Below are 144,179 nucleotides of genomic sequence, written 5' to 3' on the forward strand. Positions count from 1 at the left end.
CTAACGTGACCATGTTTCTAATTAAAGCACATCAGCTAAGTGTCTAACTTGTCAAGGCCTCGAGTTAGGTAGGAACAGAACTTACAATCCTTGCACTTTATATCCTTTTAGCAATTTATTATGTGAATGTGTTGTGAGAAAGTCAGCAGCTTTTTCGAAGTTCTGATTCACAGAAGTGATGTCACAGCTGCTGTTGACAGGACTGTAAAATCAAGATCTTCAATAAACAGAAATAAAGGACAGATGCTTCGGATCCTCCATTTCCAGATAGTTTTCATATAGTCAGAACACCATCAGGATAAACAAAAACAAGTTCAGTAGGCAGAATAGAGCATAGATAATACCACATAAAATCAACATTTTTGCACTATACAGCCAACAACATAGGTCCTGCTATATTATGTGGCCAATTATTTTTAATTTGCAAAGCACAGGAAGAAGGAGCCATAAGGATTTTATTTAGCATACTATTGTTATATCTGTTTCTATTGGAATTCTTTTCTCTTTTAGTAATCGACTTAATTATGTACACAATAAAATGTTGTCATGATAACTTCATTTCACATTTTCCTAGGAAAGAAAAAGCAGATGCATAAATGAGGTTTCCTGTAAGCAATCTAATGGAATGTGTTTCTTAAAACTATGCATGTAACAATTATAGCCTGTAATACACATAAAAGCATGCAGTTACCGTAGCTTTCCTTTTGGAAGCATGCAAGAATTACAATATTGCTTCTACCACAAGCAGCAGAAGTCTAGAAACCATTATTATGAATTTTACTTTTCTTCTGAAGAATTTCATTAGATCAGAGTGGGTTTGAGTTCTCTGTTTTGGCAACATCCATACAAGGATTATGAGAATTAAATGCTGTTTCTCAAGATTTTACCAATCCAAATTTGATTTTATGAAGGGATGAATCACATATACCTTGTGCAGTGTTTTTATGAGTGGTTTATCCAAAAGTGGTTTTTCTCAGTGATGCTTTCATGTTTGTCTGGAATGTTTTAGTATTCTCATTTTGCAGATGAGATGATTCCCACATTTACACACTGAAGTTCATCTCCGTTTTTGCATTGATATTGGCCATTTCTCTTCAGATTGTCACAAAGCACCAACTGGCACAGGTCTTCATAAAATACTAGTGGTCACGTGATAACAATTATCTGGGAAGACCATGTTAGAGTCCACACCAGCCACTCCAAAATAAACTTTTTAAATGTGTAGTAGTGACTTTTCATCCTAGTAGCAACCTGTCATGAAATGGGGCACAGCCTCTGCTTAACAGTGGACCCCATCACATCAATAGATCTCAACCTTGTCTGTTCATTGCAGAAGATATATTTTTATATCAGTGCAGTAGTATTAAGAGATAGTTGAACTAGATATCTGCCTCTGTGCTACAGGCAGTGTAGTTTCCTTAGCCTGGTACTTCTTTTGGGCACTTCATTTGTTCATCTGCAGACAGCTGAGGCACGTCTACATGGTGTTGTGTGTTACAACTCCAACCTGTCAACAGAAAAATCCTCTCCCAGAAAGCCATGTAAAACAGGAACAATCCTGACCACCCTAGAGCTGTTTGTGGACCTTCCTTCCCAGCAGTCAGTTCTTAGTCATGTACTGAGTATAAAGCTGGGACAGAGTGAACAGTCTTTTTATCCATTAAATCACAAAGGGAGCTTAGAGAGCAAGAAATGTTTGGCTGACTGTGAATATGGCCAGGATGATGATATCCTGAACAATGATTGGAAGTGACTGGAACCATAGTGTTCTGTCTCATCCTGAAGACAGCAGTTTTGTCATTTTGCAGCTTTTCCACTGTTTCTCTGCAATCTAGTATTCTCCAGAAGTCTTCTATTCCAGCACCTACTCAGCTTTACCTAGCTTCAGTTGGAAGGCTGGGCCACAGCCTAGGAATAAGGTAAGCTCCTCTTAGCATGCCTTGGGATTGCCCATGACCACTCAAATCCCACATGTTCTTATATAGCCCCCAGAAATGACAAATGATAAATCACAAAAACAAAATTGCAAAAGACATCAGCTTGTTATTTAGTGTATCACTTTGTCCAAGGAAGAATCAGCTATATCTATCTCATTCAAAACAAATGGTAGTACAACCTGTTGGGAAACACTTCCAGTGATGGTTGCAAACATACAGATTTCTACATTCCAGAAACTTTCCTTGAAATCTCTTACCATTGTGAATGCAGATTGAAAGATTATTGCAGTCTGCTGAATCAAGCACCAACAAGCTGCTGGGTCTTTCGATACTTCTCTTGAAACACTTTTTCTATTATGGCAGATGAATGTGCATTCAGGTCATTGAGATGAAACCAGCAATTTTATTGTTAAGTAACTTCTATATTTCAGAATGATCAAAATCAGGGATTTTAATGGATGCTGAACGGGATGTTGAAAAGTCTTTCAGACCCTGACTATTCTGAAGCTCCTATCTTACCCACTACTTTCTTCTCTAGAAATCTAAGTGCTCTATTACAACCCTATAGAGAAATTTCCTGTGGGAAAATAACCAGTCTTTGCTAAAGTAATGGAAAGTGAAGAGCTTTTCTGATCATTTGCATGAAATGGTACCACCCTTTTAATACGCAATGAGTACAAAAATTTCCACAGAGCATTAAAAAAAAAAAAGAAAGAAACTTGATCTGTGGTGTTAAATATTAACCAAATGGACCATTCTCTTGCATCTTCCTGGAGAAAGCCTTTTGCTGTACTGAAATGTGTCTCTTGCAGCAGATATTGTTTTACCAAAGAGATACAGGTGTTGTGCAAGTAAGTTGTTGCATATGCATGAGATGCTACATAACAGAACAGCATCTGCTTTCTTTAAAAAGCTTTTCAACATGCTTTCTCTATGTAACTATGTGATGTGGCTCAGCCTATTATCATTAACTAATGATAATAAATAAAGACAATAAAATTAGTTTGCTTAAGAAAGAGCTAAACATGTTCAAATTCGGGGTTTTTTTTAATAAACAATCTGTGCTGCCAACAACAATTTAGACTAGACATTAGGAAGAATTTCTTCACTATGAGAGTGGTGAGACACTGGAATAGGTTGCCAAGGTGTGAAGAGTGTAGATGTACTTTGTGCCAGGAAATGCAGTGTAATGCCTGTTGGTGCACGACCTGCAAATTAGCGTTACAGACGATAGGGAAAAAGGCCTGCTGGGATGATTCAGAGCCTGAGTTAAGGTCAGGACCTCCTAGGGAGGCATGGAACAATAGCAGGAGACTTTGTGGATTAACTTGATAACGACCTGAAAGATAGGTTGTGCTCAAAGTACAGAAGTGAAGATAAGGAAGAAGAAAAGGAAATCGCCTTAAAAGGAACTAACAAACCAAAAACCAGCTTAAACCTACTCTTGAGAAATCACCACATGGACAATATCGACCTGCAGAATAATATAAAAGGAGCTAAGAGCTTGGACTTAGGCTTGCGTTGTTGGTGGAGCGGAGGCTCCCCAGCGCACCCAGCGCTGTTTGCTTCTATGCTTTCCCATATAAACATAATAAAGCAATCTTTTGCAGAAATTACGATTGATTGAGTATTTATAACAAAGGGAGGTTGTGGATGCCCCATCCCTGGAGGTGTTGAAGGCCGGGTTGGATGGGGCCTTGGGCCACGTGATTTAGTGGGATGTCCCTGCCCATGGCGGAGGGGGGGGTGTGTGGGGGTGTGGGGGGTGTGTGGGGGTGTGGGGGGGGGGGGTGGGGGTGGGGGTTGGAACTATATGATCTTTAAGCTCCCTTCAAATCCTTCAATTCTATGATTCTGAGATTCTATGATTCTATGATTTAGGATCTGTGGGCAGGGGGAAGATGAAAGGAGTGTCTTTCAGTTCAGAACCCAAAGACCATTATCTTACCAGATGATTTGCTCTTTAACTGAAATGAAAGCTAACAATTTCGCTAGATCTGCTTGCCTTCATTTATTCTTTATGATCTTATTTTTCATTTTCTCATAAATAGATGTATTTCTTTTAGCACACAAATATTCTTAAAGGCAATTATATCCATTCCATTTGCACACCAATTAGAAGAAAAATAGCTTTCCTTCCTCTCATATTTCTGTGTAATTTCTGTAATTTTCTTTCCAGGAAGGATTTTCTGCTAGTTAGGCACCAGAAAGGGTCTCAGGAGATGTTCATTCACTTTCTGATCTCTTCCACAGATTTCTTGCAAAATTTGATTGAAATAATTAATTCTGCTTTTGTCTCAGCACTGAATTTCAAAAAAACAGATTTTGTTTTTTTCTTCTGCTCCAGTTTTTTTAAGTATTCATACAATAAATTATTCTAAAATTCTGATTAGCTTTGTTTACCCAGAGTCTAACTCAATGGGAGGCCAATATCAGTGGGAATGTTCAGCTGTAGAAATTATGGAAATGCTAGTGATTATTCATGAATCAATTGCACAATTCAAGGTTAGAGTTACACTCAGTTTGGCTGATAGTTTAAAAGTGGGGGGAAAAGGTGGAAGTATAAATAGGCTGCAATTCATTGTTTTTAAACATGATTTTTCATTTTTTGCCTTCAAAATTATTTTAAAGTTGCCAACATCTAATTTAGAAAAGAAAAAAACAGGATTAAACTATGAAAGATAACACTTATGTTCTGGTCAGCCAATATACAGTAATCCCAAATTACTTATTTTACAATCTGTGTTACTGAAAAGAAATATGTTGAGTTTAGCCCAGTAAAAATGTAAGGTAGCATACACTCAGCTTCTCTGGCTTAAAATAGGCAATTATAGTGAAGTTGGCATATATTGTTGGTTGGACTATCTAGTTGGCTGGATGTCCTTGGGTATTTTTTTATAAGTCAAATTACTAAGAAACTGCCTCTACAGATTTCCAGAGCTTTATTGCCATGAATAGAAGAGCAAATATCATGAACAGAGTCAACTTTCTCAAATTGTCCATGTTTACAATCAATGTTTTTTTCCAACATTTTTTTTAAATCAAGGATTAATTGGATTCTCATTTACTATAGTATCGTGTTCTTTATAAAAGACAGCCTGGTCATAACATGATATTGCAGTTTATTCTCATATTCCTGTATTATTATTTATTTTTCTGAGTCACTAAGTATAATTTAACAATGCCTAAAGTATTAAGAAATACTGCCATTCAATCAGAATTGAAAGACTCAGTTCACTTTGACCAAATAACAACCTTGTCCTATTGCCAAAACATAGCCCCATACATTTTAGTGGGGTCATATTGATCTAAGGGCACAAGACATTACTGAATGCTAGTCAGCAGAAACTACAGAAGTAGGAGAAGACAGCGTGGACAGGGAAACGATTCTCCCAATGCATTGGAGAACAGGCAAGTACAGATGCTGTGTTGGCTATGTCCTAAAGTGATGTCCTCCTCTGTGTTCTGACAATGATAAACCAAAGGTACTCTCTCAGCATAAATCATCCAGTTTCTGTCAGTGGCTGAAGTACTGTGCATGTACATCTTACATAAATAAAAGTGAATGAAGTCAATCACATTATGTTGCTTCTGTAAGTGAAAGTTCAATTCATTCCAATTGAAGAATCACCAACACAGTCTAACTTCTTCTTTCTTCTCTCTAAGTGGTCTTAAATGGAAGAATGAAAACAGAAATTTGTTTTAAATACTGCATGCTCATCTTATGGATTCAACAAAAGTGCATATTTTGCCTAACTTTTCATTGACTTCCACAGATGTTTGTTTGCCTTCCAATGCACAGAGCATTTGTTCTTCCTGACTGTAGAAAGCTAACATTTTGGCAAAGCAATTTTTTTTCTTACAAAGGTAGCAACTGGACACTGTAGCAGCTTTTTGTCATACATAGTGATTTAAAAACTTGAATTTATCATGAACAATGTGTACATTCTTCAGAGAATAAAGGCCCAACACCGGTCATGGCAGCTTCTTAAATTCACATTTCAGTTTTTATTGTGCTGCCAATTTAAGCAAAAAGAATGAGACCAAGCAATGATGATATGTGCCTCATGGTGTAATTTGCCTCACTTTGTACGTAGTGTGTTCCTCCAAGAGATAAACCATCAGACTCACTGAACTATGAGTATGACTTATCAAAAATAATGATTTTATGTAGCCTGTATGTCTCCCCACTGATTCTATATTAGTAATTGTATCTTTTCAAACTCAAACAGTATTTCAATTGGTGCTGCTCAGTAACAGCTTTCTAAGCGTATCTAGTATAAAAATGAGAGAAATTAACCTTAAAAATATATTTAATAATAAATGATGGGAGCTTCTTTGTGTCTAGTATTGTTCAAAATGTAGGCATGAGACTTACCTTGAGGGGAAAATAGAAGATTTTAGAAGACCTAGAGAGGGGTAAATCCCATTAATGACACAATTTAATACAGCAAACTCAAAATTAAAACATCTATTTTCATCTAGACTGCAAGTAACACTGAAAATACAGATTTCAGTTTATAAATGCAGTAAGTCAGTAGGAGAATGGGGTATCCTACTGCTAAAATAACACTTGTCAGGAAATAGAAAACATCTGGAATTTTGTTTGGCTTCATGACCCATGCACTGTCATGCCATATTCCCTGAATAAAGCCAGAATTAATTATAAGTTGCAACGTGGCTCATGCTACCTGCACTTACTCTATGACGGTAGCATATTCTACTCATTTTCATCTGTAGCTCTTATTTTGTGCATCACTGTGGACTATTTCAAACAACATTTAATATAACTTATTATTTAAGTTTTTGTTTTATGCTGTGGTGCAATGCTATTTAACACACAGAGCAGCCTATCAAGCTATGTAAAATGTCATGCACTTTGAAAGACAGTACAAATGAGCTGAGTTGACAGCAACGTATTTCCTGCAGAATATAAGCCTGGTGCTTATGCTCTCTGTAGCCAGTGTGGGATAGTTGTAAATGGCTAGAAACCCCCTTTCCATCACTGCAAATGATCCATACAAAGCATTGGTGACTTGGTATCTTAGGACCAGTTTCCCTTACCTTCTTCTGTTTCAACTATGAGAAAAGCTGGACCCCAGAATTTCTGAAAATCAGACTCTTCAAGCTTTATATCCTGCATCTGTTCAAACCAGTATTCTCATGAAAGGAGCATGATCCTTTGGATTTGAAACTAGAAAGTCCTTTCTTGAGGCAATGGCTGAGAGTAGTTGATCTATTTTGTGCTTTATCAGTTGGACACATGGATCTAGGCACAAAAAGACAAAAAACATCTGGATTCTTGACCTCTTCCCTCTTAGGTGATTGTTTATAGCTCTTTAAGCACAAAGTACCTAAATTGACAACATTCTACCAGCTTATTTAAGAAAAAAAGTAAGGCAGAACCTCTTTGTCAAAGGAATAGAGAAAAAATAAAGAGATGGAGAGAAATTAAGGAGCTGCCTTCTAATCTTATTAATATTGGTCTTGAGTAACTTCAGTGAAACGAGAGACACGCTCTGTAGCAAAGAATGAAGGAGGGTCACAAAGTAGAGAAGGCTAGCCAGCTAGCTGAGGATCTTCACACACCTTTAAACACGAGATCAGTGCTATACATCTGTAAGAAATTGGCCTGTAACTTACAAGGCTTACAGTGTTTTTTGTTGCCTGGTCATATCACAGGCAAAGCCACCATAATCACCAATCTTATGAAAGTGAGAAAGTTCCTAAGTTGATGACAACTTTATGCACACAAAGATAAGCCAGACCCTGCTGACGAACGCAGAACGTTAGCCTACTGCTGTATTACATTAACAACTGTTTCTGCTATGGAAGTCTAATAGGTACATATAGGCTTGCAAAAGAAATAATATCCCCTGAGCCACAAATTTGAGTTGTTTTGAAATGCTGGTCGCAATGCTGAGCAGAAAGCTCAGACTGTCTTATTTCCATAGCATGGTGTTTCATTATGATCAGAGGACCTACACAGCTACACAGACTTCTGCAACTTCAGCTCAAGGGAGTGAGAAATCCAATGTGGCCTTTGTTCTATTTCAGAAAAGGTTAACAGTGTCCCCACTAATGGGAAAATGCTTTACTTCCTCCCTGGAAGAAACATGGGAGAAGCTCTTATCCCAGGAGGGACTTACCCATTTCGCCTTTTTCAACGGCCTGTGTTGAGTTTGTTCTGCTGCATGTTAGGGAACCTATTGGTTGGTGTTTTTTTAAAAAAAATTCCTTTTGTATTGTTTCCATGAGCAGTTCCATAGCATACTGGAGAAAATGCATTGCATTCTGGGGTACAGGGGTTTGGATGGCACAGTCACGGTGTTTGTAGATATTTGTGACGTGTTTTATATTTTTGGTTCAGATACTCTTTCTTGTTCCTTCTGGAGTATAATTGAGCACAGAAAGCAAGCTACTCATCTGAGTTAGGTAAGCTGAGAGAGTAGGAAGCTGCTGGAAAAATAGGATAAGATGCAATTTCATTGTAGGATCTTGTTTTGAATTCATTTGATCATTTAAAGTGCCTGGGTGTCGGACAGGGTGGTACTGAGTGTCTAGCAAAGGAGAGTTTGCTCTATGTGTTGAAGTTCACATGCAATATTCACGTTTCTTTCATAAAATGTGACTGAACAATTTTCCAAGGAAGTGCATTAAATGCACTGCTCCTCTCTTCTTCCTCACTTAGAGACACAGAGCTAGTTAAAAGATGCTTGCTAGAAGACAGACAGAATAAACCATTACAGTAAAAACATATAAAACATTAGGAAAATATAAAATAATATATACATAAAATTCCAGAGAAAGTGACTATCTTTAATAAATACTTCTTACAATATTTACAATTTAGATATTATATTGGTGTTTGAGTGAGACCTAAAATGAAAATGACTAGAAAGTAACTATTTTTATTGCAAACAGAAGGAAATGTACAAGGTAATTAAATAACATACACAAAGAAAAGCAAATTAGATTTTTGAAACTCTGCTGTTTTTTAGTGACTCCCATGTGGCTTTTGCAACACAAGCAAGCAAACTTGTTTATTTTATAAATACTAGGCCAAATCCTTACATCCTCCCCACTCCCCACATGCCACTATAACACCACAGGTGATGATAAGTTGATTTAACAGCTGCTTTCTCAGCCACCTGGTAAAGTGTTGTCATCTCCCTTCAGCTGCATCCAGTGTAAACAGTAAGCTAGAGGGAGGAGGAGGGCTGATCATGGAAAGAATATAATGTACTGGTTTGAGCTGGGCAAGGGGCAAAATCAGACAAAGCCAGCTACATATAAAAGAGCATTATCTTCAGACCACTCTGAAATGACAAGAGGGAGCTGAAATATGGTGTAGGTGAAGAGAACAGCAGTCCACCTGGCATATTGAGAAATAATAATTTCCCCTTACAAAATACTAGATAATCTCACATTTTAATCATAATTCCTGATTACATGTGATATAGGTGAATATATAATGATAATAATATAGGTGAATATAAAATATATAATGTGATATATTGCCAGAAAGCAAGACTTTATATTTCAGTAGTGAGATATATATACATATGCGAACTGATCAACCCAGACTGCCAGATTGCTACCATTGCTCACTATTCTTCAGCATTTCTGTTTTCTAAGTATTTTTTACATTGTAACATCAAGGAACTCGGCAGTGACTTGTGTAATCTGATTCCCCTCTCCCTCCCATCATTTCCCTGGGTGATCCTGAACAAGTTACTTCATTAATTTTAATTGGATGCTGTCATGAGAAGAGGCTTGTAGGGCTGGGCTGCAAGTCTGCAGTCATTCATTCCTTATTTGGTGAAATTCCTATTAGTTCTAGTGGGAATTTTCTCTGTGTCAAGGCTGCAAGATTTGCAGCAACTGCATGGGCTTAAAATGCAGCTACAGTCAGAAATTCTTTCTGGTCATGTGAAGATTTATATAGATGAATAGCAGATTAGACTCTGTTATTAATATTTATCTTTGTGTTTGCCACTCGAATAAATTTTAAAAGGCCCTTTCTCAGTCTTTACTGGCTATTTCCAATCACAGCAGGCATTGACAAGTGAGTTTGTATTTCTGTTAGCAGCTCTGCCTAGTCCATTCAAACTCTGGGCGAGTCTTGGCAATGAAGGAAAAAGCACAAAATAATATGTGTGTGGGGGTTCCTGCCATTGCAGCAGAAATGAACAGGTAAATACAGTTTCCCAGAAAATCTTTTGTTCTTGTACCCACCTCTAAATGGGCTGTGAACAGCTCAAGAGAAGACCAGCCTGACTTCAATTGCAGATGAAATCAAGCCAAATGTGATTCCTCAGCAGAAGACACCAGAGACAGTTTAAATAATTCTTACAATATCCTTAAGAATATTGTAAATAAATGGAATGTGGAAATACTAGATTAGAATGTGAATGTGCCTGATTTACATAGCTTTGTCGGGCAAATATTGCTGTTATAATGAAAGCAATGGAAGATACTGGTTGAACAATATCCTTTTACATGCATACAGGAATACTATAAAAACAGTCAGAAAAAATAATGGAACTGTGAAAAAATAAGGACAAAATTTAAAACAAATACTATTACATTTCACCTGTGTTTTCTGCAGCTCTTCTCGCATTCATTTCTGGTCCTCAGGAAACTGCAACAAGCTCTTGAGATGTGGGACAGATGAGGATTTTGTGAATGTGATTTTGTGAATATTTGTGCATGTTTACCTTCAAAACTGAGGAATAGCTCTCAAAATATTTGTGACTTCTTTTTATTTACTCATTTGCATGCTTTTCTTTGCAAGTGTTTTTGCCTCAAGAGCATGTCCAGAATTCCAATGGGCATGACCAGCCATGCTGGTAATAAGGGGCTTTAATATGAGAGTCAACACAACAGGATTCAGAAACCCTAACATGTAAATGCCACCATGCATTTGGATAAGAAGCAACCATGGTCACTGTCACCATGGTTGGCATTGAAGACCTCCAGTCCTCTAATTCTGCACACACTTTTTACAGAAGCCATTAGATCATTATAGTGAACTGATTTCTGTTTCACGCCTAACACCTTCCTGTATGTTCCTTGTTGAGTTGCTTCTCTTCCTCCTTCTTTGATTCTGCCTGTATTTCTATGTTTCTTCCCTTTTCTTCTGCAACCCCTCCTTACCCACTTTTCTTTTAACACCCTGAAAGAGCTTATGTTTCAAACCTCTGTGCTCTACTAACCCCAAAGACTGACTTTTCTCTTTCCCTGAACCTCTCCCCTACCATCTACTGCCCCAAAGTCCAGATTGCTCTCCCTGTTGATGCAGCGAGTGGCTCAGCCCAATGGATATTACTTGGTGAGTTAGGCAACCTGAGTATGACTCAATACTGGCTGATATACTTTCTGGTAAGATATAGTGGTTGAGTCACCTTCCCTGGAGGTGTTTAAGGGATGGGTGGATGAGGTGCTGAGGGGCATGGTTTAGGGAGTGTCAGGAACGGTTGGACTCGATGACCCAGTGGGTCCCTTCCAACCTAGTGATTCTATGATTCTATGATAGTTTATTCTTTGAGAAGGAAAAAGAAATACTTTAGCCAAGATAAATAGAAATCTCCCCAAAGAGCAACATGCAAAGCATTCATCTATTTTTATGAAAATTATGGAAATACAAGCTTAATATTATGACATCAACTAGCTAGTAATTACTACTTAGAGACACTTATATTGTTTAATGTATTTTGTCCTGAAAAGAAATTCCATCAGTCATTGCTTACAGAACCCCACAGATACACAGCCATCATTTAGCAAAGAACAGCAAAACCACATCTTATTTGGTTTGTGTTAAACAGAAAAGGACCTTCATTTTAGATGTTGTACTCTTCCTGTAGAAAGACACGCACAGCATAATTTATCTAGCTCAGACAGAAGTGAAGGTGTTTCAACTTATGCTTCCAGAAAGAGCAGGAATTTCTAATGTACTCCGGTCACCTCTGCTTGCTTTTTTCCTGGGTTTGACTGCCAGCCCACCGGTCAAAATAGTTTCTTCTATTTTCTGTCAGTGACATGTGGTGTCTTAATGTAGGTGTGTCACCCCTCAAAAAATATTTTGTCCCTCAAAATAAATAGTGGCCCAAGAAGGTATGGTTATGGGACTGAAATACAAAGTATCCTATTTCTGCTTCTTTCACTAACAAAAAGGTATCTGGTATAAATAATTTAAAAAAGAAGAATCAGCATGAAGCAAGCAAATTTGTATTGAAGCTACACTTCAAAGTGAAGATAACACTTCATAATACATCTGTGACCCAGATCATCAAGGATATGTAGCTGGTTTACTCTGATGCTTAAATAATTTTAAGGTTATGGGCACAGATGTCTTAGAGGTCACCTAGATAATTTTCATCCAAACTGACTGTGGTTGATGGATCCATTCTTGCAAAGGTCTGCAAAGGAGAAAACACTGAAGAGAGTGCATAGCAGAGAAATCAAAACACTGTATGAGCTCCTGAGAAGTTCTAGAAAATACCTGGACCATGCTGAAAGCACTGGTGCACTTTAGTATACTCGCTCTTCACACATTTCTGTGATTGGTTGCAGTGAGTTAAGTGCGGAAGGGAGGATAAAGCAGCACTGTGAGGGAAGCATGTCATCACAGGGAAGGTGACCACCCTAGTTTCCATTTCAGATAGGAGAAGAATTTTACAGTGGAGTTGAAATTTTGTTTTTTCCTGTCCATCAGTAAGAAATCCTAAACAGGAGGATGGAATATTGTTCTGGATGCAATCACTTATCTGTATTTTGATTATAATCCATGACCATTATGAGTAAAGGCATATTTATAGCATGCAAATCCTAACCCAAGGATGGCAATCTAAAACCTGTGAACATGGAATATTGTGGAAGAGTAACTTATTTATATGATGGTCTTACAGTTTAGTTTTTCTGTGTGCTTGCTATGCACGAACAGATTCCATGGAAATTGAATGTATAGGAAAACATAAGCAACTCCAGTCTCTGGGTTCAGCTCACATTGAAAACCCTTTCACCCGTCTTTTGCAGTTCATTTCCATACGGTAGAAAAATCTCTTTGCTGGTTTGGCTCAATGTTGCAACTGATGCTTCTCATTCAAATACTAACTTCAGGGAGTATTTTGAGTAAAATGCTAAGACATAAATGATGTAAATCTTTACTATAGTATAAAGAGAAGGGAGATCTTGGCCTCTTCTCTTGAGCAGTATGTTTGGGCACTTTCAGTTTTTTATGTTTTCCCTGTAATAACAAGGATTAATGTAATGTACCTACAAAGAGATTACGTGAATGAATTACACAGGAGATTAATGAAAAATCTCATTTTGTGCACTCATCAAAATAAACCCTCTTCTGACTCAAAGAAAAGCAGCTATCCTTTTCTCCCTGATTGGACCAGATCATTAAGTGACCTACAACTAACTATAGAAGGAGTGAAAGGGACTGGTGAACTCAAAGCTAACCTATATTCCCAGCAAAATTCTAAACAATCTGTCCTGCAAAGGTCACTTAAGCCATCTAAGAAATATGAACATGAGTCAATCCCATGTGTCTCTCACGTCTACCATCCTCCAAAACCCAGAAGGAGCATGCAGTGAGGGAGTTAGTTGAAGAAGAGCTCCTGCTGGTTTATAGTAAGAAAAACACAACAATACAAGTTCCATCTCATTTGGAAAACCTTAAAATACTTTAAAAACAATATGTCACCCAGCACATCTGGGAGACCAGATATTTTTGTGTTTATAATATGGATAGCTAAACTAAAGCATTGTCCACTTGTCAAAAGTACCCAGAGAATCAAAAGTGTAGGAAAAAACCCAATCAACCAAAACAATTCCCAAGGATCTTGTGATGTAACCACAAGAAATCTCACTGTATTTGCTACCTTCCCTGATTTTTGGAGTATTCCCCTGTAAAATATAGTCATCACACTTCTGTGTAGCTCTTGCCATGTAAAGACATGACTCCTTTAAACACTGTGAAAGATAAAATTCAGTGATAATTATTCCAGCCCTTAAATGAAGCCTTATTTGGAATGAAATGTAGCCACTGTTCAACAATGCAACTCTATGTAGTAGCCTCTAACAGAAAGTGAACAGTGACACAACTAAACTTGTGGACAAACTATTAGATGACATGCATTGTACAATAATTTAAATTTATGGAGAATATAAAACTTGTCCCTGCACTTGGTATCTTTTTCTCTTCATACTTCCCATCTTTTTTTGCATAACTCCACTTACATTGCAGTTGTTCATCCATCACTTTTTTTCTTGTTAAAGGTTCCACATCCAAGTCCAACTACTTTATCTATCTGCACCTCTTTTTTCACAGCTGTAGGGTTTGGCCGGACACTGTGGCCACAAAGACTACTTCTTTCCACTCCCTCCTCTCTCCATAAACACAAAGTTATACAGTCCTATCCAACTCTGACTCTTCTGGAACTGGTAACTTCTCTGACACGTGCAGAATTACTCAGAAGTGTAGGTTGTTTTTGAACAAAATGGTGCCCTTATAGAAAACCATAAAAACTCCTTTAATTTTCATGTCAGGCAAGAATGCTGCTGCAGCTCTCTACCCTCTGATATACAAGTTGATTGTAATACAATCTAAAAGCACAGATCTATTAACCTTTTGGGAACAATAAAGATCATACATTTTCTCCTACTAAATCAGTAGAAAGCAAAATAGTAAAAAGTATCTAAAAGATAGAAGAGATAGAGAGAGGCTAGGGATGGCCTCACTGAGCTATCGAGTGATAATCCACCCATTGCATAATATTTCTATGACAAGTGTTAATAGCTTTTAAACGTCAGGTGTAGCATAACCCACTGTCTACACAAAAGAAGTAACCAATATTTCTTATGTGCTTACACAAAACTAGTTACCCTCTTGTCTTTCTCTTCTAAACAGCAGCTGGCTGGCTTGCATGTGAGTGGGAGAAAGGTGCTGTAGGATGACTTGCTTAGCAATCAAATGGAGGGGAGAGCACCCCGAATTCACAGTAGATTGCTCTGTGGGAGGAGGAGTGAATGTCCTTCCCTTTTTGATAACAGGATTAATGCCAATCCCACATATTTGTGTGTGTTTTGAGTTGGATTTATCAGTAAAATCCCTTACCACAAGCTAGCATGGCAGAGACATCTGTACTGTGTAATGTGACCCATTCTACTTCCCCAGATGTCAGCTTGAAAGTGAACATGTATATTTGTGTACATGTGCTTACGTGTGTATCTTCTCATCCACTTTTTAAATACCAGTTTCTTCTTGCATACGTATATACACACATATACAGACTGGATAGCAACAGGAAGGCACATCCCTTAAACATTTCCTCAAAATTTAGTTCTGAAAACCATTTTTCACAATCTTTCAGGACCATGTGGTAGCCAGGGCCATGTCCAAACCACCTGAGTTTGGACTTCCCTATTTGCAGTCAGCACTTTGATTGTTAATTCACTACAGATGTCAACACTTCTCATCTGGAAGAATCTAAGGCCTTGGGTGTACCTTGTTAGGATGCAAGTCCCTCACAAAAAGAATATCTAGGCAAGTTCCCTTTAGATAATATTTAAAGGTGAGTTATGAAAAAAAGCTGAAACAATACTTGGAAACATTCTCTTTTCTGAGTACTATGTGGAAACGTTTTTTCATATCATAACATTCCAATGAAAAACCATGTAGAATACTAAGCAAATTGAATTAGCCATTCTGAAAATTAACTTGATACTGATGCATGCCATACTTCTGTGCTTATAATGCATTATTAGGAAAAAAACTGTGTGTTAACAATTAGACAGAGGGTGAAAATCCATGGAATTGCAATACATCTTTGTTGGCTTTGGCAAAGTACAACTCATTAGTGATGGAAACCTGTGAAATTTGAGGTCAGACCCAAAAAGGCTTACACATATGCTTATCTTTATGCATAACTCATGCGCGCAAATTGTTACAGCATTTGGCCTCTGATATGGTTGCTTCAGCACTGACCTCTGTTCTGCAAAGCCTAGGGTGTAATCTTGTCCTTACTGCAGTCAGTGGGACTTTCCGTGTGAGCAAGACTATTTGTATGAGCCAGCAGAGCTGGCCTGTAAGTAGCTGAAACAGTAAATTAGCTACTTAGATGTAGTGAAGTTTAAAACAGTTCTTTTCTCTAGCTTTGGAGGGAAAAAAGGAATCTGAATAGTGACTCTATGCTATTTTTCATTATTATATTATTTACTGTAGTATCATCCCAAGGCCCAAATGAGGTTCCCATTCAAGGTTTCTTTATACTACAATCACACAAGCAATCACTGCCTGGATTCTAACCATTTTTGTGGTTTTATATGGAACTCTGAATTTGAAATCTTGAAGTAGTAGAGGCTTAATCAGGAGTAGTGTCATACTCCGCAAACTTGGTCCTAATAACACTCCCAGCACTGGTTTAAGTAGGAATGATAGATAAATCACTCACTTCTCTTGTCTTCTGTTCAGCGTCTTTCTCCATACCAAGATACATACTTGAAGTTTACACAGTGATAGAAGTCATGATTTTAAACAGTTTCTTATATGGGACAGGAATACTAAAGCAGGAAGGCTTGTAGCTACTTAAAAAACTAGGAAGAGTTGACCCAACTACCTAAAATATAAGACTGGATTTACGTTATACTTGCTAAAAAAAAGCCATAAAACATCGAGCAGATGATGATGCTGTTGGGACACAAACATTTGGTTGTTGCATCTAGCATTAGCATGGGATGGCAGAATCACTGATCAGATTTCATTTTCACTTCTTGCCCTAATTTGCATTTCCTGTTACCCTTTGTTGCCTTGTAGGTTTGAGATCCGACCAGACGCCAACTGAATTCTCAAACCAGTAAAAGTCCAGCTTTTGTTTCTCTCCAAAAGGAGGCAAACAAAAATAAACACTCTCCCTCCTGCTATTTCCCCTCACACAGACACCCATTCAAAAATGTCTGCTCCTCAGGAAACAAGCATGAGTAATACAGAATCGTAGCCATAGCCCTTCCTATGGTCACTCAAAACAATTAAATGGATGACGGTGAGAGTGTGTCATTCTAATAGGAAGAGAGGCCCAGAAAGAAAAAAAAAAGAGTGGCTGAACACTGAGTACCTCACAAGAACAGCTTTGAATCTTTCTACCTTTGTGCAAAGAGCTTCCTTGATACCATCTGCTTAAACAGAAAGGAAAAAAAAAAGTAAAAATAGGGAATAGAAGAGCTTATTACCCTTGTCCTTTCAGGGTTTAGTGAAGTTGAGGAATCAGCAATGCTACAGAACTATAAGAAAAAAAAACCCAAACAGATGAACTAGTGGTCCATAATTCCTGCGCTGCGTAATCATTTTATGAAAAAATAACCGCAGCCTAACTAGTCATAAGGAGTTTTACCTGGTGTCTGTAACAGAACTAGTTCCAATGGGACAGTGTAGCATAATTTTACATGGCTGTGTAATGAGACATCCTACTATGAGAAATTGACACAAGGTGACAGGGGACCTCGATTTCTGTTTGAAATCATTAAACTTACAGGTTTTAAACAACTGACTAAATTTGCTAATGTGAAGAAAGTCATAGTTTATATTCTTGCCCAATTTGAGAAGCACATCTGCAATCGCACCTTTCCATGTGCAACAACTGTGCAGGAAGTGCACTCCACCTATTTTAATACTCAAAACGTGGTTTCACGCAAGACTATGAATTAAAACATGTCAGGGAGAGAGATTAGGGTTAAGAAATGATGCTTTACTTCCTCCAGATCATAATTATAGGTAAGCAGTTTAGAATATCCAGATATGTTATCAAGCAGCCTAGTTTAAACATAGCTCCATCCACAAACAGTAAATAATGTACATGTGGTGGGCATGAGTCATCACTCTTGCAACAGTGTCTGTGAAGCTCCCTGCTTTTACATGATCTATGCATTGAAAAGTAAATGAAAAAATAGTTTTTGTTATAATTTGAGATCATTTATAGACCTTGATTTAGAGCAGTCACCTTTTGAGGCCACAACCATCGGTTGGACTACAGAGCTGTGGCACAAGAGGAGGGAGGCAGAGGAGAGGAAGCCTTAGCCATTGTTAGAAAAGTGAGCTCATATATCTTCCTCCCTCAGAATTGCTTTAGTATTTCTCTTAGAGGGGCAGGTTCTGCTGTTGCAGCAGCAAGGGCATACTGGCTGTGCAGATGGGCATTGGAATTGCCCCTCAGTGTGGAGTCAAGAGGACTCATATTGCTCTGTCTGAGCATGTGTGCATCTGCTGGAGTTGTGCTGTAAAGAAACCAAGCTTTGACTGCTGTAAGATATGCACTTACTCCAGTGCCTGCTTGATGGACAGACCCTGTCTAGCCTCAGTTATTTTAATTCATAGTAAGAGGTAGGACTCAAACCCTTACGCTGTTACTAAGCAGAGGCTGGGGCTTGCCAGCAGTGGTACCAGGCTGGTGCTTGTGTCATGCTGCTCTTAGGAGATGCTGTGCCACTGCCTTCACACATCCTCATAACACACTCTCTTTGCATTTGCTATGGTGCATACCAGCACCCGTGGCTGCTCACTGGTACCTCTGTCAGCACAGCAGGCCTTCACCACAGACACTGTGTCCTTGTTCCAGCCACATGGACACACAGGTGTGTTGGCCAGGGCTGCTACCTCAGACACACAGCAGCCAACTCTCTTATGATGCATTCTGCTCTCAGCAAACTCTCTTTGAATGCATTTTCTAAAGGAACCCAAAGCAGATAAGACATTTGCTGGGCCTCTCTGTGTCCACAAGCCAGAGGCACTGGAGGACAAGGCGCCTGAGCTTTGATCCTTCTGATTAAAATGTCCTCAGAGAGGATAGCTTCTTAATAGGCTGCTGAATGCTCCCAGAGTAATTTAAAATTACCAGACCACTATTTATTAATGTAATGCTCTTAAAACTTAAAATACGCAATCCCCAGAGCAGTCGTAACAGGGTATAAAGTGGGGTGGCATGGGGGAAGTGGGTAGCTCTGGCTGCACGAGCTGAACCCTCGCTGCCGGAGCCCCAGCCCCTGTGAGAGGTGACAGAGACCAGTTTCACTGGGGGAAGCCATTTCAGGGTCACCGGAGAACGACATCACACGACACTCCTCCTGCCGCACCTGACCTGCTGGGTCCCCCCTTCCCACCCCGCTCTCGCTGCCGCAGGCGATCCGTCTCCTCGGCGGGGCAGCGGGTGCCCGTGCCGGCGGGGAATTGTGTGTGCGGGACACCGAAGCCGCAGCCAGCCCGGGGAGCCGCGGCATCAGCGATCCTGCGCTTCGTCTGTTGTAGCGGAGACGCGCGTGGGAGTAGGGTGGCACCTGGCAAGCCGGCTCCGGGCTGAGGGAGAGCAGCTGGTTGGAGCGGAGGCGGGGGGAGGAAAGGAGAAGGTGGGGAAGCAGGCGGAGACAGAAAGGAACCGGCGAGCATCAGAACTGGGAGGTAGAGAGGTCCTGAGCACCGGCGTCTCGTCCTCCGGCTTGTGGACTGAAGCTCCGCGCTCTGCTACCTGGAGGTGTCGGTGTCAGTGTCGCCGCCCCGGGCACTGCTCCTGCCCCAGCCCCGCGGCGGAGGCGAGCTTTCCTTCGGGGCTTCGCCACGCAACTGTTGGGAAAAGTGGCTGCGTCCCGAGAGCGACTTAGCGCCAGGTTAGGGGCTGGTTCGTCGGGGAAGGTGGGAAGCGGTCGCGCATCGCTTTTCTCCGGGCGCCTCCCAGCAGCAACACCGGCGGCGCCGTGCCGCGGTGCCCGGCAGCGCTGCGGCGGCCCAGCTGGCCGAGAGCAGAGGCGCGGCGTTGGGCTGGGCGGCCGCCGCCGCCTTCTCTCGGTGCACAACGCCGGCAGCTGGCGTTTGGGAAAGTTTGCGTGCCCGCTGGAGCGAAGGGAAGCCGGGGCGGTGTGTAAACAGCGCGGCTGAGGGACCCGGCGGGGAGCGCAAGCTAAGGGATGGCCACCGCGTTTGTTTGCCCATTACCTAGGCTGCTGGCAAGGAGGTTTATTATGGGTGGGGGGTGTGCGCGCCTGCTGAATCAATATTTATTTACAGGACTCGAGTATTAATCACTCCCCTCTTGCAAAGCTCATTAGTGGTGACTTGTTTCCATGACAACAGCACCCCTCTGAGTCTTCGGGGTTATCTATTTGCCCGATTTCTTTCCCCCCCCCCCCCCCTTCGTGAAGCGTATTCGTGCTAGTAGTGTGTTTTGTCACCGAGCAGAAAAACAAGCAAATGAACCTAGGTGATTCTGTGTCCCTTTTCAGTGTTCCTCTAACGCTCAGTTTTTGTCCCTGTCTTAATTAATGATACATGGATGGGACTAAGCAAGTGTGCGAGTTATACAAGATTACATAGTACTTGTTTTACTGCCCTATCTTGTTTATCTATGAAGTTCAGACTAAAATATGGCTCGTTCAAAGTACTCCTTGAATGTGTTAGTGCTGAAAAGCACGATGTTTGTTATGTTTTTGTTTGTGTATCATTTAGTAGCACAGAACCTTTTGAGAGGCATTGTATTGCAGTCTGCTAGGCAGAGCTGGGAATCAGGCGTGACTTACTGTGTAACTTTGTCACCTTCTTGTGTGACCTTGACAGATCTCTTAACTTATTTATATCCTACCCTGTCTCAACAAAAGGAAATGTTGCCCACTTGTACCTGTGAAATGTTCTGAGCATTTGTTCTGTTCAAACAAAACACTTTTCCTAAGATGGAGTACAGTTAAAATTGAGTATATTGTTTTCTAAGGAGTAAATGTATCTTAACATAGCTTTTGTCAAATGATATAAGTCAAAATCCCTCTTTTTAACTTGTCTTTATTGAACACAGCACAGTCATATTAGCTTGAAATGAAATGCACTGTTATAATCCATCTGAAATCAGTGATTCTAGTCCCATTTATGCTAACTACCAGTCACTGCTTGCTTGGGTTGACTTCATTAATCAGGTGAAAATGTCACTCTTTATCAGTCTTAAATATCTACTGTGATGAAGAGTATATATCCAAAAATAAGATAAAATAGTAAAGAAAGGAGGCTGTAAAATTGAATGACAGTCTTGATTCCTTGCCTTAAGAATTGCAGCCTGAGGAGGACTTAATGCTTTCTTTGAGAAAGATGTATAGAGAGAAAGAGTGAGCAAGCACACACTTTTAGCTTAACTAGATCTCAAGTTAAACATCCAAAACTGTTCTAGCAATTTTCATTGTTTTCCAAGAAACATTTTAACATGTAGTATTCTGTTAAGAAACATTGGGAGTGTGTAAGAAATGTTTTAGAACATTTAGAACAACCAAAATACTGCCAGAGTGATGTTCAGTTATGACCATTTTGGATGACGGGAATACTAAGTTATAATAGTAGAGGAACCTTAGTAAGAATCATACATTTAGAAATACTCTTTTTAAGTGTATAAATGATATCTTTCATACTGTGAGGAAGAGTCTATCCCCAGCTCGGTTCAGCAAAGTCCTAATATGTATGCCTCATTCCAAATGCTTTAGTGTTCTCCAGTATCTGCAGGGAAATTGCATTCCGAACATCCTTAGTTTCCAGTGAAGTTACTTTATGACAGTCCCACGAGAAGAAAGAAAGAAAGAAAGAAAGAAAGAAAGAAAGAAAGAAAGAAAGAAAGAAAGAGAGAAATGACACCTTAGTCAGCATCTTCTCTTCTTTGGATGTCATTGACTTAAATTTCCATACTGAACTATTAAATTTTTCTATTTACTGCTGCATGGTCAATGCATGTAGAGAGAAAGTGATCTAGGTTTTATTCTGTGCTTTATGTCCTTTGCAAAGCTCGGTATCTTATCACTGGTGATGGCAAAACCAAGATATTGCAGTTCAATTCTGAGACACTAGTTGCTGTGAGAAAGAAAAATCCCAATATCTTCATTTCTTCATTTTATTTTTTTTAAAATTGAAAACAAAGCAGCAAGGAAGATTATTCACAAGAAGCTGGCATTACTTTTGTAGTTATTTTCAGAACAATAATCACTTAGGATCGTAAGAAGACAACTGAGCATATGAGCTGTCACTGATAAAGATGTTCCGTTTGAGGGAGTGGGGAAAAAAGTACATAAGTTTGAAGGCTAAATCCATAGGTACGGATGATGGATGGTTTATGTTGTATTTTACGAATATCAAAATAACTCGGATGTACACTGGCTTTCATAAACAGAAATGCTTCTAACTGTTCATATTCACTACTGAAGCAGTGTATTGCCTAAATTTTGCTGGCATGTGGAAATAAACTTAGTGTCATTTGTTTCTATAGTATTGTAAGTCCCTCAGCTGGTATGGTGAATAAGGTACTGTGTGTTTTGTATTTTCTCTAGTCGTCCTTCCCCTATTTATCATTCTTGCTTATTTTGGGAGTGCAGGATCTTCAGTGTAGAGTTTTGTTATGGGCATATATTGTGTCCAACCAGTTCTCTGTTGGGGCAGCAAAATGTTGCTGCAGTACAATAACAAGAAACAAGTCAACGTTTTTCCTGTATTGGTCACCATGGCTTTGCCTGATCACTAGTTACTGTCCGAGAGGGAGTGAGATTGTTGCAGATTAGTGTGAAGATGTAATGGAGGAATTGCTTCTAGTGCTAGTCCCTTAAAATTCCTTTTGCTAAATGTATTTACAGAAAACACCTTACAGGGAACAAGTTCACAGATCTGTCCTCCAAGGACTAGAGAGTAAGTAATGGCTTATTTCTGCTTTTCCTGAACACCTATGTTTGCTGGCAGGTTGAACGTACTGGTTTTCTGGATTGAAAAATAAGGCAATCATGAGTTTAAAATATGCACGTTAGCAGCAAGGGGCTCATAAGAGGCAGAAACCAACAGTAAAGATCCAAAGTGGAATAATGATTTTTCTTTTTTTTTTTTTTCCCCAGTGTTTTTAGGAGGGATAAAAGCAGATGGGTTTGAGTATACTTTCTGAGCTTATAAAACACGCAGCTTCATTTGACAAATGTGAGTAATGACACTATAAAGGTATGACAGCAGTTTCTGTGTTATTCCAGTTGGAAGCTTATGTGCTTCATAAACTACTATCAAATGTTTACACCTCAAAATACGATGTATTTGGTTCAGCTATGGATTTTTATTTGGTCTTACTTTCCAAAATCACCACACTAATCGATACTGATGCTTTCTGATAAACAAGGCTTTTAGATTGAGGCAGGATTATTTCCTGTGAAAAGTTTTCAGATGAAAAACTTACTTTTAAAGTCATCTCTTCACTGTTGTATATGGTAGATTTACTTGTGTCTTTCATCAGAATTTAGCTGTCAAAATTAAGTGAGATACAAGAAAGAATGTATTTTCGTATACCAATGGAAGGTACAATAAAGCTCTTCTGTTTTGGTAATTTTAATCTTCTTGAGGACAGGATCTCAAATATGAAAAAGTAGTAAAGCTCCTTTCTGACTGTTCATTTGCTTGCTATAATTTTAATGAACACTGTACAGTGATTTCAAAATGACTTAGACTTTTAGGGCCCGAATATGAAGCAAGTAATATTGCACAATTGCAAGCTGACATGCAAACTATGTAGTCACTTTGGAAATTTTAGACCTAGGTGGTTTGCTACTTACAAAATATATGAGAAGATACATCAACTCAAATTACTTCCAAATTTGAGTTCCTTCCAAATCTTTTCATTGCTCAGACTAGTACTGGACTTCAGTAGTTGTAGAGTTAAGCCAACGATCAATTTGTACATCACTGTATGGTAAACTATAGGAAGTCTGAGGACCAAAGTAAATTTTCCTGCTTATGGAGTCCTACTGAACATAATATAGCTTCCTGCATGTAGGAAGAGAAAGCATGAATTTTTTTATAAGGACTTAAAAATTAAGGAAGAGATACAGTGCTTGGTAAAGACATGTATTAGGAAAGAGTTACCCAGATACTGGTGAATTGGATAGTAATAGTGGTGTTAATTGAATGACAGTCTTGTGCTGTCACCAGAAGCCCAGTAAGAGCAGGAGCCAAATCACAGCTGTTAGAATAGATCAAATCTGAGAGTGAGCAGACCAGGCTTATGTGTTGCTTCAGAAACACCAAACAAAAGGATTGGTTTCAAAGGCTCTGACAACAGAGGTATTTTCTAGCCTGTTTCAAAGGCCCTGACAACAGAGGTATTTTCTAGCCTCTATAGATTCTGCAGCAGGAAGTCTTCATTATCTCTGTGTCTTTGCCTCTGCTGTAAAAAGTTTGTCTACCAATGATGGGAAATATCAGTGGTGTAATTCTGATTCAAAGAGGCTGATTAGTGTCTGGAGATAGAGGTAAAAAATGTGGCAAAGCGTTTGTCTTTGCCATATTGTATCTTTGCTCTGGCATCTGGAGACTTCAGAAGCCTCTGCTCTTGGGAGAATCCTTGAAAATCTGAGAACAGCATAGTGCAGCCTTTGGAAGAGTTCACATTTAAAGCACAGAAGGAAAAAAGATTTCTTTCTTTTCTTTCTGATAACTGGAAAAATGTAGGTAAATTTATCTGCTATTTGTAGGACAGAGGATAGATTTCTGCCTTGATTGGTAGCCTAGATGCACATATACTGCTTGCCAAAATGTAAAGAGGGAACACCCCATCCCCAAGAAACCAATACACAGCAGGAAAACAGGTAACATTACCCACTTAAAACTCACTACCCTCTATCAATATATGATGCGTATGGAGAGGAGCTGCTGAGTACTTACGTGAGTTCAGGTGGCCATCCCAACCATTAGATGCTGCTTCTGAACTGCCTTTTCAATTCAGCTGGTGCAATACAGCATTGCTTTTATGGTAGGACTGGTTTGCCTCGGCTTCTGTCATTTGCAGGAGATACGCTCTGGGCACAGCAATTTATAGGTCTGGCTGGCTGTGCAGGATGGAAGCCAAGGTGCAAATTTGTGATGTTCTCTGGAGATAAGACTTGGAGAGACCGCACCTCTGCATGTGCAGCATCCCCAGCAACAGCCTGCATGCTTCTCTTGGTTTGTAGGCTGACCTTTTCACACTAGTGAAGCTTAGCAGGCCCACCCAATTTTGTCGCTTTATGCCAAGATGTCTGATGTTGCAGACAGGGAGTCTGTTCCTGCTCTATTTGGAGACAAGGGCAGAATTCTCACTGATTTCCATAGGAACAAGTTTTGTTCCTAAACATACTTCAGTAGCTGGAAAAACTTCCTAATAAAGAACCAGACTCTAACGTTAAACAAAACATCAAGCATTGTTCTAGGCTTCAAAGCTCTTAACGGTTAACATGCTTGCAGACCAAGCACTGCAAACAACAAATCTCGAGGCATTCCTGGCAGGACTGTGGAGAATTACTAGCTCTCATTCTGTCCTGAGAAACAGTGGAGGCTTGGTCATGTTGCTAATACTGTCCACATATTCTAATGGACAATATTCAGGCCTTTTACATTATATCAGGAGTGGAATTCTGAAATCAATGGAGTATGACATTAATAGCTGTTACACAAAGTATTTACTGTGTCAAGCAGAAAAGGCAGCAAGATTTCAATTTACTGAAGAAGCAAAAGATCCTTTCCTGCAGTAATGTGGAGACTGTTGGAAGTTACCATTGAAAACTTTGGACTGCACTTCTGCTGCTTTGAGTTGTTTTAGTTTAGACAGACTGTTCCTAACTATTTTTTTTCTTCCTCTGTGTATTAATATTTTCTCCTGCCCCCCCTACCCCTTCATTTTACCCTTACCGACATTCCTATGTCTCACTTAACAGGAACTTTTTCAGTCACAGGCTTTTTCTTTAAGAGGAGTCAAAATGGAGTACCTGTTGGATTTAGGGGGCTCCAAAAAGCTCTTTGATATCTGCAATTTCTTGCTTGCTTTTCAACATCCCTGCATTCCTTTTGTTTTGCCACTGTTCTGTCCAACTAAAGCTTGTCCAGGTGCAACTAAGTGATGGGAAGGTAGTCACTTGAGTCACATATATTGTGCTTTTGTAGTTTGTGTTGCATTCCCAAATGTCAGAGCTCCTGAGCTGCTTTTTCAGACAATTTTTGGCTTGTGGTAGTCAGAATACCATTATCTCTGACTACTAGGTGAAGCATGATTACCTTACATCTTGGCCTGGTTTTTTTTTGTGGTGAATATTTGGGAGACTGTGATTTCTTCTCCTGTAGTGTCCTAACAGCATCAATATCTATGAAATTATTCTTCACCTACTCCCCTGCCCAACAATTATTACACTTGTGGAAAAAAAATAAGTCCATAAAGGAAAAAGCTTTGTCTTGTACAACATGTGGCTGACATGTACTTGCCAGGTAATTCATATTTTAACATAGACAAAATTCTACAGAGGTAAAGTTTTTCAAGGAAATAGTGGCTGCTTCAGATGCTTTATCTTGAATGGCAAATATAAATGTTTAGTATGCATTAAAATACAGGGTACCTGACATTGTCTTATGCAGTTAAGTTGGGTTCTTTGTTCATGTCTTGTTTTTTGACTATAATCATGGCATGTCAGTTGATGTCACAAAGATGCCAGAATAATAGACCAAATTTTTTGTTGCGCTAAGGTAAGAGACCAATCTTTCTTTTCTAAAGATAGAAAATGCTTCTATTTCTAATAGTACAGAATATCTCCAAATACAGAACTTGAATACAAGGCTGGCTGATATACTTGCAAGCTGTAAAAGGCACTGTAAGACTACAGGTAGAAATGGTATCAGCCCAAACTTTTGTAGTCATGAAGAACTTAATTCTATCCAAAATGAGTGAAATGTTGTTCAGTCCCCATTCACACATGCTCGACATCTTCACAGGACAGCTTTCATTGCTATTTTGTGGGGCAAAAACCCCTAAGTCTCTTCTTCTTCTAAATATCAAATTGTCATTTTATATCAGCAATTAAATTTCCCTTGTATGCATTGCAGGAACCCTGACCTGAATAAAATACTGGTTGCATATCTGGTTTCTTGGGAGAGTTGTTCACTGGCAGATCGGGCTAAGTTTGGGAGATCATAAAAGAAATCAGTGAGTGGCTGTTCTCAGTATTTAAACCATTTTAAGAAGCAAATTCAGTATAATCACACTTGCTATCTTTTTCGATTGTGTAGAGTTTTAAGAGTAATTCATTGTGATCCTATTGTAAAGCATTATGACGTGACATTTCCTTGATTAAGATATTGCTGAATTTTCACTTCTAGAAATACTATTGGCAGGGATTTAGAAGCCTGGATTCCAGCCAGGTAATAAACAATCACTGAAGCCAACTATGCAAGGAGAGGCTGTACACACAAGTTGGAGACTGTTAATTATTACTGTGTATTGCAGCCTCTCTTGTCTGTGTTTGGGCAAATCTGTGAACTCCCATGTGAAGTAGCTCAGTAGCTAACTCTTCTCAGAGGGATCACTTTAGTGCTGGGTCATTAGCCAGGGCAATGGTTACTGAGCCGTATCCTGTTCCATAGCCCTGAATCAAGGACTGGTGGCACCTGTGGGCTTGGTGCTCTTCTGCTTCTAACCTGTGACTGTTGACAGTCGTCAAGTTGTTCTATGCTAGAAGAGCAGCAGAGTGTATGAATCACTACGCGGCTAGCATCTTTGCTGCAAAGATCAGGCTCAGTCTCTCTTAACTTCTTCCCATTTCTGTTCCCTTCCCTTTCACTCGGAGTAAGCTTCACTATTCATCTCTAGTGTCAGTCAAAAGCAGCTCCCTTGAAACTCTAGAGATGTAAAATTTAAGTAGGAAACCAGCTCACATCATACATTGCTTTTTAAGGAGCTTCATACATAGAACTGTAATTAAAAATTAAGCCAGTCTTGCACAAAGAAACTATTAACCTTTATTTCAGAGTTGAAGAGCACAGGCAAAAAGTTACTGGATAGGATTCAAATATTTCTTTAATATGAAAGAATTGTTTTTAAGCCCCGCATCCTACTTTTATAAGCCTATGGGCAAATTCTTGTTTATTTGAATGGAAGCAGGGTCAAGCCCCATTTGTCTGCAAGATGCTATTGTGAACGCAAACCCCTGCTGAGTCCCCTCTGCAGAAATTAGGATGCACTCCTGGCCAGTAATCTAAATATAACAATATGAAATTTATGAGGAAGGGAATTGGCGGTAGTAATATTTCTTTGCCTTTCTACTCTTTATTGTTATCTTCCCACACTTTTGGGTCATTCTTAGCAGAGAGCTGTTCAGTCCATTAATTGTCTTTTTTAGACAGTTACTATCTTATTTTTCATAGTAACATATTTATAGCAGGGAAAGTTCTACCCATCATTAGTCATTTAAGCCCTAAGGCCATAGTCCAAAGCTTGCTTCCAGATTTTTTCTAGAATCTATTATACCTAAGAGAATTGAATATATATCCACATGCACACATATACGTAGGTATACAAGTGCTCACCTTAAAATTAATTTGGGTTCATTTTATGCTTTTGGAATTGGTCTACTCTCTCAGTGATAATATGGAGGGTGAAACAAGGTTAATGCTTATGGTAAATTTTGTTCCAGAGTTTGTAACCCTTATAACTATTTTTAACTCCACCTCGCTTCTCCCTAAATCTTCTGAGTTTGGACTGCAGTGGAAAATTTGCAGTAGCCAGAACACTATTGACAACTGATAAGAACAAAAATTATTACCTTAACTATTGAACATCTTTCTAAACTTATTGCACGATGGAAATGAAATATGGAATAGATATGTTCACAATGCTTTAGAGTTTTAAGCATTTAAGAGATTTTTCCTTTTCTTTCATTCTTCTATGAAGTATGACATTTAATCCAATAATCTTGAATCAATGGTAATTATAGTCCAACCTTAAAACATCAAGGAAGAGGTCGAAAAACACAGCTGTGCTTTTCAGAAGCACCCTGTACTGCATTTGTCTCACAAATCAAGTCAATACTTTCAGTGCTAGGTGCTTTTTAGAGAAAGCTAAGAGGAGCAATATTCTCAAAGAAGTCAGATACTTGCTTAAGCAGTTTATATTGTTATCTGTTTTGATAATTAGGCTTCAAAAGCAAGCGTTGTTTTTGCAAGCTGCTGTATGATAGTTATATTACAACAAACAATTAGAAACCCTCTATAAAATAATGTAAATAAAAATGTAGTGTTGTCATTCTTCATGCTGAAAGTTGAGAGTTTTCTTCTTTTAGTTTCTGAACTTGCTCTTCTTTTTGTGTCCTGTCTACCTTGTCAGTCACGTATCCCTGCTTAGTTGGGCACATACGGAGGATAATGGAACTCCTGTCATTTATTTTAATTACCAAAGTCAGGACTGACTGTTTTTTGCAGTGTACTTGTGGCGTCTGCTGATAAACTCTAGGTGTCCAGCAGCTGCCTACAAACTTCCAAAACTTGCCAGATTTCAGAAATAATTATTGTGCCTTCTTCCTCTTCATATCTTGCATGGGAAATGTACCAGGAACAGCAGCAGTGGTGGTTTGGGTTTTTGGTTTTTTTTTTTTTTTGGTTTGTTTGATGCAATAGTGATCAGAACCAGAAAATCCTTTTCCTGTTTCATGAGCCTAATCCCTGTGTCCTTTGCTTTTTCCCTTTTTCCTTTGCTTTTCCTTTTTGTCTGGTATGAAGTAAATGTTCTGGTGTTATAGTTTCAGAATCAAAACCAAACAAATGTTATCCTATTTAAACATTAACATATTTTCTAATATTTTCTAATACTTTCCAATTCAGCTGCCAAAACAACAAAAATAAGTCAGTCGCCATAACCTTATTGAAGAATTTCTATCTGGCACAGAGTGGTCCCCCAAAAAAACATGGGTTTTCCTGTGAATTGAGATGCTGAGCACACGATCCTATCCGTCTCTTCCCAGGGTGCTCTTTCCTGGAAGCAAAGTCCTGTCTGCTTGTACAAGAGCATTTTCCATGACTGAAGAGTCAAAGACTCAGACTTTGAAGAGTTTAGGAAACCACTAATAAAACCCTCAGAGCTTGTTTTTAAGGGAATAAATTACCTATGTCCTTTTCTTAAAAAAAAAAACAAACAAAAAACCAGCTAGGACATAGTCCTTAAAGGACTTGATATCTTCAGTTCTTAAACCCATACTGGCTGTGCTTACTATAGACTAACAAACTTTTTATTAAGTTCAAAAAGTGCTGTTAATATGAAATATACATGTTGGGTCATATGGCGGAATTTATCTTGTATGTCATTTCTAGATGTGTGGTGAATGCAATATGTGAGTATGATGGGTTTGTTCATTTTGGAAGAGGGGGGAGGGTGTAATCTAAATCAAAATGTCTACCTATTAGTAGCAAAGGAGACCAAATAAAGCAAGGCCTGTATTGTACAACTAGCTAGGGCTAACAAATGTAATGATGTAACAAAAACAAACATAATGAAATACCGAGCCCGAATTTTGAATTGCCAAGCGATGATGGGTGCAACTGAAATTCTTCAAGGTGACAGATTCTCTGACCTTCCTTCCCTTGTGAAGGGGATCCATACTTTTCAGCAGGAATGTCAGTGCTTTAAAATACATAAATAAGTACTTAAGTAATACTCAAGTTTGTTCTGTTATAAGAGTGAAGGATCTCTGTCAATGTCATGATATGAGTAGTTAGCATCAGAGCTCCCACATTAGAAGGATGAAATAATGTCTGAAGAACATGCTGCTTTAGTGTTTCTGTCTTAACGTGCCACTTAAAATATAAAAAATAAAAAAATAATCTCTTCATGGTCTGTTTTCTTAGTGGTGTGCTGTATTAGCTTTTCATCAGAACTGAAGTTCATCAGGATACAACTCCTGTACCATTTTTGACTATATAATATAAAGCACAATGCAATAAGAAGTAAAGCCCTCAAAACACAGATGATCAGCAGGACACAAGGCATAAATATCTGTAGAATATTAGATTCTGACCTTGGGAAGATTCTCATTATAACAACAAAAGAAAGAAGCTGCTTTCCTGGAAACAGTTTAAGGACTGCAGAAGTCTGTTATTTTTTCTGAAGACCTTAGATGAGGTCAGAGGCCAAAACCTAAGCAACGTGCAAGCTGATCACTTTACAAGAGTCTGATGAAGGTTTTGCCTATTGTACACCCTGAGCAGATTCCAGAGCAATTTTAAGTTGACTATCTATTGTGTTGTCTAAATACAATAAAAACTGCACATCAGTACAGGGGGCTTTGTCCTTTAACACGAATCTGCTTTCAAGATGTGAAAATCTGTTCGAAGAGTTCCCTTGTAGGCTCTGACCCTACATTTGACTTCATTATATTCTGTCATTTTAGAGGATCCAAAGTGGGGTCATCTCTTCCATAATAAACAATGAAGGGTGGCTTATAAGTATCTAATTGTGAAGTTCTTCTGTTTGCCTAGAAACAGTCTTTCAGACAGCATGGAGAATGTCTTCTACTACCAAGAGGTTTCAGAAAACTCTCATCTTTGCAACCATTAAAAGTTGACACTGAAATAATGACCTGGTCTTGTAGAGAAATGCTTTGATTTTGTATAGGCATTCTGCAGGGACTGGGGAGAGGGAAAGAAGAGACTGGATTTTGGCATGGCTCTTTTGGATTGGGCAGATGAGACAGAAAAAGGATGTAAGAGTGGGTGATTTGGGTCAGGTTAAGCATCATCTAGCATGCTGCTGTGTCTCTGATTCTGGCTGAGCTAGATGTTCTGTCATGTAAGTATAGGGCAAACATCTTTACGGAGATATAACCTCTTAGCTTCTGGCCATTTGCATTGCAGGTACTTTCTGCATTAGAGGTCATAATTTTGTGTTTAATAGGTGTTGGTGTATTCATGAAATTTTTTTAACTGTTCTTAAAATGTAAGCTTCTGTCATCAAAAAAATCCAGTTAAACTGCATGACCTATGGAAAAAAACCCAAAAACCATAAAACAACCCACCTGCTTGTTTCAGAACTGGTATCTGATAATACTCTTACTCCTATATTATGAGAAGTGACACATGATTGTTGCCTGTTCAGTTTGTGCATGCCACTTGTAGATTTTTACAGACTTTTATGAGATTCCTTCCCAACCAAATTTTTCTAGTCTATTTAAATGGTTGCATACAGAAGATATTCTACAACTCTTAATATCCTTATTCCCTCCAGTTCTCTTTCCAGCTGTAGAGATGTAGAACAACCATAAACTAGTACCAAGGCAGCAGAAGCTTCGCTTTATTCTCTCCTTTTTTTCTCAGCAGCTTCTGAAATTCTGCTGACTGCTACTGAGTGCTAAATCACCATCTGCATAGAATTGACTTGCATAAAATTTTTCAATATAACTTTCACATTCTCATCTGCAGAAGCCCACCCAGTGCTGGAGACCACCACTGTGCAAAGCTAGTAAGGGAAAGGGGTTTCCTCCCTGCATTAATTTGAATTTGCCATCATAATTTGCCATTTTATCCCATGCTTAGCAGTATCATGAATAATGGATTCTAATTGAATGATTTCTGGGTGAAGGCAAGGAAGTATTCTGCCATGCTGTGGATGCTTTGAAGAGAGAGTAGTATAAGGGAATGTATGTCTTGGGGCTTGTACAGCTTTGTAGAATTGGAACTCCTAAGGTCTCTAAAATAAATTTGTTCAAGAAATTACCCTATTACGCCTGTGCTTTTCTTTGACTTCTGCCACAGAGTCTCTGAAGGACTTAATGGGCATAACCTGACTGCTAAATGAGGTTATGGAGGAGTAGTGACAAAAGTAATGTGTAAAGTCTGCCTTACTGGTTTTCAGGATCAAGGACCGCAAGCAGCAGGAGGAGCAGAACACGTGGTTCCAGAAGGTAAGTTGACAAGAAGGAGAGGGAAAGAGACTTGTTCCCTACCAGAAATCTGTTAATTTAGAAACTCAGCACCTTGATAGTGGCATAACTCTATGATTGGTTAATTGATTTAGGTGACAGCAGAAATGTTCACAGAATGTGTACTGTGGTCATTGTGTTTTTGTAGAGTTTTATTTTTTCTCAACTGGCAACAGTGAAGCAGTTCACCATGAGTTTATGCTGTGTTTTTTGTACAGGTTTAAAGTTTCTGAGACAAAGGCGGTACTTGGTTTTTTTGCTTGTGTGCAATGTTTTGGTCATCAGTAGGAATTGGACTCCTTGGTGTGGAAAAAAGGGATCTTCAAAGTCACCTGAATTCCCTATGCTTATTCAGACTGTTTTTTAAAAGAGAGTATGTGTCCTTGGGGATGCAGGACTTCAGCTTCTTGTGTAAGGCAATCTTAAGATGTGTCTCCTCACAAAATACAAAACAAGAAGAAAGATCTTTAAGGTTGTCAAATCTTCCTTCTATTAGAAATCCTAAGTTTTACCCATGTGAGAAACTGGCAATGTCTTCAGTGAGTCAATAGTTACTTAGGGTTTTCCCTCCTGATGTCTTTACCTTGGCTATGGTATTGGTAATCATTACCCCTTGGTAAAGCAAATTTCAGTTGTTGGTGTTGCAAAAGAATTTGTTTCGTTGTGGAGTCACACAGAGTGTATCTACAAAATGTGCTTAAGGTGACTGCTATCTAGCTAGTCTTCACATGAGTTTATTTCAAGGAGACAGAACGCTGAACATCATCAACAGCAAACAATAGCAGCTTAGATCAAATATTTAAGGAAACAAAGTTATTTTTGCAATAGCCATTTGTTGTGGCATTCTTATGGTCACATGAACAGTTTCAGGTGCCTCCACTTCCAAATATATTTTTGATGTTATTTTTATGGGCTTTACCTTCTTGCTTTGATATATTCTGTGAATTCTAGTTCTTTCCAGAGCTGTTTAGACTCTAGTTGTGTTCTTTTGCTCTTTCTTTTAGATTAAGGCATCAGCATTGTCAGCATTAACCTTTTATATCATTAAAAGTAACTATGATTTTCCTTTAATAACCTGCTTTGCTGGAAATGTAGTCTATAGGATGCATTCCCTTAATGGTATTGTAAAGGTATTATATTTTTCTGACTTCTTTAAGCACAACCTTGGGCTGCCTAAGGTATAGGAAATATTTGGAATAATTTCTCTTTCTAGATTTCTCCCCTCATTCTCTTTCCATGTATTTGATTGGTTCTTCTCAATTGATATCTAAGTTCTGCCTTCTTTCATATTGCAAATGCATTCACTCTTCGCTTTTACATGTAAGTACCCATATGACAAAAGGCTACTCCTGTAATTTGTGTCTTAAGGCACAGACTGCAGTGTTTGCACTGTTTAAGCTCTGTTCTGTCCCTTTCTGTATCACATTAACATTGTTCTTGGATGCTGCATTAGCAGTTTCATATACACAGAAATTGCTTGCCTAGTGAGCAATGTGGTTAAGCTCAGCATTGTACCTTTCTCAGTTAATTTATTTAAGCATTTTATTCTTTATTCTCCCATGAAAACAAAGTACAATTGAACCTCAGTTTAATGCTTTTCCCTAAAGTTTTGGGGGTTTTAAAGCTTTTTATATTGTGATTTGGCTAACCTTGCCATCTTTTGTATGCCAAAACCAAAAGTAATAAGCAGACTGTTTGATTTCAGGCTGATAGTCTTGCTTATCTTCTTGTAAAACTCTGTACATAACTCTTAAATAGAACGCTTTAGACATCGTTACTGATCTTGTTCTCATCCATGTTATGCAAGCTCTGGTTCTTATATGCTCTTGTTTAGCTGACATAGTAGTATTGTTTAGCTGACATATGTAGTCATACTACTTGTAGTCACTGCATCCATTCTTCATATGGAAAGAAGTCATTTTACTATCGGTTTACCATGAACTATCAGGTCTAGGGGCAGATTTCTGTACCAGACTTCTTTTGCTTGTAATAGTTTGGTTTCTTTGCAGTTTGCATAATGGTTGTCCACTGCATACTTAGATTTGCTTTACTTGATCTTCATCTGCAGATCTTCATTTCCTCAGGAGAGTTCAAGTCTGCATCTTCGGGTGGTTTTTGTCTGTTTCTATTGCATATTGTAGTTACAGCCCAGTCTCTAGTTAGTGCAGTGTTCCTCATTTATGTCTGAGAATGTTCCATAGTTGGCCCTTTCTGATGGATTTGAGTAAACGAGAAACAACTGTTGTCAGAAGTAAGGTTTCTTAAAACTGTCTCACACTTAGGTGGTGCTCAGTGCTCATAGACAGGGTGTAGTTAATCAAACTGGACTTATTCATGCATAGTGGCGTTCTCTCTACCTGTCATCATTCAGTGGAGTCAGCAACACATTCCTTATCTTATCTTTCAAATGGAGATATTCATATTGACATGCATGCTTCCTTCTCCACTGAACAGAGTATAAATATAGATCTGTATGCTGGAGAAAGTTTTTAAGTGTAGGTGAGATGTATCCCAGGAATGTCTAGATATCTGCCAGAAGAATCACTTTTTAGGGAAGTGCTTCTACTAGAAGCATTGAAGAGACAACAGATTTCTTGTCCTACTGTCCATTTTCGTGTGGCTTGATTTGGTTTTATTCCTAGTATACTATTCTGTACTTAATTTTAGAAATTAAGTATGGGGCACAGCATTCTTTTCCACAAGAACTGGCCCTTTTACAAGACTGTGTCTAGAGATGGGAAACCAGAGCAGTGATCACAACTAATCAATCCATCATCATGTGCCAGTAGACAGTCTCTAGATAATGTGAGCTTATCCAGAAGAATTTTTCCCAGCATTCCTCTCTTTTTAGTATTTATTTTTGGATATTACTCAGTCCATCTTTTTGATGAAGTTGATCTTGGACAAGTAAAGCAAGCTGATATGACAAGGCTCTAGTGCCCAGAAAACTCGAAAACTTTTGTATTCACTACTGCCTGGCAACAGGAAGACTGACATTCCAAATCAGGCTATTCACAGGTATGTACAGCATTGTTTAGCAAGTTAATATAATAGGCAAATTCATATTTTGTTTATTGATTTTTAAGTATCTTAACTCTGTAGCATGGTCTCATTGGTTGGTCATAGTTTTTAACATTTAAGTTCTTTGGAGATGGGAGATCAAGGAAAGGGGATATGAGTCAGTGTAAATAACATAAAGCTGCCTTTTGCGTGGTACCAGTTAAATAGCTGTGGGCTAAAATGAAGCAGGGTCATTTGGTCATGAGGTGCTGGGTAACAAAACTGACAGTGTTACAAGTGTGCAGGAATTTTTCAGTTGAAGTAATTTACAATAAAGAGATTTAATTTAAAACATTGTTCAGTGCTCAAGTATTATATGATTATTGCTATGGAAATGAAAACAACAAGAAGACTAGTATTTTGTAGTTAAATGCTTCCTTAGCTGCGTTGACTCTTAAAAGAATTGGAGCAAGCTTTGAATTTGCATTGTGCACAACTGTGTTTTGGAAACTTTAAAGTGTATTTAGGGCAAAAAACTCATACGAAGATTCCAGTGTTCAAAAATACTTTCCCCCGTACCTTCAGTCCAGTTATGAGTAGTCAGAAAATGCTGATGTGTTTAAACAAGTACAGTTTCCTAAATGTCTGAAAGAAATGTGCTTTTGTTACTGGAAGATGGATACTTGTTCAGTTGGACTCTGGCTTGTGTTTTGCATAAACTTGATTCATATGTGCAGCATCCTTTTCAGTCTTGAACCTTGTTGCTAAGAGGCTTTCTCCAGTGCTGGTCCATCTCCTCACTCTTCATTTTCATTAATGTGCTATCTCAGTAATAGTTTCTTGTTTCCGTTTATGTAGAGCACTGCTTCAGCATAGTTAATAGGGGACACTATTGCAAGATAGCAAAAAGATTACTGGAATAGGTTTTAAAACATATTTTAGTGCGTTTGAAAACCTTGTTTTTCACATTTAGCAGCTTGAGACAATGTACTATGATTTCTAGCTTAATTCAGGCAGATTCCAAAAGAGCAAGCTATTATGAACTCACCAATGCATAAAGTTTTTGTTCCACTGAATACATAGTGTGCATTGTAACAATGTTGCTGATTGGTCAAGATTCAACACAGCACAAGGTACTGAATCGCTCCTGTTTATTTCTAAAGTTGTTCTATGCCATTCTTTGAATACACAAGAAGTCCAGCTAACAGGAGAGGTTACTCTGATGGAATGTGACTAATTTCATGCAGATCTATCAAAAAAAGCATCTTCTTTATATCACATTTCACTCATATCATATGTATCTGTCTTCCTTCTGCAAGCCAGAGTGAAAGGAAATGAGTGAACTATGCATTTACTATATAATTTTAATGTGGGGTTTTTTTTGTGGGTATCATGCTGGTGCTCTTTTGGCCAATTTCAAGCAGGAGTTACTGCAGGAGAGCAAATAACATCTCCATTTTATGCCAGGAAATGTAGTGGGTGCAGTTCTATAGGAGGTTTGAAATCAGGGCTTTCCAGGGAAATAAGGAAATAATGTGCCCTCAGCTGAAGCAGAGGCTGAAACACTTATCATCGTCTTCCACATGGATGAGTGAAGCTTACAGAATCATTCTTACTGGGCAGGAAACATATCATTTGATATAGATATCGGTGCTGAACTTAACACCACATATAGCATATCACATATTGCATATTGCACGTATTGCATATTATATTGCACATATGCAATATATTGTACATATTCCACATGACATATCGCACATATTCAATATATTGCACATATTCCATGTTATATCACACATATCGTGTGTATGTGATATATTACATATCACACATTGCATATATGCAACATCATACATGTGATATATTATGCATAATGCACATCATGTATCATGCATATCACATGTCGCATATATTGCATATATCACATATATATCACATATATCATGTATCACATAATATCATGTCACACATAATATCACATCACATATATATCACGTCACGCATATATTATGTGTCACATAGTATATATACCATGTCACACATATATCATGTGTCATGTTGCATATATATCACAGATGTGACCTGCTTTGGCAAATTACAGGGAACAGCTGCAGTATGACTTATGAAACTGCCTGCATTATCTCAGAAATGTTGGTGCAAGAGTGGTGCTGCTCCAAAGAGTTCCCAGCATTATGGCTTGCTCAAAGCAATAATTGAAAAAAGAAAAATGAGTAGTTTCAATTTTTGATTGTGTAACAATAAACTTTTAGAGGGAAGTTTTCTGTAATCAAATTAAACCCAAGAACGTTTGATATTCGTTTCTGCTCCCACATGTTCCTTAAATGAAGTATTTTTACTCTCTCAAACACAGAATCCTTCTTCAATCCTACAAAAGGACTAGTGGTGGCTTTGCAAAATCCAAAGGGTTAAAGTCAAGCTGCTACGCACAGATAGGGGCTCTTTTTGTCAAGGCAGTATGAATATGCCAATCAGATTTTAAATACCTTCGTTGTCACTTAAGATGAATGAAAATACTTTCGTCTGTAAAAGGTTGAATGTATTTGGTATTGGGTCCATTCCAACCCAACCCATTCTATAATTCTATGGAAATGCTACAGAAATCTTTCAGATAATGGGGTAAATCACTTTCACATCACTTGTTCTCCAGAATGAACAGAAATGCTGCTTGTAATTAACAACAGAATCATTTTTATCTTCAAAAAGCTTATTCTTAAAAGAGTGAGACATCAAAAGGGCCCAAGTCTGTTAAGAGGAGCAAGATCTTTCATTTTTTCAATCCAGCTCTTGCTCTGCAAACCCTGAACAAAGCAGATTGTTTTGGCACTCATGTACTGACAGAACTATCCTTGCATAAGGGAAAGAAGTTGTGCTTACAGGGCCACGTCGACACTATAGAGGCTATTACTTGATAATCAAACTTGAGACCGAAGTTGTCAGTTGGTTATGGAGTGCTATAGTAACTGGATAGATTTTTAGCCTGTGTGTTGCTGAAAAATATAGAACCACTTGCGGCTGTTATAAGTTGCACGCTTTCAAATTGAATCAGGTTTGTAGCAGTGGAGAATATATTGTTTGCACTGGTAGTTATTTTCTGTTGTAAAAATTACTGGTTTTCCTTATGAGGAACAGCTTTCTTCAATTATCTGATTACCTTTTTTAGAGTAAGAAAATTCTGAAGGGTTGAAGTATTCCATTTTTTCTACTACACAAACAAATAGCCTTATTTTTTCATATGTGTCAGCGATTCTTAGAAATGTGCGTTTTTCAATTTTTACCTTTATTAATTATCAAATGACTGTGCCCTGCAAGGAAGAAAACTGTGATGTTTAAGTTCCGGTTGCTACCTCTTGACTTCACTGTAGAAGATTATCACTTCTTCAGATAATCTTTGATCTCATCTCTGAGCATATTTTGCAATAGTCTTCATTTGAAGATCCACTCTGTGACAAGGTTATGACATTGGAAGACAGTTACAGTGCAGATGCCTGTATAAATCTTTATCTGAAGGATTAAGTGGAATGTAGTGCCCACAGTCCTGCGGTTTCAAGCTGCAAGCCGGATTAACTGAGAAGTGTTTTTTCATAAGTTCTTTGTTAATCAGTGCTGTACTTCAAGGTGAGTTTTCTTTTTGGACCGAGAGAGATTTCTGTAAATTAGAGTGGCCTTCTCAATTATTGTTAATTACCTTAGAATATGAGGAAGATAATGGATTGTGTGACTTGCTTTGGAAACTCATGTTCAAAATTGCCTTTAAAAGCTTCTATGTTTAGAGCTTATGTGCAAGATGAAAGTTTTGTTTAGCATTTTCAGTGTACAGTTGAGGTAAAAAACTTGGGGGGGGGGGGGGGGGGGGGGAGAGAGGGGGGGAAATGACCCAAAAGCATCCTGCAAGAGTAGATAGCTCTTTGCTAGAAGTGTGTCAGATTAAGAACAAGGCCTCCATTAAACTGACCTTTTTGTGCTTCAATGGATGGTGTTTCTAATTGATAGGGTTTCTGAACTACTGTGATGTACCTTTGCAAAGAAAACAAAGTTTTTAAGTTATGTAAATATCAGTCTGATCCAAAACATTTTGAAACTATTTTCTTACTTCAAATTCATTGATGTTTCAATACTTTCTCATTTTCTAAGTGTATCTTTGAAATAAGCATTGTGATTCAAGCCTTATTAAAAGATAGTTCTAGCTTCCTAATCAAGGACTCTGGAGTTTCTCCCATGTTTCTCACATGGCAAATGATTCAAAACTTTCTCCAGAGAGTACTGAAAAGATTGAAACTGTTTATTGGGAAGTGAGATGCAGGCCATTCTTACCCTTTTAACTGATGTTGAAATCTAGGTATTAAAACATGAGGATTCAGGTTAACAAAGATAAGGATTTTTTTTTTAAGAGAGAATAGGACAACGAGGAGAATACTGAGTAATAGATGACCTTTATTCAAATACCACAAATCAAAGCAGTGTGTTTAATAGTTTAGAAGACTATTGATAACCAAGGAAGCTGAGGAATGGCCTGTTGACTTTGATTTTTGGCTACAAAAGATCATGTATCAATAAACTTAGAGGTGATGGGGAGATGGAGGAGGATTTTAGAGGCAACTAGAACACAGAATAAAATTCAGGGAAACAAAGGATTCTTCAGAAGTTATCTGTTCATTTCTATTCCCACTATTTTGGCTGGAGGGACTTAATCATGACTTAAGCAGCTGAAAGTGGGAGAAGATGAGAAGGAAGGAGAAATTCAGATTTGGAACCTGTAGCTGAAGTGAGCTAATCCTAAATATAAAAAGCCCCTCTGCTCTTCACAGACTTCATTAGATTAAGTTCAACTACATTTGAATCCTAAAGATGTCATAGTTCATTATACATTTGATTGTATGAGGTATATGACTTCATCCATATTGATAAATATATTGCATAGTGGGCATCAAAAGCCTTATGGTTAGTGAAAAGAAAATCACTGCAGAATGAGTATCTGAGATGGCTGCTGAAATAATTATATTTTTATTAGACAAGAGGGTAAAAAAAATTGTTACAACAGATACAATGTTTGAGAACTGACCTTGAAAATGCATTGAGATACTAGGATTAAAGTCATATTCCCCTCATAAAATTTGCATGCATATTGTGCCCCAAACCTTAGAAACTCTGTAGCATTAGGGTTTTTTTGTCATATGTCTTATGATCAGTTTTCTTTGTTCACTATTCAAGCAAAATGGCTGAAACTATCTATTATAGGATGAAAAATTGACACTTAAGAAATGTGACTAATTTCATTTTGCTGAAGTACCAAAAAGAATGGCTCATTGAGACTAGCCTGTGAGAAATTATTACTTGTGGCATTAAGGGATTCTTTACATAGTCCTTGATGAGGTAACGCATGTAATGTGGCATTACCACAGAGAGGAAATGCAGTTATTCATCCAGAATTTCCAGAAACAAAGCATCTCGTTTTTAAAATAATTCTTGGTATTTAAAATTCTACATTCTCATTTCACTTCTTTAACATGTCCAAGTTGTGTCCTGTTCCTCGCTGATTCTAAGTGTGGAGGTGAAGTATGACCTTTCTAAGATATCTAAGCCAGTTTTCTGAAAGGGCGGTTTAAAGTAATATTGATATCCTGGTATCTTTTCATCACAATCTTTCAGTAAATTGAGGGGTATATTTAATTATACACACATTAAATAATTCTTCTAAGTTCTGTGGGTCAGAGACCTTGTAGGAATATCTCAGAGATACAATGGCTGGCCTCTAGTTAACATCAGAAAGTTGTATGTTAGGCTTCTGGCTGCCACTTTCCAACTGTATTAATACAGAAGGCATAGTGGACTTGGCCTTAGAATCATAGAATAGTTAGGGTTGGAAGGGACCTTAAAGATCATGTAGTTCCAACCCCCCTGCCATGGGCAGGGACATCCCACTAAATCAGACTGCCCAAGGCCCCATCTAACCTGGCCTTGAACACCTCCAGGGTTGAGGCATCCACAACTTCCCTTAGCAACCTGTTCAAGTGCCTCACCACTCTCATGGTGAAGAAATTCTTCCTAATGTCCAGTCTATATCTGACTTGTTAACTTGTTCAGTTAACAATTGGACTCTGTCATTGTAAGGTTGTCTTTTCCAGCCTACGTGATTCTATGATTCTAATCTATGACTTCAAATTTTACCATTACTTAGTAAGGTACAGCAGAACTACCTATTCATGCTCTCTTTTATGTGTAATCATTATGAAAGTTATTGAAACATCAAATGAGTTTATATTCTTACAGGTTTTATATGTGTTCTTATAGGTTGTATTCTTATAGGCTATATATTCTTATAGATCTGAGTTGTTTTTTTTTTTCTTAACCTGGCGAGTTTTCAGAGATGTGGCATTTTTAATCAGTGCATCCTGTTTGTCTCTACTTATCTTGTATTATCATTGGTTAGACTCTAAAGTACTTGGGAAAAGAAATAGACTGCATGACTGCAATACTCCTCGCTAGTAATATCTTTGTTGTGTGACATACATAATGAATACCATATTTCCTTCCTTCCATCCTTCTGAATTATTTGGAATTGATCTGTTCTGTTGATGATCTGTATACTGGTCTGTAATGTAAAGAGTAAATTAATGTCACTGTCAGAGGAACCATGTCAGAAAGTTCTGTCAAATGGAGCTATTGCATACTGCAACTGGAAGACAAGTAGTGGAGTGTTACTACAGATGTGAGCATCTGATGTAAAAAGCTGATCCTGTTGACTTCAAGGCAAAACTCTCACTGACCTCAGTAAAGCTTGTATTTTACCCTGAAACTTAATTCTAAGTTAGCGGAAGAGCTAATCAAAACTCTGTGGTAAAGTTACTTTTGCACAAGATGCAGAAATAAACGCCCTTCTCTATGTAGAGGAAACTTACATAGCATAAACCAATTGAGCTGAATAAAAATGCATAGCTGAATCATGCTTATTTTATGCATGACTGTGCACTTCCCATCTGCAAGTTATAAGGTGCTTACTGTTAGTAGGTGCTGAGGTAAGTTGGGATTTAGAAGGATGCTGAAACATATTACTGGTGTCAGAAAAATGAGTAGCTGGGGTTTTTTTTGCAATACTTTTGTTTCTCTCTCTAGACCACAATTGTCAGCTCAGGGGCTGACACATTCACAAGGGTAGTAAATAGTTTCTCAGTCAGTTGCTTTGTAGTCATGAGCCTCTCTTCAGGGTCATTTGCTGTTGATTGGGATGTGGGGTAATTGTTCTACAGTCTCCAGTATACAGTGTGAACCCATCAACTTCCTACCAGACTTGCAAATGTACCAAGCAAAGGTGAAATTGTGTTTCAAGTGTCGTTGACAGCAAAACATTATTTCAGTAGTAACATAGCTTTGCAGCCAGCTAAATCCAATGGAACTGTGCCTCATGATCAAAACCAATATATTCATCAGTCTTCATAACAGCATGAAGTGCAGTTATATTCTTGAGGCATTTAATTTTTGCCTTTTAACTTCACTGTTTAAAAATTAAAAACTAATTACTGTCAATATTGGAGTTTTTCAGCAGAGTAAACTATTCTGATAACTATGCAGAGAGAAGCATATATATAGGTTGCATGTAATCAGTGCCAGCTTTGTGCTGGAATGACCCAGAAACACCATGCCAGACCTGTTTCAGGCCTGTTCTGAGCTTTTCTCCCTCCCTGTGTGTACATAAGGCCGCCTTTCCGGCATCTCTCCCACACACCTTGTTCTCTGTGTATTGCTGTAATTATAGACATAAAAATGGCGTTTCAGGTGGAAGCCATTTATTAGGTACATGGCTGTATGAAACCAAGTACAATGTTGATGTCAGTGGCTCATGACTGTTTCACAGGTACTATTTTAGCACTTTGAACACTAAGGAGTATGCGTTGTCTGTATGACATATGCCTGCCCACTGACCATATACAAATACATACTAAACAAAGGAAGCCACTTCTGAATGAGTTGTGGTTTCAGTCTGTAATCAGTGCTTCTGGCCTTCCTGTATTTTTGCTCATTTTTTGCCAAAATGAGATTTAAGGTACACAGTGAAAGGCCAGTTGTATAGAACAAATGACAATCTAAAATTTTCTGACCTTCATCAGCCATAAATCCAGGAAATCAAATATTTATCCTTCCAAGTGCAAATACATAATGAATTGCACCAAGAAATTGATTAGCTAAGGTTTGTTTACACTACAGCTACATTCTAGTAATATCTTTAATGTATTTAGTTTTGCTACAGAGACAGTGAGGAATTTCACTATCAATAAAGATTTTATGCTGTTTTAGTGAAGTTTCTCATCAGTTACATTTTGTGATTAAAAGATCTGAATGTACCACTGATTCTCTAAAATTAGTTCTCTTGTAATAAAGGAATGCTTTAAATGCTGTATCAGATTTTACAGCACAATGTACTGCATAGTCAGGTAGGAACTGCTAAAATCATTTCCAACTTGCATGAGTATAATGTTTGCCTGAGGATATAGGTGTAGGACAGGTCATGATGGCTGACTAAATGCGTTAGTGAAAAGGGAAGGGGGTAGCGGGCAGGAGAGTAATGAGCGTCTTTGGCAGTTGACAGCTGTAGCATGTACGGATTTCTTGGTTTTGTCCTATTAATAACAGACGTAGACTGCTTGAAGTTCACAAGATAGTCTTCAGGCTGGTTTTAATAGCTTTTACTTTTAAGACTTATGCATGTTATCTCTTCATAACTATTTGGAGAATAGCTGTGAAAAAATAATAAACATACAGGGTAAAATAAAACGAAGTAGTTTTCAGTTTTAAAATTTCAATTTTAAAATTTATAAAATAAGGATGAAGAATTTCATGACCAAATTCGTGTAATGTAAATTTGCTCATCTTTAGCAATACTAAAACCGTAACTGCAATGCTTTATCTGCAACTGTGTAGAGACTCACTCTACACTTGACTTCAAGCATCTATGTAGAAAGATGTTTTTAGAGAAGAGACAGTGTTGTTAGTACTGCAGTATAATCCAGAAGATTTTGTACCGACAATCCCTATTCGTAGGTTATTTCAGTCATTTAAAGTGGGACAACTGTCAACTAAAAACTACAATCTATTTTTTGTAAACATTTTCCTGAGGTTTTTGTAGTGTAAAACCACATTTTCTTAATAATCTGGTTTTCTTTCATGCCAGTTACATTGCTGCCTTTTTAACAAGACAGTAATTTCATTGTAATTGCATTTGTGAAGTTATATTAGGTGCATTTTTTAAGCCTATTTTAATGTGTGAAGTTAATGGAGCAGGACTAGAAGTTAGATTTGGATTATAGCTTTCCCTTTTCCATCTAAATTTAAACAGCTTTCTCAAATGCTGTGATTGTCTTAGCCGTGTTATTTATGCCACAGTACAACCAGTGTTGTTTGTTGTTTTCAGGTGGGCAAATAGGTTGACAGGAGGCCATTTCTCTGCTGGTGATCCTCCTTGTCCCAACGGTGTAGAAAGTGCAGCAAAGTTAATATCTCCACTGAGGCTAGTGGAGATGCTTTCCAGGAGAAGTCTGGAGAACAAGAGATTATAGCAATCTGAACTGTTCTAGGTATCATTTAATCATAACTTTGAAAGATGACTGTGCCCCAAGGGAATTGAGGAAGAAGTGGAAGGAAGTTCATTACTGCAGCTGCTCCTGTGGTGTGATTCCCCATGGCCAGGTCACTGGAAGGTCTGCTAGACATTAATGTGAGAAGAGGGAGTCATCTTATTATAATTATCTCACATGTGGTGGTATGCTTTTATGGTTGTGTCTGTATGTAGATGTACCTATCTTGGTATAACGGTGATATTGCTATGTGTCTTTTGATTAACTGTGAGAATTAGCAGAAGCTCTGTAGCTCTCTGTACTTTTTTAACACTATAGTTTTATTTTCCTTGCAAGAGTTGGCAGTTGTTGGGGTATTTATTAGGAACTTCTCAGCACTAAGTAAATATAAACAACTGAAACCTGAAATGACACTAAAGTTATATACACAACCTTGCCATGAAGTGCAGAGCCAGAGTCAAAAGGAGGCATAGGAGGTACAGGAGATATATATTTTAAAGGAAGGATCGTAAGAAGTGGCACTTGTTAGACTAAGAAAAGGCTGAGTGAAGATTTGATAGCACTTTTTACATATATTAATTAAAGACTGATGCAAAGAGAGGTGTAACCAATGAATCTGCAGGTAAATCATTCTCTAGCCCCACTGTGAAGTGGTTCAACATGAATGAAAGCCAAGGAGCTGGAAGTTGGACATAGGAAAACATTTCTAGCCATGAGTTTAGAGAGAGACTGGAAGGGAATTACCTGTGAAGGCTGGAAAACGCCTCTGGTGATGGAGATTCTGTGGACTTCTACTGAGGATGGTTTAGATGTTCTTGATCCTGTGACAGAAGTATGGATTAAATAATCTCTTGAATTGCCTTATTTTCTATTATTCTGTACAGAGAGCTAACTTGTGAGGCAGTGCTGAAGTATTTAATAAATTTTCGTGCTAGTTCCTTTCGTTCTTTCTAGTAACCAAAAAAATGCAAAATGTGCAGTGTTTCTCAAACATCTCTTCTAAACATAGTTTTTCTTTTCATTCGAAGTGAGAGGAGAATAATTTCTACGTAAAAATCTTGCCACATGAAATGGTTATTTCTCTTGGAATCTTTTCTTTCCAATGGGGTGTTTAAGTAAAAAGTAAAATCTGGCATAACAATCTGGTACGTATATTTGGTCCCTGTACCTGAAGTCCATGGTGAGAAGGGAGGCTAAAGGCAAATAAACTCACTTTATGTGTGGTGGTGATATTGTAAGTTACAGTGTAATTGCAGGCTCTTTGTCGGCAGAAACAAAACCCCACCCACTTGTTGTGTCTCATATTAATGTCTGTTCTTGATTGTACCATTACAGCTTCTTCCCTTTGAGCGTTGCTCTCTTTGAATCATTCATTGCTGCATCTTCTGCAGGGGAAAACAATTTTCCTAGCATAATCATTAATCTGTGAAAAGAGATAACAAAGTACTTAAACAACAGTCGTGAGGACCATTCAATCTATTTCATAGCAGACAGGTTAACATACAGAATTAAAAACTGTGATTCCTGAATAATTTCTTTAGTCTACTTTGTAGCTGCAGAGATACTTAGGATTGCTAGCGAAAGGGAAGAGATAATGTGAAGCTAGGAACCCTAAAGTACAACCATACAACCAAAGCTACCTTTCCTCTTTCCTTCAAATGCAATTCTCTATTTTTAAAGTGCCTTGTTGGTCTTGACTAATAATAATCATTTAAAAAAAATATTCACCCAGATCGCTGCTAATTACCATGTTTCTATCATCTTTATTCTGTGTCCTAGCATTAGGAAGTATTTTGTACAATCTAGGCAATTTCTTTTAGCATGCCACCTGTTCTCCTGCCCATTTCTTTCACCTAGCTGTTTAACCTCTAATAGCTCAGAGAGATCCTCATGATACATACTGCACTAAATATGACTGCTTCAGTCGGACAACACATGTATAAATAAACCTTCGGCATGGTCAAATAGTGAATGATTAGTTGTATCTCTGTCCTCCTAAAAATGGTCATATTTAGTTAAATGATCACTGAATCAGTAGTTGTAAAATTAGAGCATTTCCTTGCCATCACAAATATGTATACACGTGCACAGATTCTGTCACTCTCCTGGCCTTAGATGTGTGAGTCTTGTGTTCTAGTCTCTCCCTCTGATCTTCCTAGCTGGCACTTCACAAGCATCACAAGACTTGGATCAAAATGCCAGTTTCATTGTTGCCAGTTCTATTGGACATGATTTAATAGATCTTCCCCTCGCTGAAAAGCTTCTTAATGTCTACATACAGTACTGACTGAAAATTACCGATCAAGTTGTATTAACGCAGTTACTAACAAGACTGTACTTTCCAAAAAACCATGCATCTTATTTCCAGTTTGTGTTATTCTTCTGTAACTGATATGCTATTGGGTTTTTTTCATCATTCTCATTGCCTTGTCAAATTGCATGCTACTAAGTGTGATATTTTACAGGAAACTACCATATTGTTACTACCTTTAGGCTACCTTCATCAACAATAGCACTGAGAGAAATAAAATTTACTTTGCCATAGGGCTATGGTGACATGCATTAATTATAGTACTCTTCTTGATTATTTATTAATTGGATTCTATATTAACCATTCCATTAACTTTCTCTAGGTACACATCGCACCCACAAGCTTCTAGTTACCTGGTTTATCTCATTTACTTCTAAAAATGTCTTTAGGTTTCTTAGGTTTCTTTAGTTCTTGTGAAAGATGCCATAGTTTCTCCAACACACTGGAAAAAAGATATGCAATTCAAAAGATATTGCAAAAGGCAATTCTACAATAACTAGATACAAATTACACAGAACTGCAAATGCTAAATTATGAACCTTGGTATCAACTAATTAATGTCATCCTAAATTGTCCTTGACACGGAAATATTTAATAGTCTCAGCTATAACAAACACCTGTATTCCCAGATACCTAACAGAAATGCTTATTGATCTCTTTTTAATTAACTGTTACTAAGGTCAAGATTTCCCTCTAGTAATGAATTGCTATCAGAATTCCTGAGCTTTGGTTTACTCAGGGAAAAATCTTATTCTTTGTCCCTAACAATGTTGACAGTATCTTGTTGTTTGTATCTGTTCTTCTTGATTAAAATCCTACATTCTTAACCTTTGTGATATAGTAAGTATTACCCTTTTTTATGCAATTCTAATGTTAAGTGTGCTTAGTGTTTTAGTTAATATTATATTCCTTTTGAAAAAAAGGTGGCAGCTTTTTCAAATAGGATTGATGCTTAGAGAAATATTCTTCAATAGCATTCATAGTCTTTTGCACTCTTTTGTTCATGGTGTGACATTTTTAATTTTTTTCCCCTTGGAAGAACAGACTTACTTTAAAGCTACAAATCAATCATTTGGATATTAATCGTGCTTGCAGATAACAGTTTAAATTATCATGAGTTCATGATCAGGAGCTACCACTGATTTTCAGGTTTGTGATATTATTTATTTTTTTTTCCATTTTCCAATGTGAAATTTACAGAATCTGCGTGTGCCAGACATGGCGTTTTCTGTTATTTAGAGACAAAAGATTTCTCAACACTTTATAGATAGCACCATGCCTCCTCTCCTGTTCCCATATATATTACTCAGAATTTAGTTATTCATGATGATGTTGATTTTCACCCCCTCCCCTTTTATTATATGCAGACACAATTTTCTTGGGATTTTAATTTGATTCAGTAGATTCTAGTAGACACGTATTAGTAAACTACCTAGTATTTACATGATACAGCACTGATTTCATAAGTATCTGGCATCATGTTGCTCTTTAGCTGTCAAGGAACAGACTATTTTTTGACATAAATTGCCACCTTGCTATTTTTTTTCCCATATTTCTCCTTACACCTTAGAACAATTTAACCTAACAAGAATTAGGCTCACCTTACCAGCTTTCAGTGGCACTACCTAGGCTCTATATTTTATAGCCCATGCTTCCGGTGTTGTTGTACAAACCAATAAATTGCATCTTTATTATTCTCTAATGTCAATGTGAATTCAGGATTCTGAAGACCTTATACATCAAGCATTAGTCTGCATTAGCAGTGACAACAGGATAGGGTATCAAACATTCCTACTGATGCTGATGACACTACTTGCAATGGGACAATGCCTCTGCTGAAGCTGTAGAATGTGCAGCTGGTAATGTTGAATCAGAGTGGAAATAAGATGCATTTGGATTCACATGGTTGTGAGGCTGTTGTGCAAAAAATTGAGGTAGCCTCTTTATGGTGATTGCCAGCCAAACTGCATCACATCTCACCCTCATGTGTAGGAAAATAAGAAATAATAATTCCATTAAGTGTTCTTAATTAAAAGACATTTTTTGAAATGTTTCCAACCATTACGGTTGCTTGACCCACTTTCTGAACAACTGCATCTTCTAAAGGGGAAAAACAGATACACTTTCAAAGCAGACAGTTTATTTCTTTATCGTTCATATCCTTCTGGTCCTTTTAGGCACAATACGACGGCTCATTCTTGTGGCAGTAAAACAAGCACAGTTTTGCTGAATGTAGATTACAGAGGAGGTGTGAATAACTGATAAGGAATTTATATGACTCATCTCTGCTCTGGCTTAATGAAAAGTGTGTAAATAGCTGTATACAGTCATGGTGAAATGAGAAAGGAATTGTAATGAAATCATAGAAAGAAGAATTTATTTCACATCTAAGCCCAGAAAAAAGTATACTTCCCCCCACCCTTATTGTGTGAAGCCATCTCATTTTACCAAGCCTTTGTGGGGAGGTAAAATTTTGAACAATTAAAATAAGACGAAACAGACACTTAACCGTGATATTGCATCTTGTCAAACAGGTAATTCTCTAATGGACCAATGAAAGCCAACGATGACAAGTTGTGGTCAGCAGTCCTTGAACGTGCTGATGGTTCTGCTTTCATTACTCTTGTCAGCAGGTAACTTTTATACTTTGAATTCATATGTCACTGACGTGTGCATCATGGAAAAACTAGTTGCAATTTAGTACCGGCTTCCTAGAATACAACCAAGATTAAATAGATTTTTGATTGAGTAATATATAAGTAAAGCCTCTTTGCATTTAAGAACTGGAAGCTGGAATTTGAAGTGCAATTAAAAATTCAGTTTTAGAAGGAAAAGTTGGCAGGACACTGATGGTAAAGCTGAAAATTTAAAAGAAATAAAGCTACTGTTTTGATATGCAAGTTTTTTCAGCTCGTCCAAAAGGAAAAAGCAAGGTCTACACCACCATATAATCTAACCATTTTGGTAAATAACCATCTATTGAAAGCAATGGAAGTCAGGTTCTGCTTGTATATTTTTATATATGCACACAAGAGCATGTGAGCATGTGAGGGATTCATCTTGGAACTTCAGCTATTCTTGAGCTGAATACGTTAGATACAATGTAACTGGCCTTATACATAGTTAAAAGGAAAATGCACCACAACATGATGGTTTAAAAATTAACTAGCTAAATAAAAAATTTAATCAGCGTTACACAGATCTCTAACTGTGAACAGAGAAGGAAGTAAAAGTTTGATGTGCACTGGCTGTTTACTTTCTAAGGTAGAACAGATAAATCTTAGGATGAGCTTAAATCAGTCATTTGAAGCATGACAGACTATTATCTCAAAATTAGTAGAAACAGACATAGGAGCGTCTATATCACTACTTGCTCAATAATACTTTTCAAAAATAGTATGAGACTTTGCAGAAGCAACTCCACTTTAGAAACAGCTGCCATCTTTGCAACAGACAGTTTAGGAGCCTTTCAGGTACAATGCCTTTACCTGAAGTATTTCTGTAGAAATGAGGCTCTTCAGTTCTCAAGATTTAAGCAGATTTTTTTTTATAAATACTTATAAAAAAAATTAAACTTAATTTATTGGATCTCTGATTCTCAGAGAAGCAAAACCAGCAAGTAAAATTAAACAAATTACAATAAATTGATAAAGTCTTTCCACTGTGTACTAGGTCTGGCTGGGATGGGCTTAATTTTCTTCACAGCAGCCCATGTGGTCTTGTCTTTTAGATTGGTGACACAAACCAGTGTTGTTAACCAGAATTTTAGCTGTTGCTGAGTAGCCCTTACACAGGGTCAAGGCTGCCTGTGTTTCTCATTGTGCACCCCAGCTTGGGGGCTGGGGTGGGCAAGAGCTTGGCAGGTGACACAGCTGGCCCAGCTGACCCAACGTAGTCAAAGTGATATTCCATACCATGTAACAGCACACTCAGAAATAAAACTAGGTGGGAGTTTATCTAAAAACTGCCCAGGGACTGGCTGAACATCAGTCTGATGGTAGTGAGTGATTGCCTTAGCGTAACTTGTGGGTTTGCTTTTGTTGTTGGGAGTTTATTTCTTGCTTTGCCTTTCTTATTCTCTTGCCCGTCCCACTGGGAGGGGGAGTGAGCAAGCAGCTGTGTGGTGTTTATCTGCCTATGAGGGACAACCCAGCACACACACTGACTACTGTAATTCAGTCATCATGTTATACTCTTATCTGTTCATTTCTTTTAATCACTGACACACATTTTACTATTTAAGGATTTGCTTAGGACTACATTTTATTACAGACATCACTCTTCCTCTGACCTCATGTTATCTTTAGTCTCAATTCTGTAGTCATCCTTCCCCCACTTTCAATCCCCAAATAAGTTTGGAGTTTGTTTTCCTTTTAAAAAAGACCCATCTAGGGGTCAGGGAACACTTTCATTTGAGCTGTTAATTAAGCCACTTTGCAGTGATGAGCAAGCTGAACTTCTCAGGATCCTATAGCCTTCTCACAACGCAGTATCTCCCTCAGAGCACTGAATAATTTCAGAAGCATGGAAGTATTCAATTGCTTATGAAACATAAAGAACTAGTTTTAATTCTTACAACAGATGTATATACAGGTAGATGTATATACAAGTATTTGTGACAGAATTTGAATGTGCAGATTTGTTGCAAGTGTGACAGAGTGTTTTGAAACTATAAGTTTAAGGAGATAAAATTTCTTTACAGGGTATAGCATCCTCAGATTTGAAGCATATGTTTTTCCCAGGCATCGAAGAACAGAGATGTAATTTGTTTTCTCAATATTTATGTTCCTTTGGAAATAGCATTCTTCTAGCCCTTTCAGTTCCTGTCTGAATTAATCTACAAAGCAATTCCCTCTTTTGCTAAAGCAATGATAAGTATGTATGTGTGCATGCCAGTGCATGTATCTCTGTGTGCGTGTGTATACATATATATAGAACTTTAAGACTAGTTTTCCTTCACTCAGAGAGCGGTACAAGTTACCTTGTTTTCTCTTCAGTTTATTGCTCTGTTTTTTGTTCTCAACTTCCTCTACACACACAAATAAAGAAGTAATCTCCACAGCCACAATACTTAAAATGTGCTATACCTACAGAAAGAAAGTGGGAGAGTCTTGAAATGAATACATTTTATAAAATTGAGAAACAAAAGAATAGGCTGTTTTAAGCAACATAGAAGAAATGAGGATTAGATGGATAAGGTGTACAGATGCAGTTGTAGATCAACAGGGACAATGTGCAGAGAGATACAATACAGTTAAGATAAATCCATGCAAGTCATCATCTGTAACCTGTTGTACTGACAAACCAATACAAAAATCAAACACCGAATTACAAAATTTAATTTTGTCAGTCTAAAGTAAATATCCTTTATTAACTGGTGTGACCTTATGTAGTGCATCTACCCACAGCATAACTGTGCCTCCGTTCTCAGATCAAGGTAAAAACATTTCACTGCCAAGGGTATCGAGACTCTTGACATCTACATGTCATTTTCCTCAGAGTGTAAAGCCTTCAGGGGATCTGTACAGTATACGTAATCTTAAATGATCGTAGAAACACAGAATATTTGGGGTCGAAAGGGACCTGTATAGATCATTTAATTCAACCCCCCTGCAGGAGCAGGGACATCTTTAACTACATCAGATTGCTCAGAGCCCCATCCAACATGGTCTTGAATGTTTCTAGTTATGGGGCTTCCACTACTTTCCTGGGCAACCTGTTCCAGTATTTCAGTGCCCTCATTTCAAAAAATTTCTTCCTTATATCCAGTCTAAATCTACCTTCCCTTAGTTTAAAAACATTACTTCTTGTCCTGTCACAAGAGGCTGTGCTAAAAAGTTTGTGCCCATCTTTCCTATAGGCCCTGTTTAAGTACTGGAAGGCCATTATAAGGTCTCCCCGCAGCCTTCTGTTCTCCAAGCTGAACAACCTCAACGCTTTCAGCCTGTCCTTGTAGGTGAGGTACTCCAGCCCTCGGATCATTTTTGTGGCCCTCCTCTGGACACTTTCCAACAACTCCATGTCCTTCCTGTGCTGAGGACTCCAGAGCTGCACACAGTACTCAGCTGAGGTCACACCAGAGCCAAGTAGAGTGGCAGAATCGCCTCCCTTGACCTGCTGGCCACACTTCTTTTGACGCAGCCCAGGATATGGTTGGCCTTCTGGGCTGTGAGCGCATACTGTTGGCTCATGTCCAGCTTTTAATCTTTCAGTACCCTCATGTCCTTCTCTGCAGGTCAATCACATCATCCCCTAAATGGTGCTGTATAAGATAGTTAAAAATTTGGCAGTACATGGAGCCAAAAATTTGCTGTAGGATTTTCTGTTATCAGACTTTTCACATGAACCAAGAAGGCAGGTGTGTTTATTTATGACCATACTGAAAGAGATCTATACCCTGACCCTTTGCACAGCTCAGGGAAACTAAGGTTATTGCACAATTTCCAGTTCAGAGATGTTTGTAAACAGCAGGCTTAGAGCATGGTCAGAGAGCTAACATCTGCCTGAGGTCTTATCATACAAATGTAACCACAGTGTGCCTCTCACTACACAACAGTCAACCTCAAGTCTGCTTTCAAAGAATGTATATGGAGAGTATTTATTTTTATTTTTTCTTTTTCCCCTCAGGAAAAGTGACAGTGAATTGTGTGACATAGTCCTATAAAAATGCTCTCAGAGATGTAATAAACACTTTATATGAGAATTTAATAAGGGGCAAATGTAAGAACTCCCAGGAATAGCTGTATTTCTCTTACTTCTTTCTATATGCAAATTCAGAGTTGTTCAGATCAGTACTGTTTAATATTAAATTACTCTTTCTGGCAGAATATTCCTTATCAAAGAATAAGAACACTAGAGAAGATATTTTCTGTCAGAAACAGTGACTGCAAATCAAGTGCCATCAAACTTTTATTGCAGTTTTTACAAAGCCTTTTTGTTTTTATGAAGTCATCCCTGGAGAATCAAATGTGAACATTGTTGGGTGTTTATGGATATCTATATATTTAGAACACCAGTATGAAAATGTTTCTCTAAATGTTTTGGGGCTTCTTGGCATGGAGGGCATTTCTCCTCTTCCGTTTAAAGAAATAATCTTAATCAGAAACACAGTAACAATAAAAGTCAAAATACAAGAGGCTAAATAATGTAGTCTTTGAGTACTAAATGTTATGATGTTGGAAGTTCTGAAATATTCATGTTTTTCAGAAATCAAGCAACAATTGTTTAAGCCTAACCAATAAAAATTTATAAGTCATAATGTACAGATAACACAAGTGACTCACAAAGTCAATATTGTTATTTGTTTTGCAGTGTTGTCCGCACATTTTCGGGTCTGTGAACCATATACGGACTACAAAGGTCGCTACCACTTTGGTTTTCACTGTCCTCGTCTTTCTGACAATAAATCTTACATCTTTTGCTGTCACCATAACAACACAGTATTTAAATACTGCTGCAATGAGACAGAATTTCAGACTGTTATGCAGATGAACTTAACAGGGAATGCAGATGGATATATGCATAAGTAAGTAAATGAGTTTTAAAGTACTCTTCACCAAATTGTTCCTGGTCTAATACCATAGTCTGAGGTGTACTTAATGATGGAATCAATTAGAATAATTGCACATACAAAGAAACATTACTGAAAGGTTTTTGCTGTTACATAACTACTCAAAGAAAGGATATTTTAGCTTTGCTTTCTTTGCTTTGACTTGGGCTACGAACATTGCTAGGAGAGCTCTGTGTGTAAAAGATAGATATAAATGCAACAAATATAAAGTTAGGTATGAAAGTTGCAAAAGTCTGTTCCCTAGCCCTAATCTGGTCCAAACTATGTTTAAATGCCTATCCTAAAATCAAACTTCAAAGCTGTCCATAGAGAAGAGAGGGAGTGAGTTCATATTTTCTATATCAACCCAAAGGCATTATTTTGAATCTCTGATATTTTGAATATAAATATCTTGTAATCGCTGACCTTGGGGAACAGAATGTATTTGCTTATATGTCAAAATTCTGTGGGCTCTTTCCCCTCTGATACTTCCGTGTACTGCTGGGGCCTGTCCTGTATGGTAAATGTCAGTAGCTTTTTTTCTGAACAACCAGTAAGTAGCAAGTAGATCTTTGTTACCAATTACCTATTTATGATGACAAAATCTTCACTTGTGGTCTGTCTCCTATTTAATATTTGATAATACTAATCTCTTGTCGTTTCACATGGTGCAGATGGCAACTTCCAGCTAGTGTAAACCCCCAAGGTTGAATTCCAATCAATATGCTTTTCTCTGCCATTTTTTTCTGGTATCTAGCCCCTCCAAGGCAGGGAAGGGACAGATTAAAGGCAACAGGAATTCCAGTCTATTGATTGTTGTTTACAATGGGGATTTTAGAGCTTTCTTCTGCAGATCAAGAGGCAGTCGATGTGTTGTCATTCATTCCTGTGGAAGCAGATGCAAGGCTGCTAGGTGATTATGGTGCTGAAATACTGATATTGGCTCTTTTAACTCACTGTGTGCAGCTGTGTCCAGCAGCAGGCAGCTCACAGTCAGCAAACTGTTGTCTTCCTTAACAACCACCCCTCATACAGCTCTGCCTAGAGAAGTTTTAGTCTTGCATAGATGTAGAAGGTGCATGTTCTAACTTTACAGCTCTTAAAGTAACAGTCACATAGTATAGAGAATTCTGTCTACTGTGTAGTGTGAAAGAAAGATAATAGACTCTACCTATATAAGATACCTTTAAATCAATGTAGATCTATATGTTCTTATTATTGCATGTGCAGCCATGTCCTTGAGATGAAATTTACTTGCCTTAGTCCTCACAGGACTGTGGTTTCAAAAGGGTTATATGCATAGTTGCAAACAGATCCTGAAACTGCTTCACACTTAGAGTGATAAAAAGAGTCTCAAAAATGGACTAGTGTGGCTATTGCTCCTGCATTTTTCCAGTTCTTTGTCTTGTGCACAGCAAATTTGCTTTATTTTTTCCCTTACTGTTCTGTAAATCCAGCACCAAGTATGCCTAACAGGCAGCTTCATCTCAGAATTTGGGATATTACTGGGAAATTGTAGTTCAGCCAAGTAGAAAGCCAGTGCTTTCAGGCCTTTTCCAGTACCTCAGCAGCTACTTTGCGTAGCCATGGCAAGAGCTTACTAAGGTAAGGTCCTTCTGTTCTTCCCTTCACCAGCAACTTGAAAAGGGGTAGGGCAATCAGCCACTTCCCAAAGCAGACATGCAAAATATGCCCTGGAGTGCTGAACATTTCTCTGTCTCCTGCATTCTCTGTTTGAATGCCCACTTATATCTGTACATGTACACACACAGGCACGTTCCCCATCAGAAATAAATAAAGGACTGCTAATATTATAGGGCTGTTGTGTGTGAGGAGTTCTTCAATGGGAAAAGGTAATTTGGCATTCTGTGTATTTGTTTTAAGGAAAGTAATTAGAGCATACTGTAAATATTATTTTAGTTTTCATTTACCAATCTATTTTGGTAGATAGTCACCTCATTCAGCTGTAATGAAGAGCTACCTCTGTAGTTTTTAGAAGTACTTTATATGTCTTCAGTCTAGAATTCCCTGTGGACATTAGCTAGTCTTTTGCAAAGGTATGTGAAATCATGCTAAATAGAATAAAAAACTTCTGGAGAGGTAGCTTAGAGAAGTGCAAGAGTGGACCAGTATTGCCTTTATGTAGCTTCCTTGAAGCACTGCTTCTGATAAATAAGTCAGGGCCAGGAAAATGGAGGGACGCTAACTTTCTACCTAAAATTCCACCAACGAAGTGAGTCAGAGGGAGAGAGAAATCCTCACCCTGAGCTCCCTGAGACTAGTAGAAAACTTCCTGAAAATTTCAGTATGCTGGGGGGGGGCAAAAGAAGAAAAGTGTAGATACCTACATTAAAAATGTTGTAAAAAGCATTGTAATTAATACACTGAATTTATTTAACATATACAATAACTTAACTATTTGGATTCTGATAAATCCAGGGTTCACTTTACAGTAACAGTCATCTCTTTGTTTAGATCTGATTTCACATACCACTGAAAAAATTTCTGATGAAACCTATTGTGCTGTGGCTGGGGAGAATGATTAGGATGTCAGAATAGCAATGAACAGGAAAAAAGGTTTATCGTTCTCAAGGAAGAGTGATTCAATATTTTTATCTGTTTTATTTCAATATTGTTGTTTGGTTTATTTTCCCCCTTAGCTATTCTTGTGATCATCAAACAAATTGCTTGTTTTATAATACAGTTGAGGGAAAAAATTAATGAAATGACTTGTAACTTATTTGTCATAGCACAGCTGAAAAAATACATTTGTCTCTTATAGTCACACAGTATAACTATAGTGAAGTTTACTTATATTTTTTCAATTACTATAACTAAAGATTCCTGTGTTTTGATAAGTGTATAATACTAGGCTATTATACCTGTGCAGTCATGCAGATTAATTTCTAATATTTTGACTGTGAACAATTAATTTAATATTAAAAATAGAAATATTTAATATTAAATATAGAAATAGCAATGATGTCTATCAGGCAGAAGTTCTGCCATCCGAAGTATTTTTCCATAAAACGTTGTTGTTTTATAAAATAAGTTAAGTGTTATTAAAATAGTATTCACTTGAATCTAGTATTCATGCTTTCTCAGATTTTCTGTTATGCATGTTTTGATGGATTATCAGCAGTATTACAACAATAGGGGTCTTTAATCTGATACTGGAACAGTGTTACAGCAGTCTGTAGTGCATACATGTTTTTCCTTATCTTTTATTGCAGTGTTTCAGGGTTGAGTGGCTTTTGCACACCACACTACAACATTGCACCAAAAGCAATGTGAGGATAGAACAGCCCTATCTTTCTCCATTTACAACATGTCCCTTGCAGAGCTAGCATTTGCTTAAATATCTCCTAGAAAGTCATCTTTACAAGTAAGAAAGAAAAATAATACTTGTCAATTTCACTGCCACCTGTTGCAAAAAGAAGTGATATAGTTGGGAAGACCTCTGTAACAGTTCTATACTGCAGTAACAGATTCTATAGGAAAACACAAGACTTGGCAAAGGCCTTGAAATAATGGTAAAACTAAAATTGGGCGAAACCCACATTTAAAGTGTACATGCAAAAACTGCACAGATTTCCTCAGTGTTAGAAATATCAAGGCATTTGTTATGATGTAACCTTGCATTTCCTTGGGGCAACACTTAAAACATATTAGAACTGCAAGGAAAAGCCCCATTTAAGCAGAACAGGGAAAGTAAGTTTCCATGGCTATCTACCCTCATTTAAAATCTACAGTAGTAGGATTCTGCTCACAATTGTTCTGGTTTGTTGGGATTTTTTAAGCCTCAATTCCCAAATTAATTATTTTCTGTTGCTGTACATAAAAAAACAACAAACTCTTCTAAAAATATATATATAGCCCAGTCCTAACCTGCTTGTCATCTGTCTCAAAAAGTTAATGAATTAGATGGAAGGAATCACATGGGTAGGAATAATAGTAAAAGAACCTGTATTTTCATTTACACGAAGGATTGTAAGAGAAATCTAAGCAGGATTCTGTAGATGGAATAGGAGGAGATAGATGGTAAAAGCATTTCTTGTTCTCAGAGAGCCCATTTCAAGACTCCCTAAAGTCAGAGCAAACCTTTCCGTTTACACAAGTGGGCTCTGTATCAAGGCTATACCATATATACATTGTATTTCTATAAAAGACCAAGTGTCTTAAAATGAGACACTAAGCTTTTCTGATAGTTCCATGAATTTTCCTGTTTAATGGAGAAAAAAAACTTGTAGCTTCTAGTGCAAATTTAGCTTTTGTACTTGGGTGCCAGCAGCAACAGAGAACTGGGCAACATAGCTTTAGAAGTAACTTTCAGTGTTGTGTTGCTAAACTTTGCATTGAACCTAAACAGAAAACTCCAGAATGACTGATAGGGAGGGGCAGGAGCACTAGCAGAGCAGGGCAAGCTTTCCATCTGGAGAAGGGGAGAAAGGAGATATAACCACTCCAAAACAACTATTATACTTGATTATCCTTGTGGAGGAAGAAACCCCTATAATTTATATTTTGGTAAATTTGGAATCTGTCCATGCTTCATTTTAAGTTGAAATGAAACTTCTGCGCAGAAGTACAAGAAAATCAGATAGCAAGATGAAACTTTTACCATTAAATCATTCCATGCAATGAAATGGGAGCATTTAAAAAAACTTAGTTTTTTCATTCCCAGATCTTTTCTGTCTCTCTGGCCTAACTGTTATTCAGTGAAGAAAAATTGTTTATTTTTTAATTAAGACATCTTCTTAATGAGAGGTCTTAATTTTTACCATAATTAGTACCCATCAGCAAAATAATTATTTTCTACAGCCTTAAGAGTTTGAGAAACACAAAACATCAAACTGTGGAATTTCCCTCTGTGTACAAAACATACTTCTTATTAATTTTGCTTGTGATTTTTCACAAGACCCTTTTAATAGAGCTGTTGTCCCACTGTTAATTAAAAGAAAATAGTCTTTTAGTTTTGAACTTGTAAGAAACAGATGTTATTTAGAAGAAGCAGATGGATAAATCACATATGGCATGATTAATAAATTATTGCTTTAAATTGGCACACTCAAAATAGCTCTAGTTTTCACTAACAAAAATCTTAATGGGTGAAACTAAATACTTAATATAGGAACAAGTTCATTTGAGTTAACTCAAAATGAGAAATGTTCCTGCCTCTCACACTGTTGCCAAAACAAAAATAACATGTTTTCTAGTGTTTCCATTCTTACTGTGGATCAAATACAGCTCACCTATTTGTAAAAGGGATCCTATTAGTGATGAAGAAGAACAGGATTTGTTTGTCTCAATGGATTTCTTCATGACTTCTCTAGCTTTCCCTTCCCTTTCGTTTTTATTAGCAGAAAATATCGATTTACCCCAATAGGAATAAATTCACTGAAAGTCAACAGTAGCCCTGCTGAGAAGCATGGATTAACCAGATCCTGTTACACTTTCAAGTGACTTCACTGCAAAGATCTTAATGCATTACAAAGGTCTACACCCTGTTCTGTGAAGTTAGGCATGACTGTGTAAGTCCTTAGTAGAGACAAAGACTGTTAAGGATTTTCAGAAGCACTGTAGCTTGTCTACTTCCAATCCATGTGGAAATGTACTGAAAATTTTTATAAATCCTCGGCTTGCATAATCCAAAAGTTGCAAGGGAAGGTATTCATTAACAGCTCTGACCTTCCTCTTGCTACTTAGTTGTTTGCTATGGAACCTCATTAAATCTAAGTTCATGATCTCTGTGTACTGGAAAAATAATTCCCTGGAAAGGAAAATCAGTCTTCTTAGGTGCTGACAGGCAGCAACAAAGAAAATGAAATTCTGATTTCTTACCTGATCCCTTGTTTCAAATCCTGAATTTTTTTTCAAATATATAATGAAGGGTCATACAAAAGTTTAAATGGAAGTGAAAGTTCAAAGCAGAGATTTGAAATGTTTTAGATCGGAAAGAGGTTTGAAACATGTATTTAAAATGTCGGAATACCTGTCTGGCTTGCATCTATAATATGTCTTCTCAGCCTTTTTCCTCCTCACAGTATTTCCATTTTGATCAGTGTTCTCATAAAACACAGTTCTCTCAAAGTTTCTTCAAATGTCTGTGAAAGAGCGCAGTTGACTGTGTGCTCAATTTTATTCATGTACATTCAGGTTCATGTAGATGTGGGTTGTGCACTTATTACTTTGATGTAATTTTTTTTCCAAGACTGTCTTCCTAATGATGTTTTTTACTAGTATCCCTTGTTTTCTCTTGTTTTCAGTTTCTGATGTACATACTTCCACATTAGCTCATAGATCTGGATTAACTGCCTCATTCTTACAAGTTTCTTTCCTCCTCTGTTCCGACCTCATCCTCCCCTCTCACAGTTTCCAATCCAAACTGCATTGACACCTGACAGTCATTTTTCTTTTAATAATACAGCATATCCAGCAGAGCTTTAGCACTTCTTCCCCTTTTTGATCTCCAAATCCTTGACCCTTTATAACTTTTCCTCCTTTTTGCCCCTCCCTTTCTTTAGGCATCTGTCATAGCTTTACAGTTCTGAACGCCATGTCACCAACTGATAATTTTCATGGCCTTTACCTATATATATACATTATAACTACACCAACATGTACATATAAATGTAGTACATATTTCCCTTCCAGTGGAATGCATTGTATGACGTGATCTTGTCAATGTTCTTCCGTCCTACATTTATTACCAGCAAACTAAAGATCTAAAGGATCTAAAGCAGTTGCTCTTGAAAGCCTATACTTCTACTATCCAGCAATAATTAATATTAAATTCAGAACAAATGCAAGCACATTAAACAGCCTTTAAGATATGTGGTTTGTAATGCATGTCAACAGTGAAAATTTTCAATAATATAGATGGTACTCAGTCTTAATTATTACTGCATATTTTCATGTGGTTAACCTTCACTCTCCTAACTGCCCTGTCACTTTCAGCAGGGTTACTCTCTATGAGTGAGAATTTGCAGAATTAGACATATGACCTATCAACCGTGTATCAGTGGTATCACAGAAAGCATTGAAGCTAATGGTACACCAAATTTATATGCTGATATAAATACACAGATGAGAGGGAGAAATAAATATGTTTGTAAGACAGGGGGCCTTATTTTTTAAAAACCTCCCATGTCATGCATATAGCAGTATTTATATTCAAATAATAAATATTTCTTAGGGACACATGCTTTAAAACAGAATTTCTATTTCATCCATCTATATATTATATTTACATAATTAATGAAACAAACAACCTTAAACTAACATGATGACCATTGCTGATATATCATATAACTTTTTTGGTTTCCCTTTTATTTTTTCACAGCAACTACAGTGCACTGTTAGGAGTGTGGATCTATGGCTTTTTTGTGGTAATCTTGCTGGTACTGGACCTTTTATATTACTCTTCAATGAACTATGATATTTGCAAATTTTACCTGGCACGGTGGGGAATCCAGGGAAAGTGGATGACACAGGGACAGAGCCGATGGATTAACCCTGATCAGGATCCAAGCCAAGTACAGACACAGCCTCAAACTCAGCCACAGCCTCAAACATCACAGACAGTACATACTTTAAAAGGAGATGCTTTAAGGCCACCCCTGATGTCTTTTCAGAGTACATCTGCCTGGTGAGTAAGTTAAACCCTATTGTGATATATTTTTTGACCCTGTTATTTTGTAGTGTGAACTATCACCTGTATTTGAAAGTGTTTTTTGTTTTACACTAACGATTATAAAATCAATTTTAATCTCATGTCAAAGACTAATTGCTATGTGTATCTATGTGTCTGTTGGTCTGGTTTTAAAAGATTGTATAAGTAGCAGCACTGAAGTAGCTTCAATGTGAGATTTCACAAATCCACACTACTTGTGACGCGAGACACAGAAACAACATAAAAACCAGGTTAGTATATTTATATGCACAGCCAAAAAAGCATAGGTTGATTTCATTTGACAGGGTGACACATGTAGGCTACTGTAAAGTTAAATGCTACCAAAAAAAAATGCCCTCCAAAAAATAACCCTGACCAAATGACATTGAATGATTTTGGACTGTTTTTACCAAAGAAAACAGAAGCAAAGGAAGAGAGATGAATTAAATAATGCTTTGAATAAAGTGCCAAGTCAGGTAGGGATTTTTTTTCTTAACATAAATACAGCATAAAGATTTGAAAGCAGGCAGAGAGTATACAGAGCCACTAGCGTATTTAAAAGTGTTCCGGAAAGTTGAGTGCTGAGGTTTGGCAAAATGGAGTGATCTAAGAATGAGGAGGGTGAAAAAGATGACTACAGTTCCTGAACCTATAGGGCATGTGAAACCACAATTTTTATCTTGGTCTGAAACCTTTGGGTAGCACTATATTGCAGATGGGATGATGATAGCAATAGTCCTGTTATTTCATAACTTGCTTTTTAATTTTAAGTGTAAATCTAAAGGAAATAGAGTTGAAGATTTTTTTTGTAATAGAAAAAGTAATGATAGTCTGACCAAAGAGAAGAAGCAATGAAAAAGGAAGTAATTTGGCATAGTAGTCGGTATTGGGTGTGTCCAGTGCAGATCTGCTTAGGGACCATTCTGGCCAGCCTTGTCCAGACCAAAGAGTCTAAGTTCGTGCTTAGTTATTCTTCCTCTTCTTTCCTTTTTAATTCTTCTAATTCCGTCAGGGTTTTTGCACATCGATTTTCCCAGTCTTCAGTCAGAATTGCCAGACAGATCAAGATCAACATTTGTAGTACAGTAATTGTATTTTTGCTTAATACATGTGTGTATATATAAAAATGCCATGACTACCTGAATATATATTTATCAAAAAGATATTAACCTTGTTATACCACTTGTTAGTTCCACCATACTATTACAAACTAAAGGAAACTGTTTAATAATACTTGAAGGATTCTTGGTCATTTTCCATTACTAACTTCTGTTGTTGTGTTTCTTTGCTTTTTCTTAAAGCATTAAGCGGAGAATGTATGTTAGGATCAGGTGAGCAAATCCCATATGCTCCTTTTCCTGTGTCTGCAGGAGGTGAGCATTGCTAAGTCCCTCCAGTAACCCTCGCACCTTCCCCAGTGAACTGCTTGTCTGTGCTCCCTTCACTTCCCATAAAATTGTTTCTTCTTTTTTTTCCTAATTCTTTAATTGCTGAATAGAAGAAATAAGTAGATGTTTCCTTAGCAAACCATATTTATCCCTTGTATTGTACCACATAGGACACTACAAGAGATGCTGTATTTTCAAACTTATAACCTGCAACTTTTAAAACCCACAGCCCCTTAACTAAGTGCATAGATGACTCAGTCTGAGTTGCATAAATGAAAAATACTGAGAAAAAGGTAGTAGGCACTGGTGATCACAGGTAAGGCCTTCAGCATGTGAAAGAGGTTTTTGAGTAAACAGCTCCCTCAGAAAATGAAAGACTTGTGTACTATAGCAATTGCAAAGACAGTGGGGAGTAAGAAGAGTTTGACTGGCTACTTATTTCCCTGACAGATATTCTGCAGGTTATGCATTTGAAAATATGGTTATTTTGCCATGTAGAAATTAAGTTTAGTTTCGGAGTCTGGTCCTACCGCAGTCTATATTTCATGAAAGACCTCAGTACTTTTGTCTTAAAATGTGATCATACTGTTAGCAAAGCAGTGCAATGGAATTACTGGATTTATAATTTCCATCACTGATTTTAAAATTGCCTAATCTGTAAATATCTTTTTGTATTTTATACCTGAATTTCTGAATGATAAATTTCTGATGATTCAGACTCTTAGATGCTTTGGTAACATAAGGTTTCCAGTCTGTCAACTTTTCAGTTTGTGTTAGTGTTTCTAATTTGTCCTAAACTTATCCCAGCTTTTCACTTCATAGAGAAAATAAGCATTTTCTCTATCACCTCACAAGGTGTATAAATGTGTATACATATTAATAGTGTCATATCATAAGAACAGTTCTTGTGTACAGATGAGCTTTCTGAAAAGACAAAATATATTTTTTTAATCCTGTGAGATATGCATATATCTCGGAGCATAAGAATTTAAATACTGTTAAATATATTTTCCAAAACAGCTTGCAAGTTTTCATGGTGACAGATGCTAAAGTTGTTAGCTCCCTGTACTATATTTATCCTAATATAGTTAAAAAATATGCCCATTCTGGAAGATTCTACATCATGATACTAGGACGGTGATTCTTGTACATCAAGAATCTCAGCAACACTGAAGATTTTAGGTATCCTTATTGCGGAGAACCAACAGTGTAAGAAACTATCCCAAGAAATATAGCAGGATTAATCTGTAGTTTGTAGAGCTAGAGTTTGGGATTTTCCTCGATTAAATAGCATATGTAAGTGCTTTTCATTTTATAATTTCTTTTCTTGTTCTAGTTTAAATGCTGTGAATTGGCAGTGAAACCAGTGACTGAAACAGATATATCAGAGAGAAAAATCAAGCAAGTCGTAGCATAAGAACCATCCCAAAGATGTTTAAACATTTTGTCATAGCAGATCACTTTATTATTTACTTGAGACAAAGAAGACCATGTATAGCCATAGTTTTGTTATAACTAAAGAAGCCTGGAATACATTATACATGCTGCTGGCTGCTCTGCAGAGGGCTTGCAGTATTGTTCAAGAAAAGGAAGGAAAATTGTTAATCTCAGAAACATAGAGCCCAATTCAGAATTGTGTTGCTTCATCATGTGGTGCATGGTATTTGTGGCCCAACTAATATTGATTTCTTCTTTAGTATGGAAACCATCTGAGGGCTGTCCAAAGACCTGTGTGATCTTGAGGTCCTGGTGGATATACCTTCTACCATCCAAATACCATCACAGACTGCAAATGAATAAGCTTAAACTGTTGTGGCTTGCCTCATGGTGGTTCCTCCAGGTCATCACTTAGGTGCATGAGCTGGTCTCTTCCACGCTCACTGGTCCATGTAAGAGTCTGCAGTCTGGTTAGCCTGAGCAGGCTTTTAACAGCTAGAGATCAAGCAGCAACAAGCAGCAGGCAAATTGTTACTACTGCTCAACAAAGTACAAGCCAGGGAGGTAATAAAATGAGATATTGTAAGTTGAGGAGTCAAAATCCTGGCTACTGAAAAAACTTGTTCTCACAACCACAGCAATTAATAATGACTTTAAAAAAAGGACAGATAACATAAGTGTGGGCCAGGGCAGCCTCGCGGAGTTTCTCCAATTCTCCACGTTCATGCTGTGAGAAGGGAACAGATGAATGTGATCTCTCTGCCTTGCTCTCGTGATGTTAAACTCCTCTCCACCTCCATCAAGGATGCAAATCAAGAGGAATGCTGTATTGAAATCTAACTTTGGCCTTGCTATTCCCTGCCTTTCTGCACAAGAGCACACAGAAGCAATGTCTCCTCTGTATGTGACCATGTATGTTATACTTCATGACTCACATTTTCAGAAAATTACTGGTTGTCCAGAATCAGGAAAAATATCCACACAACAGGGTAAGCCTGTGCTTATTTCATTTATGTAGTTGGAATGGGTTAGGCAAAGGCAGGTCTTATTAGATGTTGCAATCTACTATTGCTGTGAATTCTTCAGAGTCACATTGTCTTTCAGACAACAAATAGATTAGTTTTTAGCCCACTGCTATTTATCTGCTACTTGACACCTCCTTAAATTACTACCAAAGCATTTATAAACAAAGAGAGAAAAAAAGCCTGTAAAAATATTGGCAGTGTTTAGAAGCCAGCAGGTAACTGAGCATGTCCACAGCAACTGTGAGAAAAATGCAAGGAATGAATGGCTTTGCTGGTGGCTAAGAAGGCTGGGTGAAATAACTCCCTTTGATGCCAAACTTTGAAGCAGGATACAGACTATGACTGGAGTGAAATATACACATTCAGTAGGTCCTCTGGTTCTGTAATTTGTATGAGCTGCAGATGCAGTTTTGCCTGTGTTACCTAGCTTAGGACATTGGCACTGAAGTGGGTTAGCTGTGCAGTATGACCATGGCCATATTCCACCAAAAACATTAGGCACTGGGGTGTCAGGTGGGTTTTGTGCAGAGGTTGCTCTTAATACAAGACATTTACAGTAACAAAGAGAACAAAATTTGCGTCATTCCATTTTAAGTAAAATGTTTTGAAAATAAGATCTTAAATTTGTATTTGCAATATCACTACATTACACAGGATTACGATGATAATATTTTAAAAATGCGAAATTTTGCATCACAGGACAAAGCATAGTTTTAATTTACATCCTCTAGGTAGGCTTTTATGTTATACTCAGATTAAATATGGCAAACCAGAGCAGCTTTTTTTTTTTTTTTTAAAAAATGATGGAAAGTAATAAAATTGAATACTTATATACTGCTTTTATGAAAGAACTCTCTGGGAATTATCTGGAGAATCTGTCTGGTAACAGATATTAGGTGTGTTGGGCAACATCTACCATTATATGTGTGCTTCCATTCCCTTAAAAATATATTGGGTTAGAATAACAGATACTGCTGAATATATTTTCTTCTAAATATTCTTGTATGTTTACTAGGAATGGCCTAACTGTAAAAACAGAAAATACTTAAAACAAAAGCAAAGGTAAGGAAATCACATTTTGCTCCTAAAAGAGCCATATGCAGAAATTGGTTTTGCATTGTGTATCCCTTCTGCTGCCTGGCCTTCAACTTGTCAGGAACAACAGCGCAAACAGGCAGTGGGCTTGCAGTCAAATACCTCAAAATCTGCAGCACTTAGTCTTGTTTGCTTTTCTCAGTACGATAATAATGCAAATAAATGGGAAGATTTAATTTTTAATTTCATCATTTGCATTTAAATAATTCAAGATATGTAATTTACTGGATGCTTTCTTGTATTTAGAAATTAACTGTTAGCATGTGAAGTTAAACCAGTACACAAGGTTTCTGTCCATGTCAATCTGAATATCTTGATTATATAGTGTCTTGAATATAATGAATCCTTGTGTATACTGATAGACACCATGTCTTTTTTTATATATATGTAATACATATTGTTAATTTCGTGTCTTATTCTCGTTTTCCTTTTGCTCTGAAGATTATAGAGCCCATATTGCAACATTTATTTCTCTACACTCATGTTAACTGCAGATTCATTGGATATGGGCTGATTGATATTCTCTGTTCTAGCTGTTTCTCAGCCTTTCCATTAAACCGGGAGTGTCACACCCATCAGCTCATGAAGGTCTTTCTTTTAAATGGACTGTACAGTTGAAGTGATTTAAATTAACTTAAATGTGGTTATGGATTGTCAGAAAATAGCAATTAGAAGAAAACTGAGTAATTAAAAGATTATCTGAAGACTGTTGCTAAATGAACTCTGCACACAGAGAAGTGAAAGCTAGTAAAAATACTGTAAACCATTTCTGAACATAGTCCATATTTAAATTTTCCTGTATATTTGAGTAATTTTTTTGCTCAAAGATCCTTACCTCATTTACGTTATAACAAATCCAAAATGATGCTGCTGAAGTAGCAGACAGCAGTGTAAAATTCATGTGAAATGAAAGACTGCAATTAAGCCCACAATTGCATTGCATAATGTCACAAAACTATAGTGTCACACATGGGTATGTGTGACATCCCAAGTTTTGTCAATGGATTCCCTCATCTCTGTTAGAATTGAAACTGTAGTTTTAAACGTGTCTGTCCTTATTTTAGTAGTTACAAAAGTCCTTCCCCTTACATCCTCTTCTGTGCCATCTTTTCAATAGTAATTATAATAGCACATACACATTTTACAGTTTATGTATGCACTGAAAAATAAAACAATAAGGTTATTCCAAAGTCCTTCACTTAAGTTTCTCTCTGATAGTTTAGAATCTTATAACAGCTCCAGCCACTTTCCGAGTACAGCTGAATGTGACAGCTGAGCTTCATACCTATGTACATTCATGCAGTCCAGATGTTTCTCTCAATAGTACATCAAAGCTGGCTAGGCTGGCTGATTTCACTTTCATGTCTGCATCTAAAAAGCTAAGTCCGGCACTCTCAGTCACTCCTGCTTTAGATCTGTCAAATGTAACTGAAAATCAGCCTATTGTCTCTGATATGCTTTTAAGAGTAGCTGGATCTACAGTAGCAGAGGAGAAGGTTTAAAGCAGTGAGTAGCTCCCATATCTTGCATTGAGTTATGCAGTCTCAGCTGTGTTAAGCTTTAATTAACAGGGACCAAAACTTTTATTACATTGATAAAATTTGACTAATTGCTTTTAGTTTTCTAGACACCAAATAAGGCAGATGAACAAGCAAGTGACAGGGAGAATCAATCAACTGCATTGCCCAAAGATACTGCAAGTGGTTGAAGAAATAAAAGGGGAGATGTCAAGGAGCTGGAGTTAATGATCTAAACAGGCAAGCCTTCCTATACTTAGTAAAATTGCAACAGGATTTCTTAGTAGGAAATTTATCATAAATTAGAATTCTGAACTAAAAGAAAACACTTTTCAAAAAACAAATGGGGGAAAAAAGGAAGAAAATTATGGGTAGAATACTGTCTGTCTTAAGTAGGCTGTGCCCCAGAGAATTACTAAAACTGCCTGCAAAACAACTATCTATGTACACTCAGTGCTTTTAACAGAAGTGAGAATGAAGAAGCAGCAAAACAAATAAGAGTCTTTGAAGTAAAATCCCCTTGCATTCAATGTTTTGGAAAATCAACGCCAACATATATTTTGGATATCAAGAAACAGATAAATCACTAACTTTAGCAGTAACAAGCAGGTACTATTACTGAAGATTATGCACAGAACAATTTAATATTCTCAGAGTTATTATTAAACAAAAAGCCATATGTAATAAATAATCCTTATGCAGAGATGCAGCAAATCTTTGAGAGCATGCTAAATTTTAATGTGAAATGATGGTATACTATGGAATACCAGACAGTAACAAAATCAGTAAAAGCTTATGCGATAATGCTGAATGCATGACCATAAATGGTAACAAGGTCAGACAATTATTTGCAGTGAGAGCTGAGATCAAGGATCTACCACAGCATTACTTTTATTGTCACTATACCCTGATTAGATCATGACAAAGACAGCCACAGCAAGCAATTAGAGATTTCATCAGAGAAGTGATAAAACGTGTTTGTATGACCTTGGTTTTATAATGATGTTTCATTGCACAGTTCAGGAAAAGATCAACAATTAGACACGGTCAGTTTGTTCATTAGGTAGATAACAGATATATGACTGTTTACATTTGAAAAGCAAAACAGATCAAAAAGCATTGAAAACTGGGAAAAATAAAAGTCATTATACTGTTCATTAAGTCATGAGAGACTGCTGATGTCAATCAGCAAACAGTTTTCAAGACCTTAAAAGGTGTTTGAGAAGTTACGTGATCAACACTATCATACCCCTGTATAGACACAGATACCTACAACAAAAATTGTGAAAAAAATCTATTTGATGCAGAAAAAACATGCTGCTCAAAAGACACCAATATAAAATATTTCTTGGAAATTGGAGATGCTAAAGAGGTAAAACCAGTTAAAGACATTAAATGACAGAAATATGACAAATCTCACTAGAACACAATTGGAAATGCTGCTAATGTTAGTCCCATGCCAGGTGATAACAAACAGAACAAATGAGATGCATTACTTTAAGCATCAGAGAAAACAGTTTAATCAGCACAACACTACATAGCCTCCCCAGAGCAGCGTATAAGATATAAATGGTGGAAACTGGGCACTCATCATAAAATGAAGGATGATAAAAGCAACTGTAAAAAATAGATATTTGAAAAAATAAATAAACTACCTCACTTTACTTCTCAATAAGATAATTTGTTTCCTGGTGTTTGTATGTATTGACAGCCTTTACTTAGACTCCAAAGAATTTAAAAGGTGGAACAATTGTGAAGACATAACCATTTACAGTGAGTGTTAAATAAGTGGAACGATGTTTGCACAGCACTTCATGTGATCACCTGGCAGAAAAACAACTTATGGGCTCAAATCTAAAAAGGGACAAGGTCCATCTACAACTTTTCTTCTGAAGGACTGATGCTCTAGTACATGGTTGAATATTTATGTGCAAAGGAGCCTTTGTAGTTAAGGGAGTTGTATATATGAAGTAGCTAATTGTATCTCTGAGCTGAATTCTGTATTAGAGTAATTCCTTGTAGTTGTTCAAATGATGCTGCTCTGAGAGCTGACACACACTACACAGCTTGCCTTCCTTCCATTGAAAATCATTACTATTATGTAGTAGCCTGTGGAAAAGTAATTGCAGTGAGCTACATCAAAAATTACAGTAAACTAATTAAACAGTCATTAACTATATTCTGTGTTGACTAGTGATACAGATTTTAATCAGTCATGCAGAGAGGGAGGCAAACTTGTTTTCCACTGTATTCCAAACTTCTCCCCTGTGAAAAGTGATGAATCATAAAGAGCTGCCAATCCCGGCACCTTCCATCGTTCTTATGCTGACAGCTCATCTCCAGCACAGTATCACCTAAAAAGTTCTAAAGAAATTGTGATTGGAAAGCAGCCAGAGTTCACTCTCTTCAATCACCACTCTCTTCAAAACCTCCCAGACTTCTGTTATGCTGCTGAAAATAAAACTGAATCTAGAAAAATGCCTTCTTAATTTATATTTTAAGACATTTTAAAGCAAATTTGATAGGGGTTTGGGGGCCCAATTAAAAAGAGTCCTGTTGTTTGCCTGAACAAATAAAAAAAGAGAAAAATGTGGATGCATTTTTGTGGATATCTTAAAAATACAACCTAATCATGATGCTATTGACAAGAAATAAATTTGGTTTGGCATTTTGCAAACTCTTACTCATATTTATTCTTCTCCCTGGAAATATGTAAAGCAAAAGTAAAAATATTTGAAGCCATCCAACAACCATGCCAAGTACTTGGCTCGAGTAAGACCACGTGATGATGACAGCTATAAGGGGCAGGTTTTGGAGGAGTTAGAGACAAGTGAGATAACAGAAATTAAACATTAGGATAATGACAAGAGTAATCCACATCTTCCCGTTGTAAGTCCCAATCTTCCTGTGTTTGTTATTCTAACAAATGTTACCTGTGTGGGCAATCTATCTTCTTTTTTTCGTTCATTCCATTTAGATTACTGTGAACCTGGTCTAGTATGTTTAGAAAACAAAGTTAGTGAAAATTAGCTAGGAGACTGGCTAACATTTTCCCATCTTTCTTAAAGTCAGTTCTCATGACTACTGGCTATACTGGAGTTAACGTTGCTTTTATATACTATAGAAGTAAATGAGTACTTAATAGTCTGTAGTGTATTTATCCACACAGTGCATATGTGAGATAGTCAAGTTCTTTTATTTCCACTTGACACATGAGACTGAAAGGTTTATCTAGGGTCCCACTGGAAGTATTTGAACATACATCCATTATTGTAGTTTGTGTAAATTTTCTAATATTGCAGGAGCAAGAAATTGACGGCCCACCCCCAGTCTCATATTGCAGTTTCCAGAGGATCATACCTCCTTCCTATCTAGGAGTCAGGGACTGTGGAAGCATCTAGAGGACTGTAGCTTTGGGGTTCAACAGTCCCAGGTTCAGCTTGCTCTGCGCACAATCAAATGTGAACACTGATTCTTCTAGTTGGGTTTTGCACCTGACCTGGCATACTACGTGGAGACCACATGGAAGCCTATGAGTGCAGCATGTAGTCTAGTGCTTTGCAAGGTTCTAGTAGGCTGTCTAAAAGACGATGAAGGGCTCATTAAAGGATTTGCAAACTTTTGGCACTGCATCTAGTTTCTTCATATGCCTCTCCTGTATTCTGTAAAAATTTGAAAATGCCTTATGAAGATCAGATATGCAACTGTTTGTAATCTAGCTCTCAAAAAATGATTATACTTTGCTCTGCTTTAGTATTTGAAACTTAGCACACCTACCTGGGCAACAAAGTTACTGTCTCACAACACTGAGATTTTGTTTTATGTTGCCTAGCGACATAAGTTTTAGGTAATGGCACAAATCTCTACTGTACTATTCAAGGCATCACTGGTATAGAGCATCCTGGAACCATTTGAAATATCCAGTAAAACATTCATTAACTACCTACCATCCATTTCCTATACAGTATGATGGCTAAGCAAACTGATGAAATTCCTGAGTGTGTGAAGAGAAGATGCCAATTGAAGCAGGGAGCTGTTATCTCACTTAGCAGTGGTGAGACTGCTAGAGAGAAACATGCCTTCACTAGGGCCTGCAGCAGAAAAGAATTGTAATGGCAGATTGGAAAGCATTCAGAAAAGAGCTGCAGAGCTTGTTTGACTTTTGGGAAATCTGTCAAACTGAGAAGGCTGATAGAATAATAAAAGGTAATTTGATACAAGTCTGCAAATTCTTCGTGGCAAGGAAAGTTTGGATAATAGAGTACTGTAGCAAACCAAGACAGAAAAATCTAATATGTGGAAGATTAATTTTCATAAATCTTGACTGGCAATAAAGAGCAGGATTAACCTTAGTCATTATAACAGTCTAAAAGTTGAGCACCTACTAGATGTTTACGCACTCTCACTAACATATTAGAAGAGGCATTTCCATAAGACTATTCATTCCACCCTTCTTAGGAAGGCTTGCATCATTTGGATACTTTCCTGTATTGATTTCTTGTCATTATGCTGGAAGATGAGCTTATCCAAGTTACTAACATTTAACCAGCTGACGTGTGACCCTGGGATTCATCTCACCGAAGAGTACATTTCTTTTCAAAGCTGGCAATTCACCAAGGAAATGTCTTCAGATGCAGTAGGATATTCATGACTTGTGGTTTTAAAACTGGCAAAGGGGCTTGTGTTTTATAATCAAGAGTCACTGGATGGGAAGTTAGATCTGCACAGGAGGCTAAACTGAGGACCCTAATGAGAATGACTCCGTAAAATCTGATTTAGCTGGGAAATATGTGAGGCTTCATTCCCAGAAGACTCACAGCCAACATCAGTTTTCATAGAATTTTCTCTACTCCTGCTGGCCACACTCTTTCTGATACAAACCAGGATGCTATTGGCCTTCTTGGCCACCTGGGCCCACTGCTGCCTCATATTCAGCTGGCTGTCGACCAGTATCCCTAGGTACTTTTCCACCAGAAAGCTTTCCAGCCACTTTTGTTGGTTGTTATGACCCAAACATGGCATTTTCCTAGCATGTGTTCTCTTCAGAGCAGCCAGAAAACACAAGCCAACAACTGCACATCAAAAATCACAGAATGCGTTTTCCAGTTGCTTTATCTTGTACCATTAGAGAACACAGAGGCCAAACACGTGGCCTTCTTCCTCTCCACCTCTTCCAATAAATGCCTGATTATGCAGCTGCTGCATAATAGCTGCTGATGCCACTGAGACTGCACAGTGATTGCATAAGCACAATAAAGAATGGAAATCTCTGGGCAAAGTCTCATCTCGGCACCACCTGCCAAATCTTCATTGCTCACATTCTGCCAGCACCGAAGACCAGCGGTGATAGGAAAGCTGAAGAGCTGAAGATTATTTTTATGTGTAGGTAACTGGCTTCCAGTTTTATACTTGGAAATGCTGCAAGATTGTAGTAGACATAAGAACATGGACATAGCACAGCAAGATTCTCTGTTACAGTGTATGCATGTGATAGCTGTTGTTGAATTATTCATTCTGAATTATTATATTCTTTCCACCTCTCATCTAATATTAAGGTACACACCTGAAAATTACAATCATCAGAGGACAACCACAAGAAGCCTAAATGTCTGTCATGAAAAAATGAGCATACAGTATATCCACAATACAAAATGTACACACACAAACAAATAAGTAAATCATGAAGAATAATGCAGAACAAACAATTAACCACCAGCTGGCAGTCATAATTGTTCAAAAATTTCCATGCTTCATAAATAATCATTCAAACCAAGCCATACTAAGTGGAATATATCAGCTGAATGACGCCAAGCAAGCTTTGTTTTTCTTTTCTCTCTGACTCAAGAAATGCTACTCAGCAGGGGTCATACACCGTCACTGATCCATGCACAAAGATCCTACTGCAGCCAGAGGGCATTTTACACCCCAGCAGACCAGTATCTAGATGCAGCTGTGAGACAATTAAAAATAATAACCCACAGGTCCATACTGGCATCAAAGCATATTTCTTAGTAAAGCTGGCAATACAGCTCAGATACAGCTCAGAACGAGAAATTGTTTTCTTACTTATTTCTTTCTGCTAAAATTGTTCAAGGTCCTTAGCCTCTTCTCTTTCACCATCTCAACACATCTAGACTTCTCCTATGGCTTTTTACATGGGGAAGGCAGGGAGGAAAGAGAGAAGAGACATTTCTGCAAAAGATATTCTTTCTAGTATGTCTTCAGCACATAGTACAGTTTCCAGTAATGGTGTTGCAGATGTTACTCTTCTGCTTCTGGCGGATTTAGTAGTGGACAGGTACAGTTTGATTCGATGATCTCAAAGGTGTTTTCAAACCTAGTGATTCTACGATTCTAACTACAAATAAAGTTTAAAATTATTTATTGCTTGGATTGGTTTATTGGTTATGTGCAAAGAAACATATATTGGATCTACAACAGGAGGCCAAATAGTAACCAGATTAAATTGTAACAGCTTTACTCCTATTTTTTTTTATTGTTGCCATGGTACTTCTGCTAATGGTAAAAAGCTGTTCTATGCTCTTTTTTGAAGTATCTTCAGATATCTATTTTAAAAGAAATAGTTTTAGATTTCATACTGCTAGAAAAGCCACAAAATTAAATTGAGGGAAAAAAAAACATACACAGGAAGAACAGTTACAGAAAGCACAATAACCGATTTGTCCTACACTGAAATCTAGCTCTCAACACAGTAATTACTACATATATTTTGTTCAGCTCTGACTTGGAAGACTAGCCCTTCTCAATACTGAAAAGCGAAAATAGAAAATAAGGCTCTTTGGTAAATGAAATAAAAACTTCAAGAAAAACAATTTTTTTTCTGTATGCCTTTAAGATGCATTTCCAGAAATGAAAGAATTTCCTGTATTATGCAGAGGTAAATGAAAAATCTGATTTAACTGGGAGTAAATATACAACTCTGAGCTAGACCACAGGTTTGGGGATCAAAATTGAAGTGCTGAATGGACCGTTCTGCAATTACAGCAAGTTCAGCTTCTGGCAAGGCTAATGGAAGCAGCATTGTTTCGTCTCTGCTCAGGGAAGCAGTAGTTATTATAGAAGGATTTCATGTACAGGAGAGAAAAATGGCCAAAGGGAAGGGGAGTAATGCAGTAAGGCAAAAGAAATGCAGAGGCTATATGGGGACTGAGGAGCAGTTCCAGCATCCACAGGGACTCACTGTTTACCATGCTGCTGGGTGGCTATTGGATACAGGCACAGGAACTGGCCATCTTCCTCTTAAGACCACTGTTCTGCCTCCTCTGCCCCAGAAGCACCTACCTTGCTACCATGGGAATTACGAGCCTGGAATATTTCGTAGTGATAACAGGAATTATGGATGATCCAGCTGGGATTTGGTTCAAGCAGTATATTAATCTATTCTGTTTTGGAAACCAACTTTGCCACCTTCTTTCAAGTGGAATCTAGAAAATTCTTCTGCTTCTGACACAAATCCACTGAAATCTCAGTGGCTTCCAGTTTTACTGACTTCCATGGGCCTAGAAAGAAGTCAGCACCTTGAAGTTGTGCAGATAGTACCAAAACACTCAAATCTTGTGTTTGGCTAACCCCTTTCCTCCCTTTCAGCATGTTTCAACATCTCGATTTCCATGAATGTGTTTGTTTTTATCCTCTGTTGGACTTCGGGGCATGCTAAGTGGATAGAATTTTGCTGATGCCAAGGTAGCAAAGAGCACTAGGGCAAAAGATAATAAAGGGAGCAGGATATTCACCTGATGCAGGTTAGCCTGCTTTTATTTAGTTCAGTAGTTCATTCTTGAATTTTACAGGGACACTAAGAGACAGTTATATATAAAATGTGAGAGTTTATATACAGAAACAGATAAATAGATGAATAGTGGGCCAGATAAATAGTAGATACATACATACACATAAGTATGTATATACATTAACGCCTGCATGTGCACTCATATCACTATACAGATACTCGCACACTTCCTTACATAGAGCCATGTTTCTCCTTCACTTCCTAACCCTCTGTACAGCTCAATTAACTTCAGGGTACAAAACACATTCATCGTCCTGTATAATAAAACTACATTTAACCTCAGCTCTACGTTGCAATGACCTGTTACAACACTTAGAATTGACCGTCCGCATGAGTAAAGATCCTATATATTGAGTATGGCTTGCATAAACACTTTTAAATAATGTCCTTCATTTATAAATAAATTATTGGTCACTGTATTACAAATTAATTTAAAAAAAATTAAAAGATACTAGAAATAATAAAAGAATACATTGTATAACTGCCTTCCTTTCTGAATCAGGCACTACTGTTATATCAAAGCTTTGATGGTTTTGTTTTGTTTAAATATCCCTAGTAAAGTTTTTGGGTACATTAGGAGATTACACAAGCAAGAAATGGTAGTGTCCTATCAAGCATTGTACGTACATCACATATACATCCTGTGGCAAGTTTTACTGCTTGCTTTTTAAGCCTGGCTTTCAATTTATAGTGGATCTGTCAAATCCAACTTGTCAGCCAACATGAGAGGAGACCTTTGTCTCTTACCACGTACGTGAATTTTACATAGAAGGGCATGCTCTTGTAAAGCCTCTTGTACTTTTCATTGTGCACTCTTGGATCTTAGATGTATGGGTAGACACTGCTGCATAAGTGCTCAGCAAATATGAGAATACTCAGCTATCTTAGGTATGTCAAAGTCCCTTTGTGGGAACAGATTTTGAAAGCCTGTAACATCATGTTTTGGAAAATTAGGATGAGCTGAAATCAGAGACATTCGTATAATTCAGTCCTTACTGCTGATGTAGAAATATTCAGAAGTTCACAGATGTTTTTATAACCTTTTACAGCATTACCAAGATATTTCCCTGTGCAAAAAAAATTTGAGTATCAAGCTCTGCTCCAGAGAATGCCCATCTATTTACCTCATCACAGGAGTATGCAGCATCTCTTGGGGTGCTACAGTCACAAGCCTCAGAAATATATTTTTCTTGCCACTCAGCCACTGGAACTTCATGAGAGAAAAAAAAAAAAAAAAGTCCTTGGGACTGCACATGCACATGTAGGGTAAGAAGCTGCTTTTATTCCAGAGGTAGCTGTGTGTAAGGAAATACATACCTTGTTTTTTATATCGAAGTCTTTTAGTATGTCAAAGGTCTTAAAGACATGAATCAAATCTGCTCCTGAATAAACCTGAGGAAAGAAGGTTTCTAACTATAACATGGAGACTATAGAACAACTTCCATGCAGTGGTATTGGATTGTAAATAGCACGGAGATGGTTATATTTACACAGAAGATTATGTATTTGTAATTTATGATATGAGACTGAACATGATGGTAACAGAATCCATCCTAGCATTACACATTTTTATAGTTCAAGGGCAGTGGGACTACTCATGCCCTAAGTAAGATATGGGACCTTTAGGCCCCTGCACCTGAACTGATTACTCATCATTTCTTTTGAAGCCAGTGAGGATAAAGGGAATCCCCACAGCATCACTCACTAGACTTGGCTCGTTATCCCAGGAGGAGCATAATAGCTCTGCAGAGGTGCCCGTTTTTTTTCTGTTGACAATAAAAGAGCCTGAGGTGACTCACTGGAAATTAAGGCATCTAAACATTTTGGTGTCTTAACATTAGGTGAGATGAAACCTATTTATAGTATCTATGCCATTAAATTACATGTAACAATAACCTCCTTTCCAAAGCAACGTGCCCGCCCCAGACCTTAAAGAAGCAGGCAAAAACTGTTTTTTTTTTTTTTATTTCAGAAACTGTTATTCGCAGTAAGTAATATTTATTTATGTTAGCAACCCTATTGGTTTCACATCACTGTTCTTTTTAAATGAGAATTGTAAAATATGGCCTTCAGAGAAAATTGTATCCTATGTGGTTTCATTTCTCTCCCACAAACCCAATTGATGGGACAAAAGATTACAATTACAGATATTCCAGAAACTGTACGGGAAACCTGCTTTCTCTCTTAGGTTTGGTCTGTTAGCCAGGCAGACATATTAATAAAAAAATTTAAGCTGGCTGCTGTTTTAACACCTGCAGTTCTGGTAGAGTAGGTGCGGAGGGCAAGTCTTCACCTGCAGCAGCTCTCCAGACTTACTGCAAAGGCAAAGTATCCTCCTGCATGTCTGTGAGACAGACCTGGGATCCAAGCAGATCCCAAGCTTCATTTACCACAAAAGCAGCCAGATCATTGATAACAAGACCATATGCCATGCCAAAACCAGCACTGGTGCAGGGTCCTCCCCTTCATTGCAGAAGAGAGCAGGGACATAATTTCTAACTAGGTGCAATTTCTTTCTGAGGTCTCCAGCTACCAGCTCAGAGCACTGTCCTAGACACAAGTCTGAACTAGTGGACTCACCAGTATGAAGCCCAAACTGTTTCTCTGAAAACTATCTTTGAAGTCTATATTAGCAACAAGAAGTCATAGAATCAAATTTAAAAAGTAGTTTTAAATAAGCAAACAAAGACCTTTCACTTGTGTGACTAGCCTTATGTGTGACTACACACCACTGTGGGGCTTGAGTGTCATTAATTAGCAGGTCTTAACGTTTATTTTAGATTTAGTTGGGAAATAACCAAGAGTAGAGTGTAAATCCTTCAAGTTCTGTGTGTCTCTCTGGTATGGAGAGTACCTCTCATTTCCCCTGACCCATCAGCCTTTCCTCTAGAGGACAGCAGCACAGCAGAGGAGGTGGCCAGAAGCTCCTTCTATACAAGTGCCCAAGCCAGCCTACCCTCTGGGAAAGCAAGATTTTCCCAAAGTCTCTAAACCTGCTTTAAAGCAGCAAGTTCCTGCACCTGTGTCAGGACACTCCCAAGCTTAAATACAGGCTGAGTGGAGGATGGATTGAGGGTAGCCCTGAAGAGAAGAACTTGGGAGTGCTGGTGGATGAGAGACTCAACATGATCTGACTATGTAAGTTTGCAGCCCAGAAAGCCAACAAAGAAAGGGCTGTGTCAAAAGAAGTGTGAGCAGCAGATTAAGGGAGGTGATTTTCCCCCTCTACTCTGCTCTTATGTAGAACTTACCTGAAGTCCTGCCTTCAGTTGGAATCCCCAGCACAGGAAGGACATAGATCTATTAGAGCAAGTCCAGGGGAGTGCCGTGAAGGTGATCAGAGGGCTAGAGCACCTCCCATAAAAGGACAGGCTGAGAGAGTTGAGCTTCTTTAGCCTAGAGAAGAGAAGGTTTCTAAGCAGCCTTCCAGTATTTAAAGGGAGCCTACAGGAAAGGTTGGGGAGGGTCTTTTTATCAGGAAGTGCAGTGACAGGACAAGGGGTAACAGTTCTAAGCTAAAAGAGGATAGAGTTAGATTAGATACTAGGAAGATTTGGGTTTTTACTGTGAGGGTGATGAGGTGCCTGAACAGGATGCTCAGGAAACTTGTGGATGCCCCATCCCCGAATGTGTTCATGGACAGGATGGATGAGGCTTTGTGCAAATTCATCTAGTGGTAAGTGTCACTGCTTATGGCATGGAGGTTGGAATAGATGGTCTTTAAGTTCTCTTCCAACCCAAACAGTTCTATGATTCTATGAAAGCTACTGAGCAGCTGTCAGCAGTGATGTGAAGTGCAGTTTTGTTTTATATCCCCAGTCCTTATGGGAGTTATGCAAGCTTAATTCACAATAAAATAGGTGAGATTCTTAAGAAATGGAGCAAGCAATTTAAAAGCCAGATTTACCAACACTCATAATGTTATTAAAATGAAAATATCTTTAAAGTTTCTCTGCTTTATGATTTGTGCATTTGAATTTTTTGATAGTAACCCTTTCTCAAGCATTGTAAACAGTCATTGCTACTTTTGAGTACATTGCTGCAGTACTCCAATATCTAAGACAGCTGACAACATTCACTTTTGTAACATATTAAGACTTTGGGTAGTAATTAGCTTCCACAACACAGATGGGCAATCATGCTTTTAAAGTGCAATGGCCTATTTCCCCACCTCTCTTTCCCAGGTACAAGGGAGAATAACAGTCTGACAGGTAACGTGCAACCCGATTTCCAGTGACTGGTAGCTAGGACCTATTTCACCGCACTTTTGACTTTGTCCCATTCATACCTTATGTCTGACTTGTTTCTCTCAGAGTACACCATTGTACTTATGCTAATACATTGCAGCATGAGCAAATGCGTTGTTGTAAGCAAAATCCAAAGCAACTGCTATAATCCAAATGGTTTCTTCCTCCCTACTACATTATAGTGGCTTGTCCAGCATGAATTAGAGAAAGTAGGCTTTCTGGAGCTTCAGTAGGACTACTATAAATTTAATATAATCTTTATCCCATCCTAACAAAAACTTTTGTTCCTGACAGCCTTGTGTGTGATGAAGTACCTAGCACATCCCAGCACTGCTTAGAGTATGTTGCAGAAAAGTTGTAAGTAGGTCTCATCTTTCCAGAAGACATGAGGTAAATGCATGTTCTTCCACTCACTGTTGCAACCAACCTATCTTTTGCTTGCTGCTTTTAAATAAGGATAGAGATTTACAAGTGATGATAGGAAAATGGTAGGTTATGTCCTCCAAAAGAGTAGTACAGCAGAGAAATCCTGCTGAGGAAATCTCTTGAACCAACAGGGAAGTGCTTAATCTCCTGAGCACTTTAATGCTACACTCCAGATCCATGACTCACACAAGCTGAGGTTCACAGTTCTCCACTGTGGTTACTCCAGAGCATGTAGGAACCTTTGTAGTTGCCGTTCACACCTGCACTAGGCAAGTTGCAGACCACTAGCTTAATACAGCTGGTGCCTGTACTCAGATAGGAACTCCTCCAAAACATCCCCACAGATTATGATCAAAATGCAACAAGCCCATCTGTCCCAGGCCTCGCTGAGGCTTATGGGTCTGTTATGAAGTCCCATGGTGTTTCTTGACTACTGATGGATAGAAACATCTCAGACATTTCTGAGTATTTAGCAAAGGGATTCTCTCAGTTGGCCCTAGTCATATGTCCCCTCAACCAGGGCTGATTTTTTTTTTCTTGACACATATAATTTATTTCCTCTTTCTTTTCTTAGGTCTGCAGGAAGTGATTTCTTAACTCTGATGAATCTGGCATGTATTGCACATTTATTCTATTTAATCTCTAATATATTCCTGAGGTATTTGCTTTCAAACATATTTTGACATTTTTCTCCACCTTTGCAAAATTGTCAGCTAGGTAGGAATAACATTTGAGTTGAAAATTCAGAGTCTGGTTTTTGTGTTGAAAATGTGTCTGAGTTCTGTGGCACCAGTTGTCTGCCTTCCCTGAGCCAGCTATTTTGGAAACATTAGCGAAGTGGTGGTCATTTTACATAATAGATGTGACAAAATTGATTTGCCGTCATTTAAGGCAGTCCTCTCATCTGGCCTCATGCAGTCCGTCATTTAGATTTGCTAGATTTACCATCATTTAAGGCAGTTCCTCTCATCTGGCCTCATTTCACAGCTAGACCAGTGGAGAATTTGTGCTGTGTCAAAGGCGATGTAACCCAGTAAAAGGTCACTCAGCCTGGGGATGAAAATAGGGGCTAAACCATTGCTCCTTTATGGCAAGATGGCAGCATCCAATGCCAGTGCTTAATGTTGAAACACTCATAGTCAATTGAAAAACCCAAAACATTCAACCCTTTGAGTACTGAGCCAACCTGATGCAAATTTTAGTTGCTATTGAAGTTTTCCTTGCATCGGAAACAATCTTAGCTGCTTTTATTTTCTTAGCTGCTTTTCTTTTCTGCTTTTATTCTTAGCTGCTTTTATTTTCTCCCAAAGAAAAAGAAGATAATGAGCCTCACCTAAAATGTTTGAGACCTCCTGCTTTCTTTCACAGAAACAAGAGAGCCAAACTGAGATTTCCCCAGCAGCATTCATTATGGCAATTCATGACTTCTGAGAATTAGACTTGGTAACCCAATTAGCCTTTCAGCATATGTTTTGGGTATAGTAATATATACTATGTGTAATGTAGCCACAGGAGTGCATAAAAGCCAAGATATGAAAATTATTTCCCTGATCTTTGGCAGACCCCATGGACAAAGGGATTAGATTAGGTTTTATTTCTTTCTGGTTTGTAATACATTTATACAACTGAATGGCTTTTCATTTGGTGCTTGTCCTGCAATTCATTTCTCAGATCCTGTCCTTTCAATTTCCTGAGGCTTTTTTCAAAATCTATTGCATTGTATTTTTTCCTCCCTTGTCCTTCCATTTATGGGGAAGGACATTTCTATTGCCTGTAATAATCAGTGTATCTACCAAGATTGTCTTATTACAGAAGGGTGTTTGTTAGCCTGGTATCCAAGCTCTTCCTATGAACAGAGAGTGAAAGCTTTTCTTCCACTCCCAGCATGAACAGATCTGAAGGCATTGCATCAGAATCTCAGCAGGCACAGGCCAGTGCAGGTCTGCTTAGATCAGTGTAATACAATTTTATGCCAGAGCATGATATGGACTTTTGCAGAGAACATCTGCTTTGTTATTTCAGGTTTGAAGAAACTGTTGTGATTGATAGTGCTTTTATGTGAACACTAACTTAGCAAGAGGCCCTAGAATGGTGAATGCAGCAGCTGTTAATTTGTCAGAAAATTACAAAAGTCCCTGAAAAAATGTTTGGTCTCCAGAGGCTCTGAATCATCGCTTCATTATTAATGGATGCCATTTTTTTCCAGTGAGTCTAAGCCACCATGCAAAGTTATTGCTGTGGAAGTGGAAGCAATCTTTTAGTTAGCTACTTCCTTGCCAGGCAAGGAAAATCAATGCAGCTTGACTGGGTGCTGTTCAGTGAGTGGTCAGGTAGAGCAGCAATGGCAATGACAATAACCTTTGCTAGTGAGTATGAGCAACCTGAACCACCTCCAGAGCACACGCTTCAGCTGTAAATATATTTAAATCTTGTAGAAGTGACCAGAAGTGACAAATATAGGGTTTCTATTGCCAAGCACACTGTGTTGGAAGGCTGGGATATAATACTCCGGCTAACTGCACTTGGAAATTAACATTTATCTTTCTTAGGAAAATGCAAGTATTGTCAGTGATCCTACTATTACTAAAGGATCTGAAGCAGTACCTCTCAACTTCACTGGTCCAGCCATCAATCAGTCAATCACACATCCTTCTTCACTTTTCACTAGAGGATCTTTTAGCCTGGTATCTGTCCTGTCAGTGTTTGGTTTCAGGCAGAAGCTATTGGTTCAGCACCAGGCTCAGTCTGGAGCTCAGAAAACGCAGGCTGAGTATTTCATACTTGATATAAGAGGCTTTCAGAGCTGAGTGTGATTTGTGTTGTTGGCACTGCTGTTCATATTCTCCCATTCATTCTCCCATAGCTTTATACACACATTAAGGGAACTGGCAGGGAATTGAAACTACTTGCATGAGTGACATTTTGTCTTCTATGCTGCATACAAATATTCATAAACTTTCCTATAGTCTCTGAATCCGGGAACTCTCATTTTACACCACTTTGGTGACACTCTTGATTTTTACATTAACCTTGGAATAAGGATCTGGCCAAGAGCAACTTTGGGACTCTTAGGTATAGGAAAAGAAAAACGTGACTGATGGGTCTGACCCGTTTTAAATTGCATTCTGTCCTGGAGCACACAAATGCCTGCCCTACTTGCTCTATCTCTAAACATTTATTTTTAAATATATAAATAAATAAAAGAAGCCACTTCTTTTTGAACAATCTAGCCATTTAAATTATGCAGATTGTAGATTAGTAAAGCATTTTATCTGAGCTAAAGCACACATAGAGCTCTACAGAAAACTGAAAAGAAATAACTGAAGGTGCTGTGAAGAATGTAAGTGGCTCTAAGCCATAGTATGTGCTCATATTTTTCAGTTTGTCTCTTCCTTTATATTTTTTATTTATAACTAAGTCTCAGGGATACTCTTCTAGATACAAACAACTTGTTTGAAGAGACGAGTTTTCATGTTTTGTTAGTATCTGTTTGTACAAACATCAAAAAAGGACAGTGACAGAATGAAACAACACAAAGTAGGTTTTTTGTCATTCTAACGTGAATAAAGCTGCTCAGGCTATTGATTATTAGAAAGCAATTAACTGTCAAACTTTGACATAGGCTTTATTTGATGGAATTTGGGGTGAAGACTTCAATCCTCAGAGGTAGTTAGGAGATAATTGCATATTTCTGCTCAGAGGTCCTCCCTGGATAGCAGTACTAGGAGAAATTCCTAAGTCTGAATTAAGCTAATACACTTGAGCAACAGCTCAAACAGCTCAAGTGGCTGCCTACATGACTGTGCAGTTCTGAGAAGATTCACCACTGCAATTTCAACGGAGTTATGCTGATGCAAAATTTGAGACTCAAGACTCATATACTGAATAGATTTGATGGATAAACACTAGATGTCCTTAAACATGCTGTTTCCCACAGATATTCTGCTGTCCGAACCGGATGTTTATTTATATTTTGTACATTAATGGCATGCAATGTGTATAACATAGCATGTAGACTTGGGAATACCCACTATGCAAAGTACTCTGTCTGGTGGGCGAAGTAAATAAAGTATTGTGGCTAATAGGATACCAAATTATGCCTCTAACAGCTTGTATTCATACTGTTATGCTTGCCTGCCTGAGCAAACAGATGCATTGCTTTAATTGATTATGATGATTACTAGTCTTGGTCTACCTCAAAACTTTCCCTAGTTGGGCTTTCAGCCAGTTTACCCACTCTCCCCCATATTTCACATATTGACAGATCACATAGCCTTGACATACACACACTCTGCAGAAGGTGAAGATGGCCAGATTTAAAGCATTTTTTATGTCTAGGAAGCACTGCAAGCAAAACTGAAGAAAACCTACAACACTTCTTTGAGAAAAACAGATGAATATAATATTTACTTATTTGCATATGTGGAAATATAAGTGCATTTTCTCATCATATGAAAGGAATAGGGGCTAGAGTAAGCAGCATGTGCTTGGTCCGATGCATACCTTGGTAACAACAGCAGTGGAAAATGCAATGCCCTTTGATAAAGGTGTTTACTGTATGGTCACAGGCATACTTTACTCATGTAAACAGCTGTCCAAGGAAATTGAACAATAGCCGTTCTTTGCATTTCCTCTTTCACATTTTCAGGCAAGTATTTGATCTTTTCATCTCACAGGCAGCAGACAACACAACAATGTGGAATGGGTACATTGGCATACATGCAGAAAGAGGGATGTGGGGTGAAATCTGATTTTGCAAACCTAATGCGTGATTAATGTTTTGCAGGGCCAGGACCAATTTAATACGAACAGGAAGAAACAAGATTAGCCTCTTAGTCTGTCTGTATAGAAAAAAGAGAAGGAGAGTACAACTCAAATACATATCACTCAAAATCATACTAGGCCAAATAAAGCTAATCAGGAAAGGCAGAGGCCTCCTAACACCTCTTCTTTGTTGTCATGCTTTTTCTTCCTCTTTCCTGCACCCTCAAATTAAACCCACAAACTGAAAAAACTATAAGTTTTTCTTTACAGAAAATACTTTGATGTTGTGTGCTTATGAAACATTATGGGAACTTTTGTGGTTTATGTCTTCCAGAAATTTATATTGATGTGCCTCAAGATGGGAGAGGTAAGATCAGACTTCAAGGAGCAACTTTCAAGAAAATCAACCAAATGACAAGAATTGAAAAAAATTATGGATAAGCAGGAGAGAGAAGGACTACAAGAGGAAGATTGAGCAAGTCACCTGAAGAGAAACACTGTTCAGACAACTTCTATAGGCAAACAATATAGAGTCTCCAGAAGAAGGTAGTCTGTAAGCAATATTTTAATTCTAGAGTGACTATATTATCTCTGCAAGGAAGCGTCAAATTTGAGAAAATGCTCAAGAGGAAGAAAATTAAGTTGCTCTGGTAAACCCACACAAAGATGGAAAAAGATCACGAGACAAACTTTTGTTAGATAACTTTTCTTTGCCTCCCCATCCATCTATTGCCATTTGAGCCTAATCTAAGTGTCAGAATATTGAATGTGACTTTTTACAAAGTTCTCTGGTAAATCTTTTCTTACAATAGAGTAGATGCTGGCAATACCTGTCACTGTTATGCCTATTGTCATGTCATATGCATTACAAGGTAAGTAAAGCCCATTCTTCTAGTCTAATTGCAGGGTAGCAATCATTTCAACTTCAGTGCACATTTTAAGATCATTGGCAAAGGTCCTGCTAGGACATCAAACATCTGAGCACAACTTGGCTTCAGTTTCACACACTTTCCTGAAGAGGAGAGTTTTATCAAGAAGCATCATAGATGTCCCATTCCAGCCCCAAACTCCTTGAACCTGAAAGATAAACAGAATAGAATCAATACACTCTGTTATTTCAAAAGCAATACCATTGTCCCTCTACTTTACAAGGCAATAATCCAATTCCCACAGCCACCAACTGGCTTCAGAGTTTACCCTTCAATGTAAGAATTTGTTTGCAAGCCAGAAGAGCAATGATGCTACCACAGAATTATGTGAAATACTTGGCCGCTAGGTTACAATAACTTGACTTAATTTTCCACATGACAGGTTTATTTTAAAATCATACGGTATCAATTACATGAGCAAATCCTGTGAAACTCAGTCATCTAAGATATATACGTGGAGAACCTGGCAACAACAACTAACAGAGGAGTTCATCTAAAAGTCAACTCAAAGCCATGCTAATGCCAAATTAATCCTTCATGCCTATTATTTCATCCTGCAAATCCGAATAACTTTAAAATAACAATATATTACACTGTATAACCAACATGAAGAACACTTTGTCAATGAACAATCAAGATTTCATTTTGTACCTCTTTGATTTGAGCACATTTTATTCTTCTGTTGAACTCAAAAGGGATAAGACTACTGAGTGGTGTGAGCTAATTCACAGCTACCAGAATGCATAATGGCACATAACTAAAGTCACTGAGAAATAAATGATGCTACGGGAACCAACAAGGCTGGAGAGCATAGGACTGTCCAGTCTTCAAAGAAGGCCCAGTCTTAGTACGATACCAATATGATTATTCCTTTTCTCTTCAAACCAACTCGTAAAAAATGCCAAGTATCACTAAGTAAGGGCAGGCAACAGCTAACAAGAAAGAATCCAAATGCCACAGATAGGAGTGTCACCCTGCAGGCATTAGACTCCATCCTGTTCTAGGTAAGCATAAGGCCTGGCCTATCCTCTCGCTTCACAGAAGCTCTGCATGCAACTCGGCCTGTAGAGTTGCCATAACAGAGCTGCCGCAGTACTACTGGGGTGTTTTACATTGAGGGAAACACAACATTTCAAATAGAATGGAGCCAGTATTTTTTTAAACTTTGATTCACACTAAACCTAAGAGATTCTAGTTTTCTAAAAAGGACATTTCGTCAGACCATTGCAGAACCATTCAAATCACTTCAGCAGGGAACAAAAAGGATCTGCAGCATAGCTTGCAGTAAGTAGCTTGCAGTTACTGGCAGATAGTCCAAACCACACTCTCCTTGATGTTGGGAGCTTCAGCAGGGTCGGAGCTTCTGGCAGTGGGAGAGCTGATCCTATGAGATGTAAGGGAATGCCTGCTTTCAAGAAAAGCAAAGGAACACAACTACCTGGTAGCACATCCATGCCTCTGCCAGCATTGTGTCTTCTCCAGACTCCCACACTGGCTCCAAGATCCATAAACCCTGTAGACACCCAACAAAGTACATATCTACAGCAATCAGTCTTACCTTGGTGCTTTGCAGTAATTGTTTGTTCCCTTTACCTTCTACCAGCACCTACTTTCATTGTGAGGTGATGACCACTGCAGAGAGCTTTGTAAAAGGCTTATGTTCATGAAGGAATTTGTATTAGATACTGGTTTGTGTGACTTACTGTATTTTGTAAGGGTTTTTTTCCCTTTGGGAATTGTGCGTTATTAATGAGCAGTTTTATGCTTTACTTCTGGTACATGTATACCTTGTAATTGCTGTGCTTTTTATTTGTTTGTTTGGTTGTTTCTTTTATTTTCTTTACAGAGCCAGTTAATATAAAACAGATACTCTCTGGCTAAATTTCTGATTTTGCCTATCAATTTATTTATGGATAAATTCGTGTAGCTGATGAACAAGTGTTCATCAATTGGATTGTTATAATCATCTGATAGCCTCTCAAGTGTAGCAGAGTGTAAGACTGAATAAGACTAATGCTCACTGGGCCTTAAACTAAAGCTAAATAGTACACCACACGTTTTGCTACCACCATCACTTTCAGCCCTTCTCCCTTAGCATTTGGGATATTGTAGAAGAGCACTGGCTAGACAGTTAGCTGAGCGTCTCAACCATCTATGTAGCAGTGCTCTGATATACCTCTGCGTTCACCTAGTCAGAATTATGGTAAACAAGATAAATTGCAATGAATTCCTCAGTTGTTTCTGCAGAAAGAGGCTGGTTCAAACACAATATCTCTCTAAAAGAAAAGACTAAAAGAAATATATTTTCCTCTTTGTCCATCCTGATATAGTTTGGAAAAGTAGAGGACAGAAAGTTAACATTTACCGAAGCGTATCATTACCTTGTACACTGTGTTTAGCAATGGCAGCTGACTGCCTTCAGTGGCTATTCATGACCTTCGTGCTCCAGAAGCCTTCTTCCTTGTCCAATTCATTTTCTGTCTTCAGTTTTACTGGGAACTGAGTGTCCAACTTCTTAGTAATTGCTGTGTGTAAGATAGGACATAAAAAAGATAAGTTATAAAGCTTGTGCAGGATTTAGTGTTGTAATTAACCATCTTTCGTGCCTGGTTATTGATCTTACAAAAACACAGAGTGAAAACAATCTGGCCTCTATATGTATACTTCAGCATATTGTAGCAGCTATTTTAGATAACTGGTTTTAATAGTTTTATTATGACTGTAATTTCTATAAGAGGACTGTCCAGTTGAAGAAGCGATGTCAAAGTGATTTTTTTGTAAAGTCAGTTCTGTCTCTCCACCAGTGATGGTGTATGAGAAGTAAAGCGACTAAAACAAAACCTACCCACTCAGCAGGAGTAAACATCTTTTCTCAGCCTTGAAAATTCTCTTGTATAAGACAGGCATTTCTTCTAGTCCTCCTTTTACATATATAGTAAATCACTAAGAAGATAATATATACAGCAAAATAGTCTATTTGAATAGTCAGCTGTCAAATTTTAGGCTAAGTAAGCTAACTAGCAATTCCAGGGTTGCAGTAATTTCTCATTCTTTATTAATACATTGACAAGAATACCATTTACATAACACTCGATGTTTAAAATCAATACGTGCCAGTGTCCAGTGATTTGCTAATCTAGTTTTTGATCTAATCCTGTCCTATTTTTTTTGCAGCATTCTCTAACTTCATATTATGAATCATGTTGTCTTTCTAAAGTGATTGCCAAGCAAACCAAAAATGTGTTTTACACTGCTATTGCACTGCTCTTGTCTTTATATACTGTAGTTTTTATAAAGATGTCCTTAGGTTTTAATAAATGAGTGTAATGTAAACTAATCTCTGTAATAAAAATTGTTTTAATGTTTCAAAGACTGTCTGGAATATCTGTAGAGATTTGAGTTTCCACTTTTTCCTGTGGCTTCAAATGTCATGTCTTCCTTTTTACCTGCAGGGAAGCCCTCATATAAGGGTACTCCATGGTTTATTCAAGCAGTTTATACAAGGGGAAGTGAAGAGAGTTTATTTAGTACAAAGATTGTTGCTTGGATTTGGAAGAACCCCCCCAAACCAAACGACACCATAAAAAAACCACTAACGCCGTAAGGCCATTGCATAAGTAAATAGATGGTCCATTTAGTCTGCATCATATTTCCAGCAGTTGCTAATACCAGATACTTAACAGGGAAGCGTGAGGTATTGAACAGAGACTCAATAAGCAATAAACTTAATCTTAACACTACTTAACACTGGCTGTGATGGCCAAATGTGCAACTGAGGAGAAAACAAGCAACATTTTGATTTCCATGCACAAAATATTCTGTCCGACATGGATGTTATAGTAGGTCTGCCTATTCAGCTGAGGCAAGGGTGAGTACAGTTTTACTTGCTTTGTACAGAAGGGCAGGAACAACAAATCACAAGGGCAAGAGATTTTTTTTTTTTTCCTGCCAGGCTGAAGGATTCAGACATCTTTTCCAGAAAGATTTAGACTTCCCAAACACACGATGTTCTCCAAGGTCCCTTTGTCACCTATTGTTTAGGAAGCATCAGTGCCAATGTTCTAAAAATATTAAGCATGCTGAGCTTATATTTTGGCTTTCAGACCAGTAAAAGGGAACATTTTTGACAACTGGATTATACACACACACACAAAGAAAAATCTAACAAAGATACAGTTGCTATTTCCTGTTGGCAGTTTTCCTTATACTTAGAACTTTTCCTCCATCCACCCTGTCCTCAGTAACATTTCAGCAATGTGCATGAGGAGTCAAGGTGCTAGCACAGCGCACAGGCAAGAGAGGGATTCCTGGGGGTCTTCTCACCTCTCGGTACAGATTGCTTCCCTAAACATAAGCAGTTCTTGCTAGAGGACTATTCTGTGGCTCCCAAGCATAAGTTTTCCTCAGTTGTCCTGTCCAGCACTTGTCCTTCTCGTTTCACAACAAATCTTTGATGTCTGAGTGAAACTCTGCATTTACAGACACACGGCGTACTTTTTCACATTACAGGTTATGCTTTCAATATCAGATCACTAACACCAGACTATAACAGACACAAACACATCCTGTGCTGCAGGAATACACCTGAATAGTCAAAAATACAGAAATTTTTAAGTGAAATTAAAAAAAAAAAAAAGAGAGAAATCCTTTGTAATGTCAGTTATTTCATGTAACACTTTTTATTCCTCCAACTTCCATAACTACACTCAGCAGCTCAAAAATGGAAAAGGATCATTTTCGTTAAAGTGGCATTTCAATAATACTTCAGGTTTTTGCAGCTGTAAGAGACTACAGTTACATCCCACTGTGCTAGGATTTATGGAGACATATCAGAGAAAGAAAAAGAGAACAGAAGACAGTTCTAAAGTTACATAAATATATAAAAATACAAATAATTACAACCCAGTCCTGTGCTCAAACCACACTGGTGATTATGAATATAGCTAAATTTACATGAAAAAAATAGAAGAGAAATGGTAAATTGATATACCTAATGTGTGAGCAAGAATTATATTCAACACACTATACTCAGCAATAACAGCTTTTATATACTAAATGAACAAATTAAATATTTCTGGAATTTCCATAGAAGATGTTAAAATGCTAATAGTGACTTACAGACTGCTGTTACCATCACCAAGTCATAAACAAACAGGAGCATCACAGCCACTTGCTTTAAATGAAGTGTTTGTTCTTACTGGAAAGCAGCGAGTGAGCTGATCTGCTAATCTTTCACATGTACAGAAGGAGAGAAAAGGGATCTTGGTTTTCATATCTACTTCCAAGAAAACAAAATCCTGTCCCTCTCAGCAAGTTATTCTCAACAGTTAATTTAATTTGAGCAGAAAATGAGGACTGCGGGGGAAAAAACATACTAATATATTTGTTAGATTTGAGCATTCACGTGTAATCGTATAATGGCTTGAATTTCCCAATCAGAATCTTAACTCCCTTCTTTGAAAAGCTGAACTTTCTAAAGCCTCAAGCTCCTCTAAAATTTCAATTAATCATTTCATCCTTAAGTGTCATTTCATTACTGGTATTTAATTGTAAGGATAAATCGTAGGATTTTATAAAGAACAGAAAAGTTGTCTAGGGAAACTCTCGTGCCTCTCTTCACTACATTTTCATCAGCTAGCCTTTGCCCCTTTCTTTTTTATACTTTTCCAACAAAATATGAAGTAGAAATAAAGCACCCTGTTAGAGATGCCGGTACTTCCCTGCTGCACCCTCACTGTCCAGGCCAGTACTCTCAAGGATATATCCTTCCTGAAGCATATGGTCTTCCAGCTTTCCAGTAAGACTTCAGGGCGTGTTTCCCCAGTGATTTGTGCTTATCACAAAAGATAAAGATACACACACACACACAATCATATGAGGTGTGTGACTGCATACTTACCTCTGCTATCATGCAAGCCTGCTCTACTTTTTTTTTTTTTTAAGCTAGAGAATGTCAACATTTCTCATCCATCTCTCTGCCTTTTTATCACCCTTTACACTGTCCCATAGAATTAGTTATTCATCTCACTGTTGAGTCTGTCACTCCAAGAAAAACCCAACCCCAGCATGTAAGGCAAGGCGGACTTAAAACTAAGCGTCTACATGCATCAAGGAAATTTTGGATGAGAGCTGCTAGAAGTCTCAGGCCATGTCTGGACCATGAGGGGTACTTGAACATGAATATCTGCTTTGTTGCCACGAGAACTATCAGTGGCAATAGTATTTAAATCCTTATCTCTGACAACAAATAAAAAAAAAATAAAAATAGGTAACATTTAAGAATAGTCACCTATTGGCCGGGTAAGCTCCAGTTTTAATTTAAGGCATTTCCCAAATATTTCTTTTGTTAATTTTTTTTAACTGCCTAGTTATTACCGAAAAATGCTTTTTCTTTCATGTAGGACTAATGAAAACAATGAAAATCTTAAAAGCATCTACAATGCTATGTTTCATTTGACCTTAAGATTTTTGCTCCCTAGTACAGGTCTAGCAGCTTCTTTTTCCAGTCTTTACTGGCCTAGGAATCAAGCGTATTGTATCATTGATAACTTGTATTGTACAATATCAAATCATTCACTGCACTTATGTCCCTGCTCATTGCAGGGGGGGGGTTGAACTAGATGACCTTCATGGTCCTTTCCAATCCAAACTATTCTATGATTTTATCAAAGTCATCTTTCTCTAGCATGCCTGGATTTTGTTAGAATATTTTATGTTGGAAAATGCTGCTGGGGTAGGTGGTAGCATGGTAAGAAGTACCACCTCCAGTGAGTAAAGAATAGCTGGCATGTGGTCTTTAAACTCCATTATCATTTTAATCACACAGTATACCTGTCCTCCCCTGAATGAAGACACTCTAAGCAGCCACCAGAGAAAGCCAGTTGGGTATTTATCTAGCAGGGAGACACAGCATCTCTGTGCTATATCTGCTATTATTAGGCAGATGAAGGATCTCAAAGACATTTGACAACCTTTCCTTTTTCTCTTTGCTAAGTGCCTGGGTGTTTACTAAAGAAACTTATTTCTAGCTAATAAAAAAAAAAATAAGTAAAATGCCCAAAACCCTAAGAAAAGAAATCACCTAATACTGTTAGACTCACAGCTTTTCTGTTTCATTACACCACCAGTAGAAATGCCACAAGAATAAAAAACACCACATTTTATAAAGACCACAGTCAAATTTTTATTGGGTTCCTAGGCTGCAGCCAAGCAGCACATGAGGTGACTTCTGTTGATTGTGCTGTGTAGTCATCATTCCTTCATTTCATATATTTCCAGCACCGTAGATATTACAATGAGCTACAACTCCAATCACAGCAGGCAGTGCTTTTTCACATACTTGCAGGTGCTTCCACCGGAGACTGCCTCAGATCAAAAGAAAGTAACCACTTACCCAGTATGTGCAAGCACATACCAAGGATGTGTCTAAAAGTATTAAGAATTTTTTGACCGAGACCCAAATATTTTCAGCCTGCTGCGCTAAGGTCTTCTGGACTTTGGCTCACCTTCATAGTGCCATCTCCCAGTTCAAGCCATTGACTCAGACATCTCATTTAAGCCTGCATAAGTTATATCTCCAATTCCTCCAGAACTAGTACAGAAAAATGAGTATTACAAATGATGACTCACTGAAGAGCACTTAGAATCATAGAATCATAGAATCACCAGGTTGGAAAGGACCCACTGGATCATCGAGTCCAACCATTTCTAACACTCCCTTAAACCAAGTCCCTAAGCACTTTATCCATCCATTCCTTAAACACCTCCAGGGAAGGCAACTCGACCACCTTCCTGGGCAGCCTGTTCCAGTGCCCAAGGACTCTTTCTATGAAAAATTTTTTTCTGATATCCAGCCTGAACCTCCCCTGGCGGAGCTTCAGGCCATTCCCCCTTGTACTGTCCTCTGTCACTTGGGAGAAGAGGCCAGCTCCCTCCTCTCCACAACCTCCTTTCAGGTAGCTGTAGAGAGTAATAAGGTTTCCCCTCAGCCTCCTCTTCTCCAGGCTAAACAACCCCAGCTCTCTCAGCCGCTCCTCATAAGACTTGTTCTCCAGCCTCACCAGCTTTGTTGCTCTTCTTTGAACACGCTCCAGAGCCTCAACATCCTTCTTGTGGTGAGGGGCCCAGAACCGAACACAGTACTCAAGGTGTGGTCTCACCAGTGCCGAGTACAGAGGGAGAATCACCTCCCTGGACCTGCTGGTCACACCGTTTCTAATATAAGCCAAGATGCCATTTGCCTTCTTGGCCACCTGGGCACACTGCCCAGTTCATGTTCAGTTGGCTGTCAACCATTACCACCAGGTCCTTCTCCTCTGTGCAGCTCTCCAGCCACTCTTCCCCCAGTCTGTAGCACTACATAGGGTTGTTGTACCCCAAGTGCAGGACCCGGCATTTGGCCTTGTTAAACCTCATGCCATTGCCCTCAGCCCAGCGGTCCAACCTGTCCAGCCTCTTTTTGCAGAGCCTCCCTACCCTCCATCAGATCCACACTTCCACCCAGCTTAGAAAGTGTCAGAACTCACAGGAAAAATAAATTGGATGGCATGAGGGGGTTCTGCAAAAACATGAAGCTATCACCAAAGCAACTGCAGGATTTGCCATTTCAGGCAAGTAGACAGATTTCGTGGCCAAAAAAACAACCTTGGTGCACTCAAAGTCATTAGCTTTCGCAGAACTACCCATAGGTTTCCATGTGCTGTCCGGCTCCAAGGGATGAAAGTGGAGTATGACTAATATGCACAGAGCTTGGGTGGACTACGCATGGCAGCAACCAGATTTTAATAGGTCAGCATGAGCCCTGAAGTTTATAGAGCATTCACAAAAGAGAGTATAAAGTAAAAGGTTGGGCTAGTTGTTACTATAGGGGGAAGAAAACTTACTATCAGGGGAAGGAAACTGAGAAAATGCCCACATTGCAGAGTATTGTACGATCTTCTTTTCAGGCCCTCCTAGTAGGCCCTTCTTGGATGTAAATACGAGGGATTTCTTCCGATGCCATGATGCAGAAAATCTCTAGATCAAGACATGCGTGTAACAAAACAGCAAATCCAATGGCTCAGTCAGAGCTTTATAAAACTGCTGTGGGTAATGAATACCCAGCATCTGCTGCTTTAATTCTCCCTTGTTGAAAAAGGAAGGAACTCAAGAAAAAGGTGGTAATTAATTCTACAACAATACTGAATAAGGGAAAGTTTGATTTTATTAAACAAAATGGAACTACTGATTTAACGCAAATTTATTCAGTTAGAAGAGCAGGACATCTCAAAACCATTCATATTAGAAGCAGGAACAAATCAGTAATACCCACAGTCTACATGAAGTACTGCTTGCTTTCCAGTGATTAAGAAAACCCAGGAAAGAAATCAATAGATGGTCTAAGGTTTGTGAGTTCTTTTCCCCATTCCCCATTCCCATTGTGCATTTGCACAAAGGATATAAATGCCTACAGTGAAACTGAAGCCAAAATTTTGTTATGGACTTATCCTATTATAGGAAGACATTAAGGTTCCCCTCCCCAGACATATCCAATTATTTCTTATAATTTTGATAATTGAACAATAGGCAAGGCTTCTTTCTTCATGGGAAAAGAAAGAAGCCTTATGGCTTCTTATGGTGGTTTGCACCACCGTGCCTTTTGGGTATAGGCAGCTTCCAGCACTCTCTGACTGGTGTAGAAGGAGGAAGAGTCAGAGATCTTCCCCTCTGAAGAAGTGCCTGGACACCACCTGGAAAACATGTGGACATTTCCTGGACACTTGTGATGGTGTGGCCAGGTGTCAGGGAGCAGGTGTGCAATATCCCATACACTCCACATAGGAGATAGAGAAAAGCATAAGAGGAAAGTTCTCCAGCTTCCTCAGAGGTAACCAAACAGAGCTGTAGGTAAGGTAGGTGTCACAGCAGTTTTCCTATCATTTTTTCAGCTCTAAAATTAATCCCTACTAAAAAGATGCTGATGAGTCAACTAAAATCTAATTGCAATATTTCTTATTAAAGCACTTAGCTCAGCAGGAAATATGGTGTCATACAGGCAGTAGAAGTTTGTTATTTTTCTAATTAAGCTTTGTTTTTCCAATAAACTGCAGAAAAACAAACTACAGATCCAGTCACCCCTGGATGTTCTCAGAATACTTTTTAATATCACTTTTATCTAGAATACTGTCTCCAAATCTGCCTAGCAACATTTTCTTAAGCTGTGATCTGTCATCAAGACTGTTGCAGACAGGTTTTATGTCCCCCACAGCAGACCACAGCTAGGAGATCAGGTGGGTTTTTGGCTGTTCAGGGCTCTCTATAAGCCCTTGGTCTGAGCAATTCATCTCTCTCACTATCTCAAGTCCCTAACAAAAAGCTCATGTCTGAGTTCAATATTGCAAGGGAATAAAGTGGAAATCTTTATGAAGTTTTTTGGATGCTGTAATGAAGATGACAAAGAAGGGAAACCAGTTCATAAGACTTTGCAGGCAGACATTGGTTAAAAAAAATACAGATTGCAGTGTTTTAAGTTAAAGTGCATTTTTCCAGAACAGCCTTCCACAGTCTAGGGATAGCAAATCTGCTTCTTCCACCACATGATGAAGTTGTGAAAGGAATCATTACATCCTCTGTGTAAATTATATGCCCTTTTCAAGTATCTGCTTCCTTTCCACATGCAAAGTCCCCCAGCTGAGATACTCATGTTTCAATGCTGCATCCATCAATCACTGCAGACATACCCCAGAGGTCACACATTGTCACAGAAGTACTAGGAGCTCTTTGCTTGCATCACAGCAGCTACAGTTCATCATCATCAGCTAGCACATGAAAAATGCTTTTTTCTAGACAATTGGAAATGCTGTAACAGCTTCCTTTGCAATTAGCTTTTTTTTTGTGCAATCCAACTGAAATGTAGAAGTCACCAACATGTAAAAGTAGAAACATTGAGATCATCTCAATGGGTTTTTTTGTTTCTATGGGGTTGTTTGCTTTCTAGTTTACAGTTGGGGAATTCCCTTGGGTTTTTGCTTTGTTTTCTAGTACACAGTGGTAGCAGGATCTGTCTGGCATTGATAATTGAAAGCAAAACAGTGAATAAGTGCTGAAAGGTCTCATGTGCCAGTGTGAATTTGGAGTGTGCAATGGTCTCAGCAGAGTTGCATGTTCACACGTGCCCATCGATTTTACTTAAGCAATTCTTCACCTTTCTATCCAGAGCACAGTTTCTTAGCAATGGGCTCAGTGCAAGTTTTGTTATCAGGGTGTCGTATGTATCTCTGCTACCACATTACAGCCTGAGCACAGATGGAGAGATCAACTGCCCACAAATACAACAATGCAAACATGAGCTGCATATCCAGCACTTCAATAAAAGAAGCCAACCCCCAGGCAGAAAACAGGTACATACCTTTCTCTCCCTTTCCTCCAAATGTGTATTTGCCTAAACCAACCAAACATGAAGGTAGCTTGTGGCTGACTTCATCTGCATTTGGTTTCCAGTCAAATTTGCCAGAATAAAGGCAATATGAATGCAAGATTGTCTTCTGCCTTGTGGAAGCAGGGCATTGGGCAGACAGCCCATGGCAGAGGAATTAAAACTATTCTCTTCTTCATTGTGTGTTGCCTCTGTGCCTATTGCAACATCTGGAGAACAAAAGGCTTCACTCCAAGTCCAAGATGAAAGTTTAGTTCCAATTCCCCACTATATTCTTCCTATTCTTAGTTTCTGCCTTCAAAATGAAACTGACATTTCATTTCTGACTTCGGTTTTTTGTGCTGCTGGTGGATGCTCAGTAGTTAAAACCCATGCCCCAGTGAGGGTTTTGGGTGTTCTCCAGGACCAAACAGTAAATGATACACTTCCTAGGAAAATGCAGTCCACAAAAGGCATGTAACTACAGTAGTGAGGTACAAGCACCAAGCCATGCATATGTCCTTTTATCCTTGATTTTCATCTTACCACTAATAAATTCCCAGCAAACTCATCATAAATAGATAAAATCCATAAGGATTTTAACCACCCACTCGGAAAAGGAGTGGGAAGGATTTGGGCAATATATTTCAGCAGATCCACAGAAATGAACTCATACAGTAGGTCACTCTTGGGGCACTTGTAAAGGGAAGTCTGGAGGAAGGCAGTAAGATAATTTTGTAAGACTCAGTATGAATCCCCACAATGAAAAGCTTTATGGATATTTGAAATAGAAAACAATCATTCATTCTAGCTCTGTTCACATCCTTTCTGCCTTCCAGTGTTAATCTGCTGAAAGGCTTTTAGCTAAGATTAATGTATATCCAGCTGTCTCTGGATTTTAGTTTTTGTCCAAAAGTTAAACAAACAACTATTGACAATAACATGTTAGCAAAACCAGGAACATTTCAATTCAGCCACAATTCCCATAACATTGCCTTTAATTCAGGAAGAATAAAGTAAATTTAATTGTTTTGCAAAGGAAAATTAAAACCTAAACCATTCTATGACTCATACTTGCACCCCTGGACAAGAAGCCTACTGAGCAAAGACTTGCTGCCCACATAGTGCAGGGATTCCTCACCAGTGCCTGGCTTGGCAGCTGAACCTACTGCTTCTGTACTGCCTCACAAAAGGTAGCAAGGAGAATGCTTCATCATAAAATCATTAAATGGTTTTGGAAGGGACGTTAAACATCACCTAGTTCCCACCTCCCTGCCATCAGCAGGAACACCTTCCACAAGACCAGGTTGCTCAAAACCTAGCTTTGAACACCTCCAGGGGTGGGGCATCCAAGACTTCTCTAGGCAACCTGTTCCAATGTCTCACCACCCTCACAGTAAAATATTTCTTCCTAATATCTAATCTAAATCTCCCCTCTTTCAGCTTAAAACTGTTCCCCTTCATCCTGCCACTGCACTCCCTGATAAAGTACCCCTCCCCAGCTTTCCTTCAGGCTCCCTTTAAATACTGAAAGGTTGCTATAAGATCTCCCTGAGGCATTCTCTTCTCTAGGCTAAACAAGCCAAACTCTCTTAGCCTGTCCTCATATAGGAGGTGTTCCAGCCCTCTGACCATCTTTGTGACCATTCTCTGGACTTGCTTTAGTAGATCCATGTCCTTCCTGTACTGATTTAACTAAATAATGAATGAATTAATTAATTTTCAGCATATCTGAATTAACCAATCAGTTTGCCAAAGCAAGCCAAGCCTTTGATTAGATGTATTTTACCCTTCAGGCAACTGAGGTGGGAAGTTCAAGCTGTCAAAGAGCCATTTTTGCCCACAGCCCCAGAGATGTGGAGTTAGACCTTGGCCTGGGCTTCCCCATCCCAAACTGCTCAGGACTGATTCAGCACATCAGTAATGGGGCATATCCCCATCATCATTGGGCCATGTCTCCTACTCTCAAACAGAAGACAGAAACAAGCAAAATCCAGCCCCACTACAGCCAATTCTGGTGTCAAAGTTTCACTTGCAAGATCTGACAGGCAACAGGAGGAAACACAGCAGATCTATGTCGGTATGTCATCCACTACAAAAACAAGACTCTCACCTCCAGTGCACAGAGGTGATGTGCCATCATGGTGGTTCTGACCAGGGGGACCAACACATATGTACAAGCAGCATCAAGGTGCCAGCTCTTTGCTGACAGAGTCCCACAAAGCTGGGGATCTGCATCAGGCAGACCTGATGCAGCAGCAGGGCATGTGGCTGCCCACAGCCAGTTACATGAGGGCTTGCTTACAGTTGTTTGAGGCATCACCACTGTTCTGAGTGGTTTTGTCTTGAATCAGGGACCAGAAAACCAAAACAACTTGACAAAATCCCAAGCAATCTAAAGAACAAAAAATAACTTGATCCCACATTGCATGCTTCATCAAGACCGTCTGCTAAGTATACAAAGCAGTAACTCTAGATACAGTTTATATCCCAACAACAGACTAAGATGGAAAGTGAGATTCTCTTCTGTCTCTGGGTGTTATAGGCAAGGAGCTCCACTATGGTCTCCAAGGAAGAAGACGCAGATGTTCTCTGTCCCTTGTTCTGTGCTGGAGGTAAAGGCTTTTTTAGAAGATTAAATAAAGGAAAAATCCTAGGAAAAAATGTCTAATTAGTTTGGAAAAAAAAAATCTTTGCCAAAACAGCACAAAACAAAAACCAAACAATCATGCCAACGCATGTATCAAAGCTGAAAAGCTAGTGAAGAGCATCCTTAACCAGAACAGAGAGAAAACAAACAACCAAGAGGCACCAACAGGCATACTTTGATCTGACACGCCAATTTTTTTGCAGTAACTTTCTAGGCCTTACTGAATTCCTTGATAGACTGCCAAATATAACCTGGATGTATTTAATTGACTATTCTTTACTTCTAATCTTTCATTTACATACTCACCACATGGAAATTTTTTCAGTGCAATGTTGCTGTCATTTCATATTACACAGCTAGACACTGGTAATTGTAAGCATCACGTTTCCTTACAAAAAAGAAATATTATACTTTTTAAAGGAGAGTTACTGTCCCTCCATGTTTAATTAACCAACAATAGTTTTTTTGTTTACAATAGTCAAAACCTCTGCATAGGCCGTGTGATAACATGTATTTTTCTTTTTGAGATTATGAGGAACCTGTTTTCAACTCTATAGGAAATAATGTAAACAGGGGAGAAGGTAACTTTCCAGAGGAATGCCATAGAATAAAAGAGAAAGTCTGTGGTGTGGTGTGGTGTGGTGTGGTGTGGTGTGGTGTGGTGTGGTGTGGTGTGGTGTGGTGTGGTGTGGTGTGGTAGGAGGTTAAGTGAAGGATCTGCAGAAACACTGGCCTGCCAGAGTAGTATGGATAAGGTTAAGTTCATGGATCAGAGAGAAGCCTATTAACCAAAGATAATAGGCTAGCACTGCTAGCACATCGTGAGGTCCACGTGTAGGTGGCTACACACAGGAGGTTGCCAGAATCCAGACATTTTTTCACTGACAGTTTTTTCAGTGGAAAATTCTGCTTCAATTTTACCAAAATTGGAAGAAAATTGAGTGAAACAACCTCATGAAAATGCAATTGAACCTTTTTCTATCGTAAATGTTTCAGAAAAACAGTCTAAAGTGGAATCTTCTTAGAAAAAAAGTCTTTCAAGGCAGATGTTCTGTAGTACATTTTCTTCTAAAGTTTAAAATGGAAATAAAATAAATCCTTGCACAGTCTCTGCAAATGCTTAACTTGGAGTGAGGATGGGGAGCACCTCCCAAATCTCAACTGTTTTGTGGAGTAAAACAATCTGTTCTCTGATCAGCATCACTAACAGACCCAGATCTTAAGATACTACTCAAGTCTATCACTGTCCTGATGCCCAGGTCCTCCAGGATCCCTTTCATAGAATCATAGAATCACCAGGTTGGAAAGGACCCACTGGATCATCTAGTCCAACCATTCCTAACACTCCCTAAACCATGTCCCTAAGCACTTCATCCACCAGTTCCTTAAACACCTCCAGGGAAGGCGACTCGACCACCTTCCTGGGCAGCCTGTTCCAGTGCCCAATGACTCTTTCTGTGAAGAATTTTTTTCTGATATCCAGCCTGGACCTACCCTGGTGAAGCTTCAGGCCATTCCCCCTTGTCCTGTCCCCTGTCACTTGGGAGAAAAGGCCAGCTCCCTCCTCTCCACAACCTCCTTTCAGGTAGTTGTAGAGAGTAATAAGGTCTCCCCTCAGCCTCCTCTTCTCCAGGCTAAACAACCCCAGCTCTCTCAGCCCGTCCTCATAAGACTTGTTCTCCAGCCCCCTCACCAGCTTCATTGCTCTTCTCTGGACACGCTCCAAAGCCTCAACATCCTTCTTGTGGTGAGGGGTCCAGAACCGAACACAGTACTCAAGGTGTGGTCTCACCAGTGCCGAGTACAGAGGGAGAATCACCTCCCTGGACCTGCTGGTCACACCGTTTCTGATACAAGCCAAGATGCCGTTGGCCTTCTTGGCCACCTGGGCACACTGCTGGATCATGTTCAGTTGGCTGTCAACCATTACCGCCAGGTCCTTCTCCTCTGTGCAGCTCTCCAGCCACTCTTCCCCCAGTCTGTATCACTGCATAGGGTTGTTGTACCCCAAGTGCAGGACCCGGCATTTGGCCTTGTTGAACCTCATGCCATTGGTCCCAGCCCAGCGGTCCAGCCTGTTCAGATCCCTTTGCAGAGCCTCCCTACCCTCCATCAGATCCACACTTCCTCCCATCTTAGTGTCATCTGCAGACTTGCTGAGGGTGCACTCAATGCCTTCATCCTGGTCATTAAAGACATTAAACAGGGCTGGACCCAGTACCGAGCCCTGACGGACCCCACTTGTGACTGGCCTCCAGCTGGAGTTAACTCCATTCACCACCACTCTCTGGGCCCGGCCATCCAACCAGTTTTCAACCCAGCCCATCTAGGCCAGAGGCAGACAGTTTCTGAAGCAGAAACTTTCTCACTGCCAGTTTTTCCATTAGCAGAATGGAGGTACATAAAGCCAATTCCCTGGATTGAAATACACCTCACGCAGCAGCTAAGTAGAGTTTAAGTCGACATACAGCCAGACCCATACCCACAGAAAACAGTGCTGGCGGGAATCTCAGTAGGTCACCTCATCTGTGCCCAGGGCACAAGGCAGGACCAAGCCTACCCCAACAGCTGCTGAACTGTTCTAACAAAGGGAAGAAGCCTCCATCCCTTCAGGATGGCCGTTCCTGTGCTCACAAAGCCCATCACATATAGCTCAGGGGCTTTCTTTCAAGCCTGTGATTTCATTCAGAAAATCATTTACCATGATTTTATTTCACTGTCTTCCTGGAGATACTACAGTCCCACTGCTTGAGGTTTTACCATGGAGCAACTGGCTGCATTTTCTCTCAGGATGATAACACAGCTTGCACAGAAGCCAGAGAAGAACGGTCTTCTTTTTGCATTCTACCACTAAAGACTTTTCAAGCATCACTGAGCAACCATCACCCAGGATTCTGCTTTCAAAAATACAAATCTTCTTAAGCCACTCATGCACTTTAAGCCCAGCTGCAGAGAACAAAACCACCCAGTGGTGTTTATCATCCTCTTGCCAGATGTAAATGAAACATTCAGCACTGAGGACTGAAGATACCTGCAGTTATCTTCAGTTACCTGCAGACACTGAGCAGTATACTCGTGCATACTTAGCTAAATCAATCAAGTGACTGGCAAATCTAATCCCAGGTTGGTTTTTTCCAGATGTATAAATTCATATTATGGAGGACCCTCAATTCAGAAGCCACGCTGATTTCAGAAACCAAATTTGTCTTTGCAGTTGGCCAGAGGTGTTCATGCCACCCCACTCAGTCCCAGCCCTGCTTGTCCCATCATCTCTCTGTTCCTTATGTCCTTATTGCTCTGCACAATCCTGGCAATCTGCCCATCAATCATCATTATGGAGCAAAGGAGGGATGCCTTTTACAAATCATTATCGCCATGAAAAGAGACAGCCATGAAACTGATACACCTGTGAGAAAGGGCAGATTATGCTCCACCTTTATCAAAGACACAAAAGTAAGGAAGAGGTTACCTAGAAGCTAAGCCTAATCAAGACATTAAAGACCAAAAAAAAGTCACAAAGGGCCAAACGCCGGTGAGAAAATGTCCCCCGAGGCTTGCCACAAGGGCCCTTGAACCTTGTTCAAGGCAGCAAACACCTATGAACAGATCCACAGAGCTGGGTTGGTCACACATTACTGCTTCCTCCATGTTACCTGCAACTGCAAAGATGGTCAGTATTTTCCTAACGTCTTGTTACAACTAACATTACACCAGTTTTACACCACTGCCACTCAAGTATCATGCAGTCATAGAGAAGAAGGGCCATGTGGGGGTTGGAGAAGCTCACGTAAGGCAATTTAAAGGATGATTTCTGCACTTAAACGAGCTAGAGAAATAAACTCCCTTTGGTACAACGCAAATTAACAGTTACCACTAACAGGACCAAACAGAGAGGACCATGACACACTGCCAACCAGGAAAAAACCCTCAGTCTATTTACAGATGTTAAGACACTGCCTGATAGAAAAGAAACCCCTCCTTAAAAGGTGGCACAAAAAGACATAGGCACCCCTCCATTAAACCTTCCTCCTAGCCCCTGACATCCCTTCCATTACTCATTTCGGCAGGCTGACTTGCTGCAGTGACTCACAGCCTTACACAGAGAAATTCACTTGACACGGGCTGCCTGCAAGGCACAAAGGACTCACTGCCTGCTCTGCTCATCCCTCCTGTCTGCCTCTCTAACCAATCAGCAGGGCAAGGTCTCCCCACAAATTCCTGCAGCCAGGGCCAAATGCCAACAGGTGAGAATGAAAGAAATTCTCCTCAGCCAGGGTTACAGATGGTTTGGGGATTTTAGGGGTTTGGTGGGAAGGAAAAGGAAAGGAAAAGTTCCATCTATAGCTTGTTCAGTATACTCACATGTTCAGCTGGGGAGGGTTTGTAGCTCCATGTCCTGGAATTAGACTTCATTGAAAAAAAAATGAGGAGAAGGAGTTCTCACAGCTAAAACAGGGGCTGGAAATCAGCAGTGCAAGACCTAATTTTTACCACATCGCAGACATAAAATGTAGGTTAAAAACATATAGCACCTGTGTACCCCCAGTTCTCATACTGGCTTGCAAACTGGGAAGAAATCAGTAGGATACTTCAATCACCACGGACTAGAGGCCAGATGTCAACCAGATATTTAAGGATAACACATCCTGTTATGGACTCCCCAGCTGGACTCTAATACAAATCTACTCTGTACAGTACGTAGGTATTTAGACCTTCCTGTCTACACTGGGTAATGCTATCATGTAGAAGCAAAAAATGCAATGACTACAATGTGGAGCACAACATCACCTTGCATAAACAAGGGCATGATTAATTAAAAATTAGGTTAAAAAATAATTGATCAGACTTGAAATTACTTCAATAAAAATTGCTTTTACTTAGGAGAAGGTTTTAGTGGAGGTAAATACTGACAAACTGTGGCACTCTAAAACTACTAAAAAAAGCTAAATCCAGTTGGTCAGAAAATTCAATTTAAAAATAGTTATTTGTAACCTAACAATGCTCAGTTCTTCTTAATCTTCTTATCTTCCTGGGTGCTTTTGTTAACACTTGGTGTTTAGGAGGGGTTTTTGTTTTAATTTTTTATACAACTACCTACGATTACGAGAGCTGAAAACTTCTTTTTAATAAATGAAAGGTGAATTTCTCAAGTAGTCATTTGCCTCTAGAGGATGGCACTTCCAAAGGAGGGGTGGGGGAGAAAAATCTGCTACTGAACCAATTTGATCAATCATGATCAAAATTTCAGGTGTTTGTGATAGATTTGTGTCTTTGTGCCTTTCAAGGATTTGCATACATACGTAGTATCTTCCTATGTTGTGAAGAGAAGTTTGGAACCTTTTTTTGCCATGGTGTGCTCAGGGTTTCTCTGTTTTGGATAGCTGCTGAGTCAAGGGTGGTTGGGATCATGTTCTCCACACATCACTCTTTGCCAAAGTATTAGAGGACAGGACAGTCATTATCAGTATGAGTGCTGGTCTGGAAAAATTGGCTAGTGTTTACCCGGAAAGGAAGTTCTTCCAGAAACCTATCAGCTGTTAAAGCAAGAGGCTTGGAAAGTCTTCTGAGAGACAGCCATCAAGAAAAGCACTGAGCCAAGCAGGGTTGATGGGTCCCCAGCTGTTTTTGTTCTCTCCATGCAGCTGCAAGCTCCTCCTCCTCCTAGAGGAGAAAAAAATGGTCTACCTGCTAAACCAGTGTGGACAAACTGGAGTCTCCATACCTTTACTTTTTTTGACCTCTGGGTTTCACAAGGAAAACATTTAAAATTTTTGCCCTAACTTCTAAGTTAAAAGAAACTACAGTCTCTAGCCTGCCAGAACTCCTGAAGGGGAAAAAAGGCCATTGAATTCCCCAGATCTCCCTGAGATTTGCTCCCAAGAGCTTACAGTTTGCATATTTGTGTGCCTGCTTTGCACAGGAGCACACCAGACCATAAAAAGCCAAATGCAAGAGGAAGGCTCTGCACGTGGTGCCAGATGGATGCCAGACAAACTCTTCAATTTACTGTGCAGGACAACTGCTAAGATTTTGCATCCTAGTTAAACTTTGAAGGTATCCAATACAAGTAATTTACTAGCTAGAGGGATGTGTTTTTCCAGTGCCAATTGAAGTTTCAAGTTTACTTAGTATCATGTAGCTCAACTGTCAGAAGTAACAGAGCAAGATCAAAAGTAAAAGAAACTGGATGACAGAAGTAGTATGAAATAATACTGGTAACAGACAAGCTGCAATTTATGATCAAAGGAATTAATCTGGCCTCAGCTATATAAATAAGGCAGCACTTTCCCCTATTTCTGAGAGGAAGAATTTGCTGTTTGCCCTTATATCACACTGTCCTTTCAAATGTTATACCTGGGTAGCTGAAAGAAAAAAAAAAAGACCAAGCACCTCAAATTTTGTTTATTTGCTTTAATCATCACAAAAGAGGGCTCTCCTGGGATTTCACTGCTTTCCCTTTCATGCTGTGTATAATCCACAAAACAGGAATAATCAAACGCCAGAGCAATTTTCATTCCATCTAAAATAGGAGACTGTGGAAATCAGGTTTTATGACAATGACCTGCTGAAGGAGCTTCAGCAGCCAGAGCACCACTGACTGTCCCCAGCTTACACTGCACACCCTGCATCTGCCCCCCTCCATAGGCACGCTGTGACCAACAGTGCCAACAGCTGTGACTTGACTCTACCCCAAAACTTTATCTCCCCACTTGAAATGTGACACTGCCTGGCCACTTCTGATCTCCCTCCACTATCTGTTCTATTTATGGGCACACTGACCTGTGACGCAGAAACATTCTCATCTCCCAATCCAAAGAAGGCAGCAGCTTAATGCCACTTGTTCCTTGGGTCTTCTTGCTTCATTAAGCAGCAACATTAAGCTGTAGGCAAGGGGCTTAGAGGGGGCTTGATGCCCAAATTGTGGAAGTAAAAGAAAAGAAATGGTTTTCCACCTACAAGGACCTCAAAGCCCAAAATATGAAAAGTACCCTAAGCCTCTCACCTGACAGTAATAACCTGACAATGAGAGTGCTGCCACCAGGTGTGGTGCTGATGCTTAGATGAGCAAAGAGATCTCCCCACTGGGCTTACTGTTGCTCCCATGACACCCAGCAGGCAGGTCTGAAAGAAGAAGTAGTTTGTTAAAAGTTATAAGTTTGAATTAATTAAAATATAGAATTCTGACATAGAGGTTTTTTAGCGGGGCAGTGACTGTATCTGGTTGAAGCCAGATAACAAAGACTGCTCCAACGGACATGGGAAGGACCACCAGCTGGGACAGATAAGGCCCAAAGATGGCCTAGGCTCTCTAACAGCATGTGCAAGGAGGGAAGGTGAAAAGTTCAGAGCAAGGAAGACTACATATCTTCATCCCCAAAGACCTCATCGACCATTGCCATGAGAAAATGCGCAAGCGCTAAGAGGAGGAGACCTATTATTATCAAATGAGTTCCCAGAATTAATCTTACTATGATAATAAGTTCCAGTGACTAATCTTACTAACCCTACCCACTTCTTGGAAAAGTCATGAGTATGTATGTTACCTTAATGCATATGTATAATATGGCACAATTAAAGATGTACTGGCTTTGACATACAGTGTGCAAGCTTGGAGGGAAGATCCCCCTTGCACTCTGTGCACAGCCGCATACCTGCACCTAACTCTGCATTTGGTGTCGTCACTCTGAAAGTCAGGAAATGCAAATGTCTAGAAATTTCAAAAGTAATTTCATGGTGAAGTCCTTGCTTTGCCTTTAAAAATCTCAAATACTATTCACCTCCAATCTTTTTTATGAAGGCTGATGGCATTGAGATGGAATCTAGGCTGTGACAAGCTCAATTAGATCCCCTATATATTAAATATCAGGAAGCACCAAAACTTCTGTGACACATCCCAGATCTGGATGAGCTGTTGCTTTCCCTCCTTTCCACTATCCAATTCCAGAAATGGGTCCAGAATCTTCTCCCCACTTTAGGAGATGCTAGCACCAGCGGCAGCACCAAAACTTCCTTCCTTACCTTCTTAAGCATTCTGATTTCTCATGTTCTGACCTTTTGCATCAGAGTCAGAAATACATTACTGGGTTTCCTACTGAAATGGACAGTCTCACCACACCTGAGGTTTTGCACTAAATGCATCAGCCTGACAGCAATAACTAGTGGGCATGCTACCGAGATGAATATTAAAAGGTTTTGTGTTCTCGTGGGAAGGTCTGAATCATAGACTGGTTTGAGTTGGAAGAGACCTTAAGCATCATCTAATTCCAACCCCTCTGCCGTGGGCAGGGACACATCCCACTAGATCATGCTGTTCAAGGCCCCATCCAGCCTGGCCTTGAACTCTAACAGGGATGGGGTACCAACAGCTTCCCTGGGCAATCTGTGCCAGTGCCTCACCAACCTCAATGTGAAGAATTTCCTCCTTATGTCTAGTCTATTCCCCTTTCCAATTTATAGCTATTCCCTCCTAGTCCTATTACTACATGCCTTTGTAAAAAGTCCCTTCCCAGTTTTCTTGTAGGCTCCCTTCAGGTACTGGTAGGTCACTATAAGGTCTTCTCCGAGCCTTCTCTTCTCCAGGCTGAACAACCCTAACTCTCTCAGCCTGTCCTCATAGCAGAGGTGCTCCAGCCCTCTGATCATCTTTGTAGCCCTTCTCTGGACTTGCTCCAACAGTTCCATATCCTTATTATGTTGATGATTCCAGAACTGGACACAATCCTCCAGGTGGGGTCTCAAAAGACTGAGTTTTTGCAAGAGCTGTCTACATTTTACCAATGACATGACCTGCAGAAAACTCAGTTCACCCAAAACAAAAGGCTGCAGGTTCTGAATTCTGTTTTGGTTTTCAGCATCAGCTTTGAAATACACAAATGTCCTTGTAAAAGAGAAATTTCCAAGTAATTTCATGTCTGCATGCCAGATTTTTTCAGTGAAAACGTTCTTGAACAGAAGGTGAACATCACTAAACACATTAAAAAGAAACATGCCAGCATCATTGGAATTAATTCTTCCATTCCTGCTCACAAAGGCTGACAAATCTCCATGGAAATCTGAGTTTCACAAAGCTGCACCTTGTGAGAGAAAATAGCTCCTCTGACATTCTGCTGTGCCACGAGATCAAACAGTCCATTTCACCTCTTTGCCTTCCTTTGTCTCTTATCTATTTAAATCAACTACTCTGAGACATCTTTCTTGCTCTATTGCTTTTGGGGTTTGCACTTGATTTCAAGGGAGTTCTCACCTCCGCACAAGACCCATACAAGACCCTTGCCACTTTTTTAACACCAGTCATTCTGGCTAAATTTTGACTGGCTGTATTTTCATAAACATTTTCTTTATGTTTCTTTATGTTTCTTTGTTCTGAAACATTTCTTTTCTTTACATTAGTTACCCAATAAATAACTGGCAAACAGTAGGTGACTCCTGGCTCTAGTAACAGTCATGATGCTACCAGGACTAATGAAAGCATTATCTGTCAGTACACAGTGTTTCACAGAACGACAACAGGGGCACGTATTTGCAGAGGTGCAATAGAGAAAGTGATGACTGCTGAAAGAAGGGAAGCTGGACAGCGGCTGCAGAAATTTGGAGTTTTGTTTGGCTCAAACCAGAGCCTTTCTTGGTCTTATGTTTTTAGCTGACTTGTCTGCATCATTTCTCAAAGATATCTGCTGATTAAAGCAGTGATGTGGGCTACCCTCCCCCCCCAGGCTGTTCCACTGGCTAGGTGACCAAGAACCATGTTGTCATCACATCATTTGACAATCTGGACTTAACTCCCTTCCCAAGAGAGAAAGGCACATCAGTTCTGCCATGAGGAGAACAGGAAAACTTTTCTGGACAAAGACAAACCACATCGTGTGGTCCCACATCTCCATGCACCTCAGCTTGCCTTGAATTTTGCCATGTTCTTCAGGGATGCAGCCTGAGGTGGTAACACCTCTTTGGCTTTGTCCCTCTTGCTCCCACTCTTCCTCCCACTATATCCTCCTTGCCACTCTTCCCAGCATGTCTGTACCTAGGATGGTGTTTCTGCTCAAGATTGGGGTTTGTTTCCTGTGGTAGTCTGACTTCAGTTACAGCTGTGGGGTAAAATTTAGGAAGTCATTCAATACTTGATAGGATTGAGGGGAAAATGTCTCAAACTCAGGCAATAAGGGGACATCTGTGGTATGGGATGCGATTTATGCTGGAGAATGGAGAGCTATGGAGGCAGAGGAACAGCAATCGTATAAAAAAAAAAACCTAAAAGAAGAAGAAATAGAAAACGCAAATGTTTTTCCCATATTTTTATGCCAAAATACAAGGAGCCTGGCTAAGAGGAGGAAGACTCTAGCTTTGAGAGGTCGAAATGCCCTCAGACCTGCTAAAGTATGTGATTACGAAGGCCTGCTAAGGCCATTTCTGCTGGGAATAGTACAGCCAAAAAACCACGGACCACAAAGAGTACAACTTCCATCCAAACAGATCCACAAAAAGATCATTTAACAGCTCTTGCCTCCTGAAGATTTGGGCTCGGCTGAAAAGAAGATAAAGTCCAGGTGTTCCTTGCTGCCATGAGGTAGGTTCAAATAGACCATGTCGACCCCCGTTATGTGTTTTCTTGAGGCACACACAAATTCATACGAACCCCCGTCTCTCTAAAAATACCACATCTTCCCCAGACAATTGTATTGCACATTAGCAAACCTAGAAAAGTACAGAAAGGTAACAGGAAATACCAAACAAATTATTTGTGAGTGCTTTCTCACACATCATCTCCATGACAGAAAGGTCCGTCCCAGGGTGAGGTTTGGGCCTGCTTGTACAACAGCACCTTCCAACACTGAACATCCAGATCCAAGCCAACCACAGTTTTTCAGCAAGTCTCTTCCCTGCAGGCTCTGTCACAGCTGAACAAGGGCAGTGGTCAGTCTCACACTGCTCAGAGATCACCACAATCTGGGAATATTTCCTGAAGATGATTTCAAGCCTGCAAGGTACCTTCTTCTACCTCTGTGTCATTAGTGGGGCTTTGCGACTAGACATTATTGAGGAAATTGAACAATATCCCAGCAACACTGAATAGGGTCCTCACTCCATCTCAAGTCAGAACAAAATAAGGAAAACACAGACCTGAACCTCTTCCTACTGATTGAAGGAATGAAAGGTGCCTGATGACCTAGCTCAGGATTACAAAAGAGGATATTCTCTTTCTTCCTGTAATAATTAAGGTCAATAGTTCACAACATGTCCTAGTGTTAAAATTTTTTAAACTAAAGAGTTTGATTTATTAAAAAGATTTTTGCTCTTAACTAGGCTTTTAGTTGTCAATTTTTATTTGAAACAGAGAGGTGCCACCAGAAATATTTGTCTCTAGGGGGAACAGTCTTTCAGTGCTTGATTACTATGGTACTTCAGCTACAACAGCATTTGCACGCTTCAGTAATTCCCTTCCAACTAAATGTGTAAAACATCAATACCACACACTATTTTAAAACTAGACAGCTTTATTTTTCATCTACATAGTGTAAGTTTAATGTGCTTTCTCCAAAAAGCAGCAACAGAGAATCATTTATATTCATACTCTCATCTCTCTACCCACTCCCATTAGAAGCCCATGAGTGTCAATATTAGACTACCTCTAGGTTCTAAGAAAAGCAGAAAAGACAACAAAACTCAACAGAAAACTCTTACAGTCAACTCTGACAAAAACTAAGCCACTTTCTGCTGCTGATAACAACCCGAGCAGAGCCATAGCCATGTCCAGCAGCACCTTTGACCTGTTCACAAAGCCCTGAAGGACCCAAGATGCGTGTCCTTCTGAACTGCCACGTTTTTCCTTAGCTTGGAGTTCAGCAGCATTATAACATTCATAATTCATCAGTTTTATATCTACTTGCCTGCAATAAGAGCTCAGCACTACAAGATTAAAAACCTTGTTGTAAAACCAAACTCTTCAGAACTTCCTGTACCATAAAAAAAAAAGTGCAACCTTTATTAATAACTAATACACCCAAGGAAAGAACAATATGTGCCTTACAGTGTGAGTTTGGGGGCTTATTTTTATGGTCTGAAATTTCCAAAGGACTATTCATAAAATAATGAAATGTAAGGCATAGTCCAGCAGGCTATTTTTAGAAAACTAAATTATCAAGATAGGACATCAAAGCTAACGCTAGAGCACTGCAAGACTGAGCAGAAAAAAACACACTGTCACCATTTTTTAATGTATTAAACATTTGCTCTTTTTAGTAAAATTTTAATCTCTCCATTTAGAGATGAGTTTGGGGATATATTCATGTGCAGTCTGACAGTTGAATCACCTCTATTTGCTGTGCATCCCATTTGCTTTTTCTGTATTATTCACTACCACAGAGACACGGTGATTTTACATTAATTTAATTTACATATATTAAATGTGCTCAGAGTATTTGCACAGCTTGAGTAGAACTATGGGACCAGCATCCCAAATTCAGCTAACTTCATGGAAAAGCCCACAGGATGTGGTTAGTTTGCTAAGCTGGCTGTGGAACATAGTCATCTCTTAACTCCCCAAATCTAACTATTGATGAAGAGTTAATTAGTTCTCTTCTGAGTATTTGCAGTAGGCTTATGCATTGGCATTTTTATCCTTTCTGAGAACCTTGTTCTTCGTCGGTGTCTGCCTTAAAGAATTCCAGAAAGCCTTTGCGTTGATCAATACAGCTTACCTTTAGGAAATCGTAAATTTTTCCAAGTATAAAAGACTATGTTTTGAAAGCAGAGGGAATATAGGCCTTCACAGTTACCATTTTGCAATTACCATTGTATAAGCCTTTGTCTGTAGTGTTAACTATTCCAGATCATAGGTTAAAGCACCTTCCTTTGGCCCTTATTTAGAAAGATCTTTATTAGAAACTGGATGCATTCCACAATTGCTACCAAAAAAAAAAAAAAAACAACCAACCCCACTGCTGTCATTGTGCTAGTTGATGGAAATATCAGGAATATAGTTTGTTGCTTTTAAATCTTGAAGGTGAATTAAGAAGACCCTAAGCCTTAACCCACTGATCTCAATCTGGACTTTCAAGAAGTCTGTGGACTAGGAGTTTGACATACTCATGACAGAGAAAGGCCATCTGCTTCACTGCAGACACAGCTGTGGTGATATCCCAAATGTGAGGTGCAGCCCTTTCCCAATAAGAATTAGTTTCAGTTGTAAGGAGAATTCTGTACCTGAGATCAGGAGATGACCTCACCAGAAGTCCAGCAGATGTACTGCAACAAACATGGCAGGCTGGGTGACTCAGCTGAAAATTATTAGAACACGGGAACTAAAAAAAAATATCACATTTTCATGTTTTAATCAGCATTACTTTGAAGAATGTAATTTTCTTCCCCAAGTAAAGAGGAAGTGACTTGAAGTGCAATGTGAAACAAAACATTACAATGGCTGCACAAACAGCTAACATGGTAGTACTGTATAGTACCACAAACAGTATTTCTTACTTGTACTTAATAAAATACTTCATTTGCATTACCTGAAAATTTACATTAGCTTTATAAGTTTGCTGCTCCTCTGTAACAACTTGAACAGCTCTTCACCACTTTGGATGTTCAGAGTGTATTTAAAAGACTCAGTGATACAAGTTACAATGTTTTGCAGCATGTCTTTGACCAATCTAAAAAAAAAATAAGGCTTTTGATAACCTAAGACAGAAACCTTGTTCCATACAGTTTTGGCTCTTTTTTGCACTTGTCCTGGTACCAGTTCATCTTTTTGGAACATGAGCAATCAGTATTAAACACATGATGCCTAATGAGACTTCAAGGCTTTTGTTGTAGGTTAACACCAGTAGGCTGCACAGCACCACACAGCCACTCATTCACTCAATCCCTCTCCCAAGCAGGGTGGGAGAGAGAATTGGAAGGGTAAAAGTGTCAAAACTTGTGAGGTGAGATAAAGGTAATAAACAAATAAGCAATGAAGAACAGAACCAAGAAAAGTTAGTGGTACAAATAAAGCCCCAATTGCTCACTACCAGCCAACTGATGCCCAGCCAGTCCCAGAGCAACAGCAGCTGTGGCAACCTTCTGCCCCCTCCAATTTTTGTTGCTGAGCATATCATATGATATGAAATATCCTTTGGTCTTTTGGGTTCAACTGTCCCAGCTGTGTCCCCTCACTATTTCTTATGCATACCCTGCCTGCTCACTGGCAGCGCAGTGTAAGAAGCAGAAAAGGCCTTGACACGGCAAGTGCTGCTCAGCAATAGCTAAAAGATCTGTGTGTTGTCAACACTACTTTCATCACAAATCCAATACACGTGCAAATCATGTGACTGTGAAGAAATTTAACTCTGACCCAGACAAAACCAGTACAGCCCTGAAGGAATATATTAACGTTCCCTGTTTTCTGTATCTTTTTTTAGCAGAATCAACTACATCAACATCTGATAAACTGATACTACAAGATTCATCTCTCATCTCCCATTGGTGTGTGGTCCCTCCCTGTAGAACACAAATTCTTGTTATCAGATCCTAAATGTTGTTTAAATGTTGTTCATCCCTCCTCCACTATTTCATTAAAAACAACAGCCACTTCTCTAGAGCTACCATCAGATTTCATCTCATCTGAAAATTTATGAAACACCCATATTTGCTAAGAAATACATTGAGCTGGAGCTATCCACTCACCATCCTAGTAATCATCTTTTAAAATTAAACAGGGTATTTATAAAGCAAGCAAGAAACCATCCTCTTTTGTGCTGTGTAAGTATCTAGCTCAACAAACTCTTTCAGGTTGTCACCTTCCCTCCCACAGAAAATGCTATGCATGCAGGGGTACATAGTGAGGTTTTGCTAGTTGTGCAGTGCTCCTCCCCTGCAGAGCAGCTTTGTAAGGGGAAACAAGGAGAAAAGTTCAGCTCTTCTAGCTTGTTTTAGGGTTGAAGTATGTGCACAGAAGATGAAGAATGGCATGTAATAAAAGAAAATTGTGACAGTAAGAAAGCTACAAAAGTCAGGAGACAAATCACCACCAGGATTTGCTGATTAGCCATCAGCTACCATGGAGGTAAGTGGAGAGAAAGCATGCTGCCTCTAAGCTGTCACCATTGTCTTATCAGGGCTCACTTCGCCCCAGCATCTTTTATTCCCCTCCTCTCCATTTAAAGATAGAGCCTTTGGGGACAAACTGATCAGGAGCAGCAAGCAACAAAGCTCAGGAGCCAGGCTTGCCTGGCTCCAGGATGCTGACAGCTTGAAGATGATAACTCCATGCAAGGTTTTGCATACCAGCTTGGATATGAGCTAGAGTTTGTGGTAGCTTCATGGTACTGTCCTTCAGTAGAGACAGACTGAAAGCTGGTGGAGCTTCACATTCACTGAGGCCCTTGTCTTCTTTTGTCTGAACTCGAGCTGGATATGCAGAAAAACCCCCACAAATCTTCTGTTTATTAAACTGTGTGTAAAATTACTGTGTCACATGGGTACCATCTGTGTTAACAACAATGGGTATTAAAAGCAATGGTAGAAGAACGAAATTCATGTTGCTCTGTAATGGCAGTTTGTGCTAAATAATTCTCCCTGGTAAAGGTGTTACATAAAAGTTATTTGAAAATCTGGTGCTAAGGCAGGCAAAGTTTTATGAAACTGCTAATTAAAAAATAGGAAATTAAATTATGACTTAAGAAATACTTACAAATTTTTTCATCCATATTTTTCACCTAGCCTATACCTGGCATGAAGAACACTCTTGTAAACTGAAATTACCATCTAAAAGCAATGCTCTCAGAGAATTTTCTATAAGTAGTTTTTTAGGTCTGACTTATCACTCCTTTTTCTTTAAGCAAAATATACCTAATTTCCCATTTACAGTACCCAATCTGTCTTTGATTTGCAGCCCAGATTTTACAATATTGTACTAGTTCATAAGAAGCAGAGAGATAAACCAGATAGAAACAAAAGGAAAATAGTCAGTTTTGTTTCACTGTGTAAGGAGAAGTATATACAAGTAATTATTGAACAGGAGGAATAGAAAAGGCAGAGTGGAGAGAAAGAAAGGAAAAGATTACATACACACACACACAACTTTTTAATGACCGTGAAGAGCCCTTCCTGTCTACCCAAAATCATATGTTCACTGCAGAGACCTCTGAACTCCCACAGGACATTAACTATCTAAAGATAGGACATTAACACGTTGAGTCACTGTAATTATCCCCAGCTGCATAGACCTAGATAGTCTCCATGCTCATCACCTTTCCCAGACTACAGGCCTGCATCTGGTTTCTGGAAACAATTTTCTTCACCCCCTCTCTCCCTTACATTTGGGCAGGGAGATTAATGCCAGAGCCCTCTGGATTGCCATTCAACTCCTTTCAGATAGCCTTCAAAAAAACCGACTGGATAACCACCACCACTTTTACTCTTGCAAGCAGGAGAGCACTATAGGTCTTTTTCTTTTTTTCTTCTAAACAAATTATGGGTCCAAGTTTCCCACAAAACAATCACACTCTTCTGTCTCCCTCAAGTGTGTACACAGAACAAAAAGCCCTTCCCTTTCCCTCTTTACAACTTTATCTAGTGACAACATCACAATCTGCTATCTCTTTGGTCAGGAAAGCAACCGATTTTAAAAACCAGCCCCTTTCTGTCCATTCCTTGCAGCTGGAATGTTTCAGGACCCAATCCCTACTCCCCTACTTTGGATCCAGCCCAAGAAAATCAACAGCCCTCTAGCAGAAAACACTCGCCTTCTGTGGATGGCTCTTCCTGCTCTGAATGCACCATGCAAAGGAGTACAGCACTGTGATTGCCTGAGCTGCCTTTTGTAACTGATACCACATCAAGCAGAAGCAGAGCTCTGGGGATGGAGCTAGAGGAATCCATGTTTCTCTATTCCCTTCCTTTGGGTTTACAAGAAGTCATGCAATACTGCCCTGCTGCAACTACTGCCTTTCTCGCCACTGCTTTGGGAACTTTTGGGCTGTGCAGGTGCAAACATTTCTTATACCCCAATTGGCATCAAATCCCTGCTGCAGAAAGTTGTTTTAAATCAACAAAAAAACCCTAACACCAAAGAACATCAAATTGTATGGATAATCTTGAAAGGCAGAGGGACTCAGACATCAAACTGGAATTCAGCTTAGCACAGGCAGATCCCAAATCTGTCACAGGAGAGACTGAAGAGTGCAGAACTGAGAAAAACTAGTTCTGGCATTTATTTTTTAACTTGGACATATTTTAAATTTGAAATCAGAAGAGCCTGTTATTCTAATGAGAATGTGTAATATATGTTGTTTCCTATAAAAACAGGCAGAAGTTACATCACCATTAATACAATATAACCATTAACAATTTCCATGAAAGCACTGAAATGCATTAAACCTTAGGTAAAGCAACCTGGTCAGACCATGTTTTTGCAGAATTTACTCAATGGACCTTTTAACTTAAGTCAAGTAATCAGTACAAACTACACTTTCACTGTCTCTCTGAAATAAATATTTTTCAAATGAAGTCTTGGGTGGGTGGCAGCAGGAGGAAACATCTTTTTTTTAATTAAAATTAGCATTTCTCTTGGTATTTTAGTCTCTTAATGACAGAATTGGAGCACGAGTGTCTGTGGGGAGCCCAAATAACAGCTGAAATTCAACCCAAATTGTTAAGCTATAATAAGTGGCTCATGACAACCATAGCACTTTCTTGCACCTTCTTCTTTGCAGATGCTCCAGCTTCAGTAAAATACAACTGCCTGCTGTGCCCAACAAATTATGGCGGCACTATGCACAAGCTGAATAGAAAACAAATCACCCTCAGATCCCCATTCTACGATATTATCTGACCTCCATTCAGCTGCATCTTCCCAAGATGTTACTCTTGCATGCCTATCCCAGAACACCAATTAAGCAGCAATCTCTTTTACAAAATACACTGGCCTAGAAGCCAAAAAATTCCTGCACGGCAGAGCTTGGACTAGAAACCGTCTTAGGTACTTGTTTGCACTGTCTGCCCAACTCTATATACCAAATCTCAGGCATTTATTGAAAAAAAAACCCCAGAGATTATTGTTACTATTGAACTATTGTTACTATCAAACTATCATTACTGTCAATCTATTGTTACTATCGAATAGCAGCATACATCATCATGGTTGCTTGGTGCCACTCACGTCGACATTGTTTTCTCCTTTTCTCCTAGAGGAACTCAAAATGTTGAGCCAGTGTTGGAAACCACAGACTAAGAGGAGCAGGGTTCCAAAAACTTAATGGAAAATATTTGCAACTGACTTAAAATAAGTGTACCCTTTAATATTAGACACTTGTCCTACAGGCTGGGGTAATGAAGCTCTGCAGAGGGAAAAGTTAAGATTTACTTTAATCATTGTTCCGCCATCTTCTCCCAAGGGAAAATAATTTGCAAATATTTGCATCCCCTCTCTGAAGCCCACATGGCAGTGAAAACCAGTTTTCAGTTTAACAGACACATGTCCTATTTCAGCTAGTCTAATCATGCAAGGGTTCAAACAGAATTCAGAAGCGATTGTTTCTATCAGTGCTGTTGAGGCATATAGGTACACACATGCAGAGCAGGGAGGACATCAGAAACATATTCTGCATTCATGTCTCTGGCAACAGGGCCTGGAGATAAGGAGATAAGGAGAGGACTACCACAGTTTAAGAGCAAGGTCCCAGACAGGCGCAGCCAGGAAAGGGCTTCAGGCTGTAAATATTTATGAGGCTGGGCTGACCAGCACCCTATGGATTTAGCTCTTGGGGAGGAATAGCATATAAAAGATATGCCTGCATTTCACCAGCTAAGTGCAATGCATTTGGTGAATTTTGAGACCATTTGCATGTCCTCCTGCACTGTCAGATGCCCACCCAGGGGTTTGAATGCCCTATGGAAGTTAAGTGCCCAAGAGCTACACCAAGGTGCCAGTACTCTGATGTCCACCTAGTCAGATGCCCTCCTTCCAGAAAGAGAGTTCGCTCATCATCTTTGTCACATTTGCCATCAGAGTCCAAATGTCTCAGATTATAATAAAATGGCACTGGGACCCTCAGTCTAAGCAATCAAATTCCACCTTAGAGCATTCTATCCAAATAATCACTTGGGTAGTGTGGTAGAACTAATACTTTGACCTTAACATGTTTCCTCCACTTTTACCTATTTGCTACCATTCAGATTTCACTGGGTCCATGAATGCACTCCAGGATATTTTTTTTCTGGAACAGACAGCAATAGCCACTTTAAAACTCAGAGGAAAAATAAAGGCCAGTTAGACATTACTGTTCTCCAGACAAGTTTATGTAAATATTCAGTGAATAAATTCTGAAATCTACAGGGTATTCTCTCACAATTGAAAAGTAATTGCCATGAACACAAATAGATGAAACAGTACAAGCAGTTTTAACTGGAGATGGTTGGGAAGACTCACAATAGCCTTTCAAGCCAAAGCAGACAATGAATATTAGAGCTCAGTTATTGCTTTTTAGCATGCTTTGCTTGTCTTCTGGCCTTGAAATGATCATAAGTAGATTGAATTTCCTCAATTCAATGATACCAATGAATAAAGTAATGTCTGGCTGTCTTATTCTTGCACGTTTTGAGCATCCTAAAGAAATTTCAGGTTCCATTACCTTGAACTCAAGTTTCTTTTACGTCTTCCAGAAATAAGATAAAATGGCAAAGAGATTCTAGTTGCTCAGGGTCAGTCACATCAGACCACAACACTTCAAATCTCACCTGGCAAAACAGCACTTCAGGGTTTCCACAGCACAAGAAAGAGAAATATGAGATCCTTTCAAGGAGGTTTATAATGTAGGAAGTTAGGGTTCTCTCTATCCTACTCTGGGAACCATTCCTTAAAAGGCTCTTACAGAGTTTGTCTACCTTCAAACACCTCTGCAATGACAGAACTCAAATGCAAGAGATTGTGTATGATCCAAAGACCTTTACTGACCACTCCTTCCTGTATCAACAAAAAACTAACTCAAAAAAACTCTTATTTCACTTAATTAATTTAACTTTCCCAAATTATTAAAGAGCTAAATGTTGTTTATGTCATAGTTATTAAGAAGGGTTAGATAAAGCTGAGGAGTAATCTTAGCAAAGTAATGTCAGATGGCTAAATGCAAGTAGACAGGGAGACAACCAAGGAAGAGTGATATAGAAGCACTGTGTTGTCATGGAAGGGACAAAATTACTTTAACAGTTTGTCTCCATTCATAATTCCTATAATTATATAATCTCATAAGGAAAATAGCTTCCAGGATATTTTGTCAATCACATTCTGTTCAACCACAGCTTTCTTAGACCAGTTTTCTTGCCTAATACGTTTTCCAGACATATTTTGCCCTTTTTTTTCCCTATCCTCAGACAGAAAAGGTCACCAATGTTCAAGTTCAGTGCAGCTCTAGTGATAATAGTTAATTCAGGGAATTTATTTGCAAAGTATTTTGGTTTTTAGTACAAAAGAAATCTGCTGGAGTTTTTGAGCACTGACACTCAGGAAATTACTATGCAGCTAAGCACCACTTCATAAGCTCTTCTGTTCCCAATAACGCCATTCAACATCATCAGTTCCAGTATGGGAGGCTGAGGACAAGCAGCTGAACAGCACTAAAGCAAGTATCCCTGCAGTGCCCTTGACAGAGGGACTGTCAGGAGTGAAGCATAGCAATGTTTCCCAGAAAAGGCCAGAAACTGGGGATGGTTCCTTCGCAGACTGAAAATGAGACAAGTCTGCATGTATTGTCTGGTGGACAAGGGACACCAAATGGTCAATGAGGACCCAAGAATTGTCTTCCTGAACTTTATTTCATAAGTCTTCAAGGACAGCCATGCCTCATGAAAGGCAACAGATTTTGTCATGCGTTCAAAATTAGAGCCTTGCTATGGTAGAGTTTGGCTTTTATCACAGCACTACACACTACCACCCTGCCTGCAGAAATGGCCAGCTCTTCAAATCTTTCAACTGAGGAGAGCATTTCATGCCTGTCCCTGTCCCACTGATAGAGTGTCCCTGTCAGTGCTTCTTTGTGGTAAGCAGCAGCATTTTTTTAAGCATCTATCTGGTGAAGCTGAAGAAAACCTTTTTTCTTTCTAGATTACACAGCAATTCTGTCAAGTGCAGCAGTACTAGGGCTGTTTCCTAACCCCAAATCAACCAAATGGAAGCATCTTTCCTAAGGGACCACAGATAGCATAATCTACTTTGTCAGTCCTTCAAACCTTTCCAAACTCTGTGGGTTTGCAATAACCTTCTATCCTTTCTTTAGGTTTCTCAACAGAAAACTGCTTTTCTTTCTTCCCAGGGCTGGTTCTTCTCAGAAAACTCAGCCTTCATGTTAGTACTCCTTACTGTAGGGCTCAGCTACTCAATTCCCTTTCCTTGCTCCTCTCTTGACTCTCCAGGTGGAGGCAATTCCTGCAGCTTATTATGGCCACTAGACAAATGGGTAAACTTTTCATTTAAAAATTTTTCAATTCTAGTGAAAGCAAGTACTATTTTACCTGAGTGTACAAAGGATACTTTGTACTTTAGTGTATCCTTTGTAGAAGAAAGCGAAAGAGATCAATAAATATAATAAATAAACCATATAGGCATCTTTTCCAGAGTCAAAGGCATGAAGGGGAAATAGTTCTGAGGAGACCACAAGGTTATTTGTGCACTCAGTATTCAAGAGTCTACCAGCATTCCTAAAACATCCAGTGAAATTAGGAAACGCTGTGTTGCAGGATGCAGAGGTCAGGCACTTTGCTCAAAGCTTCAGCTCCTGGAACCATAGCAGTAGACAGAGTTTTTAATACCTTAGGAGAAAATAATAAAAAAAAAAAAAAAAAGAAAAAAGAAAAAAAACATTTGTTTTCCAGCCCTGGTTGCTGAGAAACAACACACACCAAAATATGCTCCAAGAAGACATGAAACGTAAATGTAGAGCTCAGAAGGAAAAACTGTTTCCCAGATAAGGCTTTTTGACCAGCTACAGTACATCAACATCATACAACTAATTTTTCTTGTGAGAATAGCAGTGTAATGCAATTAGCTCTGATTTGGAGAGGAGTAAGGAAGTAGTTCACCATGACCATGCATAAAGGATGAATCATTCACTCAGTCAGAATCTGTGGCTATAAGTAATCCCATCACAACTATGAGATGCAGGGCAGGCATAGCTAACACTGAAAAGCAAATTTAAGTTGTCGTTGAGGTCAGCTGACTTAAGTTAGTGTCAATCTGAAGTGGCAAAGGAATTTCAGAGTGGACAATCAAGTCAACTGAATGTGACAGAAGATCACTTGGATTAAATTACTTTGTATGCAGTGGTTGAAATTAGAAATCAGGGAGTAAAGCAGGGCACACAGAGGTGCTGTCAAGCACTTGGATTCAGTCAGGCACAGTTAAGAAGCACAAGCTATGACAAAGATGATGACTGGTACCAACATTTACCAAAGAAAGAGCACCAATGTTAGGGAAAATATGATCCCCATAGTTTTCTGCCTTAATATCATAGTTTATATAGTATAATTTTTCCAGATTTCCTTTTAATCTGATGGACAAATCTTGAAAGCAGGGACCAGACCTTCCCAACACCAACTAGAGGAAGAGAAGCATGCTTCTAAGTCGTGTCATAAACCTTTTCCCCTGCTAACTTATGCAAAGCTTACTGCACAGGCATCAGCTGAAAATTGGGCCCATGACATTGGATGATTAACTGTCTTCTCTTTTGAATATGTCTTTATATACATACGAAAAGACGTTTATTCTCCCCCAAATTTTTTCCTTATTTTTTCCATAATTGAACAACTGAATCCCCTCAATTCCTAAATTATGTCATATCGTGTTTTTTCAATCAATAGAAGCCATCAAATGCTTTGAACTAGTCAAAAATAGAAGTTACACAAGGGTGGAACAGAATCACTTGGATGTGATTCTGTTACACAAGGGTGGAACAGAATCACACATACAGCACACCCCAAGATATTACAGAAATAGAGATGGTTACAAATAAGTGGCATCCTTCAGCCAAGGAGGACATAAACCAAAGTTACCAGGAAAATGGGACTGCAATCTGATTGATTCAGATTCTGGGACCCTCTGTATTCAGTACACTTCAAAGTCAAAATTAGCATCTTTAGCTTAAAAACAAGGCCACTGTAAAGGCCTAATATTTGAGGAAACCTGAGATCTATTAAAAAGTAAAGTTAAATTGAATCAACGCTAAAATGTATTTATATACAAATATATATTTTAGCCCTGGCATCCTAAAAGAATATTAGACCTTAAAACTGTAATTCTAATTATATTAGGTCTTTCTAATCTCTCTGCTGTGAAATTGTTAGGATTTAGGATTTCCCAAGTTAGAAAGTAAAGTCTTTGCTCTTTATGAACAGCAAGGAGTGCCAGTCCTCAGAAATATATGCAGGAATAATCTCCAACTCCAGCAGCTCATGAGAAACCAAATGCTGAAATCAGGTGGATGCAAGTATAAATGATGCAAAAAAGCTTATCTGCAGCAGATCTGTATGAAGGCTTTAAGAAATAGCCAACTTTTCCAAATCCTGGCCTCAGACCAACTATCACTAAACAAATAAGTCCCTCTGGTGCAGGTACTAGTGATAGGATTATTGGGTTTTGGGTGAGACAAAAATCAAGATCCTGTGCTATTGTGGTAGTTAAGATCCTTTGGCAATCTTTCTAAAACAGGATGATCAAGCTTTCTGCTGTGCCTCTAATTTGACTGTTTCCTACCTCCACTGTCCATTGGGAATCATTTCATGTGGTTTTAGTTTGGAAAGATATCTGTGCTTTCTTTTCCTCTTTTCACATAATGCTGCAGCAAATTAGCATACATCACACCTATTTGATGCAAAGTATTCAAGTGCAACATATAGGCTTTAGGATCTTCAGATCCTGTGGAAGAAGCCTACTAAAAGAAGTCATTATATAAACAGGTTAAACAAAGATCAAGGCTCATTTCAGCAACAACAAAAAGAAATCCGTTTCTTGCATTGCTTTGATATTAAAGAACATATTTTTCAAAGGATATCTAAATTTATGCTTCCTAATGATAAGCACAGTTAGATAAATGGCAGCTAGATAAATGGCCTGCATGCACAGTTGCAGATGCAGAGTTCACATAGGGAAAATGTGTTCACAGTACTGATACCTCTTTAAAAATGTCAAGGTACTACCCTAAAGCTCTAAGGGCAAAGCCTCAGCCAGTGGATAGTGTCAGCTCCAAAAATCAGGCTATGAGGACTTTTTATTTTCACAACACGGCATGCACATCAATTACTTCCAACTTAGAACCACAAGCCACAAAATAAAGACAAGGTTTTACAATGCGATGTTTTCAGTTCAAAACATCATAATTATACATAAGTAAGGAGGTCCTTCTTTCCAGCCACACCCTTTTTCTTGAAATTCAGTATAAAAACCTCAGACACTTGAAGAACTGTAGCACCCTTGCTCTGGTCTTACATTATAGAGCATAATCTTCCTTATTCTTCCTTCCTGAATTGCTATCAGAATTGATAATATTTCATAGTCTTCCTCAAAGATCTGGCAACTTGTAACAGCAGAACATTTAGCCATTCATAAAGGCAGAATTAAAAAAAAAAAAATGTATTGACAATACCTTTAAGTCCAAATTCTAGTGAATCATATTTGTATACAAAAAAAAAATCTAGAAGAATGTAACTCTTTCTCCTTGCCATCTCATGAATTTACCTGTCATTCTGTAAAATAATTCTACAATAGAAATACTGATGGTGCTACCTCAGCTTTCCCTAGAAGGAGCTTGATGCCATGAGAAGTTAAACATCTTGAGTGCCTGTAAGAAGTTAGAAATCAAGAATGCTCTATATGTCTCTCCTATGGCTAGGATCTATAGTCCTGATTATTCACTAGTTAAAAGTGAGACCATTCAGCAGTGCTCACTCCAGCCTACACTGCAACATAGGCTGTCATTGTAAGCTGTTGCCAGCATCTTGAGGCAGCTGCAGTTTTCTCACACTTGAGAACTGCCAGCAGTAATGTGGAAGGGTGTAGAGTAAGGGTTAAAGCACTTACGTAAGTATAGAATTTGTGAAGAGCTAGTTACAAAAAACCAACATATCTAAAGATTTTATTTATTTCTAATAGCTGTGCAAAGGTATTTAAAAAGTACATTTAAAAAGCCAATTAAAAAGCATATCTGTGAAAGAGTCACTGGTGCAGATGTCACTGTTAAGTGATTAATAGGATAAAAAGTAGTAAAATGGATGCTAGAAATGTAAACATTATGTAATTAAAACAAAGCATGGAAAGAATTCTGTGTACTTGTTAGAACAAGCTGTACAGGTTCCTTCAAACCATAGATCTATAGCTTAACAGAAGTGGGAATGAGCTTGTGTAAATATTCAGTCTCTGAAGAACAAGTTCATAAAATTTTAAAACAGAAGCCTATTAGAATTTCTTCCTTTTCAAAGAATAAGCCAGATAATAAGTGTATTGAAAACCATTTCAAAGTTAAATAACATGAAACTCTAAGTGCTCCCTCTAATAATCTGTTGCCCCTCCATGAGAAGCATCATTGCTCAGCGATCTCATGCTGATCCATGTTTCAGATGCTGCTGTCTGTCCCAAGCTTGCTAAAAGGTCATTCTTGGACTCCTGGGATGCAGTTTAAAATTTAACTGAGCTGTGAAAATAACCTTTCATCTTTAATGATGTGTTATAATCTCCCTGCAAAATACTAGTAATTTTTAAGCCTCGTTGAGGTAATTGCATTTACTAAAATCCATAAGTATTGAAATGCTGGAATTTAGGTATTGGCAACCCAGTCCCTATACAAGCACATTCATTTTCATTCAACTTATTGATTTTTTTCTCTCCACACATTTTTCCATATCATTTAGAACCAAGGAAAGAAGAAAAATTAAAGTAATTCTGCCAACCTTCCTCCCTCTTCTAGCCTTATTTCTGTCTTTCTTCTTTCAGAAATGGTGTCCTGTGAAGGACCACCATTCCCCACCAATGGGACAGAAAACATTAGCTGCAGGAATACCCAGGTAGCAGAAAGCCTAAGATAATGTCAATGCATTAAAAAGTCATGTCTTTGCTGAGAATTTGCTATACGATTACATCTATCCTTGCATATTGGTAATTAAGACACTTGTGATATCCAGTTGCTGTGAAAACAAATGTAACTCCTAGCCACTACGATGATGGTCAGCACCACAGACGAAACTAAATGCAACAGAGATATGAGTGACTTGGTCCCAGAGAGCTGTTGTGGGTCGGAGTAAACCTGCACCCTCATATAACACTTTCTTTAGCATATGATGTCTTTTCTAAATGCTGTCTTTTAGACTTGCATTATTTCAAGGGAACCTTGACATTAACTTTTTTTTTTTTAAAAAAAGCATCTAATATTTCCCCACCTTGACATTAACTTTTTTTTTTTTTAAAAAAAAAGCATCTAATATTTCCCCAAAAGAAAAATTAGGATAACACAAACGTCAGAATCTCAGGCAACTAATCGGAAGTTCTTTGTTTTTTATCACCCGATTTTTCAACATCTAGCATTTTCTGGGTTCTCAAGATTGAAAGTTGCATTCAGTTTGCCCTTTTCTGCTTCACATTCAGATAAGCAGCAGTTATCTAGAAACATGCTGAACAGACCAGTTTAGGTTTGGTGGATGCTTTTTTTTATGTAAAGCAATAGATTATAGAAGGTTATATAGGGCATGGAAATGTTGTATTGGGGTCATATCACCAGGAACCAAAATAACAGGGCAGGTACAAGTGGAAATGAGTTAAAGAGACTTTTGCTTCTATTTATAGTGTCGTGTCTTCATAGATGAAATTTAAAAATGTGGTGATGGTAGGAACGGGTATACGAAATAACTTTGAGGCAATACTTCCTGTAAAATAAAATTCCGGTTAAAAAATGGATTAAAGAATGTAATTTTTCTTTTCCAGGGAGAGAAAGGCAGTCAGAGGAACCTCACACTGGGAATAAGGAGGCAAGGTAGGATTCTTGTCTAACGACAACATCTGTACTAATACTCTTTTGACAGTTAATGCTTAGAAATCAGGGTTGTAGGCTAGGGTGTACTAGTGTCATTTTGGATGCCCATATCAGTCAGAGATGCATTTACTGAAGAAATCTCTAGTGTGAATCTGAGTAGTTCATAGGTGTAGATATTTGGGGTACCTAACCTAGCTGAGATCCCATCTGTGGAGGTCATCAGGACCTGGACTCTATGTGTCAAGCACCTGCAAGATATATGTGTTTTCAGGAAAGGGAACCCAAATCTATTTGAAATACCAGAATCCCCAGCATGTGGGATTATCTCAACATAGTCCCTTTTACAGAAGATAAAGAATATGAAAACCAAAACTGGTTCTGGTAAGATTTTTTACCTCCAAGCATCCTAGAAGAGCTGTTGATATTCAGAGGTAGCACTAATCATAATCAGGATTTCCTTTGTCCAAAATTCTTTATTTTAAAAAACAAGCTCTGATAAACTACACTGCAAAAAGTAAGTCCGGGTCTCTAGATTTTGGGTATGTGATTACCAGCTCTTAGCTTAGTTGACAGAAATCACCTCACTTCTGGCAAGTATGTGACCACTCCACATCTTCAAGAACTTTTGCTCTTTAAATAGTCTTCAAAGTTTCTCAGAGAATTTACAATAGGATATATCAATCCAGGACTGGAATAAGAAAAAAACAAGAAAACCAACATTCAACTGCAGCTCAAAGTAAGGCAGATATTCCTTGCAAGATTTTCCACCTTTCTTTCCTATGCTGCTACACAAAATCTGATCACACTATGTAGTTACTGCAATATGCACAACATTCATCACTGAAGTTTTGAATAGCTAAAATTCATTTTCAACAGTAAAAACGAAATAAAAAATCTGAAATCAGATAGCTCCTAGAAGTGGCTTATTCTGTACCAAACTGTTCTATCCACCTTCATCACGCGCTTTGCAGATACTTAACAGAATGCTTATAAAATCTAGGCTCTTTTGTGACGCTGTGCTGAATGTGCTGAATGTGCTGAATGAAAGTATATGCTGTCATTTGATCTACTGCAGGACTACAAAAATATTGATACAAGGCATTGTGTCAATGGGTTTATTTGAGATCTTTGGCATCAGAGCAACGTATCTGAAAGTCATTTGTAATCCCTGTAAACCAATTCAAAAACATTTACTCTCTCAGGGCATAACGAAGAGTCATTTGCTCACACAGGCTTCCAAATATGAATTATCACTACATTCAATGAAATGTGTTTAAAAATTGTGATTATGATGAAATGAGTTTGTGAGTTTGCAAAAATCTGCACTATCCCTGTTTTCTCCACAAGCTACATGAGATAATATTCTGGTGGAGGTTGTCCATACCTGCCTAGGGGGACAGGATGCTCTGTGGGGCTGCTGTAAAATGTGCCAAGAGAGGGACAAATGCATGAACTCCATGATTTCCCTTTTCCTGGGCTCCACTGCACACATGTGCTCTACTTTTCTGCAGATGTAATGAGGTAAGCACTCATAGTAGCAGCAGCTGGGTGGCTGGTAGCAGAGTGACACAACTACGAACGAAAGTCTTGAAATGGTCATTAGTCTTACAGAACTAATCAGAATTAGAGTGGAAAACTAAGACTGAGTCGTTCATGCACCGATATATTTATACAAGTGAAATCTACCTATATAGTCTGCTTCTATTAATTGCTTTTGTTAAAGGTGACCTAGGAATCAGACTGGAAAAATGTTGTCTTAGGGTAAGAAATGATGTGCAGAATATTTAAATCCTTTTTTCCTTACTTACAACATTTTCCTTTCCTTTGCTTACAAAACATGTTTACATAAACCAGAACTCTCTCCCTTTTCCTCTGTGCATGCACACTCTCACTCTTCTCTCCCATCTAAACTATTACTTTCCTCAAGAACTTGCAGATTTAAGACATTAGATTAACATCCACTAAAAGTTATCAAAAGAACTACTGATCAGGCAAAATTATCTTTGCCAGCATACGAATTAGCATCAGACTGATAAATATATATTAGTCCCACAAAGCACGAATGACTAAAAGATCTTAATTTGATATCACCCAGTTTGACACCATACATTGCGGCATGTCAGCAACAGTCAGGATGCCATCCATGACCTAGGAGTCAAGTTGAAGTTTAAAAGAATTTAAAAAGTGACGGTCTAGACTTCAGAGTGGATTTCCTTCTCCATCAAAAATACACATACGCTTCATCATCATAGGAAAGAAAGTTATAATGAAAAAAACAATGTACATTCTAATATGTAATTGGGGGCAAAAGGACTTCAGCAAAATTTCCTCATCACAAAGACCGGAATAAAGGAGAATTTAATTACAAAGCTTATTGAAAATATGTTAGATTCACTGTTCTCCTTTCTTCTGTTGTATTTCTCCATTAAGCATAATGAAAAATCTTGGAGACCAGCTACTCAAATGAAATTGGCAGCATAGGAATATCATATAAGCTACCGAACACATTACAAACAAACCATTTAAAAAAAATCTTGTTTCGTCTCCATGACACATTATTTCTAACCACAACTGCACTGACACTAAGGACAAGGCTGCTAAGTGTAATACCTTACTCACAGAACACTGCAAATTATCTTTGGGTCTAGTTTAATATTTCAGAGGAAATTTTTGAAGTTTGCCTTTCATCTTATACTCTTGCATCAAAATTAAATAGTAACTTGGTTCTAAAAAAAATGTTCCTTCAAAAACTCTGTTCAGTAAGCCAAAGGCACAGTTATCAACCTGCTGAGGCTATTAGAAGCACTAGAAAATCATACAGTGGCACCCAAACCTATCAAAGTTTGATCAAAATGCTACTGGGACACCTGAGTGGGAATGACACTGGCAGCTCCCAAATTCTATCTCACGAAGATATCCATGAATATGTACCATTTATTTCTATAAAACTGCAGATGCACTGCCAGTTAAATGCGTGCAGGGCTACAACAGCATGTTGTCCAGCTATCCTTTGGGAATGCCAGCATGTGAGTGAAATGGTTAGTTAAATACTTAATGAACAGATTTAATTATTCTTCCATTTCTTGTACTATCCTAGAAATGGACATCAAACATTTAGAAGTATCTTTGTTATGCAACAGATCCTGAGGTCAAATATTTCCACATACAAACAACTTACTCTTACCAAAAACTAGCACTTTCTCTTTGGCTATTTGAAATTCATGCTCTATGACTTAAATCACTGGGTATTATTACTCCTCCAAGATACCTTTCAAAATGGCTGCTTAGCATTTATAGCAGAATTGTTTTCCGAACCACTCCATTGCCTGATGGCAAATATTTTTCTGCACAAACACAAGTCTGTTGGACAGGATCTGTCTGGCTTCAAGAAAACCCCCAGCACAGATCAGTTGATAAAAACAGACGTGCTGGAACTTGTTGGCCACAGGCCCTGGGAGGGAGTGAGATAAGAACTTTAACAAAGATTGCTGGCTTGATCGCGGGTACTTGTTGTTGAATGGCAGGAAACTGTCGTTAAGTGAGGCAGATGTTTAGAGAGAAGACCCTTTTGTATTAGCCAATAATGAGCTTGCTTTTTGCAATATGTATGAGCCTTAATTAGCTGTAACTGGTATAAATATATGTTAGCTGCGCAATAAAGACGACATTTTGCTTGCATCAAGCTGTGTCCGGTCTCTCAATCGCGGCAAATTGGTGACCCCGGTGTGATGAGGTTTATAACCACCTATCTGTGTGGCATGTCGCGAGTCCCTCGGAACGTTGAATAAGCTGCTGAAAGGAGGCAGGATCCTGGCCAGGAACAAGCCCTCTGGAGAATAGAGGTGAGCCGTGGGAAACATGGGGAATCAGATGTCTTCCCCCGAAAGAGACGTTAATGAACTTATGAAAGCCCTCCTTCGAAAACATGGGAGGAATCTTTCTGGGCATGATCTTAAGATCATACTTAAATGGGTACAGGAAAAGATACCCACCGTAACCGCGTCTACTATCTTTACGCGGGAACTCTGGGATGATGTTGGGGTTAAACTGTGGGATGCAGCAAGCACAGGGAATGCTGAAGCACAGCGTATGCTCCCGTGGTGGAGGAGTATTTTTGAGACTTTAAAAGTACAAGAAAAGAGCCCCCGAGACAAGGTGAAAGGGGAGGAGGACTCTCCAATTATCCCCCCGCTATCACCAGTAAAGGATGAACCCTCCGCGCTACCAGAACTGTGCGCCGCTGGCGATCCTCCTGAGGAGGATCTCTTTGATCCAGGAACCCTGAAAAGGAGCCTGCTTATGACTCATATTGAGTTGTGCACGCCTTCCTTTCTCGACAAAAAACAAGGGCCTCTGAACCTCCCTCACAACAATTGGCGCCCGAACAGAGGAATCAGAGGAGGAAGAAGATGGCGTGGCAGAGGAAACACCAGATCTTCGCTGGAAATCAGTTAGTTATGAAGCGATAAAAGAAATTCGAAAAGCTGTAAAAAGAGAAAGTACTGAGTGTTTTGTCGCCAAGCTGCCCACCGCCCCAGCGCTCGAAACAGCCACCGGCTCCATCGTATGCATGAATAATTCACAGCCGTCATAGGATAGTCCTCTGCCACGAAAATGCTCTAACAACCAAAGACTATTACCTGTTAAACAATTGATACAAACCTTATTTTATAATATATGTGCATATTTTAAGTGTTGTATGTGTTCGGTACCGTGTATAGTTTAAATATTCATACCATCGTGCTCTTCTTATTGACTGGTCGTAAACAATATTGTATAGGTATATTAATCCAGCTCTCAAAAGAGTGGTTCGCTGTGTGTGTATGCGTGTGTGTGTTTAAAGCGCTTTAAATGTTTGTAAGACTTGCAATTTGGGTTTTGGTTATATTGACACTCTGTTTTGATTAATCTTAAAAATGCAACTCTGAGACCTTTCAATCTCAAACGTCCACTAAGCCGGCAAACAGGTAGATTTACCTGGGAGCTTTGAAGTGAAAGGCTGCAGATGACAAGGTTTTAAAATACCTAGGGGGGGGGGGAAAAAAAAAGAAAAAAGAAAGAAAATAGGAAATACAGAAAGAAAAACAGATAACGGACCTGCATATACCTCGACCCCAACAAAAGCATTTTTTACTTCCTGAGGCATAACCCATATTACTGGTATTCCTCATTCCCCCACAGGTCAATCTTTAATTGAACGTTCTCCTCAATCACTAAAACGCCTGTTACTACAGCAAAAAGGGGGAATAGGAACTGTTACTCCTGAGGAGCGCTTGCAGAAAGCTTTGTATGTTTTTAATTTTTTGAACTGTTCTTTGATAGATAGCAACCCTCCAATTGTTCGACATTTTAATACAGCAGATTCACTCGACGCGCGAGTCAAGGCCCCAGTATTGGTACGTTACCCAGAAAAAGGTAAAGTCATGGGACCATATCCTCTTGTTACATGGGGGAGAGGTTATGCTTGTGTCTCCACAGAAAAAGGACCCCGATGGATCCCGGCAAAGAATGTGCGACCCTTCCGTGAGTCCTTACAGCAATTATCTGGTGAAAACCTCAGTCATCCTCGGGACCAGTCCCCCGAACAACCATTTGAAGAACTCACGGAGGAAGATCGGGACGACAGAGGCTGAACACTGGAAGCTTGGAAAAACTGTATGAACCAGGGCAGAGAAACACCTGTCGCTGGAATCATTTGCGCTTTATGCAGATCTTGTGAATCTTGGGTTTTGTGTGTATGTTAAGACTGTTTAGAAAAGGAAATCGATACTGTACGACTCTTATTGATTACAGGGCACGAACTAGCAGAACAGGATCGATACTTCACTGAGAGCGTTAGCTGGGCTAGTTTAGTGGAAAGAAGGGCCCAGGAAGTTATTGTTTGTGACCTAGAGTGTAGTAGGACAAATTTGGTACCCGCTATATGGGCTGTCCTTCAACAAGACTGGAATCAAACAGAGGAAATAGGCAAAAGACAGTTTGCTTGGAAGCTGGAAAAAAGGAAAAGGTTGTTTTTCAATTCATGCGAGCATTCAGCAGAGTAAGACTGGAGTCTCCAAATTACAACATAGTGATAGTTGGGACTGGTTAGATAAACTCTTTGAAGGATGGGGACTTTCAGGGTGGTTGAGAAGCCTTGTAAAAATGGTCGTATATGCTTTAGGTGTTTTTGTCTTGTTATTACTTTTATTGCCATGTTTATTACAATGTTTGCAAAGGTTGGTAGCACGATCCATGAAAAAGATTCTTGTTGTGCAACAGGAAGGGGGAGATGTTGGACAGGATCTGTCTGGCTTCAAGAAAACCCCCAGCACAGATCAGTTGATAAAAACAGACGTGCTGGAACTTGTTGGCCACAGGCCCTGGGAGGGAGTGAGATAAGAACTTCAACAAAGATTGCTGGCTTGATCGCGGGTACTTGTTGTTGAATGGCAGGAAACTGTCGTTAAGTGAGGCAGATGTTTAGAGAGAAGACCCTTTTGTATTAGCCAATAATGAGCTTGCTTTTTGCAATATGTATGAGCCTTAATTAGCTGTAACTGGTATAAATATATGTTAGCTGCGCAATAAAGACACAAGTCCTTTCTACAATCTCTAGAAATTAAAAGAATGAAAAAGATAAGCAAGTCGTTACAAACCTAGCAGATCAGCATGTCATCTTCATTTGATTTCAAGTAATAATGATAACATATTAATAACAGCATGAACAGCAAATTGAAGAACCATAGAAATTAATGTGGTAGTTGTTGGATGACGTGAACCAGAGTTGGAGAGAGAGGGTGCATTGCAAAAAAAATTCTTGTTCTAAGAATAATTTATTTAATATATTAATTTACACCTGCAATAAAAACAAACAAATGAAACAAAAAACAAGCAAGCATTTTGATTCTTCCTTGCCATTCTTTCTCCTGTGAGCCCAGAAATAATTGTTTTACTTTGAGTGTTAATTTCATCCAAAGGGATGCTGTGTTTAACCAAAGATGATAAAAAGCATTAAGCTATACTGGACTTTAAGAAGTAACAGAAGAAACTCATTAAAGATTAAATTCTGCTCACAATCCATGCAGCCCCTAAGGTAATTTTGAATTGAGGTATTAGACTTTAAAAATACATCTTTCTGCCCAATTCACACAGTGTCTTTTTTGCAGCTCCTATTAGAATAAGTTACTGAACACTTCTGCTTCTAGTGGGAGGGAGCCCAGGGTACATCTGCCAACAGACACCTTTGCTTGGGCACAAACCAGTGTCTATGATGTTCAATGTGTTCCCATGATTACGAGAGGAAGCGAGTGCCTCGACACATTGTGAAATATCTCTCAGTTGTATTTGGAATGAAGCCATTTTAAAAACTATGATTTTGGGGGTATCGGTGCTTCAGCAAATTTGCTGCAAAATGGGACCAACTGAACACTATTCAAGACAGCATCTAAATAGATAACAAAGAAAGCAGATGAAAGATAATATCAGAAACCAAATAAAAAATGCTGTGGAAAAAAAGCAGATTGTGTAATTTGCCTTAGTCCAGAAGGAATGAATAGCAGAGCTGGGAGTTGAAAGCAGAAAGCAGATCTTCTGGCCCTAATTTTGAAAATATCCATACTCGGTGCAAATGAGACTTCCTAGAAAAGCAGCCTATTTCTTCTTCCTCCTAAGGAAAATATCACTATAAACAAGATGATAAAGCAAGGTAGGATCTAACCAAGACTGACACAACATCTGGCAGGTGTATCAGTCTTGATGCTTCACTAGCTCTTCAAGGACTCAAGCGAAGGCGTTTGCTCCCCAGCCTGTGAGACTGCCTCAAAGGCTAGCTTTGCCCAGCAGTTGTGGTAGTTGGATGAAAGAAATCCCCAAGTGAGCTGGGAAGGGGTGTTTGATATAGCTTCAGAAATAACTGATGTAGCTGGGCTTCAAAGGCCATGCTAATCTTCACAGAAAAGCTAAAAAAAGTTTTGATGAGAAAATAAGTTTAAGTTGAAATAAACATGGAGAGAATGTCCACAATCAATTTAAGGCGATGTGATTTTTTATGAGATTAGAGACATCCTACATCTTATAAAGACAAAAGCCCTTAACATGTTTTAAGTTCCACCACAACTGCAAAATCAGTAACATTATGAACTTACTGAAAGAAAACTACAACTGCCAATTTTTACACAACTAATCAAGAGTTTGGAATAAACCGAGGTGCAGTTTGACTCCATTTGAAACCTATGTACAGTGCAGAGGTTTCCATATGTAACCACCTACTACAGCTTTTGCAAATGGCCTGTGCAGCCACACTGCTTCAGACACTTTTTCTAATGTTTCTGATTCTTCCATCAGAGCCTGTTTTTGTGAGAAGGATTTTACAGTAAGAATCTGTTTTCATGACATTCTATTCTTTTTTATTTTAATTACTCGGGATGTGTTGTCATCTTTTTCCCTCAATATATACAGTACCATTTGCAAATGTGACTATAATTGTTTCTTCTTCCCATATCAGTATCTTTTATGATATTTGTCAGACTTACACACCAACTATTCACCAAGATAAGGAGCTTTACAGGCCATTCACAGATTCAGATTCAAAAGATCTGTTTTCATACTGTGCATCAAATTAACCACAGTAGGACAGAAACACTTCACCATGGCAAGGTAGAAAACAAAAAGTGCAGAGCTTTCACTGGAAACAAGATATTATGTCATAATAGATGGATAGACTCATCAAGGAGTGTGAGAGGGAGATAAATCACTGGAGCCATGCCCTCTGACAAAATCATCAGGCTGTTAGAGCTAGTGCAACTGAGCACCATCCACCTGCAAACTCCAAGTACTTGGCACTGGTAAGACCACACCTTGAGTACTGTGTTCTCTTCTGGGCCCCTCACCGCAAGAAGGATGTTGAGGCTCTGGAGCATGTCCAGAGAAGGGCAACAAAGCTGGTGAGGGGCTGGAGAATAAGTCTTATGAGGAGTGGCTGAGAGAGCTGAGGTTGTTTAGCCTGGAGAAAAGGAGGCTGAGGGGAGACCTTATTACTCTCTACAACTACCTGAAAGGAGGTTGTGGAGAGGAGGGAGCTGTCCTCTTCTCCCAAGTGACAGAGGACAGGACAAGGGGGAATGGCCTCAAGCTCTGCCAGGGGATGTTCAGGCTGGACATCAGGAAAAAATTTTTCACAGAAAGAGTCCTTGGGCACTGGAACAGGCTGCCCAGAGAGGTGGTTGAGTCACCTTCCCTAGAGGTGTTTAAGGGACAGGTGGATGAGTTGCTGAGGGGCATGGTTTAAGGATTGTTAGGAATGGTTGGACTCGATGATCCAGTGGGTCCTTTCCAACCTAGTGATTCTATGATTCTATGATTCCATTTAGAGAAGATCGGTAGGGTGTCCACATTCAAGAAACAGTCAGTTTCTTCTCTTTAAATATTTCAGACTTACTACAAAGTACAACAACTAGAACATCACTAAACTACTGTGTACAGGTATTATCACAAATTAGAAAAAGAGAAGACACATAAATATTTCTAAATATCCAGTGAGACAACATTCTCTAGCTATTGCCTGAGAATGAGGCAGTGCAAATCATTGTAGGAGAGGAGCATGGGTCTTTCCAGAAAGAGAGTTGGCACTGTTAGGTATGAAAGTGAGGACAGTCCAAGACACAGCAGATGCAATTTAACTGGATTCTTAATAGCAGCTCATCAATAACAGAGGCCTTTGTTCAAGAAGGGTGGGAAATCTAAGCAAGGCACATTGTCAAGAATAAGCATTTAAAGAGGTACAATACTGTGTTTTCCATTTACTTTTCCACTGCTAAATGGTCATGAATGGGGGTAGACCAGTGGTGGTGGATGGGAGAAGACCATGGCCAAGTTGAAGCGATACAGAAATGCAAAGAGTAACCAGTAGCAAAGGAGGAAAAAAAAAAAAAAAAAAGGAAGGAAGAAAAAGGAACAAACCATGCCTTTGAGATGAATAACATGCCAGATCCTACAGAGGATGCAGACAGAAGCATTCCCCCCTCAAAAAAAGCAGAGGAAAGTGTTACAGTTAAAACTAAAGTAAAGAAGAGAATGAAGATTGCACTGCACCCATCAAATATGTCATTCCCAGGCCATAAGATAAAAGTCAACTGAAAGGAGTGAGAAGTAACTTGGAGGAAGTAGAGGCAAGTTGGTAACAGCAGAGGCAGCAATAACTTAATATGTAAATTAATCACATGTTTTCCTGATCACATGGATGGATCACATGGAGGAATTGATGTCAAGGAAACTGAATTTTATGTTTTAGGAAGACATGGTATGAACTAGGATGAACCAGGCTTGTAGCAAGAAAAATAATAAAAGCACTAGGTGTCTACAGACTTCACCACAGATTCTGACCGAGACCCAACTGGAAATGCTTTTATGGACAGGGAATAATCTCTGTGACAAAAAATCCTGTTACATGATGCTGAGTGAAGGAGCAAGAGATGGAAGAAAGGGTAAAATTTGATCTCTATCTGTGGAGAATACATCAATTAGAGCAACAAGATGGACACTAATACATGATTGAGTCTGGAAAAGAAGTACATTTTCTAAATGGATTTATGAAAAAAAAAAAAAGACATGTCAAAACTAAACGTCATTATTAAGGATTCAGGAGATTCTGTGTAGGACTTGAGTTGGTTCCCTGGGCTAGAAGTCAGAAAACATGTTCTGACCTCATCTCTATCTCTGACTCTTGAGGGATCACATATGTCAAACCTCTGCTCTTTGTCTGTTTCATTTATTCATCAGTGCACTCTCTGGGGCCAGTGCTGTTCCTCATGCTCCACGGGCAGCACACTTCCATTACAGATCCAGAACATAACTCACTCAGTTATATCACATAGAAAAAATGAAATCCAAAGGCAATAAAGCATAAAATAAAGCAGCAGGTGACTTAGTGACTAGAGGAAAATCCTAGAAACACTTTTTATTGAAGAGTAAAAATAAGTGTTGCAGAAGTGATAACATTGACAGCCTTTGTTACTTTCATGACTAGGAAAGAAAGTAACAAAGTCTGTTGATATTATCACAGCATATACTGTGTTGACAGTGAGCTGTAGTCAGTGACTGGGATGGTGCAGAAGAGGGAAACCAAATTCAGAAGAGGGTGGGAAGACTAACAACACCAGCAGGTACAGGTTGTATAATGTGCAGCCTGATGTACATGAATATTCACACATCCCTTTTTGGGATATGTGCCTTAGGCTACCCATTTGCTTTCAGAAGAAATTCTCTGAATCATTCTAGACATACGTATGCAAGCTTTTCACACTGTTGTACCAGTAGGTGCAAAGTTGTTATACAGTATTTCTCTTTTCCAGCCAGGTAAGTACAGATGGGTTTCCTCTATTGACTGGCATTCCCCAATCTTTTTCTAAATGATGGACTTCCAGTTATTTTCCTTCTAGTAATCTTAGAAAAAATAATGAACATGACATGAGCAAACAAAGCAGAACAAACGCCCTTTAAAATACCTGAGTATTAGTAAAACAATTCTCAGTGAAGTAGGTGGAAAAAGGCAAGTAAATGACCCATTTTACATATTTATGCTGTAAGATGCTGCACTGTATAGAGCAGTCACCCTAGGTCATGTAAGCCTTCCACTAGCCTGGTGCGCAGTGAGGAGTGGTTCTTCTGCCAGCAGCAGAAGTGGAACCATTCTGCTTTGAGATCCCTGTTACTTCATTCAGGCTGCAGTCCCATAAACTGTTTTAGCTGCCAGCAGTTTGAGTTGACATTGGATTAGACTCAGTGGTCACAGGATTTTATTTTTGCTTTTAGTGCAAACAATGAGAGGTGAGAATCTGAAAGAGCGATGAGATAATCCACTGGCTTAACAGCAGCAAGAGGCTAGTGGTCTCCACTGGTGCTGAGGAGGAGTTTCCTTGCTGTTTACAAGCAGTGGGAAAAGTTTCCTAACTCAAAAGCTGAGGCCTTTTTGACCCTACTCTCAATGAAATACTGTCATCTTTAGGTTACATCACACAGGGAATGACAGATCCAGCTCTCCATTGTGCAAAACCTTACATTCTTCCAAAAGCAAGAGGTAGCTTGCAATGTTTCTTGAGCATTAATATTAGTTGAAATAGAACTTTAACCTAAATAGCATTTTTTCTTTCAGGTCCACACCAAGGACTGTGGGAGTGTTGACCTCGTGCTCTCTCATAATTATCTCCTTTGGGCTGGTTGTGCACCAGAGTCCACCCATTCACAGCTCCAGTTTCACAGACAGAAGCAGTCACTCACCTCACAGAGGAGGGAGCGTGCACAAATCAGACACAAAATCTTTGTTTCTGCTGAACTACTGAGGTTTTCATGTTTCTCACAGAAAATTGGTGAAATTGTTTTCCCAGTAGCTTTAAAAGTTCTGTGTTCCTTAGAAGGACTCGAAGACTATTCAGTCATCCCTGGCATACTTTAAACAGTATATCGAGGACATTAGAATAACACCCTATTTAAATTAAATAATGGCCATAATCTGGAGACACAGCTCAGAAAACAAAAGAATAGTGCTGAACCATTGTTATAGGATAACATGTTATAAAATGATGTTGTCACATTTGGATGTGTTTGCTCATCCCATGCTGTCCCTATTGAGGATAAGACATTAAGAAGCTGTAGAAAAATCTGGTGAAAGCTGCTGATTTAAAAAGCTTAGATGTACAGAAAGTCCTAACAGAACTGACCTCCATATCATCTCCTTGTGAGGAAGGAAAAGTCTGACCTTGTGATGACATGCAAGGTTCTGAAAGTGTAAAGAAGTCCTTGCAGGCAAGAATTTATGTCATGGACTAGCGACTAAATATTAAAAGGTCAAGTTGTCAAGGAAGTTCAGTAAAATATCCTTTTGAGGAGAACAGCTAATCTCCTGCACTAGTAAATTCAGAAAGGCTGATAGATGTTTTGGTGAGCAAGGGTGAAGTGGGTACACTACAGCCAAGCTGAAGACCAGAGATCTTACATAGTGTTCAGATGTTTTATACTTTTTCTAGTTTTTATGATTTTGGATCTCACATCTCTAGCTCACAGAAGCTGAGGGATGTCTCTTTATTTTTAATTCCTTTTTTTAAAAAAAAAAAAATTTCTATCTATCTGCAACCAGTTTTAATAACAGGATCAGATGTTAAGTCCTTCAGTGGGAAGTTTCTGGATTAAACAAGCTTGTCTAATGCTCAAATAAATGAACACAGAGAATCAGTCTGAGGAGTCCATGTTTAAGAGGCTTGATGGAATGCACTTTAGCCTATTAACTCTTCCTGACTGTGGAAGATGCTTTTGTTTAAGAAATCAGCACACTGCCTTCAGCATTTCATTCATTTCAGTACCTTTGTTTTTCAACAAAAATGGTTTCTTTTCTACATTGACCATGAGAGAATTCTCCCAAAGCCTCTGAAATTATGAGATTATGGCAGTACAATGGCATGTAGAAATCATAGCTTCAACCAGGGCCTCATAGTGCCAAGCCCAGAGTATTCACAAAGTTAAAAATATTCCCTGTTACAGTCTGAGTATAGGAAAGAGGGAAAAAGAAGAAATAAATGCTCTTATTTTGTAGCCACAGAACCAAAGCTCCAGGACATTCAAGAGGAACAGCCCCTGGAGCAGGTTAAGATTTCTGAAAGTCTTCAAACAAGACCCAGTCTTACATGCAGCCTGGGAGCTGCAGAAAGAGAAAAGAAAAGAAAAAGAGAAGAGAAAAAGCATCAGGCCTCCAGTATCTTCAGAATGTGCCAGATAAGCAATAGGAGCTAACTTTTTTCCTTATTAGTGACAGATAATTGACAGAATATGACAACTGGTAAATAAACAAATAACAAAAATTCCTCCTCTTTTTATGAGTAGATGCCTGATACCTGTTCTTATTGGAAGGCCTTCCCTGACACACAGTTTCATTGAACATAAAGCACTAGGGAGTAAGCTTCTGGACTGCTTTTTGAATGTGATAGGCATGGAGGTGTTCTTTAGCATAAATCTCAGGCAGGGGAAAACACTGCTTAGCCATGTGAAGTTTTGAAAAATTGTTTCACTGAGAAATCACTGAGGTTCCATGATATGCATAGTTTGAAGGATGATGTTATGAAATTTCAGAGGCTATTCCTGTATTTGTCCATGCCTTTGACACTCTGGCAAAACACTATATTAACTTGTATAGTAACACATTTCTGAATACAATAAGTTGGACATGTTAGAGAGAGAGAGAGTTTGGCAGCTACATTCCCTGAGTATATTATTTATTTTTGGCTTGCTTTGTTATGGGCTTGCAAAGGAAAATCTAGCCTTAATACCTGCTTTTCTTCTCCAAAACACTAAGTGTTCCATAGTTACATGGTGAGCTGTGAGATGGCGTGACTAGGAACACAGGCACATCAGGATGCTGGAAGGATCTCCAGAATCATCAAGGCTGTTGCTGCCCAGGAATGGTATAAATAATTTTGTAGCTTACTAATTTGTATCTCAACAAAAGGTTTTCCTCTACCACCCTTGCAGGAAGGTTACTTCGGATTCTTACTTCTTCTGACGGCTGGATACCTTATAATTTTCAGCCAGAGTACTTGTGTAGCTAACAAACCCTAATGTCTTTTTGCATTACTGCTCTATTAGTGCAAACACTTCCTCTCCAACCTGTTGTCTGCTCCTCCTTCGTCCCCAGAGTGATTAATGCTCCCTGCTTTGTGACAGCAGTAAATTTCATTAATGCTTTTTCTGCTTGTATCACTAAATAAAATGTAAAACAAAAATAATTACAAAAAGTGATACATGAAGTCCAGCTAGCATTTTTTTCTTTCAAAACACGCTGTTTCCCTCCCATTCTTGTTCTCTCCAGGATAATACCACAAGAACACACCCAAGATTGCCTTCCCCCTTGCATCTATGCACCAGTATTTAAGGTTCATTTGCATCGTGAGGGTTCCTCTCCAACACTGAAATTGCACAACACTGCTCAGTATTATACAAGTATTTTGAGAAACCTCTGACTCCATTGCACAATCTTGCTGATAAAGTGTAATGGCTTTGGAAAGGAATGTACTTTTGGCATTCCATAACATCTTTTCTTAAATCCAAACCATTTGTTAGAGGTAAGTACTTGTAATTGCCTGCATACATTCCTTCCACAGGACAAGAAATCAGAGACTATTTCAAGTGGCACTGATTACATACACATCCATCTGTCAGAGATTTATTCATCATATTATACCTATAGTTTCAGGATTGTCATCAACTAACTACCTAGTAACTATGAAAATCACAGGGTCACATGATTTGTGCTGATCAGGCACACAATCAGTTGATTAGCTTCAGTTAATTTGGAGTTTGATTTCTTAACTTGTCAGCCACCTATTTACGGAGATTTCAATGCTCCTCATGTTCTCAACAAGAAATAACCCAGCTAATACCACTGAATTTAGCATAAATATCTTACTCTTGGGAATTAAGATCTGTACTGCCTGTTACAGGAGGAAGAGAAAAATCAGAAAATCCATGGGTAAGAGTCCTCAGACACAGGAAACCTTGCAATATAGTGAATGCTGCTGCAGCACATAATGTTCCTCTGCTCAATGAGTAGAAAATGTTCCATGGTATACATTTTTAATCAGTAATTTTTCATCCACTCCACTAGAGCATTTGGGAAAAACAAAGAGTTATATTTATAAATATGCACAAATGTTGTTTTGCCATGCTTTGCATTTAGAAACAAGCT

At 38.8% G+C, this 144,179-nt stretch overlaps 1 protein-coding gene across 18 annotated transcripts; it reads left to right on the forward strand.

The window, feature by feature from the left end:
* The first annotated feature begins 18,951 nt into the window (after positions 1-18,951).
* Positions 18,952-90,814, forward strand: SHISAL1 (shisa like 1). Of its 18 annotated transcripts, XM_054073039.1 has the most exons (11): positions 18,952-19,598; positions 22,581-22,632; positions 22,833-22,911; positions 32,618-32,666; positions 50,120-50,218; positions 54,897-55,110; positions 62,477-62,782; positions 64,108-64,137; positions 81,620-81,682; positions 82,326-82,362; positions 86,850-90,814. In XM_054073039.1, the coding sequence occupies exons 5-11, from the start codon at positions 50,152-50,154 to the stop codon at positions 86,928-86,930; spliced, it is 798 nt and encodes a 265-aa protein (XP_053929014.1). In that variant the 5' UTR covers positions 18,952-19,598; positions 22,581-22,632; positions 22,833-22,911; positions 32,618-32,666; positions 50,120-50,151; the 3' UTR covers positions 86,931-90,814. The 18 variants fall into 18 exon arrangements, 12 of the variants coding, with proteins under 12 accessions (XP_053929014.1, XP_053929030.1, XP_053929021.1 ...); XM_054073055.1 differs by lacking the exons at positions 22,581-22,632; positions 22,833-22,911; positions 32,618-32,666; positions 64,108-64,137 and having other exon boundaries at positions 18,953-19,598; positions 82,326-82,409; XM_054073046.1 differs by lacking the exons at positions 22,581-22,632; positions 22,833-22,911; positions 32,618-32,666; positions 64,108-64,137 and having other exon boundaries at positions 18,954-19,598.
* Positions 90,815-144,179: the final 53,365 nt, after the last annotated feature.

The sequence above is a fragment of the Cuculus canorus genome, chromosome 1, assembly GCF_017976375.1.
Source record: "Cuculus canorus isolate bCucCan1 chromosome 1, bCucCan1.pri, whole genome shotgun sequence".
In the NCBI taxonomy this organism is placed as follows: domain Eukaryota; kingdom Metazoa; phylum Chordata; class Aves; order Cuculiformes; family Cuculidae; genus Cuculus; species Cuculus canorus.

Bases quoted from the DNA above. Each gene is read 5' to 3' on its own strand.
- SHISAL1 (XM_054073039.1), top strand. From the start codon at position 50,152: ATGACAAGTTGTGGTCAGCAGTCCTTGAACGTGCTGATGGTTCTGCTT. The intron at 81,683-82,325 runs GTAAGTAGGTCT...TTCTTTTCTTAG, and splicing joins GAGTATGTTGCAGAAAAGTT to GTCTGCAGGAAGTGATTTCT. The intron at 82,363-86,849 runs GCATGTATTGCA...TATGTCTTCCAG, and splicing joins TCTTAACTCTGATGAATCTG to AAATTTATATTGATGTGCCT.